Source organism: Medicago sativa, chromosome 8 (assembly GCF_051527215.1).
Source record: "Medicago sativa cultivar Bolivia chromosome 8, Bolivia_mono, whole genome shotgun sequence".
Taxonomy (NCBI): Eukaryota; Viridiplantae; Streptophyta; class Magnoliopsida; order Fabales; family Fabaceae; genus Medicago; species Medicago sativa.
In genome coordinates this window covers 88,794,970-88,937,569 of record NC_140756.1, presented here as the reverse complement: position 1 = coordinate 88,937,569, position 142,600 = coordinate 88,794,970, and the positions used below count along the sequence as shown (strand labels likewise).

Genomic DNA, 142,600 nt, shown 5'->3' with positions numbered 1-142,600 from the left:
TCATCACAAGTTTGTAATTACTTCAGCAACACGTTGTTTCAATCGACTCAACCACAATTTTTAGACACTTTGATAAGGCACACTATATACCTACGAATGTAGCCGAATTCGAAAGTATATTACATCTTGCTTATAATTATAATAATAAGTGTAAAAAATATAATTTTAAATGACTATTATGGAGAAGAGTCATGATACCTAGACAACCCTTAATTTATACAGTCCAGGGCCGTCCCTGTGAAACTGAAGGCTCGACTCTCATAGTAAAAATAGGTCCCTAATAAAAAAAATGCACAATTTTTAAAAAAAATTAATCTTCTATTTAAATTGAAAACAACACTCGTATAATGATTATTAGCCACCGAAATCAAAATTAGCAATTATTTTTACTAAAGACGTGTTTTTTAACTTAGAAATAGAAACATGAAACATGATTTTTTTACTTAGAAATTGAAACATGAAACATGTTTATTTTTCTTTTTTGAGTAGGGGTAGGGATATCGAGCTATAATTTTTTTTCTTGAGGCCTGTCACTTTAGGAGGCCCAGTTCGGTTGAGCTATTTGCACTCCCTAAAGAACGGCCCTGATACAGTCATTTGACAACCCCATATCTCTATTTTATGTGACTCATCCAACAAAAAGAATAAAATATCACATATGTCGGTGGGAATAAATTTATATTCCTCGTATAAGTTGTTGATTTTATTTTATATAATTTAGTTAACAATGATAAATCATTAACAAAATTAAAGTTTAGTGATGAAAGATTTTGGGGACGTCTTTCTTGTAATAGACATCAACGTACTTAACGACGATAGACATATTTGTTAATTATCACAAAGAGTTATATTAATAAAGTTATAAGAAAATTCAACAATAAAGTTAATAAACTAGAGAATACCTCAATCACCATGAGATATGATTTAGTCTCGATTTTTGCTAAAATATTGAAAATTTAGAAAATTAAGTATTTTCCTATTTGCATGCTTTGATTGTGTCATATGTATGGTTTTATGCATTCGGAAACAACATGCATGATAAGATTAGTTTTCCTAAAAAAAAAAAAGATTATTGGGAGATGCTTGAACAATTCATGTTTTGAATCGACGGAAAAGGCAACCATAAAGTTGATTGAAACAAAATAGATGCTCACATACAAGAGATCTTACATTTGGAGATCATTAATATGTTAAATCTTGATCATTTTTATGTCTATATATTAGGTATCTTAACTCAAGAAATGATTGTAAAACATATGAAGAGAGCCTAAGACACGAGAAGTTCTAGTTGAAAGAACCACAAGTCAATGAATACTAGGGGTGTTCAAAACCGAACCAATCCAATAGAAAAACCGCAAAACGAAACCGTAAAAAACTGCATTTGGTTCGGATGTAATCAGATCATTTTCTTGCTCAACCGCATGGTTTGGATTGGTTGGTTTGCAGTTTTCATTTTACCAACCAAACCAAACCAAATCGCAACACAAGAGAAATGTTAATTAAATATATTTCACCTAGACCAATACTCATAGAAACTCAATGAAAACCTTTATAAAATGACTTATTTTTTCTTTTGTTAGATTTCATCTATGTTTTTTATTTAAAAAAGCGTATTTATATGCCACTTGAAATTTTAGAGGATAATAAAATTTTAGGCTTTAGCATTCTTACAAAATAGGATTATGTTTGTCCATGTTTTTAACTTGTCTATGTTGTTGGAAACATTGTAAAATGAAAATGAAATTGTAATATTTGATGAAATTTAAAACATTGCTGAAAATATGTTGTGTTTCAACTTTTTAAATTGATTTTAATGTTGGAAACAAAAAAATGTATCGTCTAAAAAAACCGCATCAACTGATCCAACCCAAACCACATTTATTTGATTTGGTTTGGTTCAGACTTTATTTTTAAAGTCAACCAAACCAAACCAAACCGCATATTATTTTTTTTATCTTGCGGTTCAGATGACTTTTACCCCCAAAGCCGAACCAAACCGCACCGCGAACACCCCTTCATCGATTATTGTGTCTAATCTATGTATTATTATTGTTTATAATCTTTGTATTGAGCATTATGTGTGTGTGTGTGATAATTATTGAATTAATTCCAATATATTTTTTCTAAGATAAAATCTTCATCTCTTTGATTGTGGAGTTTGTAACATGTCTAAAGCCCTTAAAAATTGTTGGCTGGTTTGAAATATATTGTGATTCAATTATTGTCCCCTATTTTAGGCATATAGTATATCACTATTAATCTCCAAAAATATGAAATTTATTATTTACCTGATAAAGAAACAACATCTTTAAGATCGAGCCCTACATCATTAAACTTTGAAACGATAGAATTTAATGGTTCAAATGGAGAAGGAAGCCTCGAATTTGCTAGAGATCCATTTGAGACTGTTCCATCTCTTCGTCCTAGCAAAACATTCCATGAAGGACCACCAGTCTGCCAAACGTCATATAAAGGGTCATATATTTTTTTTTTGGGAAGTTATATAAGTTTCATATTTCGACAACATATATTATTACGAGTCATACTGTAACAAAATATATATAATTAAGGGTCATATATTATCGTCAATGAAATTATATTTCATACACAAAGTAGTCATTTCAAAAAGAAGAAAAAAAGGTATAAAAGAAAGTTATAATATCCTTTAAGTTAAATGAAATATATTTCATACTTAGTTCCTATGCATGTTTTTTATTTTTTTGGATTGACCTCATGTATGTTTTCTGATTGTAAACAAAGTAAGTAAAATCAATAAATCAAGAAAGTAATTACAAGGTGAACAGAATCTCTGGCAGCTATGGTTAAAATATCAGCACATGAGACAACACCATTGCACGCACTCTCCACTGCCGTTTTGATTTTATCAATAACTTCAAATCCTCTAACAGAGTTGATATTAGGAAATGCAGACTTTTCACTAGCACCACCACCATCTAATAATATTGATCCATCACAACCCTGATAATCAAATTAACAATTTGAAAGTGAATGTGTAGTACCATGTAAATATTTATTTAAATTACCAATTGAGCAATCAAATGAAGTATATATGCATTATATTATGCATGCATTTTTTTTAAAGGAATACAATATATTATGCATGCATATAAATTAAATAAATATGCAATATATATCTTAAGCAACGGAACTCAAATCCCAATTTTAAAATGATTATTCACGTCATTTATTAATAAATAATAATTTTCTTCTTCCCCATTTTTTTATTTATAAAAAATATATGTATCTCAACTAAACTTACATTGACAAAGCAATCATGAAAGTGAAGACGAAGCAAAGAAGCAGCCATTCGAATCTCATTAAATAAGGCTTTTACAACCTCTATCTTCACAATTTCGTTAAGTTTAGGACATGACAACTTATAGAAGTCTGTTGTCAATTGGGACCGTACTGTCAAATGCAACAAGAACAAATTGATTAGCAAGAAGTAATAAAAGCTACATTTATATGACCTCTTCATCGTTAGTTACTTAATCCTATGACAAAAGCAAGGATGCAGATTATACAAGGCAGGCCACGATGAATGAGGAAACCTCAAGGCTTAATTTATAGACAAAATTTTGATCCTATATTGTTGGGTCACGTGACTTGAACTCCACATCTTCGGCCAAAACTTTAAGACAATACGTTTATGCATTTGTCACTTATATTTTGTTCAATATTTACTTTTCTATTTAAATCAATGTCAAATATCTTAGAATTTATTCACAAAAAAAAAAAAATCTTAGAATTTATATCGATTTTAATTCAACCTTACAAATCCGGTTTTTAATATGGGGATTATGCCCACTTAAAAACATATGTTTATACCATCTTTCATTCAATGTTGGACTCTTAACACACTCCTCCAATTCGTGGCTCTGACACTTAACTCTCTATCCCTAATATGTTCAATTTTCTTGGAACATTTTTTTTTTTTTTATCTAAGTTATGATCTAAGCAATTTTAATTTTGAAAAACTTGTAGCTAGCAATTGTTACTACAGGTATTGCCAATAATATATATTTTTTCAAATATCTTAGTGACTATAAATTAATCTCTTAAGGTGAATAAGTAGAGTGTCTGGAGTTCAAACCCCGACCCTTATATATATTATGCATTGCCCCTACCAACTGAGATAAACTATATTTACGGTTCTCAAAATAATTAATCAAAATCATCCATATCTAAATATTCATTAAGTGCATGTTTGTTATCATTATTATAGAATTGTCAAAATCACGATGTGTCGCTGTGATTTTCATAATCAATCCTAATATCAAACATATACTACATTTAAAAAAAAATTCAATGTTAAGTCAATATTTGTTTTCAGCATCTTATCAGGGTTAGAAATAAGTCGAGTCGAACTCACATCGGCTCGATTTGATAAGAATTGATTCAGCTCAAAACTCAACTTAAGTTCGATATAATGCATAGGGTAAGCATTATATCACTACAAATGAACATTGCTAATATAAAGTGATATCAATGGAAAATCAGTTACATATGACAGAATTATTTTTTTGACCAAGCACTATTATTTCCACCTTTAAGAGACATCAAACCGTTACAAAATTTGGAAATTAAATACATGTGTACAAAACCAAGTCAAACATATTATAAATTAATAATATGAAAATAATTTTCTATTAAAATATATTTCTATATTTCTCAATTAAAAAATATGGGACACAAAATATTTGAAACTTTTGAAATATACTCAAAATTTACAACAACTTATTTTTTTAGCTCAAACTTGGTATTTTCAATTTACGAATTTCAGTTCATAAGTTCAGCTCATTTGCTCAAATAACTTGATTTAAAAGTCAATTTCATCGTAAAAAAAATCATCATTTTTTTAATTTATAATCTTGAGAGATAATTGGTTGGACACAACCTGAAGAAAAAATTATTCAAGAACACACAAAAAATTATACATCATTTATAACTATTTTAAAAATATGCATAATTTGATTTTTTTTTTCCGGTTAAAAAAATACATTATTTACACATGCATATATGTATAATTATTCGTACAACATATTTTTTTTTTTGAGAGGACTTGTACAGGATATTTTAATTGAATGGAAACTGTACAAAATATATAAACGGCCTAAATCTCATGCGTAAGCAGTTCATCAAGCGATTGAAAATTTGTATATAATTTTGTTTTACACAATTTACTGCAACATGCCTAATTATTTGGACTTTTATTTGTCAACTCCATATCATTTCATTTTAAGTCGGCATTTCAGTGCGAGTTTTGTCTTCTGTTTATTTTGTCAACTCCTTATTAATCCATCCTTCCATGTCAAGTGGTCATTTGAGTACGAGTTTTGTCTTCTCTTTACTTGTTATTTAATTGTAATCTTGCTAGTTTATTTATATAGTAATTTGTTATATGTATATCATTTTTTTTTGAAGAGGAATATGTATATCATTTTTTAATTACTCGTACTTAATCTTTTTTTAATAAAACTAGTTATTGTTATTTATTTAAAAAATTCAAGCATGTTAAAGTTTATTTTTTTTATCTGTAAATTTAAATTTTTCATGAACAAAATTTTGTTATCTATAATAATGGTTTTATTAAGAATTGAAATTCTGTAAATAAGACGAATAAGAATAATATTGTTAAAAATTTCAAGTGTAAAATAGAAGAAAATTTAATGAAAAAATAAAAGACGCCATAAATATTCAAAAAAAGAAAAAGAAAGAATGGAAGAGTCGTTGAAACAAAAAGAATGAGACGAAGGAAAGAGATAGAATGCGTGTTAAAAAAGTAGGAATTTGTTGGAAAAAAGGAGAGTAATTAACAATTGTTTGTTAGACAACACATCAAACTTATCGTAAAGATATAGTACGCATAAAAACATATGAATGTATTGATAGATTAAAATGAATGAATGTTCTCGTGAGCATAACTCAGTTGATAAGGACAATGCATAAAATATGCAAGGTTCAGGGTTCAAACCCCGGCCAATACCAAAAAAAAGATTAAAATGAATGTATAATTGAAAAAAAACCCTACAAATAATCCATTTTCTTAATTTAAATGTATTAATTATTCTAAAAGCGAAGCAAAGAACCCTACAAATAATCCATTTTCTTAATTTAAATGTATTAATTATTCTAAAACGATATGTAAAAATAAACGGAGGGAGTAATTAATATACCCATCAATGCACCACTTAAGTCAACAACCTTTCCTTAGAATAAACTTGCATGTTGCACTAGTCACTAGACTATCCATAAAAGGTATGCCCCAAAAAACAAAATTGTGTCGAAGTCAATGGCCTTATTTGCCTTGTTAATAGACGGCTCTACGCGGAGCAAATCCAGAATATTGGATTAAGAGGTGCAAATTTCTCTACTTTAACAAGTGTTCCAGCGGGATTCTATATCCATATGTCGATTCCTTTTATTGTGTTAACGTGTATAAGAGTTATGAATAATAGTTTTTAAGAAATTTTGATTCTTCCTCAAAAAAAAAAAATCTTGATTTTGATTCAAATTATAAGTATAAATATTTGGGTTTGTTTAAGAGCATCTCTGATGGGGTTTTTACTTATAAGGACTACTCCTCGTTAAGGACCTTTCATTGGAGGAAGAAAAAACGAGTCCCTATTAAGCAAGAGGCAACTATATAAGGATCTTCTCTCTTCTGGCAACTAACAGATCACACGTTTAAAAGAAGTAATAAAATATGTATTAGTTGGTCACACTTGCAAAAGAAGTAATGTTTTAAGTACTTTAAATTGGAATCCTTATTAGTGGGACCTATTTAAGTTAGTGAGACATATTTAAATACTTTTAATTGAAGTCATTATTAGTGTATTATCATTGGAGTCATTTAGTCCTTAATAGGTACTTTTATTAAAAAAAATATAAATAAATGATGTGTACATGTGGAGTCCGTTTAAGGAGTCCCTATTAGTGTACTACCATTATGGATGCTCTAAGACAACTAAAAGTAGTATCTTTCATTAAAAAACATCAATTATTTATTAAAAAAAATAATATATTTAATATAAAATACACAAGTTTTTAAGACAAGTTTACTATTTTAAATTTCTTGACATGTGCAAGTTTGCATATAATAGAAAAACCTTAAATAATTTGCACTTTCATATGGTAAAAAATTGTACTTATCTTGTTAAAAAAAACAAACAAACTATACTCATTTTTTTCAATGATACCAACAATATATCAAATACTATAATATATATTTTTATCTTTTCGAATGCCACAAAAAATATAACATTTTTATATGCAAATTTGTTCAGGGGTATAATTGAAAGTGAAAAAGTCAGCGCAAAATTATGCATTCTCTTTATATACAGTATAAATATATTTTTGACAAATATAGTATAGATATATAATATTCTTCTAGCCAAACACTAGCCGTCACCACTTTTCTTCTTCTTGATATAGCAAAGAGAGGTGATTTAGGGTCAATTTTGACCTAAAATCACTTATTCGAATCGTTATTTTTCTTTCTGTTAGTTAATAAGTGATTTTTACATAGGGTCTTGTTAACGAGTGCTCCCGGGGAACTCTTTAAGGATTATAAAAGAAGAAATTATTTTATAAAAAGGCTAATATTTTAATTTTCGATGCATTGATGACACATATTTTCACAAAAAGTTACCATTTAAAAGCCTTAAAAGGTGCCCCGAGGCACTCGTTAACATTATCCTTTTACATATTTTTAATTTTATTTCGTTTGTTTTTGTGATTTCATCGTGTTTGCAACACGACTTTGTTTTTTTATTTCCCGTCTTTGTGCGGTGTTTTTAATTTCCCGTTTTAGTACGGTACTTATTTGATTCAGGTTGAAATATTAGCTTTGAGCAAGTGCATATTCAATTATTGACTTTGGCGCCTCAACGTTGCAGATTCGGATACATGAGTATTCCAGAGACTTGAATATAGTCATATTTGTAGGCATAGATACTATGCTGTTTTATGCTATTAACATAGATGTTGTGAGTTTGTTCACATATTCTTCATTTTTGTTTTTATCGACTTTGAATTTGTATTGTATCGATGTACTATATCAATTTGAATGAATGAATATCGTTTATTTTAGTAAAAAAGTTATAGATGTATAATTCTTTACTTATATATATATATATATATATATATATATATAATACTAATTTTTTATGACCATTTCTCCTTTCAATTTAATTATTCATTTAAACTACAAAATTTACAATTTTTAATCTTTTTACCAAAAAAACAAGTCAATTTTTAAAAGATATTTGCATAAGAAAAATAGTATGCACTGTTAGTGTAAACTAGTTTAACAATTTCCATTTCATGCACGAATCCATTGATTCATCTGAGTATGTCTCCTGACTACCATAGAGTCGGTCAAACCATTAACTCGGATACCATCGATGAAGCATAAAGGGAGCCTAGGAGATCATCGCATCCTCATCATTTTGGTTTTGGGCAACACAAAAGTTGACTTAGACATCACTTCATCATCCATATCTTAAGGCAATAAGTATGCAAATTCTCCCACTTATATGTTGCTCAATGATCATATTTCTACTTAATGTGAAATTCTTACTCACATTTGAATATATATATTACTCTGTAGAAGAAGTGTAGTCACCACTGAGACGCTCACACTACGAGGTCATGGATTCATAGAACGAACCTTAAGAAGTATTAGATTTAGTGAAATGCTAGATAATGCTCTTAAGGTATTTATTAAGAACTTTAAAATAGAAATATTCTCTTTGAAAAATGGTGGAAAATTATGTAATAAATTGTCTGAAGTTTAAAAATTATTTTTCCAATGCAAAGTTCATACTTATTGTTTTTTTAACAAGTTTAAACTTTTAGCGTGATTGATGACCTTTAGATTTTAAAAAGTTGTGTTCTAAGGACACGTTTTAATGAATCCAACAACATAAGTTTTTTACGTGAAATAGAAGAAAAAAAAATTCTAAGATCTTTCACCTTGGGAAAAAAAATTAGATATGTCATTTTTCCAAGGTCTTTCATGCTGCCCTAATTTTTGAAAAAACAAAACAAAATTTAAATCTATAGAAAAATAATGAATAAGACTTTGTTTCAAGGCTCTCAAGGATCCTCATAGGAAAAAAAACCTAACATGTCATTTTTCTTTGAAGAGACTTTGTTTCAAGGCCTCTCAACGTTCCCATAAAAAAAAACCCGACGTGTCATTTTTTCAAAGTCTTTCGCCTTGTCATAAATTTTAAATAAACAAAATTTGAATATAAAAACTATCAATGAAATTTTAAAAGTATGTAAATGACAATCTATATTCCAATTTCATTTCCCAAATACATGGAAACATCCTTTATTGCTTTCATTACATTCCTAACAGAATAAGATAATCATGATTCATTTTTATAGCTTTCCTGCATATATCTGCGGGGATCCGTTTGAATGGGTGATGGAAATGAAATCCTCCCTGGTGGAGAACCGGTCACTTATTGCCTTACCTTGTCAAATAACTAAATTTGAGTTTACTAATTGAGGTTACTTATACTTAATATCATCTCAAACTATAGACAATTAAAGTTAATATTTTATACATTTAATTATTAAAAAATAACAATTTCGGATAAACACTATATACATTTTAAACACAGGAAGAATAAAAAATCATTTTAAAATTATGCATATAATTATGAACAAATAAATAATATGAAAATTATAATATTATCTCTTGCATGACACATATAAACACACTAGTTTATAACATTAAAAACCTATTTAACCCTTCAATATATAAGTTTTATATCGCAAACTTCATAAAAAATAATCATAGACCGAAAAGAAAAAAATAGACATAAGAGATATACTTATCCGAACTAACAATTTACCATTTTTTATCACTTGAGCTATGACTCTTTTTTTTTTGAGGGAACTTGAGCTATGACTTGTTAACGTCTTTTTTCTCTTTAGTAACAAGTAAAATTTACACACATTTCATAAATTGAAAATAAGAAAATATTTTCGCGAAGTAAAGAGATACTAGGTTTTTTTCTTCAAATCCAATCCAACATAAGCTAGAAACAACAAACCTATATTTAGAATTTTATTATTCATTTTTGTATGATTATATTTTGTTCGAGAAGCACACCCTTGCAAACAACATTACAAGTAAGCAACAACAACATAGCTGCACTATCACAAGGAAGACACACTCCTAATCTTCCACTTATTTAATATTTTGCAAAGCCTAAAACATATTTCTACGAATTTATCACTCTACAGCTCTTCCTAATCTCTCCATCAGACCCAGTCTTTGGATTTATATTCCCCATCTTGATCATAGATTTGACAAAGTCTCCAAAGAAAAGCGTAGCATTATCGTTGTAGCTTTGTACTAAAGGTTTAGAAGTTGAATTTGCCTCATCAGTAGAAATCAAAATCTGATCAGAACTAAGAAGACCCTTTCCATTAAGCAAGTTCTGATAGTAATGATTATCAAAGAGATCAGTTGAGTTCCTATCAAGAACTGCAGTTGTGTTTCCATCCCCAGTTTGAGGACACAAATTTTGTAGGTCGGTTAGCATACCAGTTTCCAGTGTACTGTCTGGTGAACCTGTTCCAGAAAAGTTGAACAATCTATTGCTAAACAGTGCACATCTTGCTCTCCCAATCGTATGAGCACCTTCACAAATGTATAATTCAAACTATTAAATTAGTTAGCATAGACATATGAGCAATTAATTAAAGATAAAATTAAGCAAAGTAGATGGATTCAAGTGTTATTTAAGGTCAAATTGTTTAGGAGCAGCAAGTTCAACATTTGATTATTACAATTATTGATCAGACTTTATTACCTCATCGTTAAATGCCGGCCTAATTACTATGGTTCACTTTTTTACTAAAATCAGAAGGTTAATGTAAAAAAAATTAAAATCAAACTTAACATGTCTAAAGCCCTTAAAGATTGTTAGCTAGTTTTGAAGAGATGGCAACTCTTAGAATTTGAGTTTGAATTTACTCAATCCCAAAAGCTAGTGACATCGTGCGCGCAAAAATTGCAAGACTAGACATTTGCAGGTGGCACAACATAAAATTTAGATTCGAGTCTAACTCAATTCCAAAAATAGGATCATGCCCTATTTATTTATAGTCATACTTATTTTAGGCCTATATAATTTCTATGGATCTCCACAATGAAATTCAGTATTTACCTGATAAAGAAACAACATCTGTGAGATTGAGCCCTACATTGGTAAACTTTGAAACAATAGTATCTAGTGGGTCAAATGGAGAAGGAAGAACCACATTTGCTAGAGATCCATTTGAGATTGTTCCGTCTTTTCGTCCTAACATAACACTCCATGAAGGACCACCACTCTGCCAAACATTATATAATGGTCATAATATAGTTTTTTAAAAAAAAAGTATGAAAGAAATTTACTATTATAGTCTATATAAGTAATTAATTGAAAGTTATGGGATTAAATATATAATTGAAAGAAATTTCATATTTAGTTCCTATGCATGCTCCTTGACTATAAACAAAATACTGTATGTATTAAGAATAAATTAAGAAAGTTATGGGATTGGAATATATAATTACAAGAAGAACAGAATCTCTGGCAGCTATGGCAAGTATATCAGCACATGAGACAACTCCGCTACACGCACTCTCCACTGCCGTTTTGATTGTATCAACAACATCAAATCCTCTAACAGAGTTGATATTAGGAAATGCAGACTTTTCAAAATCATCACCACCATCCAATAATATCGATCCATCACAACCCTGATAATCAAAATAATAATTTGAAAGTGAATCTATGTTATAAATAATGTTGTAAAATGCTAAATGTCACAAAATATTGTTATCACGAATTTGTACGTTGTTTCGGACTTTGTCATGTTCGTGAGAAATTTTGAGACAAATATTAATACTTATATATATGCATATAATAAATAAAAAAACCATGCATGCATGTACATGTATGATGTATCTTAATTAATTAAGCTTACATTGACGAAGCAATCATGAAAGTGAAGACGAAGCAAAGAAGCGCCCATTCTCATCTCATTATTTAGAGCTTTTACAACCTCTTTCCTTACTATTTTTGTAAGGTTAGGACATGATGACTTATAAAAATCTGTTGTTAGTTGGGACCTTACTGTCAAATGCAACAAGAACATATTGATCAGTAGGAAGTAATAACAGCTCCATCTAAATGAGTTCTTCATTGTTAATTACTTAATTACTAGCCTAGGACAAAAGCAAGGATAGGCAGATTATACTAGAGGGTAGACCACGATGAATGTGGAAACCACAAGGCTTAATTTATAGTACACAACACTCTGATCCTATATTAGAGTAACACATTTATTTATTCCTATAAATTCACCACTTGACAAAATTTGCTATTCGTCTCAGTGCTTATCGTGTTTGACTGAATTCATCACCTTATTACGTAAATAATTTTAAATGGTATTCTTATAGGTGATATTCCAGTTAAATTTTGAATATTGGCTTATTATTTTAAATTTTTTAAGTTGTTTACACCTACAAATAATTTAGTTGTTAGTTGAGTACAACAAAGCTGAATCCCCTCTAGCTGAATGAAGGATAGTGGACCAAATGTGACCAAATACGAGATAGGTCAATCTTTTTCTCGAGTCCACTAAGGCTCAAGCAGACCATGGAAGTGTCAGGACCACTCAAAGACAAGTGGAACTCGATAATTCAACGTTTTACTTACGTTTCATGTTTGTGGCATCACAAACTGAAGCGACATTATGGGGGGTTGGGTAGCTTAGCTGGGTTGAGCCAAGGTTTAATTAAGGAGTTGAAGGTCCAGGGTTAATGTCTTAACAAAGAAAAAACTAACATAACAATTAACATACTAACTTTAACTATTAAAAAAAACTGAAGCGACATTCTAAAAAAATGTACATGCGTTGGATAGTGAAAAAAGAAAAATGCTTCAATATGAAAAAACAAGTCAAATGTGGAGTGCCACGTACACCCAACAACGAAAAGAATCACACATTACCCGCAAATATATCAACATTTGGTTCTCTCAATTTACTTCTTCAAATTCGGTTGGCATTTAGTTATGAAATAATGCTATGTGATAAACAACTTAATTTGCTCTTCAAGACACTCCAACTCAATTTGCGCACGCATCAATTAAAATCCTTAATTAATCAATCTTATTGTATATATTTAAATCACCCCAAGTTTGCTTATAATATATGTTCTCATGCATGTTTGCTTCTTCCTTTAATTAGCATACGATTATAACTATGGCCTAGTCCAATCAGAGCTCTGCCTGTTGACCTAAGTGGATTACAATTTGATCCTTGCTCAATACATCACAGTGCATGTGGGATTATGCTGGAAATTTGTCTTTATTATCAATATTCAATCAATTTGTTTTTCCTGTTGAACATTCCCTCTCGTTATGGCTGATCCACTTACAAAATATCACTTTTCTACTACTACCTCTTCCAGCAATTGAAGTTAATTAATTAATTGACAGAATATTGATGACAGGTAGGAAATCCATTAGAATCGACATATATGTATATATATGCGGATAGTTAATAATAAGCATATGCATTCTTGTAAGTAGCGAAGGAAAATGTAAAGCATTCTTGTAAGTAGTGAAGGAAAATGTAAAGCCTGAGGAGGCCGACGAAAATGGGGAGTGGTCGCTGGTGTACAAGGTATGATAATGAGCGGTTCCTAAAAGATTTTAGGTAAATTGAATTCACATCAGAATGAGAGGAGTCTTGAGACCAATGCTTATAAGAATTTGTTTGATACTACTGTATACATCTTCTTTTTGGTACCATGTTCCATAAACACCTCATAGCTAAGCATGCTTGACTTGGAGCAATTTTAAGATGAGTGACTTTCTGAATAGTTTTTCAAAAAACGTGTGAGTGACAACAAAATACGCTAAAAAGACTCATGTTGATTTGTAGGGTCGGTCGACAATACTTAAAGTCGTATGAGATGTTACAAAAAAGTTCTAGAGTTATTATTTAACCCCCGGCCTAATTAGTATGAGATAATTGCTACTTGACAATAATGGGCAAAACTTTATAATATACAAATTTCCAATGATAAAAGCGTTACATCTTACTCCATGTGTCATATGTATAAACAGGGCCGTCCCTGTGAAATAGGAGGCTCGACTCTCTTTTTAAAATAGTCCCCTAGTAAAATAAAACGTAATTTTTTTGTGTAGCTAAACTTCATTAAAAAAAAAATCAGAATCAGAAGAACTTCTAAACATGAAAAGAATTAAAAAAAAATTAAGTGAAAGAGGTGAAATTTATCTAACAGTGTCGTTTGGATTTGTCATTCCTCTGTTGTGGAAAAGGGTAAAACGAATAGTTTATGCGAAGAAAAAAATGATTGTTGTGATTCTTTCAATGAAATATCTTTCCAAATTGACTGATTAAGTGATTATACAAATTAGGAGTGGTTTAATAGGATCAGATTTATGTACAAAAAGGAGAACTAGAGTCTAGAAAAAAACTCAAACGTGTATTGAACAAAAAAAATGATATAACATATATTTTTTTATTTAAGTGGGGGGGGGGGGGGGGGGGGGGGGGTGGGTTTTAGACTTAATTTTTTATTTGAGGCCGGTAGCATTTGGAGGCCTGGCCTGGTTGAGCAAATTGCACTCCCCCAAGGTCGGGCCTGTGTATAAGCAAAAACAACTTATTTTTTTTGATTTTCTAGATAACATGTATCTTGTTTATATATATATATATATATATATATATATATATATATATATATATATATATATGGGTTTTGCTAGAAGACACCTTTTATGAAGGTGTCTTTTAGCAAGTTATCCTATTGGCATTTGTTAAAAGACGCCAACTAATTTTTATGAAGGTGTCTTTTAGCAAAGTTATAACTAAAAAGTGGATATCACACCTTGAGAGATGTGGCTTGCTAAAAGACACCTTCATAAAAGGTGTCTTATATATATATATATATATATATATATATATATATATATATATATATATATATATATATATTGTGAGAGTTTTGGTTTTTCTCTCCTGTTGTGAGAGCTTTGGTTTTTCTCTCCTTGTTGTGAGAGTTTTGGTTTTTTCTCCCCCCATTGTGAGAGGACATTGTTGTGATTACATTACAATATATGTTTTATCATGGATTTTGAAGAACTTACTATTTTGAGCTGGAACATCAGAGGTGCTCCTAGTCTTGAGGGTCGCCGACACGCTAAAGAATTGGTAAGGAAACATCATCCTCTCTTTATTTTTCTCATGGAAACTCATTACCCTTTCTCAAAAGCATCAATATTTTGGAATCGTCTGGGTTATGAGATATGTGCTCTCTCCGAAGCTTCCGGTCATTCAGGAGGTATTTGGGTACTGAAAAGTAAAGGTTGCGATTATGATATTACTGTGATAGATGTCTACTTTCAAGCGGTCACCATTTGCATCAAAAAGGCTGATTGTATGTGGTTTTGCTCTGCTATCTATGGTATCCCTCAATTAGTCAATCGTGAAAAATTATGGAGTTATCTTATTTCTATTCGGGAAGATATTTTGAGTCCTTGGGTTATGATAGGAGATTTTAACGAAGTCCTCCATCCCTCTGAGATAAAAGGGGGCATCTTTAGAGCTAGACAAGCTGAGAAATTATCGAATATGATGGAGCAATGTAATCTCATTGATCTTGGAGCTACGGGTAGTACTTATACTTGGACTCGTAAGGAACGAGGGATTCTGAAGGTTGCTAAAAGGTTGGACAGGGCCCTTGGTGATTGTGTGTGGCGTACTACTTTTCCAGAAGCTTATGTAGAGAACTTGACACGGAATTATTCCGACCATCGCCCTATCCTCTTAAGGGATGTCGGTTTTGTTCCAGCTAAACGTGTGCGACCTTTTCGCTTTCAAGCTGCTTGGCTAACACATAAAGATTTTCCAGAGGTAGTTTATAAAGCTTGGGATAAAGGTGAACAAATTGTACCCGCGAGTCTTGAGCATGTTCGGTTAGATGCGACTACATTCAACAAAGAGGTGTTTGGTGACATTAATAAAAGGAAGAGTACTCTTGTAGAGAAATTAAAGCAGGTGCAACACAAGTTAGAAACGGTTGATTCAACCCACCTCACGATGACCGAGGCATCACTCCAAAAAGAATATAATGATGTTTTAAGACAGGAAGAGATCCTTTGGTACCAAAAGTCGAGGGAGAATTGGGTGAAACTGGGAGACCGTAACACAAGTTTTTTCCACACCCAGACACTAGTGAGGAGAAAACGAAATAAGATCCAAGGTCTCTTTCTTGAAAATGGTCATTGGAGTACTGTTGATGTTATCCTCCAAGCAGAGGCCATAAATTACTTTAAACAGTTATTTGAGGTAGACCATGCCACTACTCCAAATAATCTATTGATTAATGATATGCCTCGTTTAAGTGAACAATGCAGAGATTCTCTTACAACACTGATCCTTAAGGAAGAGGTGAGGAGCGCCGTGTTTAGTATGAAGTCATATAAAGCTCCTGGCCCTGATGGCTTTCAACCCATATTTTTTAAACATTTTTGGGAAAGAATTGGTGATGACATATGACGTCTCGTACATACGTCTTTCAATATGAGTACTATTAATGCTTCAATTGCAGAGACATTAATTGTCCTAATACCCAAGGAGAGTAATCCCCAAAGGTTAAATAATTTTAGACTCATCAGTCTTTGTAATGTCATTTTTAAGGTAATCACAAAAGTTTTGGTTAGTCGCTTGCTACCGTTTCTTGTTGACCTGATAAGCCCTCTTCAAAGTAGCTTCATCCCCGGTCGAGGTACTACTGATAATGCCATCCTAGCCCAGGAGGTTGTTCATTTCATACATCATTCTCATGCAAAAAAGGGCTCTATTGCGTTCAAAATTGATCTTGAAAAGGCATATGATAGGCTTAATTGGGACTTCTTGGAACCCACTCCATGATTTTGGTTTCCCTCCAGCAACTATATCTCTCATCATGAGCTGTGTTCGATCTAGCAATTTGAGTCTTCTTTGGAATGGTGCCAAAACTGATCATTTTACTCCATCTAGAGGTCTACGCCAAGGCGATCCTTTATCCCCTTATTTGTTTGTTCTCTGTATGGAGAAACTATCTCTTAGTATTCAACAGAAAGTCCTAAGTGGAATATGGAAACCTATACAGGTATCTAAGGGTGGCCCACCATTATCTCATATTCTTTTTGCTGATGATGTTATGTTATTTTGTGAAGCTAGTACTGAACAGGTCAAAGTGGTTATGGATACCTTAGAGGAGTTTTGTTCAGCTTTGGGGTTAAGGATTAATACCTTAAAATCCAAAGCTATGTGTTCTAGGATGGTTCAAGGGGGAAGAAAACGTGAGCTACAAGATATTTCAACTATTAAATTTGTGGCGGATTTGGGTCATTATCTTGGTTTTCCTCTTGTCAAGGGTCGAGTTTCTCGAGATGAATATAATGACGTTGTTGACAAAGTTTCAAAAAGGCTAGCTACTTGGAAAGGAAATATCTTGAATAAAGCAGGACGAGCCTGCCTAGTGAAGTCTGTCACAACAGTAATTCCTGTTTATACCATGCAACTTCACTATCTTCCTACTTATGTTTGCAATAGGTTGGATAAGATGTCAAGGAGTTTCCTTTGGGGAGGCGATGGGATCTCTCGAACTTGGAATCATGTTAATTGGAATATGGTTACAACCCCTAAACACTTTGGTGGCCTAGGTATTCGTGAAGCTAGACTTACCAATTTAGCCATGCTTGGTAAGTTAGTGTGGAGCATGCTTCATAATAGAGATAAATTGTGGGTGAAAGTTCTTTCCCATAAATACATGGGCAACACGTCTTTATGGATGAATAAGAAACATAATAAACCATCAATCACTTGGCGTGGTATTCAACACGCCATTACAAATTTTGCTGCAGGGTATAGTTTTCGTGTAGGCTCCGGAAACTCATCGATTTGGAATATTGACTGGACACAACTCGGTCCCTTCTTCCAATTGGTCCCATTTGTTCAGTGATTCAGTTATGTGTTTGAAGGATGTGTGGGAGGATGGTAGGTGGAACTTGCAGGATCTTGCCACTATGATACCAACCGATATTGGTCACTATATTCATCAGCTTCCAGCTCCTAATAACTTGGATGTACAACTTCAAGATGCGTGGACTTGGAGGCATACAAAGAAAGGTGAATATAATTGCTCGAGCGGATATTATTGGCTTCTTCAACAAAATAGAGATTGGAATGTGAATTGTAACATGAATTGGCTTTGGCGCCTTAAAGTACCAGCAAAACTTCAACACTTTCTATGGCTTTGTTTTCACAATGCTCTCCCTATTAATGCCCGTCGGCATCATTGCAACATGGTAGCTTCTCCAAGCTGCACCCGTTGCTCTTCACCCATAGAGGATATTCTTCACTGTTTATGTGATTGCCCGCACTCTAAAGAGCTTTGGCTCCGCTTGAATATGGGGAGTTGTAATAATTTTTTCTCTGAATTTGATGTCAAGGTTTGGCTTCATGAGATGACAAAAGGTACTTCCTCCATTTTGTTTGTTACAGGGGTATGGTATGCTTGGTGTTGGAGAAACAATGCTATTTTTGAGGATCAACATTGGCGTATTCAAGATGTGGTGCGAAAGATTTTTTTGTTACATGATGAATGCATTTCTTACTATCCCAATCCTGGTTTAGACCCACACTCATCGCGCCTCTTAGCTCATTGGATCCCCCCTCCAGAAGGTACACTCAAACTCAATATTGATGGCAGCTTTCTAGAAGATTTTGGTTGTTTAGATGCTGGTGGTGTTGTTCGCAACCACGATGGAGATTGGATAACTGGTTTTTCCCACTATGAAGTTGGAGGTGATGCGTTATTAGCTGAGTTACGTTTTATCCAGATAGGTCTTGATTTTTGTAGTAAAAAAGGTTATGTCAGCATTATTTGTGAGAGTGATTGTTTGGAAGCAGTTGACCTGATTATTGATGGTCACGATCATACCTTGCACACTTATGCTACTGACATCCTTCATATTAGAGATGTTTTACATGCAAATGGAAATACAACATTGGTGCATGTTCTTATGGAACAAAACATGTGTGCAGATTTTTTGGCTAAGGAAGGATCACATGGAAGGTGCTCTGCTCACTGGAACTGCCCTCCGCCTGGCATGGAATCTCTCATCCTGAGAGATAAGCTTGGAACTTAGTTTCGTCTCTCTTTTTTCTTTTTCCTTTTTTCCTCGTTACATTGTAACACTACCAAAAAAAAATCTTCATCTCCATGTGCTTGTAGAAAGATGGTATTATATGTCTATTCATATTTGCAAGGGAAGGAACAGGATTCAAAGAAACTATAAAAATGGTATTTTAGTGGGGGCACATGCCCCAAAATGCTTGTCAATGCAATCTTTTTAATTCTTCAAAATTAAAAAGATTTTGTACTAAGACGAAAAATAAACTTTGCAAAGTTCTTTGTTCCTTCCACTTATTTTTTAGGCTTAATAGCAGTTTTAATCCCCTAAGTATTAGGAAGTTTTTAGTCTCTTAACAAAATAAAATACAATTCAGCCCTTTAAGTACTACCCCTTTTTCAGTTTTAGCCCCATAGATCAATTTTGACCAAGTCAATGCTGACGTGGATGCCACATGTGTATTTTTTTATTTTTATTTTATTTTTTTAATTAAAAAATGGTCATGTTAACTTGTGCCCTTCGGCCACATGTTAAGCTTTAATTTCATTCCATTAATGGTGATAATTTAATGAAAAAAATTAATATTAAACATTTTGAGCAATAAATTGACACAATTTCCAATACATAATTTCTATTAGTGGAATTTTTAACATGTGCCCTAAGAGCACAAGTTAACATTTCCCTTAAAAAAATAAAAAATATTTAATAAAAAATAAAATTAAATAAAAAATAAAAAAATTACACAACTGCAAAATGAACCGTACTTAGGAGGCTGGATTGTATTTTATTTTGTTAGGGGGTCAAAATCGCAACTTCCTAATACTTTGGAGGCCAAAATTGCTATTATACCTATTTTTTATTTTCTTTTATTTTTTTAAAATCCTCTCCTTTAGAAAGAAGTGAGAAACAACTAATTTAATTGCGGTCTTTTACCATCTTACTTGAACATACAAGAAATTTCTTCATCTATATACAGTTAAAACTCTATAAATTAATAATGTCAGGACCGGAGAAATTTATTAATTTAGAGAGTTATTAATTTATCGATAAATTAATAATTATTAATTTAAAGAGTTTTTTAAGTAATTATACTGTACATACCAAACAAAAAGGCAAATTAGTCTATGCCTTTTAGAATTACGTTGCAGCGAACCTTGAGACTCAACGTAAATTAGTAACTAATGTGTTCATATGCATTGGAAATCAATAATGACTTTTGAAGTACAGTATGTTGGAACAAAATGTGTTTAACAATGAACCTTAAAGAGTTTTGATGATAACAAGGTATTAAAAATTGTAAATTGGACTAGCTAATATTTGTTCAAGTGTACAGGACCATAATTATAAAGTCACATCATCATTGGTTCTGAATGAGCAAATAAAGAGCAAAAGAAAATGAAGCTTAGATGATTCTGAAGGCAAAGCGCTCCTGAAGTCAAGCTGCTCCTGAAGAAATAGCGCTCCTGAAGTAAGCCACTCCTGAAGAATAGTGCTTCTGAAGACAAGAGGTCCAGAAGCCACATCATCAGAAGCTGCGTCATCAGAAGCTGCAGAAGTCATATCATCAGAAGCTGCATCATCAGAAGCTGCCTCATCAGAAGCTATTTCACCAGAAGCTGAATCTCAACTGGATTTGCAAAAGATTCAAGAATTGAAGAATTATCAATGCAAAAGCTGTCCATTGGATTCGAAAACACAAACAAAGGATTAGTGGAATTTTGCAACGGTCATTTCAAAGGTGTTTGAAGGCTTGTGCTTGCATTTTGGACGAAAGCGTTGACATTGTACTTTGTACGAATTGTACAACCACGTTCTCCACTACTCTGTTTTGTGTCCACGCTTCAAGACAAGAAAACAGCTCCAGAATACGGTCTCGCCTGCATATATGTTCCTTTGGATAAGGAATGGATTTCAAATTGGTTCTTCATAGGACAACAACCAAATCAGGCAAAAGATCATTGGTGAAAGATCAAGCTTCACTAACGACTCTTTGGTGTGCTGGCAATTTCATAACGTCTCTTTCACACCTCTATATAAAGGAGTGAAGACCTAGAGAATTGGTAATGCAAGAACGCTAAACGAAAGACTCACAAGATTTTCACAAGTACCAAACCTCTGCTGAAATTGTTCTGCATTCACTTAGAATTTATGTGTCTCAAAGTCATATCTTAGAAATTCTTAAGTTCATTGAGTCTGTATCTGATTTGTATTGTGAGCACCTCTGATTGTATATCAAGTGTTCAACCTTAAACAATTTTCTGTGTAATTTTGTTTAGTTAGGAAGTCTCTTGCAGTTGTGCTTGAGCAGGAAGTCTCTTGATTGTGTTCTTGAGCAAAGGAAGTCTCTAGCTTGTGTGCTTGAGCAAAGGAAGTCTCTTGCTTGTGTGCTTGAGCATTTGTAATCAGATATTACTCATAGTGAAATCTCCTTGGAAGTGCAAGGGGGACTGGACTACTTCCGGATTGTGGAAGGAACCAGTATAATTGCTTTGTGTCGTTCTTCTTCTCTCTCTCTGTTTTATTCCGCTGCATTTAGATTCTGATTATCACTTCAAAAGCTGTCTCACCTAGCTTCTGATCAGTGTGTTCAGTTTTTAGGAGAAACGAAGAATTTTTCAAAACACAATTCAACCCCCCTTCTTGTGTTTTTCTCACCTTCAATTGGTATCTAGAGCCTTGGTCTGTTGTGTATCACTTAACCGTGCAACAGTCAAAGATCTGAGAAAAACATGTCTACTCCTCCTCCTACTGGTCCTAGTGATACTAGCTATAAACATGTCTCACATGATTATAGTGATAGTAAGAAAACCAGTGTTGGAAAAGTTCCAAAGTTCAATGGAGATGCTGAAGAGTTCTCTTGGTGGAAGACCAACTTTTACAGTTACATCATGAGCCTGGATGAAGAATTATGAGATATTCTGGAAGATGGTGTTGGTGATTTAGTCCTTGATGAAGAAGGAGCTGCTGTGGATAGAAAGAAACATACTCCAGAACTGAGGAAACTTTACAAGAAGCATCATATTATCAGAGGAGCCCTTGTCACTGCCATACCCAAAGCAGAGTATATGAAGATGAGTGACAAATCCACTGCTAAAGCTATGTTTGCTTCTCTCTGTTCAAATTATGAAGGGAGCAAGAAGGTCAAAGAAGCAAAGGCTCTCCTGCTTGTACATCAGTATGAGTTATTCAAGATGAAGGATGATGAAACTATTGAGGAGATGTACTCAAGGTTTCAAACCTTAGTTTCTGGGCTACAGATTCTAAAGAAGAGCTATGTTGCTTCTGATCATGTAAGCAAGATACTCAGAAGCTTACCTGCCAGATGGAGACCAAAAGTGACTGCCATTGAGGAAGCTAAAGATTTAAACACTTTAAGTGTCGAAGATCTTGGTAGTTCTCTCAAAGTTCATGAGTTAAGTCTTAATGAACATGAGTCTACTAAGAAGAGTAAATCAATAGCTCTTCCATCCAAAGGCAAGTCATCAAAAGCTCTCAAAGTAGTTGAATCTGAAGAGGAAGAACAGTCAAGTTCAGATTCTGAACCAGATGCTGCTGAAATGGCCATGCTCTCAAACCGACTTCAATATCTGGCCAAGAAGAACAGAAAGTTTCTCTCCAGAAGGGGTAACTCCAGAAGCTCAAAGAAAGAAGATCAGAAGGGATGCTTCAACTGTAAGAAGCCTGGACACTTCATTGCTGAATGCCCTGATCTTCAAAGAGAAAAGTCAAAGGACAAGTCAAAGAGGTCTACATTTAAACCAAGCAAACTCAAGAAGCAGATTAAGCAGAGTTTAATGGCAACCTGGGATGATTTGGGTAGTGAATCTGGATCTGATAAAGAGGAAGCTGATGAAGATGCAAAGGTAGCTGTTGGGTTGGTAGCAACAGCAACTTCAGAAGCTGGATCAGATTCAGACTCAGAAGATGAAAACGAGGTATATTCCAAAATTCCCAGAGATGAACTTGTTGAGTCACTTAAAGAACTTCTTACACATTTTGAAGTAAGAACCAATGAGTTGAAGGATTTAAAAGAAAAATATGCTGATTTGGTACAACAGCAAAAATCAACTCTATTGGATCTGAAAGCTTCTGAACAAGGACTTAGGGGCTTTGACTTCATGTGTAAAACATATGAAGATCAGCTCAGGTTCTTATGTCAGAAGCTACAAGAAAAGTGTAATGAAAAACCTTTAAGTAACCATGAAATTGCTCTTGAAGATTTTATTATATCTGGCATTGACAGAAGCAGAGTAGCTTCTATGATTTATAGCATTTACAAGAACAATGGCAGAGGAATTGGTTTTCCAGAAGTGAAACTTGAGAAAACCAATCTAAAATCTTGTTGTGAATGCATCAAGGAAGGTCTGAAAACATTCTTTGTACCAGAAGGGGCTGAGTTGGAAACTGTTGTTCAATCAGAACCTGAAGCTTCTAGTCCTAAGGCTAAGATTACTTCAACGCCAAAGAACTCTAAGTCAAAGGCTATGATCAAATCTGATTCCAAGACATCAAAGGTCAGGATCCTGAAAAGATCAGAACCTATTCCTCAGAGTCTGGTGAAACCAAAATCTGGGGTTCTGAAGTCTAAGTTTCAGAAGAAGATAGTTACTGCTTCTGAAGTACCAAAACCTAAGGTGATGGTTAATCAGAAGCAACCCAACTCACAGCACAAGGTACAAGAAGTGAAGAGTAAAGCCTTAAGTACTAACCTTCCAGGACCCATAGAACAATGGGTACCTAAATCTAAAAATGTCAATGATGCAGGTATGTCTAAGAGTTGTGCCAAAGCAAAGATCATGGTACCTAGACAGCGGTTGCTCAAGACACATGACAGGAGACAAGTCCATGTTCCTTAGCCTAACAATGAAAGAGGGAGGAAGTGTGAAATTTGGGGGCAACCAGTCAGGCAAGATCATAGGTACAGGAACTATTGGTAATTCCTCTACCTCAATTAATAATGTATGGTTGGTAGATGGTCTTGAACATAACCTTTTGAGCATTAGTCAATTTTGTGATAATGGTTATGATGTGCTTTTTGAAAAACCCAACTGTACAGTAATCAACAAGAAAGACAAATCCATTGTGTTCAAGGGAAAGAGAGTTGACAATGTCTATAAAATCAATTTTTCTGAACTGGCTGATCAGAAGGTGGTTTGCCTACTATCAGTGAATGATAAGAAATGGATGTGGCACAGAAGGTTGGGACATGCTAACTGGAGGTTAATCTCTAAGCTTAGTAAGTTACAACTTGTGAAAGGGCTACCAGACATTAACTATCATTCAGATGCACTCTGTGGTGCATGTCAGAGAGGGAAAATTGTGAAATCATCTTTTAAAACCAAAGACATTATTTCAACCTCAAGACCTTTAGAATTACTCCATATTGATTTATTTGGACCAGTGAGTACTGCATCCCTATATGGAAGTAGATATGGATTAGTCATTGTTGATGATTACAGCAGATGGACTTGGGTGAAATTCATAAAGAGTAAAGATGTTGCGTGTGATGTATTCAGTAGCTTCTGCACTCAAATTCAATCTGAAAAAGAATCAAAAATTTTGAAAGTCAGAAGTGATCATGGTGGAGAATTTGAAAATGAGCCATTTGAAGCTTTTTGTGAAAAACATGGAATTTTCCATGAGTTCTCTTCTCCTAGAACACCACAACAAAATGGGGTTGTAGAGAGAAAGAATAGAACTTTACAAGAAATGGCCAGAACCATGATTCATGAAAACAATTTACCAAAACATTTTTGGGCAGAAGCAGTGAATACAGCATGCTATGTTCAGAACAGGATCTATATTAGACCTATTTTGGAGAAAACAGCATATGAACTCTTTAAAGGAAGAAAACCCAATATCTCTTACTTTCATCAATTTGGATGTACGTGTTACATTCTGAACAACAAGCTCTACCTAAAGAAATTTGATGCCAAGGCCCAAAGGGGAATCTTTTTAGGTTACTCTGAAAGGTCAAAGGCATACAGAGTGTATAATTCAGAAACACTTTGTGTTGAAGAATCTATGCACGTTAAATTTGATGACAAGGAGCTTGAAGATAAAACTTCAAAGCAAGGTGAAAGTTCTGCAGAGATACAGGTTCCTGAAGCTACTCCAGAACCTGATCAGATAGCTGAGTCTGAAGATAGTCCAGAAGCTGAACCCACATCAGAAGCACAAGATGAAGCTGCTTCTGATGAAGCACAAGATGGCTCACATCAAGCAGATCCTCCCAGAAACACATTCAAACACAAGTCTTCACATCCTGAGGAGCTAATCATTGGAAACAAGGATAGTCCAAGAAGAACAAGATCACATTTCAGACAAGAGGAGTCAATGATTGGACTAATCTCAATGATTGAACCTACAACAGTTGATGAAGCACTTTCAGATGATGGATGGATCCTAGCTATGCAAGAAGAGTTGAATCAATTTCAAAGAAATGATGTGTGGGATCTGGTACCCAAACCTCAGCACAAGAACATTATTGGAACAAAATGGGTATTCAGAAACAAGCTGAATGAGCAAGGTGAAGTAACAAGAAACAAAGCCAGGCTTGTTGCACAAGGGTATAGTCAACAAGAAGGCATTGATTACACTGAAACGTTTGCTCCAGTTGCAAGATTGGAAGCAATCAGGTTACTTCTTTCCTATGCAGTTAATCATGGCATAATATTATATCAAATTGATGTCAAGAGTGCTTTTCTAAATGGTGTCATAGAAGAAGAAGTGTATGTCAAGCAACCTCCTGGATTTGAGGATATTAAATATCCAGACCATGTTTTTAAACTGAAGAAATCACTATATGGCTTGAAACAAGCTCCCAGAGCTTGGTATGATAGACTAAGTAATTTCTTAATCAAAAATGATTTTAAAAAAGGACAGGTTGATACTACACTCTTCAGAAGGACCCTTGGGAAAGATATTCTTGTTGTGCAAATATATGTTGATGATATAATATTTGGTTCTACTAATGCATCTCTTTGCAAGGAATTTTCTGAGTTGATGCAGGATGAATTTGAAATGAGCATGATGGGAGAGCTGAAGTTCTTCCTTGGCATTCAAATCAATCAATGCAAAGATGGAGTCTATGTTCATCAATCAAAGTACACAAAGGAGCTTCTGAAGAAGTTCAAACTTGAAGATTGTAAAGTGATGAACACTCCAATGCACCCCACGTGCAACTTAAGCAAAGAAGATGAAGGAGCTAAAGTAGATCAGAAGCTGTATAGAGGTATGATTGGTTCTTTGTTATACCTCACTGCATCTAGGCCAGATATTTTATTCAGTGTATGCTTGTGTGCAAGATTCCAATCAGATCCTAGAGAATCTCATATGACTTCTGTCAAGAGAATCTTCAGGTATTTGAAAGGAACAACTAATCTTGGACTCCTTTATAGGAAATCCTTAGATTATAAGCTAATTGGATTCTGTGATGCTGATTATGCTGGTGATAGGATTGAAAGAAAGTCAACCAGTGGCAACTGTCAATTTCTGGGTGATAATCTTATATCCTGGGCTAGCAAAAGACAAACAACTATTGCTATGTCTACAGCAGAAGCAGAATACATTTCAGCTGCAAGTTGTTGTACACAACTACTCTGGATGAAACATCAGTTGGAAGATTATCAGATGACTGCTAACAGTATTCCCATTTATTGTGATAATACTGCTGCTATTTGTTTGTCTAAAAATCCAATTTTGCATTCAAGAGCGAAGCACATTGAAATCAAACACCATTTTATCAGAGATTATGTTCAAAAAGGAATTTTAGATATACAATTCATTGATACTGAAAATCAATGGGCTGATATATTTACTAAGCCTTTAACTGTTGAAAGATTTGATTTTATAAAGAAAAATTTGAACATGCACTTTGTATCTGATTAAATGCTTGCTTGCTCCTGAATAGGATTTTAGGTTCTGAAGTTAGTTCAGAAGCGGTAGTCCATCAGAAGCTCTTTATTGAGGTTCTGAGGAAAACTCGCTTCTGATGATGACGTCAGCATCTGAAGTCCAGAAGCTGGATTTGTTGCTTCTGAATAGTTGAATTAGTGGAAACGTTGGAAGTTACCTTTTAAAAAGTAACTTCTGGCCCACTAACTTGGTAGTCACTCTGTGAACTTCTTACGTGGCCTGTATGTGTTGGTGTATAACTAAAAGGGCAATGATGATTTAATAGCTTTGAAAGTACTTTTCACGCGCCCCCAATTTTGTCATTAATGTTATGTTTGTTTGTCTCTTTTGAATTGCAATCGTTTTACTTTTAACACTTTGACAATTCACACACTACTCACTCACAACAAACACATTTGCTCTCAAACCTCTTGCGAAGTAAGCGCATTCTCTCAACCTTAGAACCCTAAAATCTTCATCTTCTTCAAATCTTCGTCAATCATCAAATGGCATCATCAAGCTCAAAAGTTTCAGAATCTACATCAAACAAGCAAAGCGTATCAGAATCTGGGTCCATCTACAAAGAGAAGACTATGGATATTCCATGGAAATCCTTAATCGTCCAAGTAGAATCACCAGTGGACTTCACTTCACTCAAGAAGTACGAAGTGGACATGGAAGGCTACGTAGAAACTCAGAAACTGTCTGGCTACTTCAACATGCTAAATGGGCCAACATATGTGAACTTGGTCAAAGATTTCTGGTTAAGGGCTGAAATTGTCAATAGAAAGCCTGTGAAGGCAGCAGATAAACCAGCTGGGTCGAAGAAAGGAAAGAAGGAGATTGAGTTGAATCCCACTTCCTTCAGTAGCCTTGAGATAAGGTCTGAAGTGATGGGTATTCCTGTAATCATCACAGAGGAGATAGTTGCTAAAGCTTGTAGAATGGATGCAGAAGGAAGGTTTCAAGAAATTGTTAAGAAGGATGATGTCCTTCTGCAAAACTACTACAACACTCTTCTGGGTGGAAACAAAGATGCTAAGCCTTCTGAAATGGAGATTCACAATAGAATGTTGGTGAAATTCAGCAATGATTGCTTCTTTCAAAGAGCAGGTGGGTCTGATCAACCCAACAACCAACAGAAGCTAGCAATCTATTTCATGACCAATCTGGAAAAGATAAACTTTCCAAGATATGTATTGGATCATCTCTGCTGGGCTATTAATGAAAGCACAGTCAAAGGAAGGAAACAAGTGCCCTATGGAAGATTGCTCTCTGAGATCTTTTATCAAGGGAAAGTGCTGGATTTGTTGAGAAGAACAAGGGATGCTTCTGATAAATGCTTCGAAGTTTCTACTGCAGAGAAGACTATCAGTAGCAAGACTTTGCATTCAATGCACTTTTTCAAGACAGCTCCTAAAGATGAGAAATGGTTGGAGTTGACCACAGAAGAATCTGAAATTATCAGAGACTTTCCTTCCATAGTTAAGGAAAGTAATCCTGAACACTTAGCTAGATTAGTAGCTGAGTACGTCTTGGAGGAAGATGCGAGGTCTCAGGAGGAAGCTCTTGAAGAAATGGAAAAAGAAGAGGCTGATCCCAAGCTGAAGAAGAAGAAGGCTCCCCTTCAACTTGTGAGTCCTATGGTTGAGATGACTCCAATAAGGAAAAGGATGGCAGATGAACGTGCTTCTGAACTTATTGCAGACAAAAAGGATCTAAAAGCACAATACACTCATCAAAGAGATGAAAAGCTCAAGGCTTTGGGATTGGAAGACTGTGATAGGTTCTACAAAGATAAATTGGCTGAAGTAAGAGCCATTGCTGGTAAGCCCACTGAAGACAATGAGGAAGACGATATGATGCTCATTTTTGAAAATGCTCCAGAAGAGGGAACTTCAGAAGTAGTTCCTCAAGCTGCTGATCCACAGAAGATCACTTCTGAAGCTGGCCCTGCAAATCAGGTAATTCAGATTCCAGTCACCTCTATCCCCATTTCACCTTCTTCACCATCTGTACCTGAACCAATAGAAGACACTTCTGTCTTAGACAATCTTGCTCTCCATTACTCAGGTGAGTTACCCATAGACAAATCTACTTCAGAAAAGGCCTCTGAAGCAACTCCAGAAGCAGCTGCTTCTGAAAACGTTGTTTCAGAAAACCCCCATCAACAAACACCTGAACCACATAAACCCACAACACCCCCACAATCACCAACAGCTACCATTGACCCCCAACTCAACACTCAAACATCAACTTCACCACAACAACCACCAACTGAAATTGAACACTCCTCACAACCAACTCCCATGGATGTTGACATCTCTCTAGTCAATGTTCAAGCCTCAACCTCTACCACTCACATTGCCTCTGACCAGCCTTCATCTTCAAACACACAAACACACTTTACCATTCCACTTCCTAACCCTGTTCAAGATCTGGAAATCAGTGATTCTGATCTTGAAATCCTTGAACAACCACCCACAAACATCCTGGAATCTGGATATATTAATTCTGAGCTTCTGACAATCCTTAGTAGATTGCATAATCTTGTGGATCAACGAAGGAAAATTGATCTCACAAGTGCATATGAAGACTCCTGGACATCTCTTCAGAACCGGGCAGCTGAGCTTATTGAAGATATCAAGGCTAAATGCATCAGAGTCAAGCAAGCTTCGGTCAGAAGACTAATAGAGCATTTGAATCAGAGTCTCAGAGTAAGAAGTTCTACACTGCTCCTGGCAAACCAGCCTTTCTTCTTAGAAACGGATTACTTGACCAAAGAAGCAAGGTTGTGTAAGCTTCTGAAGAAACAGATGGCACAGCAGCAGCAAGAAGCTAAGGAAAGGGAACAGGCTCTTCTCCAGAGGCAACAACAGCTTGAAGAACTGTTGCAGAAGAAGATTGAAGAAATGGAGGAGATGAAGAAACAACATCAAACCAACACTTAGTTGCACACCCTTGTGTTTTTCTTTTTGTTTGTTGTTTGTTTTGAATTCCTAGTCCTTGCTTACTGAAAGCAAGGACTATGAATGCTTCTGAATGCTTACTGATTCTGACTGTTTAGCTGCTTCTGATATTTTAGATATTCATGTTCATATATTTTTGATCTGATTAATTTCTTGTATACTCTCTTTTGATTAATTTCTTGTATACTCTCTTTTTGTCTTTTATGTTTTTTTTATCTTTTTTGATAATGACAAAAGGGGGAGTATATGTGACAAGTATTTAAAGGCTCTGAGCCCCATTAATGGCATTTGAAATTTTTTGAAAAACTTCTATCATTTTTTTTTACCTTATTGGTATAAGCTATGAACGAACGAAGGAGTATCAAAATTCAAGTAAAATTAATTGAACCATTCTTCTTATCTATAAGCTAATTCTTTCAATGATTCAATTTTGTTTTTAAGCTCTGATATTTTTTATTGTGCGAAAAATGAATTTAATTAACCTGGATAGAACTTAGGGGGAGCTTACAAACCTCACCTTAAATACTATCAGACTCAGGGGGAGTTTGAGCTTACAAACCTCAGATTCTGAGCTTACAAACCTTAGAACCCCAAAGTCAACTTGTTAATTAGATTAACAACAATTGATCAATTTTAAATACTTTTGTTTGTCATCATCAAAAAGGGGGAGATTGTTGGAACAAAATGTGTTTAACAATGAACCTTAAAGAGTTTTGATGATAACAAGGTATTAAAAATTGTAAATTGGACTAGCTAATATTTGTTCAAGTGTACAGGACCATAATTATAAAGTCACATCATCATTGGTTCTGAATGAGCAAATAAAGAGCAAAAGAAAATGAAGCTTAGATGATTCTGAAGGCAAAGCGCTCCTGAAGTCAAGCTGCTCCTGAAGAAATAGCGCTCCTGAAGTAAGCCACTCCTGAAGAATAGTGCTTCTGAAGACAAGAGGTCCAGAAGCCACATCATCAGAAGCTGCGTCATCAGAAGCTGCAGAAGTCATATCATCAGAAGCTGCATCATCAGAAGCTGCCTCATCAGAAGCTATTTCACCAGAAGCTGAATCTCAACTGGATTTGCAAAAGATTCAAGAATTGAAGAATTATCAATGCAAAAGCTGTCCATTGGATTCGAAAACACAAACAAAGGATTAGTGGAATTTTGCAACGGTCATTTCAAAGGTGTTTGAAGGCTTGTGCTTGCATTTTGGACGAAAGCGTTGACATTGTACTTTGTACGAATTGTACAACCACGTTCTCCACTAATCTGTTTTGTGTCCACGCTTCAAGACAAGAAAACAGCTCCAGAATACGGTCTCGCCTGCATATATGTTCCTTTGGATAAGGAATGGATTTCAAATTGGTTCTTCATAGGACAACAACCAAATCAGGCAAAAGATCATTGGTGAAAGATCAAGCTTCACTAACGACTCTTTGGTGTGCTGGCAATTTCATAACGTCTCTTTCACACCTCTATATAAAGGAGTGAAGACCTAGAGAATTGGTAATGCAAGAACGCTAAACGAAAGACTCACAAGATTTTCACAAGTACCAAACCTCTGCTGAAATTGTTCTGCATTCACTTAGAATTTATGTGTCTCAAAGTCATATCTTAGAAATTCTTAAGTTCATTGAGTCTGTATCTGATTTGTATTGTGAGCACCTCTGATTGTATATCAAGTGTTCAACCTTAAACAATTTTCTGTGTAATTTTGTTTAGTTAGGAAGTCTCTTGCAGTTGTGCTTGAGCAGGAAGTCTCTTGATTGTGTTCTTGAGCAAAGGAAGTCTCTAGCTTGTGTGCTTGAGCAAAGGAAGTCTCTTGCTTGTGTGCTTGAGCATTTGTAATCAGATATTACTCATAGTGAAATCTCCTTGGAAGTGCAAGGGGGACTGGACTACTTCCGGATTGTGGAAGGAACCAGTATAATTGCTTTGTGTCGTTCTTCTTCTCTCTCTCTGTTTTATTCCGCTGCATTTAGATTCTGATTATCACTTCAGAAGCTGTCTCACCTAGCTTCTGATCAGTGTGTTCAGTTTTTAGGAGAAACGAAGAATTTTTCAAAACACAATTCAACCCCCCTTCTTGTGTTTTTCTCACCTTCACAGTAAATGTAAACAAGAGGAACAAATGTGTTCAATGTATTCTTAATATATTTTTTTCAGTTTATATGAATTATTAATTTATGATTTTCTTGTGACCGAAAATTATAAAGGGATCTCCCAAAAAATTATTATCTTATTATTTTATCGAGTTTTTTAATTTTTTACATTGGCTCAAGTCGGGACCGAACAAATTTATTATTTTAGAGAGTTTATTAATTTATCGAGTATTAATTCAAAGAGTTTCTACTGGATGTAAAATTGAAATTTATCCAATCCCCCGGTGCATGAATAATATGCTGTACTTAACCTTCTTTTACTCTGTCAGCTGAAAGCATATGCTAGCAATTAAATTTTTTGATAGTGTACACTGTACACCCACTTCTCATACTCTATAAATTAAATCCAACTGTGCTTTAGACTATTCTCATCACACCCACAAACTTAAATAACAAGTTCATCACATTTGCTCAGAATTTGATAAGTTCTGCAGTATATTATTTGGCATCTTTACTCTTAAAGTTTTAGTCGGAAATACAATATTGCAGCCGCCAGCACTAAGCAGTTTACGTAATACTACATGATACAAAGGAATAATTGATAACGATGAAGCCATTACTAAATCAATGGTGGCTTGACTACGTACAGTTTTATTACTTTTATATTAGAAGTTTCATACTAAAAATTGAAAGCAGAAGCCCTCTACCAAATGGTTAACTCAAACGTAATAACTACTACTTTATGGTTATTTTTCCCGTCAAAAAGTTTCAACTCCTTTTTGGATTTGCATTAACAATTTCATTAAACATAAAACCTTATCTTACATACGTTATTATGTATAAGATATTTCATATTTGAATAGCATAAAATAAAATAAAGGCTAAAATATGGTTTTAGTCCCTGCAAATATGTCTCGTTTTGGTTTTATTCTCTGTAAAAAAAAAAATTGTTATTGGTCCATGCAAAATATTTTGTTTTTTAAAATAGTCTCTGGCCCCATTTTTGTGATGATTTGCATACATGACACATGATGATTGAACCCATTTTGTAGTTTTTGGTCCCTGCAAAATTTTGTTTTTTAAAAAGGTCCCTGCAAAATATTTTGTTTTTGAAAATAGTCCTTTCAGGGACTATTTTAAAAAACAAAAATTATTGCAGGGACCAAAAACAAATTATTTTTTTATAGGGACTAAAACCAAAACGAGACATATTTGCAGGGACTAAAACCATATTTTAGCCTAAAATAAAATAAAGTTAAATTGTTTTCATAAGACCCTCCCACTTCAAAATGTAAGGCAAGGTTTCAAATACATAATCCATACAAAATTAATGATTCTTACATCGTGCATTTCAATTTACGAAGAAACGAAATACATGACGTAAACGAAAAGTAACTAAGACACATAAATAAATTATTGAACAGAGAAGTGATGGATGTTTTCAAAAAAAAAAAAATTCTCAGTTTCACACAGAAAGATTAAATATCTAAGTTATCTATTCAAATCTAATTAAATGCATGCTCTTTTTTTTTTTTTATTATTGTTGGTGAAATTCGGTGCATGCACTGTAAGCACATTATTGATAATTCAAAAATATGAAAAGATACATTAAGAGTCTTCGTGAGCTTAACTCAATTGTCAGCGACAATGCATGCATGATATATGTAGAGATCTGAGTTCTAAAACCAAACACTAATTTGAAGTGTTTGGTTCAATTTTTAGAAGGGGAGGGGAGATAAACAAATTTTATTGCACTTTCAAAATTATCCTTATGTTAATTTAAAATCTCAATATTATCCTCGTAACATTTATTATTATTATGTTATGTTATCCTTGAAACAACTTTTACTATTATTAGGTTATATGTTATATTATTTTGTAACAACTTTTATTCCATATTATTAACAATTTTTCCTTGTAACAACTTTTATTACTCCTTGTAACAACCCTAATCCATTATTCGATCATCTACATCATGTTGTTATCGATTGCATCGTTATTGTTTCGTTACTTTATTATCCTTATTTAATTAAATTTAAGGGTAAAACAGTAAAATAATTTTAAAATTCCTCCCCTCCCCTTGTGAACCAAACACACTTTTAATTAAAATATCTCTCCTCCCCTCCCGTCCATTAAAACCCCTCCCCTCCCCCCTCCTAATTCTCGAATCAAACGGACCCTTAAGAGCTAAATATCTAGCCAGGAGACTACTTGGCAAGGAAAAAAAGACATAGAAGTAACAATTTTCTTTTGTTTTTGCTAAAGACAAGTGTATTCGATGCATTGCTCGTCACACTAAATGTGCACACTTTTTAAAGTGGGATTCAAACCCCAACTTTCCATGTTGTCGAAGTTCAACCCTTACATCAAATTCAACATCTGAATGTTGGTTCTAATGAAATGGGTGACTCCCACAAATGTAAAGGGATATAAGGTTGACTTGATGGTTAATGATAACACGTTAAAGAGTGAATGATGAGAATGTTTTGAGTTTGATCCCCACTTCCAATTAATACTAATAATCTTATCTTACTTAATATAAATCTAAGGTGGTCTGATTTTCCTAAATCCCTAACCCTAATGCTGCCCTAACACCCCAAAATGACAAATTTAACCTTGAATAAAAAGCTTTTTCCCTCCTAAATCATCACATTAATGAGCAACTAACTACTATTTAACATTGTCTTCACCAATTTAATTTTGCATGTTTTTTGCTACCTAGAGCCATGCCAATAACAAATGCAAACATAAAAAAACGTGCAAGACGCGGGACTCTAGAAGTGTTTAGTTGCACACCTTTGGGACCTACAACTAGGAGACATCATTTAATTCTTGGTTTTTTTTTTGTTTCTGCATGTTATGTTCACGCCAACTAAGAACCTTATGTCATTCCTATAAATTGGTGATACCATTTGGTCTGTTTGGCTATTATCTCAAGTTAGCGCACCTGCATACAAAAGCTCAGTAAAGAACATTTGATATCTTGAGCTCTTTTTAAGCGCATCTATGGCAACCAAAGGTCTGTATTTGCCTCAACCAATTTGTTCACATGGACAGCTATATGTTGCATTGTCAAGAGTTACATCAAGGAAAGACTTTAAGAAATTGATTATTAATGATGAAGGGGAATATAGTTATGTCACATCTAATGTAGTTTACAAAGAAAATTTTCAAAATGTACTTTGATTTTTTGTTTAACTGTTTGACTTATAAAAAAATCCATGTATGTCACATTGATCAATGATACATGATATCCTAGAATGGTATATTTTTCAATTTTCTTGAGTTGATTGTAATCAAAATATATTGATCAATAGTCTATAACAGACCCGCGCGACAACGCGGGGTCAAGAGTCTAGTTACTAATAATATTAATAGCAACATTGGATCCACTTCTGCCCACCGCCACCGCACATCTTGTTCCACTGCAGTTCCTCCTTGGATAATTTATCTAGCAACCAATAAAAATTTATCTCACCAATATAAAATTCTTTTTTGCTTTGTTATTTTTTTTAAAAAAAATAATCTATAGGAGCAACATTAACAATAATATCTAATGTCATTCAAGGATGAACTCTATGAATAAGAGGATCCATGCCTCGGTAATTCATTCACTTTTTCATTCCCAGTTCACAACCGCTAGAGAAAACTATGTATTTCTGATAAAGTCTAAACCACTTAAGAATATGTAAGACCAATGATTCTACATGTCGAGCTAGAATAACAACACCTCACTCGTTGGCTCAAGGTTGACGACATTTCCATCAATCCTAAAAGTTCCTCATTGTCATCGTATTGGCAAGGAGGATCTCTCTACTTACCACAAGCACAAAATGAAACATTCATTTTAAAGATGTTGAATTTGTATCTGTATCCGATGATGTATCCAACAATTTAAATGAATAAATATTATAGATTAAAAAAAAGGTCTTGTTAAGGAATCTAAAAGTAAAAAAATTGTCTTAAAAATATAAACTGTTAGTACTTTTGACTAACTAATTATTACACCACTTTTTAATAAAATTTTACCTCTTTTAGTTGCTTAACCAATGTCTCGGGTGTTATACCCTAATTTTGGACCTAAAAATACTTGCTCAAAATATTTTTTCATCTTTGATATATGTCTATTACTCTTGAAAGATTGTCAATTTGCTATTGTTTTACACTGATATTTTACCCTGCTTTATCTTCCAATTTTGCCTCAAAAATCTTTTCAAACTGTGAGTTTGTCTATGTTTTCTTGCATTTAAAATCATCCAAATATTTTTCTTACATATCAAGCCATTTTGAAGTTGTCTCTGATCAATTGCATATTTCTCTGCATTTTATTTCAATATTATTTGCAAAATTCATAACCAAGGGGTATTTTAGTCATTTCATGTGTCCAACTTCATTTTTAATCTCTGAAATTGCCTCTGAGTCATTTCAAGTTGTTTGTATAGGTCCTTGATCTAATTCATGTCAAAATCCATTTTAGAAATTGCGTCTGAGGCATTTTGAGTCAGTTTAGTCCTTAAGGGCATTTTAGTCATTTCCAGTGTTGAAACTCTGTTTAATCTCTTAAAAATTGTCTCTGAGTCTTTTCAATTGGTCTGAATAAACTCTTGCTTCTATTCCATGTTAAAAAACCATTTTAAAATTGCATTTGAGTCATTTTGAGTCAGTTTAGTCCCTAGGGGCATTTTGATCATTTCACACAAAATTTTGACAGAGAGAGGTTACTTTAAAGTACCTCATTTAGTAGTTGGTTCATTTTGGTCTTTCTTGTATTTTTTTATTGGTTCCACTTTACGTATTTACAATTTCCATTTTTTACCAAATTTTATTATTTTCATTTTAGTCCTTATTCTTCTTTTATTTTCATTTTAGTCCTCTTGTTATTTTTCTTTTTAGTCCTTCAAATTCTGACAAATTGCACTTTAGTCCTTTTTCTATCTTATTTCCTTTTTAAAGTCTTTTTCTATTTTTGCATTTTAGTCCTTTGGTCAAAATTGCCTTTCTTGTCCTTTTTTCAGAAATTGCAGATTAGTCCTTTTAGTTTTTAAAATTACAGGAAGATCCTTAGGTTCCAAATTCAGCAAGGCCGAGTTAGTTTAGTCCAGAATACGTGGCAAGCATTCACTGGCTATCAAGCACACATGTCACCTATATAAAGGCCCAATCATCACAGTCTCATTCAGATGAAGCCAACTCATCAAATCACAGAAACAGAATCAAAACTTTCTCTCTCTTGGCAGTTAGATCAAAAATTCAGAAATCATCAAGAACAATGAAGAACTCAACGAAACCCTAGTTTTTCCAGAATCAAAATTGAGTCAAATTGAAGCAATTTCTTCGCAGTTCTCAGAGATTCGAAGGTGAATCTTCATCATTGAACTACGTCCTCTGCAATTCCAGCACCAATTCATCTCAAAGACGAACTGGTACGATCACAGAGGGTAGAGAAGTGAGAAGAAGAGAGAATCGAAGCAAGATTGAACCAGTGAAGAAGAAAGAGAGAAGAACACCGATTTATTTTCGGTCCAAACTTACCAGAAGCTTTCACGGATCTTTTTTGTTCGAATCTCCAATTCAAAGTTCAGGTAATCACCAAAACTTCTTCGTTTTCATTGCAAAAGCTCATCAAAGGTTTACAAACACAAATAAACGGTGAATCGAAGCAGATTAACAAGCTCTCAGACTTGTTCTTTCAAAAAACTTTGAAAAGATTCGAAAAAGTTTGAAACTGAAACTCTAAAATGTAAATCTACGAAGATTCACCGTTTATTTGCAAAATCTAAGCTCATATTCATAATCAGTATAGAAAATAGGTTAGATTAGGGTTTCGTTCCAAGAAGTTTTGAAAAGATTTGAAAACGTTGAAGCCGTAAGATTCAAGTGTAGATCTGTTCATATCTAGGCTTTATTTCAAAGAACTAGTTCCAGAATCATAAAGAGGAGACTCAGACGAACACAAAGATGTAAAATTTCCAGAAAAAGCGTTTAGGTACGGCGGCGCCACCGGCGGGCCACCGTACCTCCGCCGTTGTGTTCGTCGGAGAAGATGATCGGAGAAGAAGAGAGTTGCAGAGCTTCTCTCACTAGGAGAGAGCTTAGATAGAGAAAGAGAAGTGAGAAGTGAGCTGAACCGGTCCCTTAGCCATTATATAGAGCTCTGAACCAGACCGGTTCAACCTTGGTTCACCCCTGCTTCGTTTTTAACCACTAGATCTAGGGTTTGATGGAGCTGGATCAATCCAACGCTCCTGATGCGTTTGGATAGTCCAGATCCATCCAGGATCTTGGGCATGGGCCTGTTTCTTGCAGATTTTCGTTCTTCACTTGTTTTCTTGCTATTTTGTGTACTACTTTTGCTAATTACACCTCTTTTGACTTTAAAACCCTTTAAAAAATTTCTAAAAATTTCCTACATGTTCTTGACATTTTCTTGACATTTTTGTGATATTTTTATGTGTTAAAACCTGAGGGAAAATATATGTGGTATTTCTTGCTAGATTGTTTACTATTTTTTGTTAAAATTTGAGAAGTTTTGCATGTTCTTGAGTCTAAAAATCCTTTAAAATTCTAAAAAAATTTCATGTATATTTCTTGTTAGTTTTGTGATATTTTTTGTGATGATTTTTCATATTAAAAATTGATAAAAAATAATGTGATGCTTTTCTTGCTATTTTGTGATGTTTTATGTTTAAAAATTTGTGAAAAGTGCATGTTCTTGATCCCTAATCATGATACATGATATTGATTTGTGAAGTGTGAATTTGTAATGAATTTCTTGCTGTTTTGAAGTGTTTTTTACTGCATGTGAATATTTTGTATGTGTTTGCTTGTTTTACAAGTCATGTGAATGTTTGTTTGTGAAAATAAAGTGCCAAGTATGTCTAAAATATATCATGATTCTTGACTTGCATGTGTTCTTATAATTCTCATATCATCGATTGTAATAAAGCCTTTAGAAAATTGTCATGATGTGAGGATTATAGGTCATATAATTGCTTTGATGTTATGGTAAACTTTAGGCATATTTTGCTACTTTTAGGTTAAGAGTCTTGTTACTTTTGGTCAAGTTTTTTTAGTATTTCTTGTGCTTTTAATTTCCATTCTATTATGTCTTATGCTACTAACCACTTTACTTCATGTTTCATACATTCCATAAGCATCTCATCCTCCATCTTATATTCTTAGTCTTTATTTTCTTACACTTTAAAATTCATGCAAAAGTTAGAATGTAAAGCCTAGGGATTTTGTACTTTACTTTATGCTTTTAAATTCTTGCAAGACCATAGCATGTATCTAGGCCAATGATGTAAAGGACAATGGACTCTAATGATGTACACCGACACAAGGACCGACACATGCACATACATCACATGGATACTTTAGATGTATGCTTAGGGAATGTATGCCTTAGATGTATGTTTAGGAACTTCGATACTTAGAAAAATTCTCTTCCAAAAAAAATATGAACAACTTCACTCAAATCATTTTCTAAATAAACTTTGGGATCAAAATCCCATTGATTTTCCTTTCATTTTCTTAAACAAAATCTTAATGAATTTTAATCATACTTAGACTTCTTTTGCAAAATAACTAATTCCACCTCACTCTTTTCCAATCTTATGCCCTTGAGGCCTCTCTCTCTTATTCTTCAAAATTCCATTTTCAAACTTAAAATCAATCAACAAAAACAAAAACATTTTTGGAAGAGAACTACAGTGGATTTGATCCCTTAAAAGGGTACGTAGGCAAGGAACCAATATTCCTTCAATTCAAATAAAATAAAAATTCAAACATCTTCTTCTCCCTCCAATTCTTCACTTAGTAAACTTTTAGGTGTAAATAATACTTTCAAATAGCATTTAAAAATAAAGCGCGCGCGTAGAAAGTAAAGACGGTTCCTATAGGATACTATAGTCGTTATGGGTGCCTAACACCTTCCCGTAGCGAAAACAACTCCCGGACCTCGATTCTCAAGGGTTTTGCTTATTTTTTCCCTTCCCAAGAAAAAAATGAGATATCAAAGGTTAAAAAGGTTCAAACTTAATCAATGTTTGACACCCGAAAAACCAATATAAAACACCGGGGCACCGGTTACCATTCTCTTTAAAAAGAAACTAAATCGGTTTATTGTTTGGAAGGGTGTGAACTGTGAACATAACAGAAAACAGTAAATTTTCAAAGATAGAAATACTAGTAAGCAGGCGAAGGATAAGTCAAAAGGAAGTAACAGAGTGTCGTTGACCGAAGAAAATTCATTCATTCATAAACAAACACCCACCCACCCACCGTGTCTTTGTCTTCTTCGAGAATGTCGACACCGAGATCGGTTGCAGTTGCCGTCAGTGGCGGCTCCGGTGCCGCCAAGGGTAGCCGGCGAGCTTTACAGTGGGCTATGGAGAATGTCGTGCCTCAAGCAGATAGACTCATATTGGTTCACGTTATTCCTAGAATCACTTCTATTCCAACCCCAGGTATCTCAATCTCTCTTAGTTCAATTGTTTTCATACTAAACCATAAGATGTTTTCATAAGCTATCCTAGAGAGCTTAATGAAAATAAGCTGAAAATAGCTTATGGCCATCTCATAATAAGTTCTTTTCATAAGTTCTATGTGCTTGATGTATAACTCGATTGGAGAGCTACTATCTCGTTGAATAATAGTTGACTTGCCTAATGCCTATAATGGTATATTCATTTAGGGTATGTTTGGGTGGAGAATTTTGGAGGGAGAATTTATTTTTCTTTTTTTTTTTTTTTTTAATTAAGGAAGCTATGAGGTGTTTCTAAAAATGAATTAAGCCTAATTGAAATGTTATATGATCAAATGCCGCTTTTTTCCGTTAGACACCAACTTAATGGTCCCATAAAAATTGAACTAGTAACCGAAAAAATTGTGTAGCTGCCCAACCGTTAATAACATATTTTCTTCTGTTTCTGCTAAGTTGGCCTGCCTCCTTATCCTTGCTTGGGCATTCCCGTTTGAAATGCCTTTATTTGTGACATTTATAACACTCCTCTATGACTTTGTAAATGTTCTGTCTACCTCTTCATCTTTCTATAAAGCTTCCAAAGCCTCGATCCTTCCTCCAAAATGATATCCATGACTGATTTCAAAGGCTTGTTCTTCTTCAACACAATAACACTTGCGCAACTCATGTACAAAAGAACCATCTGTCATACTTCAATTGCTACTAAATACGGAAAATGTCTGTTTCTAATTCAAATCAGGCTCGTAATGCTGCTCCAATACCAGATGTTATGTCATCTGAAAAAAAGAATGAAAAGTACAAGTTTCTCTACTTCATTCAAGAACTGACTTTGGCTACTCTATAGTCTTGCAACAAGAAGAGACACTTCCACATGTTCAGCACTATACAAAGTGGGAAAGATAAGAAAATTACCACGTAACCCCTAAACATAGGAACCAACTAAGGTAAGCACACAGAACACTAAAAATAAACCTAACATTGATGGGCAATGAACCTTAATAATTGACTGGGCAGGAGACTGATATTAGCCAATCACATGGTTGTAAATACAAGTACCCTTATGGTGCAAGTGTTCTATTAATTTTATATGACTAGAAACTGATTTTGGTGACTGAAATGCACTGCTTGTGTGTTTTGGGATTTCTAATCACAGCTGGAGGGTATATTCCCATTTCGGAAGCAGACGCCCATGCCTTTGCAGCTTATGTGCAGGATGTGAAACAGAAGTCTGAAGAAATCTTTGTTTCGTTCAAAAAATTATGTGAATCAAACACGGTGTGTTTCTTTCTACCATGTACTTGGTATACGTAGCAAAATAAGTGACTTTGAAAAAATTATGGTCTCTTAATAAGATCAATCTGAATATTTTGTAGATAGAAACCTTTCTGCTAGAAGATGACAATCCGGCAAATGCACTTCTTAGCTTTATCTCGGAGTCTGGGGTTCAAATATTAGTGCTGGGCTCTGACGACTCAAATTTTATTACACGGTATGTGATTCTAAATATACAAAGCATTAAAGCAAGCACTTTCGTTTTTGAAGTTTTTTGTTATTAGTCCCTGCCTGAAATTGTAAATGTCTACGAGCTTTTATGTAATAAATTGACTTGATTTTCACTCCCTGCATGTATCTACTATCTTAATTAGATTTTTGCAATTAGGAGTGATGGACTTCCATGCTCAGTCTGTTACTACAACAAAAAACATCTGTTGGGATTATAGTGGAATTAATTTTCACAAACAATTTCATGAAAGAAATAGGATGGATCAAAGTCAATCCAATATAATAACCCTTTGACAAAGTTCTTATAAAGTTCTGGTTTTCTTCTAGGAAGCTAAAAGGACCTGGCATACCGACCACCATTCTAAGATGTGCTCCCGACAGCTGTGATGTATATGTTGTAGATAGAGACAGAATTGTATCGAAGTTAGCTGATTCTTCATCTTCACATTCTCATGGTATGGTTGAATTTCTTGCATTATAAGATCTTAGTTCCTGCATCAACTAATGGTGTGGCCGTCTTATCTATAGTTTAGATAATCCTTTTTATTGAATTTGGGTCCTAGATAAAATGTTTGTGGAATAAGTTATCGAATATCTGATTTTTTTTTTTTTGTTCTCCAACAGAGGAAGGCCCAAGGTACACCGTGTCTAGTCGGATAAATAAATCAGACAATGGTGCTGGTGTTGGCGGACAAATGTCTGGAATCAGTGCATCCTCAACAGAACTTAAAGTTCTAAAAAATTTCAGATTTCTATCAATATCAGAGCATAGTTACATTGGTCTGCAAACCTCTAGTCGTAGGAGTTCTTTTGAAAATTCTGCTATAAGTGAAGAAGCAAATCCAGAAAACTATGGAGACTACGTTGATACTATCAGTCTGCACTCATTTGATTCCATTGCTTCTGCACATCATGAACCGGTAACTTTCTTTTTCTTGGTTAGATCTTAATGGCTCACAGTGCTATATTTTGTGATTCTCCAACATGGCATGGCATTCATTTATGCAGTTAGTCATGCAAGAAGTAGAGCGGTTGCAACTGGAATTGCAGAATACTATTTCCATGTACAAACAAGTTTGTGAAGAACTGGTTCACGCTCAAAGCAAGGTGAGAGTTTGATAATATTGATTTCTCTTTTGTTTGTAGAAGGAAATGCATGTAGCGGTCTCTAATTCAGCTAAACTATCCCCCCTGAATCACTTCAAATAATTTGTTAGAAAATGAAAATATTTTTTTCTAATAACATATAACACTGCTTATTAATTATTTCATGTTTAAGTTTTGAATATCTAAAACTTGATCCAGAACCTTGGCATCAAAATTTAACACATAAATTAAAAGAAAAAATAAATAAATGGGTTCAGTCATATTCAAACATAATGTATGTGTCATGTATGATTTCAATATATTTTTATTTCAAAATCAGTTCATTGAAAGACACTGCCATCTCTGCTTCACTGTGGTACAGTTTCTAATTAGGAGGATGCTATAATTTAGAGCTCGGCATTCCACATAATTTGTTTATGCTCAATCAGAGTAATTTATGGCTTAATGATACAAAATAGCTCTGTTTACATGTATGCCTTCTCTTTCAGGCCCTTTTACTTTCTTCTGAATCTCTCGAAGAAGCTAAAATAATAAATGCTTCCTTGAAAAGAGAGGAGACTTTGAGAAAGATTGCTGCTGAAGAGAAAGCAAAGTATTTAAAAGTCATGAAGGAACTCGAGGAGTCAAAAAGCATGTTTGCCAAAGAGTCGTATGAAAGGCAAATGGCAGAACTTAATGTCCTTAGAGAATCCATCGAAAAACAGAGAATTGTCGACACATTGCTCTCAAACGACAGGAGATACAGAAAATATACCATGGATGAAATCAAGATCGCGACAAACAACTTGTCTGAGGATTTGGTAATTGGTGAAGGGGGATATGGGAAAGTTTATAAGTGCAATCTTGATCACACACCAGTAGCTGTTAAGGTTCTACATCAGGACACAATCAACAAGAAAGCAGAGTTTCTGAAAGAGGTTTTCCTTATGCTTTGGTCATCTTTTTTTCATTTGAAATTGGTTATGAGAGAGTTTTTGAAACTTACTGGACTGTTGTCATCTGTTGGGAGTTTTTCAGAAGATATTTTAAAGCTCTAAAGCATGAATTGATTTATAAAACTTACAAATGCAAGCTCAAGTATCCAAGTCACTTTGGAAACTTTTAAAAGTTACTACCCACTAACCTGACTGATGAGGTTGACTGATATTAAGTTACTGATTTATTCTTTGTTCTCTGCGCAGCAATAACCCTCATTAGAATTTATTCTTTGTTCTCTGCGCAGCAATAACCCTCATTTCAAATCTTGCTGATTTAAAAGTTGAATGTTGTTTTGGTCGTGCTCCCTTAGGTCACATTTTTCATTGCTTTCTAATGACATGCAGTTTTCATATATTTCAAATGAACGTAACATTTGAATGCTGCAGTAATAAGAGAAACCGAGAAACCTTCCTTATGTTGTTTTGAATGCTGCAATAATAAGAGAAACTGATAAACCTTCCTTATGTTGTCTCCCATTTATTGCAGGTTGAGATTCTTAGTCAACTACACCATCCAAATATGATTTTACTACTTGGAGCCTGTCCTGAGAATGGTTGCCTTGTTTATGAATATCTAGAAAATGGAAGCCTAGAAGACTATCTTCTCAACAGAAATGGAAAACCACCACTTCCCTGGTTTTTTAGATTTCGTATAATTTTTGAAATGGCATGTGGTCTCTCATTCTTGCATAATTCAAAGCCAGAGCCTATTGTTCATCGAGATATAAAACCCGGCAATGTCTTGTTAGACAGAAATTATGTTAGCAAAATTTCAGATGTTGGACTGGCTAAACTCATTTCCGACGTTGTACCTGACAATATCACAGAGTACAGAGAATCCGTGCTTGCTGGTACTCTTCATTACATGGACCCAGAGTATCAAAGAACTGGCACTGTCCGACCAAAATCAGATGTATATGCTTTTGGAGTAATAATTCTCCAGTTGATAACCGCTCGCCATGCACGTGGACTTATTATGACTATCGAAGATGCAATTACTAATGGATCGTTCCGTGATATTTTAGATAAATCTGCTGGAGATTGGCCACTGAATGAGACCATTGAATTGGCTGAAATTGGCCTTAAATGCACTGCTCTTAGATGCAGAGATAGACCAGAACTTGATACTGAAGTTCTTCCACTGCTCAAAAGACTTTCTGATATGGCAAATGCTAGTGTCAAGATAGGAAGAAGTAGTGCACACACCCCAAGCCAGTATTACTGTCCAATCCTTCAGGTATAAACCTGCACATATGATAAACATGTGGATATTGTGTTTTCATATCTTTGTGTTGCATATATCTTTTTTTCTTGGAGATGTATTCTTTTCATTCTTGATTGACTGATGACTGGTGAGTACCGCAGGAAATCATGGATGAGCCATATATCGCCGCGGATGGTTTCACTTATGAGCACAGAGCAATCAAAGCATGGCTCAGCAAACACAATGTGTCACCAGTAACAAAGCATAAACTCCAGCATTCTGAGTTGACTCCAAATCATACTTTACGTTCTGCCATTCAGGAGTGGAAGTCAGAAGTGACCTTACTTGATTAGCAATTGCATGCTGTGAATTCTCTACCTCTCATCTCAACCCTCTCTCACTTGCAGCATAAAAACTGTCAGAATTTGGACTGTACAAAAGAATTGTAAATAATATTGGGAATTTTTTTATGCATAAAAAAAATATCTCGTTCCATTGTATTTAGCTCAAATCACTGAAATAAAGATAAAAATGTCTCTCTTCCAGATGATCTCTTGAACCTTCTCAGGATGGATGCAGTTGGAACTCTCTATTCTAGAGAGTAGTTCCTTCGTTCTTCTTTCTTGTTTTCTTGCTTCTTTTTTTTTTTGCTTTCTTTTGCCTTGTAACCAAAAAAAAAAAAAATCTTGAAAGTGTTGATTAAACCTATATTTTTATGATTTTTTTTTATCACAACTCTTTATAGACACACATATTCCCTCCATTGGACATTTGATTTTGATGTAGTAGTAGTACTAGGCAATTTTCGCATTGAGTCTGCTAATGATCCTAAATGTTGGCATTAGCATTTAATGTAAATAAATGTGATATTAAAATATTAATTAAATGGTAATTAAACAGCATAATTATCCATTCCTCGTTTTTGTGGAGTAGTTAACTACCCATATACTATATCCACTAAACCTGAAATAACCCTGCTTATGATCGTCGTTACATTACATAGACATAGGTTTTGTTTTGTTTTGTGGCATTGTTAGAATAGAAGAAAGAAATATTACGGACATTTCATGGATACAGAAAGGGGTATCAAAATCAGAATCTGATTCTGTGTTTGTTACTGTCGGTATTCTATTGGCTTCGCACGGCATTCTCCAGGTTTGGGTATTTGATGAAGAAAAGTTTTGTTCACCGTGATTTTATTTTAATAGCATTCCCACTCAGTGTGGCTTGATTTCATTGCCCCGATAGAAAAATAGGAAACTACTTAGCTGTTGGTACGTTGCAACCTCCCATTGAAATTTGGGACATTCATTCATGTAAGTCGAATTGTTATATTTTAATATATAGACCCTTTTTTTGCATTGTATTTGTATTGTAACTTCCCTTTTATTCTCAGAGTGGTGATGAGGAAGGTCCATCTGTTGTGTTGGATTGGATGGTCATACTGACTCAGTAATTGATCTTGCATGGAACAAGGAGTACATGTTTTTTTTTTTCTTTTCTTCATACATATGGTTTAATTTATTTCAAATTGAAGATTGTGGTTAATTCATCTAGTATTAACCACAATTTTGAATTAACTGTCTACTCAACTAAATTTTTAACATGATTAACCAAGTGTCCTGCGAGTGTAAAAAGAGCGGGTCTCCTGTTTCATTTATTCATTCAATTAAATCATACAGGAATACAATCGCAAGTGCGGGTGGTGACATTCAAGTAAAGATTTGGGATGTTGTTGCTGAGAAGTGTGATATTACAATGGACCATCACTCAGACGAGGCAAGAAATAAGTTATAAAGCAATTCATTTATATTTTAAGGTCATTTTATTCATGAATTAACTTTTTTCCTTGAACTGGTCTATAATTTTGAATTTTGGAAATATAATAATTTTTACATTTGATAGATTTTTTGTGATCCTTGTTAAACAAGTATGAACCATCAACCATGATGTAACAGCTGTCGTTGTACCAAAAAGAAAAGATGTTAGGGATTAGATGCTCAATTTATATCTCTCTCTGTGTATTGAATCCCAATTTACATATTCTATACACAATGTTCATATATTATTGAATTATATTAAATAAATATGTATCAGTGCCAGTGGTTGTGTCTGTGTCTGTGTCGGAGTCAAAGTTTCACAGGTCTTTTTGTGTTCCATGTTCACTATTTTAAATATTTGAGTCAATGCATTTTCTAATATCTTTCATATTTATCTCCTTTCCATCTATCCTCAAACAGGTTTTTGTAGTTGCTTGGAATCATCATGCACCACAGGCTCTTCTTAGTGGTTCATCTCATAAAACTGTTGTTCTGGTAATGATCCAATGTCCCTTGGTTGCTCTGTTTTTCTGTATTTTGCTTTGGCATTGATTACTTAGTATAATGTACTCGATGTGATGATGTTTGTTTATTCATGTGTTAAAAGAGACATTCTACTTAAAAAATGAAAACATTTGAACTTTGATAGACTTGGCTTTTAACACTGTTACATTTTGCTCTTTGCCGAAGGATGTGAGGACACCATCACATTCCGGATATAAGTGGTCAGTCACAGCAGGTGTAGAGAGCTTGGCTTGGGATCCACACACTGAGCGCACTCTTTTGTGGTGTGTAAAATTCCACAAAACAGACCCTTAGTGTAATACCCCGCATGTAAAAAAAGTAAATAAAAAAAATTCAGTATCAGTTATTTTTCCAAATTATCTAAGTTTCTTTGAACCAAGGGCAAAATGGTAACTTCCCTTTAATACCATAAGAGTAGAAAAATCTAAAGAATTCTACACAATTCTATTGACTTCTCTCTCAAAATCATTTTTCACAATTTCCTCCCATTCTTTCTCTCTATTCCATCGGCCATCACCATCTCCAAACCCTCTTCATCACAAACTTCCATTTTTTCATGAAATCATCAAAGTTAAGCAACAAATAGGTTCCTTGTGGTGTTGTTAGTAAGAATCAAACTTCAAAACTCATCTTCTCCCTCTCTTCAAGCCAACCGCCCCCTTTCATCTTCATTCTCCAAGTTTCATTTTTCACCCCAATCTCATGGAAATCATCAAATAAGCTAGCTTTTAGAGTACCCATGATGGAATGAACAATAAGATTGCAATATATGTTGTGGTGGTTATGGTGGTGAGTTGTTTGATGTATAAGGAGCTTATGAATGACATTCATGGTGTTTAGTTTTGATTGGTATTTTGAGCAAGAAGAGGAGATAGAGTAGAAGGCGGTAACTTGGATTTGGACTTTGGAAGCTTTAAAGAATTCAGACTTTGTTTATTGGTGAGTTCATTAGATTTTAGACCTCCAATTTGAGTAGTTGAATTTTCACAATGGTGGTATTATTATTAATTATGTGCTGTTTCTAATGTATGATGTAATGGTGGGTTGAAATTAATTATGGCTGAACCATGACTGAATTTTTATGGATAGATTGTTAGAAAATTTTATGGGATTGGTTGTGAATTATGGGTCGAAAATCTTGCTGTGTAGCCTGAAAGATAATAATTGTTAGAGATTTAGATTCAACATTCAATTCCCTTCGATTTGGACATAAATTTTGTATGATTTGGACAACAAACGAACTCGGAAAGTGCATTTAAAGTTTGTAAAAATCCTGCTGGAATCTGGTTACGGGTTTTGAGACAGGACTCCACTAAAACAGTAATAACTTTCTCTCTGTAATCTGGAATCATGTGATTTTTAATGCTATGGTTAGGTAGCGAAATTACGGACGTTTTAGTACCAGTTTTATTAATTTCGGTTCAGTATTGAGGTCTGGAGAAAATTTTAAAGTATGGAGTCTGATACAAAATTTGTGCAGAATATGAGTTCAATTGTGTTAGTTCACCGAGCGAGCATGAAGCCTCGCATAGTGGAGAGGTGCAGAAGTGAATGTTTAATGATTTTTGAGCTTAGTAGGTTTCACATGCACTCTAGGTGTTTGATATAATTTAATCCTATGAATTTCATGTTGCTTGGATGATTTTTAATTAAAGAGAATGTATATGCTTTAGTGTGAATTAACATGATTATATTGAGTTTCCATGTCTTGCCTTTCAATTGCATGTTTTGGACAATGATGATTGTGAAATTAAGACTTTTGTGTTAGTGATAGAAAGTAGGATTATAGCAAAATGATAATGTTAATTGATGGATTGATTTAGGTTATACCATTTATGTATTGTACTTGAACATGTTAGTGTTGTAAAGTTGTTGAGTTGGGTGAGATAGTAGAATGATTATTTTGAATTAGGTATCCTTATTAGTGTATCATAAAATCTCTTTTATGTTAATAAGTATGTTTATGCTAGTATAAATGTTGGAGGGAAATTATATCAAGACAATTGATGTTATTATAGTGAAGATTTGAAAGAAAATTTGAAATGCAACTTATGAGTAACATGCTCATAGAAAAAAAAAGAAAGAAAGAAAGAAAGAAAGAAATGAGAATATTGAGAAAAACTCCGTTTGCTACAACGAGAGATAATGTAGCCTATGACGTACGGGTCATAGTAATCCGTTTGCTACAACGAGAGATAATGTAGCCTATGACGTACGGGTCATAGTAAACCGTTTGCTACAACGAGAGATAATGTAGCCTATGACGTACGGGTCATAGCAAACCGTTTGCTACAACGAGAGATAATGTAGCCTATGACGTACGGGTCATAGCAAACCGTTTGCTACAACGAGAGATAATGTAGCCTATGACGTACGGGTCATAGCAATCCGTTTGCTACAACGAGAGATAATGTAGCCTATGAGGTACGGCTCATAGTAACGAATGAAATGTATAATTAATGATATAAAATTTTAAGTCAAGAATTATTCGAATAATATTTGAAAGGGAACAAAAAATAAAATTATGGAACCAAGGAAAAATTCTAAGGACCCTCCAACATAAATACTAACATAGCATACGCATATTAACATGAAAGTTATGTGTAGAATGAATTAGCTACGAAAAAATATTTCATTTAAATTTTGCTAATAGTTGGAAATGAGGAAATTTAGTTATGGAAGTCCGGCTTAGTTAGCCGAAACTAGTTGATATTAGAAAAGAATCAGTGACATACCCAGATAAGTAAATCAAAGTATAAATTATAAGAGAGTATGATATATTGGAGATATATACGTGATTATTATTATGGTTATGGGGATATATGTTTATGATTAGTATTATGTTTATGATTAAAGTTATGAGTATGACTATATTTATTATATGATTTGTTCAGAAAATATTTATTTATTTTATAATTTCAACGTATCCGAGCCAAGTTTAACACACATGCTAGGTATCAAAGATGATTTCTAGTAGGGGTGTTTTGTCCTTGATGACCGACTATTTTATTTATGTATATTCTAGTGTCAATTGGTGTATCTGCAGCTATCTGGATGTCTAGAATGTTTTATTTTGAGTTGTACAATTAGTATGAAAATAAAGATGTTATTTGGAAATTCTGGCTGATAGAACAGGTTTTTAAAACAGGATTTACATCTTGGAAATGTTAAAAATACAGAGGAAACTCTGTCGAAATTTCAGTAAATATTTTTTTTTTTTTTGAAAGGAAAATTCAAATTTGAATTTTTATTTATTTATTTTAGTTGTCAAGTTTGATTAATAGGCTTGCCGGGCTAGAATGATCTAGTTCGTGCGCCGGTCACGATGATTGTTTTTGGGTCGTGACACTTAGCTAGCTACTAACTTCTGTTTGCATCGTTTTTATTTATTATCTAGTTTTTATCCTACCAGATGAATTCATAATTTTGATTTCTTGAAGGTACAAGTATTATGGTCACTGGTGGTGATTTAACTGTTCTGTTAGGTGGGTCAGGTAGATGGTGCTGTTCATTGTTTTGATGATTGGGCTGCCAAGTCGAATTCCACGTCCGAGCTCAATTCTACTTTTACTCTTAATGCACATGATTAAGCTGTTTCATCAATATGCTACAATCCGTTGGCACCTAATGTATGTATACTGAACATTTTGACAAGAATATGTATACGTATATGTATTAATTATGTATGTTAGTTTGACCCTGCTATGTTGACATGACCCCATGCAGCTTCTTGCTACTGGATCCTTGGACAGAACGGTAATAGTGAAGTCAATTTTTATGTTTTCGTGTTACTTATAATGATGTTGCTGATTGGAATTCATATCATTAGACTACTATTATTTGTTACAGGTAAAGCTTTGGGATTTGTCTAACAACCAACCAACTTGTGTAGCATCTCAATCCTGGACTTGTAAGTTTCTTTTCTCACTCATGGAGACACGTGTGTCTGATGGAAAAATATTTATACAAATATGATATCTTTATGAAATTGATACCAGGTGCTCTTTTTGGACTAAATTTATGCTGTTTTTTTTAAATGAAATTTATGCGTTAGGCGGATGTACGCGCTATTTCTTTCTCGGAGGACAGCCCCTTTATGTTGGCTATAGGAGGTAGAGTAGGAGTGGCGCAAGTAAGTGAAGACGACCCAACGAACTTTTACATTTGTATTCTATAGATATGGAACACCTTATCTGATCCTGACATCTCTGAAAGGTATGAGAAATACAACAAGTAATGGAGCTTTGGAAGATATTGTTCTTTCACTTGTATCTATTGAATAGTTTTCTAGCTACCTATTGTAAGTGGATTGACTTTTGTTCACACTGACAAATTACCTATGTGGGGTGGAATAGTTAGTAAGTATGGTAATGGTAAACTTTTTTCATACTCATTTAGATAAATGAGTATCTTTTATATGTATATAGACCAAGTACATACCTATTATATTGGCATGCAAGTTATTGTTGAAGATTATCATGATAAAATCCTCGTTTATCAGAATTACAATAGATATAGTTTTAAAACTTATAAAATATCATATATGTATTAGAATAAAGTAATTACAATTATGTTATCTTCTCGTTGAAACAATAAATGAAATCTACTTCTTTTTGTTTCTTGTATAATTCCCAGTTAGCCTCTTGCACCTACACATCCAGAACTTCAACCAGCACTTAACAAATAAACATTGAAAATCATTCATATACAACCCACTTATGTTTAACTTTTAGTTAACTGTTTCATGTTAAAAAGAATTAACAAGGTTGGTAGTAATAATTGCATATTCAATCTACTTGTCATTTACATACCATATGTCAATCGTTCATTTTCAATTCAAACAAAACATAGCACTTGCTAACTCAACAAACTTGACTAATCATTATTGGGTTTTTGAAAACAATGTACCATGGTGAGGCTCAGTAATAATGTGATTACGGAAGTTTCATGGATACCGAAAGGAGCATCAAAATCAGAATCTGATCCCTCTTCTCCTTATGATTCTGTCTTTGTTACTACCGGTGTTCTAATGAATTCACACGGTCTTCTCCAAGTATAACCAGAACTGTTTCTTGTGAAGTAGCTCGTTGATTCTTCTCTATCCCGTTAGTTGGTAAAAAGTTATGTACCCGGTTAGTGGACAGTGGGATTAACTCTCTGGATTAGTCGGTCATTGGACCGAATACCGAGTTATTAAAAAAAATAGTATGTATATATGGTGTGTGGCAGGTTTGTGCACCATGAAATTCTACCAGGAGCATTCCCATTCTGCATGGCTTGGTTTGATAGCCCCCTTCAAGGTGGAAAAAAAAATAGGGAACTTCTTAGCTGTTGGTACGCTGGAACCTCCCATAGAAATTTACCATGCACTGTTTGCAACTTTTAATAGAGGCTTTTTAACTCTCTTAACACTTCTACTGACATTCTTTCATTCCTAAAACAAAAAGGAATATACTTGCAAGTGCCAGTGCTGACAATCAAGTAAGGATTTGGGATGTTGTTGCCGAGAAGTGTGATAGTACGATGGAGCATCACACTCAGAAGAGGAAAGAATGGCAATCAATTTATACGATGTCTACATTTTAATGTTTATATAATACAACTCTTCGAAACATGATAATGAAATAGAAATATCTTTCTTATTTCTTAATATGAGTATGCATACATAGCTTCCAAAATAAGAAAAAACCACAATGTAATTTTAGTCAGTCCTTCTCACGAGTTCAGTTGTTATTGCAAAAATTTCATTCATAAAATACCAAGCATGTAAAATTGTAAATGAAATTGGCATATAATATAAGATTTTGAACTTAAAACTACTAAATTACCAAAATATGACAGTATCAAGCATGGAAAATTCCATTATTTTTGTGCCATACATGAAAAATTAGCATACTTATGGCAAGTTAAATCATCATAAAATACCAAGCATGAAAAAAACCAGTGAATCAGAAACATGTATCACACACAATAAAAAGTACTACTGCTAAATTACCAAAATAAAAGGTACTACTACTAACTATAAACCTAATACTTGAATCCTCCTAATTAAGCACTTTTGTCGGATAAGGTTCCCATCCAAGCAGGAGGCAACATGCCTGTTTGCTCATGAACAGTGTTAAACAGTGGTGGCAGCATCTTGTAAACACCAGCAACCTCTTTCATACCCATAGAACCTTCGGTTATTCCGCCTCCATTGTCACCTCCATTAGTCCAAATACTAATCTTAGGTTCAAGTCCACGTACTGCCTCAGCATTAATCTTAGCCATCTCTTGAAACATGCCACCATTTATCATCAAGTAATCCCTTAGAGCGGTGTAGTCGTTTCCAAGTGCATTGAGAAGTGTACTTACATACACTCCTTGAGCTTGTCCAATTGTCACAATCCCTTCTGCCTCTTTTTTCTTTGCGTATAGCTCTGCTTCAGCTGCTTGCTTGCGCGCATAAAATGTTGCATCTGCCAATGCTTTCTGTGCTTCTGCCTCTGCCTTCTTCTCATACAGAACTGCTTCTGCTTCTTTTTGTTTCTTGTATAATTCCCAGTTAGCCTCTTGTACCTACACCATCCAGAATTTCAACCAATACTTAAAAAAATAAACATTACCATTCATCTAGTATACAACCTACTTGTTCTGTTTTACTTTTAATTAGCTGTTTATGTTTAAAAAAAATTACAGTGACTTATTTTCTACCAAAAGATATTGAAGTATTAATCTTGTTGCTAGTAAAACAATTTGAATAATAATAATAATTAATAAATGAAAGGAGTTATATTTGCATGGACTAACCTTGGTTTCATATTGAACACTAGCTTTGCTAAGTAAATCAGCTTTAAGCTTCTCAGTAGTAGTCAAAGCATTCATCCTCTCAACCTCACCTTGCAACTCAGCTTCCCTTAGAGCCACAGCTTTAGCAGCCTCGACTTCAGCCACTTGAGCCGCCTTAGTCCATGCCGCTTTCTTCTTCGCCAACTCAGCATTAGCCTCAGCCACTTCAGCCTCTCTTTGATTCTCAAAAACCTTCACTTCAGTCCTAACTCTAAACCCCTCCTTGTCACTCTCTCCAGCCCTCTGCATCGCAATAACTTTCGTCTCTGCGTCAATTTTTGCTGCATTCTGCAGTGTTTGTCCTTCCCTAGATTTTGAACCAACTTCACCTTTCATCTTAGCTTCTGCCACGTCAACCCTAGCTTGATTCGCTGCTTCCATCTGCGTCTTTTGCCCTAAATATGAGAAATATTCATGACCAGGCACATCCACCAATTGCTTAACATTCGCGTTGTAAATCAATAACCCGAATTGATTCAACTCGAGTTGAACTTTCTCGAATACTTCTTGTTTAAACTCTTTTGTTCCTTTGAAAACCTCTTCCATGGTCATCGAAGCAGCGAGGACACGTGTCTCGCCTTCGATGATTCCTTGAACGAGTTCCTTGACATGATTCGAGAGTTTATCATGAGGGGTTATCAATTTAGCGTATTTGAGGAGGCTTTCGTGGTCGTCAACACGAGGACCAATTGTGAAGACGGCAGGAAGAACGAAAGGCAGTTTTTCGGCACTCATGGCTTGAACTTCGAAGGTATAGTTCACCGGTGAGAGGTCGAAGACGGTGCAAGATTGACCAGGGAAAATCCATGATTTCTTTGCAAGTTTGATGTCTTCGATTCCGGCTCCGGTTATCACAAGGTACTCGGATGCTTTTGCAACCCTGTACATTGTTGATTATGCTTTGATGATCGTAAACTGGAAAAGAAAATTGAAACGATTATCGTAAACTAGAAAAGAAAATTGAAACTTCTGAAAGTGAGTGTGTTCTTTCTTACGGCTTAAGGTTATATATAGAGAGAGTTTGTTATGCGATAAAGGAAACTGGGAGGAAAATAGCATCCATTGTTATCTGCTTTTCTTGTTTTTTGTTGAGAAAAAACTGCATGAATATTCGTGCGTAACCGTTATACGTAACTACCATTCAAAAAAATTAAAAAATACGTAACTTATTATTTTATTGGATCTTATTGTCAAAAATATATATTTTATTGGAACTTTTTTTATTTACTTTTCGGAACAGATTTCATTGATTGGTTATTTTTACAATTAAATCAAATTTTTAAAACAAAAATGAATCAGTTTCTTTTTTATTTTTATTTTTTGGTTAACTTTATATATATTTTATTTTTAGTCCTACAAATTTCTAAGGGAGAATGGACTATGATTTATTTATTTTTTGTTGACAAAATAGAATATTAGACTATGATAAAAGGGAGAATAATTTTAAATATTAAAATAAAAGTGAAACAAACACAAATGTTCAATTTTTCCTTTATCATTTAAAAAGGGCAACAAACTAGATGAGTATATACTTACTTTTTGATTATCTCAATTATACCCTTAAAATTGTCATCACAAGTTAACAAATTTTCACGGATAACTATAGAATCAATTTATTTGTTTTTTAAAAAATGACTTAAAAACAAATACTATGAAATTATCCACGGATATAACAAATTTCCACGCATATTTTTTTTATGTAAAATTAATAAGTCTTTGGAGTGCTTTTAAAACATTATTTATTTTTTAATTAAAAACAAAAAGTGTAGCCGATTTTTTCTCTACAAAAGAAATTGTAACTAATATCCACTTTCACGGATAGATGGATATAACAAATTTATTTATTTTTTGGATGCAAAATTATTAAGCCTTTGGAATACTTTTAATTTTAAAATATTTTTTTAATCTACTAATAATATATAAAAAGATTATTTAAAAAAACAGTGTATAAAAAACGAAATCCAACAAAATTTTATAATCGTACTTTTTAAAGTCAATATATTATCATGATAATTACGGACGACTATCTTTCCATTTGATTTTGGAGATATAACACGGTATTTTGGAGAAACAATACAGTGATGTTGATATTTTAAAAATAGTTACGAGTTTTCCAATTTTTATCATATGATTATCTACTATCACTTATCGTTACGTAAAAAAAGAAATTTATTTTATATAAGCATATAAAATCTTCAACGAATGCGGTGCAAATACTTAACGGTGTTTTAAATATAAAATAAAAAGTTATTTAATTAAAACACTACATTGATGTTGATATTCTAAAAATAGTCAAGTTTTCAAAATTTTATCATATCAATTTTCTCATACATATAGACACACACACACACACACATAAAAATTTATTTATGCATATATAAGTACATTAGATCGGCAACGGGTGTGGTACAAACATTGAATGGTGTTTTACATATATAAAATAAAAAGTTATTATTCAATAGAAACATTATATTAATGTTTATATTTTGGCCATGGTGGTGAGTTTCCACAATTTTATCATATCAACTTTCTCCTATATTTACATAAAAATTTGTTTCTGCAAATAAAATGCATAAAATCTGCAACGGGTGAGGTGGAAACATTGAACGGTGTTTTGCATATAAAATAAAAAATTATTTAATAGAAACTCTACATTGATGTTGATATTTGGAAAATAATCATGAGTTTCTAAAATTTATTATGCGTATATAAGTACATAAAATTTGCAACGGGTGTGGTGCAAACATTGAACGGTGTTTTGCAAAAAAAGAAGTCCTTGAATTTTAATAAGGACGATTATGAAATTTTTCTAGACTTCGATTTTTATATATTGTTATTTGCAGAGCCGTCTTAACATATTCGTAGGCCCGGTTATAATCTTTTGAAGGATGTAAAAAAAATTAAGTTTTGGGCCCAAAAAAAAATTAAATAAGGCACTAAAAAAAATGATTATTAAAAGATGTTCCCACTGGGACTTGAATTCATGACCAAGCACTTGAAAACAAGCAGCCACGCCACTGAGACAGCATGATCAATTTGAAAAAGTTTCGTTGTTAACATATATAACAATTAATTTAACGGCTTACAAATTAAAAAAAAATTGTTTTGGGCCCCAAAAAAATCGAGGCCCGGTGTCATAGCCCAGCCTCGACGGGCTATGGGCCGGCCCTGGTTATTTGATAAGACCATTATCCGTAATTAATTTTATAGTTATCCGTGAAAATTTGTTACACTTGTGATAATCATTATCCGTAATAAATGAAAAAGCTACGTGTCATTATAAAAAAGAATAAAATAAAAGATAGCCAAGGTGGATTTGAAGACCGTTAGACATTACATTCTCATATAAGCTTCGTAATAAGCTATGTGTAAATAAGCTATGTGTAAACTAAAAGTGATAGCTTATTAAAATATGGCATAAGCAACTTATGAAACTGTGATAATGTATTTTTATTAATTCATTCAAACATTTTTATAAATGTTTATGTTAGTAGATAAGCCTTCATAAGCTTAAAATAAGGCAATTCAAATGAACCTTAAATCTATCAACAAAAGAAAAAGAAGCCAAAGACTAAAGATATTCTTGATCGGTTCCACTACTTCTTCCATCATTGGGATAGTCGTACTAAATCTATCAACAAAAGAAAAAGAAGACAAAGACTAAAGATATTCTTGATCGGTTCCACCACCTCTTCCATCATCGGGCTAGTCGTAGAGAAAAAGTAAGATTAATGCTTCATTAGTCTTGTATAATGACTTATGATTTGGGATAATTTTTTTCAAAACGACTTATAATTTAGGACGGACGTAGTATTATATATAGTTAAACTTTCTTAAAATTCATTTTTGATACCAAAAGGGATTTTAATCTCATCAATCTATTAGTTTGCTAGTTTATTTAAACTTGTATCACATTACTTATTCAAAGATGTTCATATAAAATATGTTTTTAAACAGGCTAGTTAGCAAGTTGTATTAGACTTTCAAAAAGGCATACTCAGACTTAAAAAATAAGATTATGATATGTCACAGACCAGACTTAAGCCTTAAAAATTTTAACAACAAAACTTAGGTCTTGTAAAGTCTAACTCGACCTAGCTAATTCTCACCATTGTCCACACCTGCTCATTTTTGTGAAAATTCATAAGATAGGTTTTTACCCTGCTCGTTGTGGTTTTTTTTTTATAGAAAATACTCAATGGGTATTTTTGGGTCACGAGAGGAGTCAAAGGACCACCCAACCTACATCAGACAAAAGCAACCACATATGTGAAAGTGACATCACATTTTTAACGAGTAAATCATCAAATTAGTCTCTATCTTTGTACCAAATTCTCAAATTGATCTCTGACTCTATTAGTGTCTGACTCAAAATGGTTCATATCTTTGTCAATTGTTTCTCAGTTTGGTCCCTCCATTAGTAAATCTTTTATAAAGATAATGACCATTATGAGAAATGTTTGACAAAGATATGGACCATTTTAAGTTATTAATAGAGTCATGGAACAATTTGAAAATTTGGTACAAAGAGAGAGACCAATTTGATAATTTACTCCATTTTTAAGTGATGTAGGACTTTTACTTCACATTTATGTTGGTGTATGATTTCGTGTGGACCCTATTTTATTAGTTAATGTACTAGTCAAGTCAAAGTACCGCGTTCACATTTTTTTATTTTTTTGGAGTACCGCGTTCACATTACCTCACACCAATAGAAAACATCATCGATCACAATTCTTCGGCATTCACACTTCATTTTCATTCATTCACAAAAAACAAACACCAAACCTCTAATAAAAAACCAACATCATCCTCTCTTTTTTTAAACTCCAAAAGTCTTTGGCGTTCACACACCAAATCTCTATAACAGAAACCACCAGTATTACTCTCTCTTCTTCTCACAAAACTCAAATTCTTAGGTGTTCACTTCACACTTCGAATTCATTTTCATAACTTCATTCACAAGAAACAAACACATGGTTATTGGGTCCACTCCATCTCCAAATCTAGATGTTCATTCTTTTTTGTTCCCAGAAATAGAACCCAATGTAAACACAAGGAAAAGAAACCACTGTGAAGAAACTTCACAAACTCAATGGAACGAGTCACCAACAAAGAAAACACGTTTATGGGTTAAGGACCGTTCCAATAACTGGTGGGAACTATGTAGCCACCCTGATTTTCCGGATGACGAATTCCAGAAATCTTTTCGGATGAGCAAAGAAACCTTCGAGTTTATATGCAGAGAACTTGATTCAACTGTCACCAAGAAAAACACCATGCTTCGCGATGCTGTTCCTCTCCGGCAGCGAGTGGCAGCTTGTATTTGGAGACTTGCCACAGGTGATCCTTATAGGCTTGTTTCAGAACGATTTGGTTTGGGTTTATCCACATGTCACAAACTCGTTCTAGATGTTTGCTCTGCAATAAAAACGGTTCTTATGCCAAAGTTCATTCTATGGCCAGATGAAAATAACATGAAATTGGTTAAACAAGAGTTTGAAGGTCTTTCTGGAATATCAAATGTTGGTGGTTCAGTTTATACTACTCATATTCCCATAATTGCACCTAACTCTAATGTGAATTCTTATTATTTCAATAAAAGACACACTCAGAGGAACAGGAAAAATTCTTACTCTTTTACTGTTCAGGGTGTGGTTGAGTCTAAAGGGATTTTCACCAACGTGTGTATTGGTTGGCCCGGTTCTTATTCTGATGAACAGGTTTTCGAGAAATCGGATTTGTTTAAGAGAATTATGAAGGGAGATTTGAAAGATATTTGGGTTGTTGGAAATTCTGGGTACCCTTTAATGGATGAAATTTTGGTTCCTTATGCACGTAAGAATCTTACTTGGACGCAGCACGCGTTTAATGAGAAAGTTGAGGATATTCAGAGGGTTGCTAAAGATGCATTTGCGAGGCTGAAAGGAAGGTGGTCCTGTTTGCAGAAGAGGACAGAGGTGAAAATTGAGGATTTGCCTAACATTTTAGGTGCTTGTTGTGTTTTGCATAATATTTGTGAAATGAGGAATGAGAAGATGGATCCTCAATGGAATTTTAAACTTTTTGATGATGAGATGATGGCTGAGAATGGTGTGAAATCTGTTGATGCTGTACAAGCTAGGGATAATATTGCTCATGATCTGTTGCATCGTGGCCGTGCTGGCAATACTCTTTTGTAGGTTTTTATGTTTTCTGTTATGTCAAATGTTTCAATATTTTAGCTATGACTTATTAGTCATTCATATTACAGAAGAACAAGATTGTACATTAGTGGTGGTTGGTCATGTTATGGCTATACTGTGTGGATCTGTTGTTCGATCAATATATATAGTTGTGTTACTTGAAAATTAAAGCATATACACAATACTATGTGCCATGAACATAGTTTATTACTTTATTAGACGAACATCCTTTTACGAGGGCATGAGTTTGAACTCGCGACTTTCCACTTATTTACACTTAAAAAGTGTAATATTCTAGTTAATATGTTTACTTGACTGAATACACACAAAAATGACACTGTGTTTGACATCAAAATTTAGATATCCCCAAACCTTTTCTCATATATGGGATTTGTTAATTTACATGGATACATTTTTTAGTGGTGTAAATTAGTAAGATACATATTAAAGCCTATATCACAAATTTTTTAATTATAACTTGCTAATTTAGACCCACTAACGTTGAATTTGTGTAAGTTAGCAAGTTTCTATAGAATTTGCTAACTTACACCCACTAATTTTATAGTCGGCCGCTAATTTTATGTGTACAATCTCATGGTTTAATTATGAACTAATTTTCAAACATTCATTCTATGCATATATCTTTTGATCTGAAATAGCCAATCGGAGGGATCAAATCGTGGAATATTGAACTTCAAGGAGTGGAATGTTGGTCTGTAATTCTCGGAGACAGTTTGTGTCGGTGCAAATCTAAGGATGGCTGGAGCATTTCAGTGAGGGCGACATATTGAGCATTCAATGCGAATTTAAAGGTGCTCATAATTTTAAAGTTGTTCAAAACAAAAGCACAAATGATACACCTTGCTGAGCTCGTGATCTTGAATCGCACTCTTAGAGTGAGTGTGTAGACTCCTAAAGAAATTTAGCAAGGAAAGTAGGAGAAGTTTAAAGGGAGAAAAAAAAACCTTAATATTCATCATAATCATTGGTTCCAGCATGTATAATGCGAATACATCAAGCTACCAGAATAACAAACTTGCAGAAAGTAGTTGAGGAAAGTACAGAAGGAACAAAACGGTTAATAATGATCACACTATGGTGTGCAATTCACCCACGCCAGCAAGGCTCTATATTTTTCTTTCGGCAAACATAGTATTCCATCCACTGAGACTTATTGATCTGGCGTTTGGAATGGGACTGATCGACAATCACTGTCTTAGCATTCTCATTTGGCCTTCCAATATTGTCTTGAGGGCATTTGCCACTAGGGGTCGTACACCATGGCTCCTATCTGTAGTAAATAAATTCAGCAACTTCGTTCCGCCTTTACATATATACTTCATACAATCATTTGTACATTTATTTCTATCTTCTACTCATTTGTTTTGCATACGCCAAAAACATTAGTCGTCTATTTTTGTGAACTCTAGAGCATTGGCATCAGGATCACGAGTAAAAATTGCTGGTCTTCCAGAACGACTAAGTGTGTAGGGGACACCTACAAACAAAATTTGGTTGGTAGTAATAATTCTATATTCAATCTACTTGTCATTTAAATACCATAGTCAATCGTTCATTTTCAATTCAAACAAAACATATCGCTTGCTAACTCAACAAACTTGTCTAAAAGTACACGACGTAATAGCAAGGGATCCACGATTCAAACTTCGCACGTTCTTAAGAAAACTAATTTGGAACAAAATTTTCATGAAACAACTATTATATGAACATACCATTGTCAATCATCATCACCAAATGATTTAATTTTATAATGATACAGAAATTTAGCAAATGAGAGATGTTCAACAACTCTTAAAATAGCCTAATTACATAGACAACAAAATTAACTATTCCATAGTGTGTGTGTGTGTGTGTGTAAATCTCACTGCATGCACTGTTTGCAACTTATAATAGAGGCTTGTTATCTCTCTTAACACTTCTTTCCTCAAAAAAAAAAAAATTCTCTCTTAACACTTCTATTGACATTCTTTCAATCCTAAAACATACATCCTCCGGTCACTATTATAAGCAAAAATCTACTTTTTAGGTTCATTCAATAAATGATGTATGTGGTCCATTAAATAGACCACATACATCATTTAATGAATGAACCTAAAAAGTGAAATTTTGCTTATAATAGTGACCGGAGGCAGGAATATACTTGCAAGTGCCAGTGACAATCAAGTAAAGATTTGGGATGTTGTTGCCGAGAAGTGTGATATTACGATGGAGCGCACACTCAGAAGAGGCAAGAATGGCAATTAATTCGATGTCTATATTTTAATGTTTATATAATATAACTCTTCGAAACATGATAATGAAATAGAAATAGTAGCTTCTGTTTTTCTTAATATGAGTATGCATATATACTTCCAAATAAGAAAAAACCACAGTGTAATGTTAGTCAGTCCTTCTCATGAGCTTAGTTGTTATTGCAAAAATTCCATTCATAAAATACCAAGCATGTAAAATTGTAAATTAAATTAGCATATAATATAAGATTTTGAACTTAAAACTACTAAATTGCCAAAATATGACATATCAAGCATGGAAAATTCCATTCATTTCCAAATTCCAAGCATGAAAAATACATATTGCTTTTGTACCAATGCATGAAAAATTATCATTCTTATGGCAAGTAAAATCATCATAAAAATCCATTCATAATGTACCAAGCATGAAAAAAACTAGTGTATCAGACACAGATGTATCACACAATAAAAAGTACTACTGCTAAATTACCAAAATAAAAGTTACTACTACTATAAACCTAATACTTGCATCCTTCTAATTAAGAGCTTTTGTCGGATAAGGTTCCCATCCAAGCAGGAGGCAACATGCCTGTTTGCTCATGGACAGTCTTAAAGAGAGGTGGCAGCATCTTGTAAACACCAGCAACCTCTTTCATACCCATAGAACCTTCGGTTATTCCACCTCCATTAGTCCAAATACTAATCTTAGGTTCAAGTCCGCGTACTGCCTCAGCATTAATCTTAGCCATCTCTTGAAACATGCCACCATTTATCATCAAGTAATCCCTTAGAGCGGTGTAGTCGTTTCCAAGTGCATTGAGAAGTGTACTTACATACACTCCTTGAGCTTGTCCAATTGTCACAATCCCTTCTGCCTCTTTTTTCTTTGCGTATAGCTCTGCTTCAGCTGCTTGCTTGCGCGCATAAAATGTTGCATCTGCCAATGCTTTCTGTGCTTCTGCCTCTGCCTTCTTCTCATACAGAACTGCTTCTGCTTCTTTTTGTTTCTTGTATAATTCCCAGTTAGCCTCTTGTACCTACACCATCCAGAATTTCAACCAATACTTAAAAAAATAAACATTACCATTCATCTAGTATACAACCTACTTGTTCTGTTTTACTTTTAATTAGCTGTTTATGTTTAAAAAAAATTACAGTGACTTATTTTCTACCAAAAGATATTGAAGTATTAATCTTGTTGCTAGTAAAACAATTTGAATAATAATAATAATTAATAAATGAAAGGAGTTATATTTGCATGGACTAACCTTGGTTTCATATTGAACACTAGCTTTGCTAAGTAAATCAGCTTTAAGCTTCTCAGTAGTAGTCAAAGCATTCATCCTCTCAACCTCACCTTGCAACTCAGCTTCCCTTAGAGCCACAGCTTTAGCAGCCTCGACTTCAGCCACTTGAGCCGCCTTAGTCCATGCCGCTTTCTTCTTCGCCAACTCAGCATTAGCCTCAGCCACTTCAGCCTCTCTTTGATTCTCAAAAACCTTCACTTCAGTCCTAACTCTAAACCCCTCCTTGTCACTCTCTCCAGCCCTCTGCATCGCAATAACTTTCGTCTCTGCGTCAATTTTTGCTGCATTCTGCAGTGTTTGTCCTTCCCTAGATTTTGAACCAACTTCACCTTTCATCTTAGCTTCTGCCACGTCAACCCTAGCTTGATTCGCTGCTTCCATCTGCGTCTTTTGCCCTAAATATGAGAAATATTCATGACCAGGCACATCCACCAATTGCTTAACATTCGCGTTGTAAATCAATAACCCGAATTGATTCAACTCGAGTTGAACTTTCTCGAATACTTCTTGTTTAAACTCTTTTGTTCCTTTGAAAACCTCTTCCATGGTCATCGAAGCAGCGAGGACACGTGTCTCGCCTTCGATGATTCCTTGAACGAGTTCCTTGACATGATTCGAGAGTTTATCATGAGGGGTTATCAATTTAGCGTATTTGAGGAGGCTTTCGTGGTCGTCAACACGAGGACCAATTGTGAAGACGGCAGGAAGAACGAAAGGCAGTTTTTCGGCACTCATGGCTTGAACTTCGAAGGTATAGTTCACCGGTGAGAGGTCGAAGACGGTGCAAGATTGACCAGGGAAAATCCATGATTTCTTTGCAAGTTTGATGTCTTCGATTCCGGCTCCGGTTATCACAAGGTACTCGGATGCTTTTGCAACCCTGTACATTGTTGATTATGCTTTGATGATCGTAAACTGGAAAAGAAAATTGAAACGATTATCGTAAACTAGAAAAGAAAATTGAAACTTCTGAAAGTGAGTGTGTTCTTTCTTACGGCTTAAGGTTATATATAGAGAGAGTTTGTTATGCGATAAAGGAAACTGGGAGGAAAATAGCATCATTTGTTATCTGCTTTTCTTGTTTTTTGTTGAGAAAAAACTGCATGAATATTCGCGCGTGACCGTTATATGTAACTACCCTTCAAAAATATAAAAATATACGTAACTTATTTTTTGTTGGATCTAATTGTCAACAAAAAAAATATTTTATTGGAACTTTTTTTAAGTTTTCGGAATCGACTTCTTCAATTGGTTATTTCTACAATTAAATCAAATTTTTAAAACAAAAGTGAATCTGTTTCTTTTTGTTATTTTTATTTTTTGAATAATTTATTTATGAGAAATTCTTGCATGGTCTTTTACCTAACACCTCATATTTAGTCTCAACCAATGAAAATATGACACATCATTTTTAATTGAGGTGCACTTTCAGTTACATATCTTGGTAATGGAACCGCTTGAAAAAATGGTTGAACATGATCTAGAGAAACAACAAAAAAGAAATTTATTTTTTTTAATTTACAGTTTTTTAAATTTAAATGATGTGTCCTACTTTCATTGGTTGAGACTAAATATGATGTGTTAAGTAAGAGACCATGCAAGAATTTTTCTTTATTATATATTATTAATGGACTATGATTTGTGAAAATTCTTTTTCTGACATAGAATACTTCCTAATAACACATGAAAATTACCTAAAAGCTCCTGGCGGCAGTTAACTGTTGCTCAAGTAACCGGCAGCATTTAACTACCGTTGAAGCCAGCGGCAGTTAACTGCCGTTCACACCAGTAAAAAAAATCCAGTTCAGTCTACACTGTGATTTCCAGGAACTTTGGCATGTTTTTTTACTTATAATTTTAAACGGCAATTCCGCATTAAATCGAACCAAAACAACAACATCCAGCAATCACAAACATCAACATTTCATAGTATATCAATTATTCAGTAACATTACACAAAATCGATAATGCATTAACATTACACAATTGTTTGAAATTCGTCAAATTTTTCACATTATGCAACACATTACACATAAAGTACATTAATTATATATATATATATATATATATATAATTCATTAAAGGTTAGTTTTAGTTACATCTTGGCCACAAAAATGGTCATTACATTATTTATCCAAAAAAAATACGTCGGTGCATATCGACCAAAAACCGGATGAACATCGATCAAAAAGTGTCAAATTTCATATTTCATCTAATGAAATTAAATCATCTAAATATTCCACAACATCTTCAAATTCTTCATTTCCTTTAACTAGAGTGTCTCCACACAAAATAGGATTGTCTTGATTTGTTGGTTTTTTGGGTGGAACAGATCTCTCTAGGTTCTCAATCTCCATGAGTGTTCGGAAACGATCGCGTCGATCTAAAAATTCATCCTCCCATGTTGCCGCCTCTTCGCTCCTGTGATTTTTCCACTCCGTGGATGATGGAGGTAGTGGGCAACCATCTTTCAACAAAAGAAGGACAAAATGATTTGGGATTAGACCAAGGCAAATCATGCTACTTTTCGGTTTAACCGGAGGCCTACCTCTAAGTGGGAAAAAAGTCTCTGAGACTCCAATATCAAGGGTAGTCATCTCTACCACCGGCCTATTGTAACAAGATGCAACGATGTGTTCCATATCCAACAATGTCAACCATTTATCGGGAGGTGCAAAACCACTACCATTTTTGGGAGGATACAATCCATTCAAGATGAAGTTATGACAGAGCTCGTCCGCATATACCCGGATGTAGTCGTTCCTATGCTCTTTCACCTCTTTAATAAGTGCTCTCTGCACCAACACATGACTTTCTTCCGTCAAACCCAAGGATTAGGCTATAGCCCTAAACCCACAATGCTCATCGCCAATAACATCCACAATTCTCTCAATGTATGGTCTCATGAATTTTGGCATGTAATACATAGGACTCGATGGATCATAATTTCTTGAAACCAAGATAGGCTTAGGAACCGAAACCGGAGTTTGAATCGACGAACGTGGAGAAATGCCAATGGGAGCACCTTTTCTTTTAGGTAGTGAAGATTTTTTTGGTGGTGAAAATTGACTTTCCGGATGTTGAGAATCAATAGTCTCCCACGAAGATGGGATCCTATGTGTCGTTTTTGGTGTAGATTTGATTTTTTTTTTCTTTGCTCCTTTGGTTGGTACCGTTCTTGGAGGTGGTGACAACATTGTGGTCTCCGGAAACGCTAACAACCGCAAACCCTCTTTGATTTCTAGTTTCATTTGGAATGGAACTCTTTTGAGACGTTCTTGAATACCACTTCACTCCTCCGCGACCGAAAACAAATCTTCACTACTTTCTTCTTCACCCATATACAACTTATGCCAATGCGGGTGTATCTCATCCAATCGAATGGGCTTGTTGTGACGGATTTTCATAGCAATGAAGCATGCACAAGGTAGGTCATACGACGTCCGTTGAACACAACCGCAAGTTTTCTTCTCGATGCACAAGGTTCTCCTAGCACGCTCTTCTTCCACAAAAATAAAGTTCATGGCATGTTTAGACATGTTACCTGCCAACCCAGAGTACAAAGTGACATCTTTGTATCTATGTTTCAAGACCGTAACGCTCGTACCAAATGATGATTGTATCTCCCCAAACTGAATTGCCAACATCTCATCTATTTTTTTCCAACAAGTACCCAAATCACCCTTGGAGGTGGATAAATTATTAGTCGTTCATATTATTAGTCATTCATATTACATAAGAACAAGATTGTACTTTAGTGGTGGGTCATGCCATGTGTATACTGTGTGATGTATTGTTAGATCAATATACAATTATACATAGTTGTGTCACTTGAAAATTAAAACATACACACAATATGTGCCATGAATATTGTTGGACATCCTTTTGCAAGGGCGCGGGTTTGGACTCGCGACTTTCCACTTGTTCACACTTAAAAAGTGTAATATTCTAGTTATTGTGCTATTTGACTAAACACGCACACAATATGTTTGTCTTTTTTATATTTTATCTTCTACAACTTATGCATATTTTAAAAATAAAATGACATTGTGTTTGACATCAAAATTTAAATATACACAAACCATTTCTCATATATGGGATTTGTTAATTGACATCCACACTTTTTTTTTTTTTTAAAGTTATAACATGCTAATTTAGACCCACTAAAATTCAGTTGGTGTAAGTTAGCAAATTTGCTAACTTGCACCTACTATTGTAAAAATTCATATGAACTAATTTTCAAACATTCATTCTATGCATATATCTTTTGATCTGAAATAACCAATCAGATGGATCGGTGTCATCAAATCGAGAAATATTGAACTTTAGAAGTGGAATGTTGGGCCTTATAAGACAGTGAGTTTCTGTCGAAAATCTACGGTGAATGGGTGTTGGTGTGAGGTGTTATAGATGGAAACATAATGCAAAATCTAAGGATGGACGGAGCATTTCAGTGAGGGCAACACATTGAGCATCCAATGTGAATTTAAAGGTACTCATAATGTCAAAGTTGTGCGCGACAAAAGCACAAATGATACACCCTGCTGAGCTCATGATGTTCTTGAATCACACTCTTCGAGTGAGTGTGTAGACTCCTAAAGAAATTTAGTAAGGAAAGAAGTAGAAATTTAAAGGGAGAAAAAACCTTAATATTCATCATAATCATTTGGTTCCAGCACGTATAATGCGAATACATCAAGCTAGCAGAATAACAAAGTTGCAGAAAGTAGATGTGGAAAGTACAGAAGGAACAAAATGGTTAATAATGACCACACTATAGTGTGCAATTCACCCATGCCAGCAAGGCTCTATATTTTTCTTTCAGCAAACATAGTCTTCCATCCACTGAGACTTATTGATCTGGCGTTTGGAATGGGACTGGTTCACAATCACTGTCTTAACATTCTCATTTGGCCTTCCAATATTGTCTTGAGGGCATTTGCTACGGGGTTGTACACCATGGCTCCTATCTGTAATAAAGAAACTAAGCAACTTCGTCCGGCCTTTACATATATACTTCATATAATCATCTGTACATTTATTTCTATCTTCTACTCATTTGTTTCGCAGACGCCAAAAACATTAGTCGTCTATTTGTGTGAACTCTAGAGCATTGGCATCGGGATCACGAGTAAAAATTGCTGGTCTTCCGGAACGACTAAGTGTGTAGGGGACACCTACAAACAAAATAGGAAAAAGCAGAGAGAAAATGACATAAAATAGATATTAGAGAATCTCCTTTGGAAAAACAAAACCAGCCATTTATAAGCCTGCAAATCTTGGTCTGAAGCACCACAATCCCGAGGTATGCCATGCATTAGTCTCCCAAATTGTAGGGATCAATCTATTTTATCTTTGAAATAACTAACAGGTTTTATCACATTATTATTTTAGAATGGACATTATCCCTGAGTACTATAGTGATCAAGATTTCAATTTTATTAATCATTTTAAAGTGTTTTTAATTTCAAGAGGGAAATTATTTGTCCATCCCTATAATTCTAAAGGCTGACACTATAATTCTTAAGAGTAAGACTCTCTTTGATAAAAAGTTATAAAAGACTAAATACAGTGTTCAGCTAAAACTAGTACTCCCTCCGTTTCAAAATGAGTGTCGTTTTAGGTGTTTACACACATATTAAGAAATGCAATGATTAAGAGAAAGAGAATGGTTATTTTACCAAATTATCCTTATTAACTATTGGTTAGTTTTAAAAGTAATACTTTGGAAGTAGTGTGCAAAGTATTAATTGGAGGGTACAATTGAAAAGAAAAAGTTATTATTGCATTGGAAACTGAAAGCGACACTCATTTTGAAACGGAGGGAGTAAATAACAGGTTGATAAATAATAAAGTAGCAGATTGAATTCGGAATGTTGTGATAAATATAAATGACAAACAAATATTTTAATTAATATTTAAAAATTTCAATTAAGATAGTAAGAGTAAAAATGAGATAAAAAATTATACTAAAGTGTATGAGAAAATGCTATAAGCTACTGAAAAAGTGCTACAAGTTTGTGAGAGAATAATCATTACCAAATAGTCATACGAACTTATGCATTATAAATTATCTAAATCCAAGATTTACTACTTATTTTAATTTAAAGAAGTAGAGAAGGAATACCAGCTTTATCAAGGATTGCTTTGAGCTTTGAAACATCTCGGATTGCAATACAAGTGTGACGATCTCGACCACCATGTTGAGGTCTTCCAGTTAAAGGGTCAGGATTTGGAAGTTCCATCAAGTGAATCATCTCAGACCCTACCCACAACCAAGTACCCCTGTATGGAAGCTTATCATGAGGCCTTGCTTCATTTATCTTCAGACCTGTATTTCATTTAATTCAATACTTATTATCAATCAATACACTTCTAGCTAGAACACAAAAATATCAGTTTAGATTCAAAGAGCTGCAGGCATACCTAGAACGTTTTGATAGAAGTCAAGTGATCTTTCTAGGTTTTCACATAAAATTCCAACGTGGTGAACACTAACAACCCCATAATCTGAAAAATACCAAAAAACATTATACAAATAGCAATAGCAATAATAACACGAATGAGCATCAACTCTCAAACAGTTAACAAGAGTCTTCCAATTATTTTCACTGGTCCTCAACTACTGTATTTTTATAAGCTGTTTTCAGTTTATGCAGATAAATTATAAATTGTTTACAATAAGGTATCGATGATTTTTGCAAAAAAAAAAAAAAAAGAGGCATCTATGATTGGTTTATTTGAGTTTATCTACCGAGACTGTTTTGTAGAGTGTACACCAATGTGGACCTTCAGAAATGGGTCCAAAGGTGAACGAAAAATAAAAGGAAAATAGAATAATATTTTATTAAAATTTACTAAAAATAGAAGGGTTCACCTTTAGACCGGGTCCATATGAGACAATCTCATGTTTATAAGCTATTTTCAACTTATTTTCATAAGCTCTCCTGGATAGCTTATAAAAACAACTTATACGAAAAAAATTGACTTTATTTTATGTTTTGTTAATAGCTTATACATAAGTAACACATACGTGCTTAATTAAATTGTTTATCCAAAGAGTGCCTAAATACTTATTAAATAAATGTTTATCTAAACAAATCATAAAATTCTGAATGAAGTAGAAACTAGTTTCATACCGCTTTGTTGTGATTTATTGTTAATTACATCACCTTCAACAGCTGTCTGAGCTTTTACTGTGATGCTGGGAGCATTCCATCTCTCATTTTTTACACTAACATGGTTAAATTTGGGAGAAAAACTGACATAATTCAACTGCAACAGAAGAAGGAAAAAATTTAATTATTAGATCACAAATTAAAAATCATGAATAGATTGATTGATAGAGTAGTAGAATTAAACACAGATTAAAACACCTATTAATGATTATTATTAGATCACCGATTTAGCAACTTGTGAGCATGACTCCAAAACCCAGAAGGGTAGAAATGGCAAAAATTGATATAAGATTGGAGAAGATGGTGAATTACAAAATTACCTTATGGTGCAGAGGAGAGATAAAGGAAGATATTTTGAGAAGAGACGCCATGGCACACCACCAAGCAACTACTAACTCATCTATCCGGTTTGTTTGTTTTATGCCATAGCTTATGGCTCAAGCTCACTGTTGAATGGCTCACAAATTTCAGAGCAAACAAACACCAAACAGTGGCCACACATTTCCCTTAATATTATTATTATAGTTACAAGAAATGATATTTTGACAACCACTTTTTGACAACTTTTAGACAACTTTCTCTCTCATACTCACATGATGTTGTTATCATCTCTCTTCCTTTTTCTCTCTCCATTGTTTTTGACCAATAAGAAGTGAGAAAAACAAGGTTGTTAACAAAGTTGTCATCAAACGGATGTCAAAATATCATTACTCTTATAGTTAAGGTTTTGTATAAATGATATTGCCCCACGCATAAATATCTATATTTTTTTGGTGTTGGCCGGAGTTTGAACCCGGATCTTGCATATTTTTATGCATTGTTCATACCAACTGAATTATGCTCTCGATGACGCATAAATATCTTTATCATCGTTAGATTAGTAAGTCTTATCATATTACATGTGAAATAATGATAAAATTTATTAATTTCGTAGTTAAAACTAATTTGTGCAAAGTAGAAGTCTCACTTATACACCGTGGTATTGATATATGAGTTGTGTTATTTGAACAACCATCTAGATGACAACTTCTATGGCAACCATAAATTTATAAAGAAAAGAAGGTATTGGCACAAAAAACAATGCAATAGAAAGAGAAATTAAAAACATAATGTGAGTATGAGAGAGAAGGTTGTCACAAAAGTTGTCAAAAAATGGTTGTTCAAATATCATTTCTCTTGATATATAGTTAAAGGAAAATATTTAGTGTCCTCGTGAGCTTAGCTCAGTTGGTTGGGACAATGCATAAAAAATATGCAAGGTCTGGGGTTCAAACCCCCGTCAACTACCAAAAAAAAAAGGATATTTAGTTCCATTTTTTAGGTGTTCGTTGCATTGTTTTTAGGTGTTCTATATACGTTCCGTTTACACTTTAGTTCCATTTTTTAGGTGTTCGTTGCATTTTTTTTAGGTGTTCTATATACGTTCCGCTGGGGTTCAAACCCCCGTCAACTACCAAAAAAAAAAAAAAAGGATATTTAGTTCCATTTTTTAGGTGTTCGTTGCATTGTTTTTAGGTGTTCTATATACGTTCCGTTTACACTTTAGTTCCATTTTTTAGGTGTTCGTTGCATTTTTTTTAGGTGTTCTATATACGTTCCGCTGGGGTTCAAACCCCCGTCAACTACCAAAAAAAAAAGGATATTTAGTTCCATTTTTTAGGTGTTCGTTGCATTGTTTTTAGGTGTTCTATATACGTTCCGTTTACACTTTAGTTCCATTTTTTAGGTGTTCGTTGCATTTTTTTTAGGTGTTCTATATACGTTCCGTTTACACTTAAAAATAGTTTAAATCGTTAGTATAAAGTGGTTAGTAGTCGGATTTGGTTTCTTCAATGTCCATGTAGATGAATAAAGATTAGTCAAATTAAGGACAACAAAATACAAATGAGACGAATCTTTTTCTAGTTCAAAGATATGAAGAAGGTTGTGAGAATGTCTTAGCCTGTCTAAAGCATATGAAACTTGATAATTCAATTATAAGATTCATGTTCCGTGTTTTTACCTTAATGATCTAAAACAACTATTTTATTTTCCTAGCATTATTAGAAGTGACAATGCACATGTGCATAAGGGAAACAAATGTGGGGTGTCACGTAAACCGTAACGAGATAAAACACAAACCACATGCTAGAATAGCCAAATAAGACGGGTGATGACTCCTCGTCATTACATGTATCTTAGTGGTTTAAAGAGTTTTTTGTCAAGTTATTTTAGGAATTTAGAGGTTTCTAGTTAAGTTATTGATAGTTAGGGAAAGGTATGTCATGTATTGAAAATAACCATTGTGAGGCGTCATATTTCCCTAAATAGACAACTATGTAGGGTGTAGTGTCTTTTTGGTGTTAACCAACAGGTTGATCCTATCAAGATGGTGCTATGTGGGATGTTACCAGACGAATTATGTTCACAATGAATAAATGAAGTTTAGACTGCTTGGGGAAATTTTGTCTCAATCCTCATTAGCAAGTAGAAGGTTTATTATACATGAGAGTTCAAGAATTGAAATTCACAAGGAAATTTACTATTGGAGCATGCGCATCGGGCGTTGTATTGTGCATAAGGCCTTTCTCTTCAGCCAACGAGAATTTTTCAATGCATTAAAGAGTATGTGCGCGAGGTGAATAAATACGTGCACACGCACCCATAGTTGACAAGTTTTCTATATAAGTCTAGATTCAGTCAAATGCAATGGTCTCGAATTATGGCACATAGAAGACATAATAAACGATTCAAGTAATTTTCAACCCTTGACAACAAGATTGAAGACATATACCGTCTATATTAAATGTATTGTTCTTTAAACCTTTGATTATGTTTATTACTATCATTAGTAGCTAAACTCATTAGATTCAAATTAGATGATGAACCTATATGGGAACTATTTAAATTATGTATTATGTAAGTCATAGTATATGCAATTTAAGACCTAAGTTTATTTACTGTATTTTGTGTTTAATGGATTTCTTTGCGTGATCACCGTTTTTTTAAAACTCGATATTCGATCCAAGGATCAACTAATTTGAGGGGTCCAAGTCCATCAAGTTTCTTTTTAAACAAAGGTCATGATAGGGCGACAATGAGGAGTCATTTGAAAAGTTTGTAAACAAAGCTCATGAATCATGATAGGGTGACAATAAGGAGTCAATTGATGCTGAAAATCGTGACATGTTTAAGCCAGTGGATGAAATAAAGCAATACTATGATTGTTGATATGTTTCATCGAGTGGAAGGAACTCTACACTCAACGCTTATAATCCCTATTGAGATTAATGAGTTATCATGGTTAACCATGAAAAAAGGATAATTCTAAGGCAGAACTTTCGTTACGCGATATTATTAGTTTGGGATGAGGCATCAATGATGCATCAATATTATTTTGAAATAGTTGACCAATCAATGCATGACATCAAGATAAAAATAGATCCTCGCGATAAGTACAAATTGTTTGGTGGAATGACAATGATTTTTGTAGGTAATTTTAGACAAATATTGTATATAATCAGGAAAAGACAAAATATGATATTGTTATTTCTTCGATTGGTGTTGAGGCTTACTATGAATATAAGTTTGGGGGCATCTTATGCCCATCTTATGTATCCAACCATGCATATTTGTTCATGTCCTTGATAGATTTTGCATTTTTTTTGTTAGATATTAGTTTGGGTGAATTTGGCTCCGGAGGTTTACTAGGGTTTCAAGGGTCAAAGAGTGCTTACGATACTTACAAATCAAGCACCAAACAGATCCTGATATTTTCAACGAGAGTTGAACCCACGATCATGCAGGTGAATCATGCAGGTGAATCAACTCTTTATCAGTTGAACCAACTTTCATTGACAAACGTCAATACAACTATATAATATATTTTTTTACAAAAACTATACAATAGTATAATTAACTTTATAATTTATGTAGATTTATATGTCAAATAACTTTAAAATACATTGATTTTGTGTGAAATGTATTTTTGTATGAATTAATTTTTAATTTAATTTGAAAACAAACTTTTGATTAAATTTTGTCGGTGCATTAATTCCACGTACTTGACACAGATATCATCCTTGTCTTAGTCAATTTTGTACATTAATTGTAATATTAAAACAATTCTTTTTCAAAATTAATAAAAGGAAATATATCTCACCATTCAAACTAAAATGTATAAGAATTATATTGTCGGTGATAAATGTTTCTCCCGCGTTAATAAGTGGAATGTATTTATTAATATTTTTAATTGTGATTTTTTTTTCATAAAGTTTGTTTCTCGTAAATATTGAAGCAAATGTCATTTTTCATTAGATTATTTTAAAAAAAGGGAAATGTTAACCAATGCCTCTGGGGCACTGGTTAAGGAATTATAAAAGGAAATATTGTATTGAAAATTGTGCATTATACTAAAAGGGAAATGTTAACCAATGCCTCTGGGGCACTGGTTAAGGAATTATAAAAGGAAATATTGTATTGAAAATTGTGCATTATACTTTTTGAAAGTTAAAAAAGTATTCTTTTCAATGTAAAATTTGACTTTTCTTTCTACTTTTGGTTAACAAGACCCTAAAAAAAATATCTCAGAGAAAGGTAGTTCCATTACATCAAATAGATTTGATGCAAGATAAAAGTAGTTGAACATCTTAAAAATTATTTTTAGTAAATGTAAATTAAATATAATGTAACGCGGTAGCTATTCTCTTTTGCGGTTTTTAGGAAGATAAACATTTTTTAAGATAATTAGTATTATGCCTCGAAACATAAAATTGTGAAAACTCGTGAGTCGTTATTGTTTGGTGTGAAAAAAAACACGAGGATAAAAAGAAAGAATCTTGTTAACAAGTGCCCTAAGAACATTGTTTAAGGAACCCACAAAAGAAAAATATGTCTTGAAAATATAAGTCAAACACTTGTTAAAGTCATATTCGTACAATTTCCAATACAAAAGTTGCTACTTTTATATGCTTAAACAATGCTCTTAGGGCACTTGTTAACATTTTCAAAAAAAAGTGGTGAACTTTCAAACAATTACAATGGGGTATAATTATATTTTTGCTGGTAATTAACTTTCATAGTTAGAGAATAGATAAATATCTTTTTAGAGTCCCTTTCAAAAAAAAAAATATCTTTTTAGAGTTAACCTTTTTGTTTTCTAGAGAAAGGTGATCCGAAATCAAACTCAGATTTTTTCAAACAATTCATCATTTGGTGAAAGTCATTAACATTTAAGTTTAATTGTTTGGTTGAATAATAAATTAATATATTATAATTATCGGTGACAAATATCTATCTTGTGCTTTTTTAAGTATTAGTTACAAATAATTATTCAATTTCCCTTCAATTTTTTTTTTATCCAACTACATGCATCAATCAAAATTTATCTGTCCTGTATTTTTTCTGTAGTTATCCCGTATCTTTTATTCCTTAGTGATAAACATTTGACTCGAATATTTTTTTTTATTCATTAGTAGTCGCAGTCAATCTTGTACATTAATTGTAATATTAAAATAATTCTTTTTCAAAATTAATAAAAGAAAAAGTATATCACCATTCTAACTAAAATGCATAACACAACTTTCAATGTATCAATTTTTTTTAAGCAAAATGTATCAAATGTTAAATTTCTTCTTATAGCCATATGTGGGATTTTATTTTAACAAAAAAAACTAGCTTCCATGTACATTCGTTGAGTATTTTTAGAAAAAAAGAATATTAATAATTCATTCAAATCCAACTTTTTAGCATTTAATAGCAATTTTTTTCTTTTTTGGAAAAAATAACAGAAAAAATTTCTTCCATGTACATTCATTGATTATTTTTAGAAAAAATAATATTAATAATTCATTCAAATCCAACTTTTTAGTCTTTAATAACAAATTTATTTTTTTTGGAAAAAATAACAAATCCATGTACATTCATTGAGTATTTTTAGAAAAAAGGAATATTAATAATCCATTCAAATCCAATTTTTAGTCTTTAATAGTAAATTAATACTGTATTCTTTTTTATATACAGCAATTAGTTGGTCAAAATATTAGTATATATAGCAATTAGATTTTTTTATTAGATATGATTATTTTAATGAACATTACGCCAATAAATAGAGAAGTAATCTAAGCTTTTGGACACACCCACTCTCTTTGCAAGTAGTAGTAATAGTACAGTAATAGATAGTTTTTGGATTTATGCTATGGCAAATCCTTGATTCTGTTTGTTGACCAAAGTTAGCTTCTGACACATTTCGTTCACAATTTCCAATGTTTTTCGTTTTTTTTTCAAACGCGTTGAGTTACAAACCAAACCATAGAGAGAAAAAAACACGTTTTTCTTTTCTCTAAACACACACTCATTACTGTTGAGTCATAGTCAAAGTACCGCGTTCACACGCTTTTTTCCTTCACTCATATAAACTCATTTTTTCTCGTTCTATTCTCAATTCATCACAATATTCTTCAGCGTTCACACAAAAAAAGTACTAATACTCATTTTTCACATGGAGATTGATTCACTCACATTCCCTCCTTCTTTTGAAGATTATTCCCATTTTTTCCCTGAAATGGAACAACCAAATGTAAACCCAAAGAAAAGAAATCACCCCGAAGATTCATCACAATCACAGTTACAATGGGAATCAATCAGCCCCAACAACAACAACAACTGCAATGACACTAATTCTTTAAACGACTTCCTTAATACTCTCATTCGATTTGATACACCACAACAACAAATACCAACAACACAACAACAATCACCAACAACAACAATGGACAACTCCAGCTTTGAGATTGATTTTGATTTCGACGACTTGTTATCGTCAGTTAGAAAGAAACCGCGTCGCGACGCACAAGCTGTCGCGACCACCGCAACTTCTTCAGCAATGGGAGGTCCAGTAAGACGGTTATGGGTGAAAGAACGTCCAAAAGACTGGTGGCAGAAATGCAGCAGTCCAGAATTTCCGGAGGAAGAGTTCAGGAGATGTTTCCGGATGAGCAAAGCAACGTTCGAGTTTATATGCCAAGAACTTGAATCAGCTGTTTCAAAGAAAAACACTTTGCTAAGGGATGCAATTCCCGGGCGGCAGCGCGTGGCGGTTTGTATCTGGAGACTTGCCACCGGTGATCCTTTAAGGCTGGTTTCAAAGAGGTTCGGTTTGGGTATATCCACCTGTCATAAGCTGGTTCTCGAGGTCTGTGCTGCAATCAAGAAAGTTCTTATGCCAAAGTTTATTAGTTGGCCTGATGAAAATAAGATGAATTTGATTAAACAAGAGTTTGAGGGTCTTTTTGGAATGCCAAATGTTGGTGGTTCAATGTATACCACACATATTCCAATAATTGCACCTAAGTCCAATGTGAATTCTTATTTCAATAAGAGGCAGACTCAGAGGAACCAGAAAACTGCATACTCTGTTACTGTTCAAGGTGTGGTTGATACTAAAGGGATTTTCACTGATGTTTTTCTTGGTTACCCTGGTTCTTATAATGATGATCAGGTTTTGGAGAAATCTGTAATGTATCAGAGAGCTATGACAGGGAATTTGAAAGATTCTTGGGTTGTTGGAAATTCTGGGTTCCCTTTGATGGATGGAATTTTGGTTCCTTATACACATCAGAATTTGACTTGGACACAGCACGCGTTTAATGAGAAAGTGGAGGATATTCAGAAGCTGTGTAAGGATGCGTTTGCAAAGGTGAAAGGAAGGTGGTCTTGTTTGCAGAAGAGGATAGAGGTGAAGATTGAGGAGTTGCCTGGTGTTCTTGGTGCTTGCTGTGTTCTGCATAATATCTGTGAAATGAGAAATGAGAAGATGGATCCTGCATGGAATTTTGAACTTTTTGATGATGAAATGGTTGCTGAGAATGGTGTAAGATCTGTTGCTGCTGTTCAAGCTAGGGATAATATTGCTCATGATTTGTTGCATCGTGGTCGTGTTGGCAATACTTTTTAATAGGTTTTTTTTATGTTTTCTGTTATGTCATGATGATGATATCAATGTATGTCATTATTTTGGCTATGGCTTATTGTTTGTTGTAGTCACATTTGAGAAAGATCGTAACCTTAGTGATGTAGTGTGATGTTAGTTCAATAAAAAAATATACAAAGGGGGGGATAGATTTTTTTTATTGAAACAGAAAATGAATGAAACAGTTGAATTTTGTTGGCTTAAAGACTTTTTGTTTGTCCATTTATTGTTAGTTTAAAAGTAGTAAAATTGACTTTCGATCTTCAAAACAAGTACTGAGGTATGTTTGGTTTGAAGTAGATGTAACAAACAAACACTAATCCATGTTGTTTTGTTGTGTCCCATAGTGTTTGACCCTTGACCCTTGAAACTCTAGCTCACTAGTTCCCCATCAAGATTACACGTGTGCTTTTGTTTTTTGAGTTTTGACTTTTGTTTACTTTGTTTTGTTGGGACAGGGGCACAGGGCAGGGGTTAGGGACCATTTCTTGAAATTTTTGTCTATTCCATTTAAAAACTGCACCTAAATTTGTACATCATGGGAAAGGAGTATTGAACAGCTATTTTCCTCTACCAGGCATAGAGAATCAGAGTTCAAATTTCCTGCTATAAGAGATTATTCATAGTGAATGGCACTTTGAACCTGAAGTAAAATTAGAGCTCACCCCAATAGTCTTTCTGAAATTTCTATGATCTTCTGGTTCTTCAAATGGATATGCACCAACTAGCATGTCATAAAGTGTCACACCACAGGACCACACATCTGCAATCTATACAAAAATAGCCAAAAACACTAACTGAATCAACAATTTTTTACTAAACTGTGAACTTCTAATCGATACGAGACTGTACTATTACTATTTGTCAATTGTTGATCCATGTCTGTTAATAGCCATAAAAAGTGGTTTGAATTTGAAACGTGGTTTTTAAGGCCCTCGAGAAAATGATTGATAAAATCCCAGGTACCTTTCCGTTGTACTCCTTTCATAACAGAACCTCAGGAGCACTGAATGAAGGAGTTCCAACTGTCGCCTTTGGATCAGAGTGAGAACTGCAGACTGCAATTGAATATTGAATTTAATGAAAAAAATCAACAAATAATATGATATATCTTCAAAATGGATCATTTTATGTGAATTACTATTAACCTTGGAGTAATCGAAGTTGCAAGATTTAAGCCGAGGGGATGGATTTCCATCCAAGAGAGTGTTTTCCAATTTCAAATCTCTATGATGAATTTCCTAAAGCGTAATATAAGACATGAGCTTTTAATGAAGAACACAATTAATTATGAGCGCATGGATACCATTGAATGATAGTAGCTAACACCAGATATTAGCTTTTGGAATAAATATCTTGCATGTAGCAAATATAGGAAAATTTTCAATGTGAATAACTTATTCGCATATACGATTTTTTTTTAAAAGGAAAAACAACAGTTCAATTCAAACACATTAATTCTATAACCTCGTCTTCACTAAATCGACCGGTTGTGCCTATCCTCATGAAGAGTTCACCACCATCAGCATACTCCAAGACAATGGCTAGATGAGAAGGGGTAAGAAAGACCTGCAGAGTGCAGAACAGAAATCTCATTCGCCATTTGTAATAACTTCTGAAAGCTCTGAATTGTACAAATTGAAATATTGCTTCACTGATGCAAATGATTATGACCTTCTTTCTTTCGGTAATGATGCACTACACCATATAACTTTTTGCGCAAGAGAACTACAAGTTATACATGGATTTCCTTATGAGCTGGTCACATTTAATTACGAACAAATCAAGTCTCTTTCGAGAAAAGTTTAAAGAAGTGTGTAAAATGAGATCAGTGAGCAATGCATAAAGTAATGTAGATAACCAAATATTACATTCAAAATGCCCCTCCAAACCTAAAGAAGAAACAATTTTTAAAAAATAAAACTCTTACCTCTTTGAATCTGTAAATATTAGGATGCTTGATGATATGTGGTTAATTATGTTCCAAGTTGAAGATGTTGAAATTCCTTGATTTGAGCTATAACATGTTGTCGGGACGTGTTTCTGAGACACTTTCTGGTTTGAAACTCATTGAAGTGTTGAATATTTAAAGTAACTCGTTTCCTGGTGAGTTTTTCCACCTTGGTGAATTTCCACGTCTACTTGCTCTCAGTGTGAGTAAACAATTCATTCACTGGTGGATTCAGTTCTCAAATTTGCAATTCTTCCAACGTTCTTCACACACTTGATTTATCTTTAAATCATTTTAGTATTGACCTTGAAGGTTTGAATTTGAACAACTGCACTAAATCTCTCCGAAATTTGCATTTGGTGTTAATCATATTTACCTTAAACTCGTATAAAGAATGGGTAAATAGTTTTTTTTTTTTTTTAAGAATCCAAATGCAAAATATAATAAAAACCAAACCAGTTAAGCACAAAATGTGCCTAATGGGAAATGGTACAAAAAATCATAGAGTAACAAACATGACAAAACAGAAACCACAATTACAAACTGGTGTAACCTATACAAAGAGACGACGTAGACCATTAATAATGAAAATCAATAGAGAAACCTGGTTTATGCGTATTTAGCCACCATCAAGAATGAAACTTAATACTATTGAGAAGTTGATCCTGAGAAGCAGTGACGGATCCATGATTTTCAGTTAATGAGGGCAAAATTATATATCACAAATAATTTTGAAAAATTTGTATCAACCTATGAACAATAAATTGATGACATCATTTTCATTATGGAAAAAACTAAAAATTATATCATTGTATACCTAACGTAATGTTTAGAATTTTTTTCATTTTCAATAGTGTTAAAATATTTCTCTTTGTAATTGACAAAAAAAAAATATGAAAAAAAAAATGCAAAATGCTAACAAGCGCCTTTACGACGATGTTTAAGCAACTATAGTAAATAACTTTTGTCTAAAAAGTAATATAATTATTACATTGAAACTACTTTGACTTGTATTTACAAGATAAAATTTATTTTTGTAAGTTCCTTAAACAATACTCCCTCCGTTTCAAAATGAGTGTCGTTTTAGGTGTTTACACACATATTAAGAAATGCAATGATTAAAAGAAAAAGAATGTTTATTTTACCAAATTATCCTTATTACCTATTGGTTAGTTTTAAAAGTAATACTTTGGAAGTAGTGTGCAGAGTATTAATTGGAGAGTACAATTGAAAAGAAAAAGTTATTATTGCATTGGAAACTGAAAGTGACATTCATTTTGAAACAATTTTTTTTTGGCTAAAGCAACACTCATTTTGAAACAGAGGGGGTATGTTAAAAGCACTTGTTAGCATGACAAAAAAAATATTCAATAATGTATCTCTCACATTATTGTATATTTAACTCTTCACAACTTACATTATTCAATAATTTTTTGTGGGAGTAACACTTAATTTTACCTAAGAAAAAAAATTAAATCTATTCAAAAACTCATGAAGAAATTAGAATGTTAATGGGGTCAGCTGTCCCCAATTTACTTAACATGTATCCGTGTCTGCTGAGAAGACACGTTGTTGAAAATTCTCAAATTCTGCTCCTTCCATTTTACCCGAAAACACGCCTGCCACACCATCTGAAAACAAGAACGAATGTCCTTCTTGAAAACATGCGCGCCAAAAAGTTGTTGCGCGTGACATCTGATGTATGATGGAACAACGGTAGTTATACCCAACCAACAATGAAGAAGATGCCAAATGCTATCAAAGAAGTCGCATTCCAAAAATAGATGATTGATGGTTTCATCTTTTCCGCATCCGGCCGAGCACAAAACCGAAACAATTGGAATTACTCCTCTTCGAACTAAGTTGCCCTTCATGGGAATTCTCTTATTAATTGTTCTCCATGCAAAGATGACACCTTGAGAGACACTACTTTGCTCCAAATTAAGTCTGATGGTTGTCGACAAGAAGCTGATATGTAGGCGTTAGAATATGATATACACCTTTTACTTAGTACCTTTCGACGTGGTCATGTTTCCAAACCCATTTGTCATTTACGTTACCCTGCAAAACATGTTATCAAGCAACCTAGCACAATCTACCAACTGTTCCTCTTCCCAGGCAAATCGTCTTCTTCTCCCCCTCAAACCCACCTCGTCAACCTCCCAACCTTCCATCCTCATTGTCGCCACTGAAACATTAGGATCCTCACTTGACTCAAACAAACGCCTAAATTGATCCCACAACACCCCAACCTCTAACATGGAGACACAACAGTCCCTCGATCTAGCAAAATTATAAAACAATCTTTATTGTGCACTCCGTTAACCAAAATAGTTCATGTCAATAAAATGTTTTCTTTAACGCCACAACCTTGGAGTGATTGGAGGGTTGAAGAGTGGCGGGGTAAAACAAGGAGTACGTATGAAAGATGTAAGCATTTTTTCATCAAAAATAGGAACAATTGTTCTTGTCAAAAGATTATTTTGACTAATCAAGTCTACAATCAAGGATTATTTTGTAATTTCACTACATTGACGCTAATGTGACTACTTATTGTACATTTGAGGACGTAAATGACTATTTGTCATTTAAATAATTATATGCGATTAATTGAAAGGAAACTTCAAAATTAATTTGCTTTTTTCTATATCACGTTTTCATTTTTTTTTTAAATTTGAAATAATCATAATAGCACTTGCATTACATGTGAAGCGTTAGTTCAATAGCAGAAGGTAAATCCAAGATACTGGATTCAAATTTCTTCAAACCGATTTTTTTTTATCAATGAGAAAAAAAAAACAAAAAAGAAACGAAAACTAAAGTCTAATGAAAGATACTTTCATAGTCACGTTTTCATTTTTTTTAAAAATTTGAAATAATCGTCATAGCACTTGCATTACATGTGAAGCGTTAGTTCAATAGCAGAAGGTAAATTCAAGATACTGGATTCAAATTTCTTCAAACCGATTTTTTTTTTATCAATGAGAAAAAAAACAAAAAAGAAAAGAAAACTAAAGTCTAATGAAAGATACTTTCATAGTATCAGCTCCAAATACTAGCCAATAAAGGAGGACAAAAATAAAAAATTATAATCTCATTATTAAGAGTAGCTCCAACCAACCAATCGGCACAAGAGTTTCTTTCCCGCAAGGTGTGCATAAGTATAATGTTTCAGTCCTTAGCCAACAGGGATCTAATATAATCAACAATCGCAATATATTGGTGGGTATGCGAGACTCCGTCTTTAATAAATTTTATTGTGGAGAGAGGATCATATTCACAGATTATATATCTGTAATCATGAGTCCAAGCTAGATCAAGACCATGGGATATAGCCTAAAGCTCGACATTAATATCAGATGTAAAACCACAACTTTTGAAAAAGCCATAAATCCAACCCCTAACGAATTCTTAAGAAGAACCCGTAATCGGACCGATCTAGGTTACCAATAGAAGTCTTCAAACCAAATATCAGTACGCTCGTTTGTGATTTTTTGCGGAAGAAATATATTTTTAAACAAAAAATCACTTTCATTATTTTAATATATTTATTATAAAATAATAAAAGTGATTTTTTTAGTTAAAAAATAGATTTCTTCAAAAATAATTTCATAGTGATTTATTCTCTAAAATAATCTTGAATAAACGTCTCTAAAATAACATAGAGCAAACATGCACGTTTGTTCAAGATTATTTTAGAAAAAAATATTTATTATAAAAAAAACCACTTATGTCATTTTTTAGTGTTTGTTTAGGATTTTTTTCTAAAATTATTTTATCAGAAAATCAATTTTTTATTCTAAAATGAAAAGCTATTAGGATTAAAGATGCCTTTATTTCAGTTTAAAAAAAAAATAGATTTTGGGTTAGAAGAATCTAGATATATTTTTATGAAAAGCTATTAGGATTAAAGATGCCTTTGTTTCAATTTAAAAAAAAATAGATTTTGGGTTAGAAGAATCTAGATATATTTTTTTTTTATAGATTTTTAAAAAAATCTAAAGCTACTTCTTTTTGCTCACTATCATAAAAATCATTTTTTTAAGACTTGAAGCTCTTACACTTGACCTCCTTGTCTTTAGAAAAAAAATAGGTTTTGAAAAAACTACTAAAAATAGATTTACATTTTGAGACTAAAAATGATTTTTTTTTAACAAAATAGATTTTTTAAAAATCTAAAACAAGCACAACAAAAATAAAAAAAATGATTTTTTGGTTAAAAATATATTTTTATTTAAAAAATATCCCAAACAAACGGGCCCTAACTTTTTCCAAAATCAATTTTTTTAAGGAATAAGGAGGTAACCCCTGAATAAATTTAAAACCTTTTTTTTTTAGTGATTTTAAGGATAGTAAACAAATGTGAATAACTTTAGATTTTTTTTCTTCAAAATCTCGAGAATAAAATCAAAAGATTATTTCAAAGCAAAATCTATTTTTCTTAAAATTGAAATAAATGCACCCGTTGTTTGTTTCTAATTAAAAATAATTTTTTGTTAAAAAATCATTTTTACCTTAAAATAAAAAGTTATTCTTACTAACTTTTTTAAAATCTATTTTTACTAAAATCAAAGAAATTATGTATCGGTCTTAAATTTTTCAAAAAATATTGATTTTTTTATAGTAAGTAAATGAAGTTTCAACATTTTCCCAAAATCTTTAATTTTAAAACAAAATTCTTTTTTAAATCAAAACAAACGCATTCAACAACAACAACTTTACTTGGTCAAAGTTGATCATACCTTTACTTGGTCAAAACCTCCGATTGGTGTGATAAAGTGTAACGTCGATGCAGCTACCTTCAACAACAACTCTATCATGGGATACGGTATGTGCTTTAGAGACTCCTCGGGTCAGCTATTATTTGGAAAATCAGACGTGTCGCATTTCACCGCCACGGTACTAGAAGCATAATCCGTGGGTTTGCTTGAATCTATCAAAATGGCAATATCAAAGGGATTGCACATTGTTTGCTTTGAATCAGACTGCAAGTCCCTAGTTGATGCACTTGCTGTTTCAAATGTTCCTACCAATGAGTTTGGAGATATCATATCACAATGTAGGAAACTACTGTTAGATAATCCTGATTTTGTAGTGTCGTATGTTCGGAGGCAAGCAAATAAGGTTGCTCATAGTATTGCTAGAGCGTCCTTATCCAATCCTAGCCCCCATATTTTCTATGATGTACCATCTACTTTGTACCCTTTGATTATGAATGAAAAGCATTAATCTTGTCTTTGCTCAAAAAAAAAAAAAGTCAAAACAAATGCACCAAATAAATGGTCATTTTATTCGATCATAACTGTAAGATAGAAACAATAATTGTTACTCCCTCCATCCTAAATTATAGAACGTTTTGAAAAAAATTGTTTAAATATGTTTTTGAAATATCCAAAATGTAGTGTAATTTAGGATAGAGGATGTAATAAATAAAATTGCAGTTTGGAATAGATTAATTAATTAATTAGGAAGATAATTGAGAAGCACATGTCTGTAACACAATGCCAGATATACGGTGTCGAACGACGACATTACCAAAATATCCTCAATAAACAAGGTAACCCAATTTTCTAAAAGACATAAAAGAGAAGGGTAAAACAGTAAATATAAAAGACAACCCAATTTCAGCGATGAATGATCAAAAACACCGTACTCTTCGTCGTTCACGGTTTTGCTTCTTACAAATTTGTACCTATAAACTCATTTCACCACCGTCGTCATTCAACGTTTCAATTTCAACCATTCTTCGATTTTCTCAATCCACGATTAAACCCTCTCTTCATTGCAACATTCAAGGTCTTTCAATTTTCAATTTCGCTCTTTTTTTTCAAATTCATTTCTAGGGTTTTGTTTTTTTTTTTTGCCAATTTTTAATGCCTTTACTCTCCCATTAAGGTTCTTCGTTATTTCCTTCTTTTCATTTTATGTTGATTTTGATCTTAGGGTTTCTAATTCTTACTCCTAGGTCTCGTTTTTTTTTTTTTTTTACCAAATGAAAAGATAATTAAAAAACCATGCTTTTGAGCAAATTGAGATGGAACCAATAGGGTAGAAGATTTATCTGCTTGTATGAACTTGCTATCGCCTAGAAAATACAAGTTATATACTCGCTTTTTATTTTTTGTTATATTTAATATACCAAAATTTGATTTTTATTCATTATCAAGCTATCATATTGTATATTATGAATTAAATAACGTAACTTCTTCGTGTTCAGATTGTGTATTAGTTTCTAATTAGTTGTCATTGCTTAATGTCGTAGCAGATAATGTATTGAACTGAGGAACGAAGATGGGTGTGATTTGTGAGTGTAGGAAACAAAATTTGTCAACAAGAGTGTGCGCATGATGTCACTGCTTGGCACACTAAGAAAGTGGGTCTTGATTTTTGTTTTTTTGTTTTTTTTTTTGCGGAGTTGGAAAACGAGCTGATTATTGGAAAATATTGATCTTCTGTTTTTCTTGTGAATGTGATTAATGAATGGGGTAAAGTTAGTTTTAGAAGTATTGTCAGCATATAGGACTGTGGTGATTGGTTTGCATTGAGTATATTGTTAGCAAATCTTCATAGCATATGTCGGTAGAGTATTTATTCATTTCTGTATATGATAATGATCATGGTGCCGGGTGATGTACAATTGATCTGAATTGCATAACGCCGACTAATATGGAATTTGGAAAAGTTCTTACCTGGTTATGTAATTCACTTTTTGCCATTTCATTTATGTATGGGCATACCTGTTGACATTAAGTTTTCTTTGTTAAAAATTTGCAGCTTCAAAAGATACCTGCATTTTCTTTTTGAGGGGTGGATAGATACCTACATTTTTTTTTTTTTACCAAATGAAAAGATAATTAAAAAACCATGCTTTTGAGCAAATTGAGATGGAACCAATAGGGTAGAAGATTTATCTGCTTGTATGAACTTGCTATCGCCTAGAAAATACAAGTTATATACTCGCTTTTTATTTTTTGTTATATTTAATATACCAAAATTTGATTTTTATTCATTATCAAGCTATCATATTGTATATTATGAATTAAATAACGTAACTTCTTCGTGTTCAGATTGTGTATTAGTTTCTAATTAGTTGTCATTGCTTAATGTCGTAGCAGATAATGTATTGAACTGAGGAACGAAGATGGGTGTGATTTGTGAGTGTAGGAAACAAAATTTGTCAACAAGAGTGTGCGCATGATGTCACTGCTTGGCACACTAAGAAAGTGGGTCTTGATTTTTGTTTTTTTGTTTTTTTTTTTGCGGAGTTGGAAAACGAGCTGATTATTGGAAAATATTGATCTTCTGTTTTTCTTGTGAATGTGATTAATGAATGGGGTAAAGTTAGTTTTAGAAGTATTGTCAGCATATAGGACTGTGGTGATTGGTTTGCATTGAGTATATTGTTAGCAAATCTTCATAGCATATGTCGGTAGAGTATTTATTCATTTCTGTATATGATAATGATCATGGTGCCGGGTGATGTACAATTGATCTGAATTGCATAACGCCGACTAATATGGAATTTGGAAAAGTTCTTACCTGGTTATGTAATTCACTTTTTGCCATTTCATTTATGTATGGGCATACCTGTTGACATTAAGTTTTCTTTGTTAAAAATTTGCAGCTTCAAAAGATACCTGCATTTTCTTTTTGAGGGGTGGATAGATACCTACATTTATAAAAGAGCTGAGGAAGGAAGTTATATGCTTATAAAGACTTAAGGTAAGAAGACGCCCCCCCCCCCCCCCCCCCCCCCCCCACCACCACCCACACCCACACACACAGAATGTATTTGGAATGGAGCAGTTTATTTGTTCTGTTCTCCTTGATTCTACCTTCTTAATTGAATCAAAATGTATACTTTTTTAACCTCTGGTTCAGTTTTGTTTTATTTATACATTACACCCAATGTTTGGTCCTGTTTTAGTTCTAAAATAATAAAATGCACCAAACATAGATTAGAACCCATATTTTCCATTTTGTATCGTCGCATCTTGTCTACCAAGTACCGTCTTTACGATAGTATAGTTCATTCAATTGAACTTGAGATAGTTAAAGTCATTTAGGAAAATGTTCATCTGCTACTTGGACTTGTTGTCATCAGTCTTATGTGAGTGTTATTAAATGAGATTTTGTTTTCTGGATAATTATTTTTAGTTGGAGGCGGTATACTATATGGAGCGATGATATATTAGTGATATCAGAATGAGGGCGTAGTCCTGTATAGAGCAGTTATACATATTATGTAATTTAATCCAGCTTTTTTGAGATTTATCTAGTTGATTGAAGTGAAGGATTTATAAAAAAAATTGGGTTTCCATTTTAAGTGTAGCTTTGTATGAGAATAGTGGTGCTAATACTGTTAATAACTTCTACAAATTTTGACATTTATGTGGACTTCTAATATTTGGAAACAGTATATATGTCAATTGAGTTTGATTTTTCTATTATGATTTTGACCTTTTCAGGTAATTTGTCCAATTCTTCTCTTGTTGTTTAGATTTACCCTTTACTTGAAGGATGTGTGTGAACTAGTGCAATGGCAACATCTAGTAAGTTTGATGCATCTTCCAGTAGCCCGGATAGACCTCTGTACGCTGCGCAGCGTGGATCCAACATAGCTGCTTCATTAGATAGATCAGGTAGCTTTCGAGAATGCATGGAAAATCCAATTCTGTCTTCTCTGCCCAACATGTTGAGAAGTAGTTCTCCAGCAAAACATGGGGATGTGGAGAGCTTCTTTAATTATGTGCATTTTGATCCAAAGTTACTAGTAATAGACCATAAGTCTAATCGTCATGTGGATTATAAGCGACATGTTAATGCTGCTCTTGGAATTTCACCTGATGAATCTCCATCTAGTTCTGCAAAAGGAAAGCTACTGCCATCCCCAGTACCAGAAGACGTCAAGCGTATGAGGGATAGTTTGTATTCAAGCACTGTGAAGGCGAGGTAGTTCTTTGTAGGTTATTTACTTGCATTTAAGATAGGTTTGTGTAATTAAGGAATAACATTGCATAATTATGCATTTCAACAGGGAACGTGTGAAAATGTTTAATGAGGCCTTATCTGTATTCAATGAAGTTTTCCCACCTGTAAATGTGAAGAAGAGATCTCGAGTTGAAGGGTTTTCCAATGATCGTTCTAGTGTAATGTTAAATGACCGCTCAGTCTTGGGGCCAAGCGGTAAGGTTGGCGTTCAAGGTCATCATGTCACCGGTGGTTTTGAACTAGATCAGCAAAAGTCGGAAGAAAGGACCAAAAGTCTTGGCCCAAACAAGCGCCCTCGAACTTCTATGGTGGATGTAAAGGTATGTGTCTGACGTTTTTCCCCACGATTGTTTTCTAGTGTTAACACTGCACAATTTCATTCTTTCTTTTAATTCCTTTTAATGTTTTTTTATTCAATTTTACATTGTTTTGGTTTGAATTTCATTCTTTCTTTTAATTCCTTTTATTGTTTTTTATTCAATTTTATATTGTTTTAGATTAAATACTGCATTTATATTAGTATACTATATATACTTTGTAGTATATTTTGAAACATTTGTTCTCCATATCTCCAACTGACACGATAATTGGTTTGGTTAAATTCTCTATTCTCAAAAGATATGTGCTAGAACATTTCCTCACTTGTGTGCTAGTAGATATATCGCTTCATATATAGAATTTTTTATGCATAAAAAATTATGGTATATTTGTTGTATACAATTTGCATTAATCCTTAAGCTTTGTATTTCATTACCTTTAGTTAGTTTATGCCATTAGTGTATTTTTTTTTTTTTTTAAAGTGGCGAAATACCGAAATGTAGATTTTCTTCCTGTTCTAATGAGGTACGGGTGTGTGTCGGTGGCTTTAAACTTGTGTTATTTCTTTTATATGTCAAGTCAGCTTTAAGATTAACATGGTGTGCACAGAACTGATCGTGTTTTGATAAATTCTAGATGGATGTACGCACCAATTCTCTCGTCAGGCCATCAGGGACTGTTGATAGAGATAAAGAAAAGCTACGGATTGCCAATAATGGTGTAATTCAGAGTGAAGAGCGAAACTTACCTATTGTAGGTGATGGTTGGGAAACGTCAAAAATGAAGAAGAAGAAGCGTTCATGCATCAAATTAGATGTTTCTCCAAGTACTACATTGAATAAACCTGTTAATGGTTTCCAGGAAACTAAACAGGGAATGCAACAACGACTTGCTACTGATTCTCGGTCGAAATTGAGTAACGATTCTAATTCTTTTAGGTATGGAAGTATTGGGTAAATTGTTGTTGTTGTTGTATGAATATTTTAAGTGATCAGTGCAATCTTTATTATCATGTTTTTCAGTTTAATAGTTTTTGTAGATATTGAAACATGTTAGTAAATTATTATCACGTTTTTCAGTTTAATAGTTTTTGTGGATACTAAAACATGTTAGTAAATGGTGAAAGGATCTATTTGAAAGAAAGAGTTCTATTGTTAGGGATTTTGCTAGGTTCTTTCTTGTTTTTATGACAATGGCTTTAAACTCTAATGGAAGATTTCATGTAACAATATACTGTTTTTTATCATCATCATCATCAAATTCTTATTTGTTTTGCTAATATTAGATTATAGATATAATATTTTCATGTATCTTTGTATAGGCTGGGAGTTTCTAATGGAACTGTTGCAGCTAGCAAATCAGATGGAATCTCTCAGCAGACTGGGTTGGGTATACGTACCCCTACCCATAGAAACGGCCAAGATAATAATTCCCTTGTCAACGATAAGCGGGGTCGTTCTGTTAGTTCAGACAAGGATAGGGTGAACTTCAGAGCTGTTAACAAGTAAGCCCCGCAAGCTGTGGCTCCCATTTTCTCCTTTATATGATTTTTTACTTTGAGGACAAGATCTTTCCTTGGCTGCATTTTTTACATGCTGCTTCTTATATTCTTGTCCCATTTCTATGTGCTTTTGGAGCCTTGTGATTAGTGATTAAAACCTCTTCATGTTTATGATTTGAATTCTGCAGTTGATTAAGTTTCCATATCATGTTTTATGCCCAGGGCAACTGTTCGTGACGAATTCAATTCAGCTAGCCCTACCTCAAGTGCTAAAATGAATACTGCTATTCGGGCTCCACGGTCAGGTTCAGGAGTTGCCCCCAAGATGTCACCGGTTGTTCATAGAACAGCTGTTCCTAATGATTGGGAGCTTTCTCATTGCACCACAAAACCCCCAGCTGGTGTTAATAGTACTAACAATCGCAAACGTGTGGCATCAGCACAGTCATCTTCCCCGCCCGTTGTCCCCTGGCAGAGGCCACAAAAGAGCTCTCGCACTGCCAGAAGAACAAGTTTTGTGCCTGTTGTTTCGAGTAATGATGAAGCTCCTGCCGTGGATGCTGTTTCTGATGTGGCTGGTAATGATATTGGGTTAGGATTCGTGAGACGCTCAGCTGGCAGTTCTCCTCAGCAAATTAGATTAAAAGGTGAACCTTCACCTTCGTCAGCTTTATCTGAAAGTGAAGAGTCTGGGGTGGCTGAGGTTAAACCAAAAGAAAAGGGCAGGAAACCAGAAGAGATAGATCTGAAAGCTGGACAAAATGTTCCAAAGGTGTCTAACTTGGTAACCAGAAAGAGTAAGCTTGTTTCTGGTGAAGAACTTGGAGATGGTGTTCGGAGGCAAGGCAGGACGGGGCGCAGTCTCAATGCCACAAGGTCACTGGCACCAATGACATCTGAGAAGCTTGGAAAAATAGGAACTGCGAAACAACTAAGAAGTGCAAGACAAGGATGTGATAAGAATGAAAGGTTAAAATGCTTCTATCTCCTGCTATTTTTTTTTTTTTTTTTTTTTGAGCACATGAGCCGAAGTCTTTAAGGTTTTTATGGAATCCTTGCAGCAAGGTCGGTCGTCCACCAACAAGGAAGCTTTCTGATCGTAAGGCCTATGCTCGTCAAAAGCCTACTGCCATCAGTGCAGCAGCAGATTATTTTGGTACTAGTTAAAACATTAGAAAATTAAATAACACAACATTTATATGTTTAGTGTAAGTATCCTTGTTCATTTTTTTGTTTCGTTGGTTTAGTTGGGTCAGTAGATGGACACGGGGAGTTATTGGCTGCTGTGAAGGGTGTTATCAAATCTGGTATAAATCATACTAAAACTTCATAACTATTCTTCCTAAATAATTTCCCTCTGATGGAGTAATTTAAAGTATTTTTATTACTGCAGCCTACTCCTTCTCCAGCCCATTTTGGAAGCAGATGGAACCTTTCTTCAGTTTGATAACCGAGGAAGATATTACTTACTGGAAGCAGAAGGTACTAATATTCGTTTTTTCAATGATAGACTTCACTTTTCTTTTTTAAAGTTTGTGACAGATCAGTAGTCACGCTTAACTATTGACACTTAGTCACGACACTTCCATAGGAATTATGATGGAAATTAGTACATTGCAGCGATGCTTTAGATTTTTGTGATGGTGTCCATAGTATCTTAATTGCACATAAAGTAGCAGATTAACTATATCATGTGTAAGTAATTATTGATGAGGAAGACCTTGTTGTGTTATTGTATGCGGTTACTCGTAGGTTCTGTTTTGTCCTATTAGATCATTGGTTGGTTCTATTGGATGCAATGAAATGTGTCTTAGGCTGCACTGCTATAGGAATTGGATCAATAAAATGATGAAACATTTATTCCCATCTGCAATTGCTCAAGAATCTGAATCTGAAATCGGGCTACATTTTTTATATGAATTACAGGAAAAGTTTATCTCAATTCCAGGATTGCAGAGGGTGGTTCCACTCCCTACTTTCTTAAAATCTGCCGTACCCTGCACTCCTCTCAACTTTTTTATTCTGTTATTTTCCCTCTTGTTAGATGTACCTAACTACGTAACTGTCACTAGCAGAAACTGACTCAGATTCTATTCTCTTCATTCCTATTTCACCTAACAAACACCTTAATTACTCTGGGTTTACTAGTATTAATACTGACTACTGAGAATTGTTGAGTGTCAATTAGAAGATAAGCGCAATGGTTCCTTTTGTTTTAGACATGTATTTGATGTTAAAGATATGACATTGCAGAATAATGCAGCCCAGGCATTGACTGTTCTAGTAAGATATGACATTGACACATATCAGCTTCTATGTATCTGATATCATTTGGTAACTATATTGACTAGATGGCATAATGTTGAGCTGTATATTTTCACGTCGATACACCAAATCTTAAAAAGCTTACGGAGATTAGCTTAGATCTGATAAAGTAGTGGCTGTGTTTAAACCTTTTCTTCTCTATATGATGGAAGTTTTTGGCTGTTATTGGAAATTTGCTGATGATTGATTATTTTCGAGTTAGAGTGATGACAAAATTCTTGTTACACTTATTTACTACGAATGTTTGTTATGTTCTGAACCAACATGGAACAATACTCACTGCATTTTATTTTTTGATCATGCTTTCCGTATATCTTTTCTGCATTAGTTTGTTGTGAAAACCTTCGCTTCAAATCTTTTTATTGGTTCGAAAAATCTTTTCTGCATTAAATTGGTTCGAAAAAATGGAATTTCTGAGACAAATCTAGAATACGAACCAAACTTCTTTAACACTTCACTTACCCTTTTAGGTAAATCTTGAATCAAGCACTCTGACTCCAACTCCGGTTCCTTCAAACATAGATGGTTGTGAAACCATTGTTAATAGATATGGATTGATTGGCTGTGAAAGAGATGTCAGGTCTGATGCTCAACGTAGTGCTTGTAATAATACAGAAAAGTTACCACTGCCCAAGGGAGATCATAACATGGTACCTCTCTGTCAACGACTTATAGCTGCTTTGATATCAGAAGAAGATCGTAGCGGTGGAAATGAAGATTTGAAGTTTGATGCATATGATAATGAATCTGAGCTTGATGGAGAATTAGAATTGAGTGGTTTAGATCACCATTCACTATCTAATTTTCAGTTTTCTTCTCATTCTGCTAATAATGGTTATGGAATTATTGGGAAACCGGCACATGATGAAAGTGATATGATTGATATTCCTAATTTTGGGTTGAATCCAAGCTTTGGCAACTCAATAAATGGTTTTCTTCATGATAAAGCATTAATGTCTAGCTTGGCCTGTTCAGAGTTGCAATACAATAGCTTGGGTATAAATGATAAGCTTCTATTGGAGCTTCAAAGTATTGGACTTGACCTTGAATCAGTGGTAAGCTTACTTGCCTATTCCAGTGACTTTTGACTATATTGTTCTAGCTTGTTCGCAATTTTTTCAGAAATCTCTTTAATTTTACTAATGGATTACTTACAAATGTTATGACTTTTGTTTCATATTTAGTATGTTATTATGATCGTAACTGTTTTTTTTTTCTTCTTATAGCCTGAAATGGTGCAAGAAGAGGATGAAGCCATATCGGAGGATATTACTAGGTTAGGCGAGCTTTACCAAGGACAGGTACAATTGATGCTGAATTCAAGTTATACTGTGCTAACTGTCAAAATCCCCCTACCCCCGTATCTATTTTTGTTATATGACATTTCACACAGTATGACCATTTAGATCGGTTGTAGAGCCGGGGAGATTTAATTAATAAAATTCGTCAGTAATGAAGTTGATCTTTTATCTTATGTGATTTAGTTTGTGATTTTTTACTTTCTTCTGTATCGTAGGTTTCCAAGAAGAAAAATTTGCTCGATGGATTGTTGAAATCTGCATCAGCAGCAAAAGAACTTCATGAAAAGTAATTGCACTGCCATTTTTACCCGTTAAATGCTAATTTTAATTTTTTGTGTGGGTCTCTATTGTTCTAAATATAAACTTGTTTGACAGGGATTTTGATCAACGTGCTCTAGACCAACTTGTTGTGACAGCTTATGAGAAATACACGGTAATCTTCTTGACATTCAAAATTACTGTTTGTTTATATAATCTGGTTGTCAGCTTTAGAACAAGATTTTTCCATGCTAATTTAGTTTTACCCCGAACCTCTGGGCTGAAGATCTAGCTAGAGCTATATTACAATAGTTGCATAAAATGTTGGGGATATTTATATTTTTTTATTAAAAGGGGATATTTATATTACACTACTGGGTAGTGATTTCAGAGTGAGGGCCTGTTTGGTCTCTCTGTCATTGTTCAGGTCTTTTTTCTGAGTGCGGATTATAAGAGACATATCAAAGTGTGAAAGGATCATATATTGTGCTGTGTAAACATTTGACAGTAAGTGATAATCACAGTGCTCCTCCTACCTCATTATGAAATATGAAATCCTACCATTTACATTTGGAAATGTTGAATCTCAAAGGATTCTTACTCTGCTCTTTAAATTTGTATGCGACAGTTTTAGCCCATTCTTGGTATTTGTAAGCAAAACCAAAATTCATGCTTTGACCTATTATTTGCCTAAAATGATTAAAATTGGCCTTAGGAAAATCGTCCAACATTCTATTTTCTATTAGAGTCAATAAAAGGGTGGCCATTGTGTGATGATGAAGTCCCACGTTTCTGTTAGCAAAGTCTAAAACTCGAGAGAACTAGATCACAAGCTAGGAACCTTAGTGTTGCAGTTGTAACAAGGCTCACCCTATAAAATGCCCTGTATTGCATAATTACGTCATATGTCAGAGTGGCTTGACAAATGATTAATTGACAGGCTTGTCGAGGTGCATCGAGTGGAAAAAATTCAAGCAATAACAAAATGGTCAAGCAAGCTGCACTGGCATTTGTTAAATGGACATTGGAGCGATACCACCAATTTGAAGATACAGGCAAGAGCTGTTTCAGCGAGCCTTTATTCAAGGATTTGTTCCTAACTGCTTCTTCCCAGCATAGCATTGTTAGGAAATCAGATGGATTGGAGGCTGATTCTTCAAAACCATATGCTTCTCCTCTGTCTCTGGAAGCAACACCAGGTTCTTCATTAATTTCTGGCCTGCATAATTTTATGTTGTTTTTATTCCATATATCTGTTGTGTCAGCATGCTCACTTACATACTTAGATAACAATTTATATATATATTTTTTTCCTTTTGCTCCTTTCAGCACACACTAGATTTTGATATTTTGAATTATATATATTTTTCTTTCTGCAGCTTCCATGGGTTCACAGCCGAGCCCATCACCAATTTCTCAGAATTTGGATAATCTTGATCTCACTTCATCAGATATGCTTCCTGCTTTAAATAATTCATCTGAGCAAACCAGTGGAAATGAAGATTTCTGGTCAAACAGGGTGAAGAAGAGAGAATTGTTCCTTGATGATGTCGGGGGTACTCAAGGTAATTCAAGTACTCCGGGGATTGGAAGTTCTCTAACAAGCAGCACAAAAGGAAAGAGGAGCGAGAGGGAGAGAGATGGAAAGGGACACGGCAGAGAGGTACCATCCAGAAATGGAACTACAAAAGCTGGTAGACAAGCATCATCAAGTGCTAAAGGAGAAAGAAAAACCAAAACAAAGCCTAAGCAGAAAGCAACTCAGCATTCTGTTTCTGTAAATGGCCTCCTTGGCAAGTTGCCAGAGCAACCAAAACCGGCATTGCCTTCTGTTTCAAAGTCTACCGAAAAGCCTAGTTATAGAAATACCAAGGAAAAGGATGAGTTTGGCTTGGGTGGATTGGATGAGCCAATTGATTTGTCCAACCTCCAGCTGCCTGGAATGGACGTGCTCGGCGATCCCGGTGACCTTGCTGACAATGGTCAAGATCTTGGTTCATGGTTGAATATTGATGACGATGGATTACAAGATCATGACGACTTTATGGGCCTTGAAATTCCCATGGATGACCTTTCAGACTTGAATATGATGGTTTGAAGCTGCTTTCTTTGTACATAGTTCATTATTATACCAATAACAAAGGAAACAAAGTACTCTGAAGAAATAACCAGTTACATAGGATGGTTTTATGGCTAATTCTGTCTACAATTAGGATATATAGATTCTTTGGTAAATTATTCTCTCCAAGTGTTGTTTTCGAGTGACGTTTTCAGCTGTTCAGATTTTGCTCGTGTTCAAATTTGTGACTTCCACTGTAAAGATCTTTTTGTTCAAGGTAGAAGTTAGTATTCCTAGTGATTATATGTTAGAAAACATTACTCTGGTTGTAGCTCTTACAAATCAGAGAACAAGGTCTCATGTACATACATTTAAGTTTTATAATAAAATTAGCTTTTTTGTTTGCCGGAATGACATTAAGTTTGCTACTCTTTGTTGATCTCCTTCCTCCCTCCTCTTCCTTTGGTTTTCTTTTGGATTTTGCATTTTGCAGATACATACCTCAATGTGATGTGGTGCAAGTGGTTTGCTGCAGTTGCTTCATCATGGTGTTATCCACATTATTCATAGGTTGGAAAATTTTGACGACTGATGTGAGTGTTGTGAACTGATTATTGCCTGTGTTTCATCAGATAATCCATTGTTGCCTGCCTTTGTTACTTTAAAACATTGTGATGTCATGTGATTCATGTAGCCGACCCCACTTAGTGCGGTAAGACTTGGTTGTTGTTGTTGTTGAAGCAGAATTTGGGTATCTATTCTTACTCTAGCTCTTTTTATTTATTTTTTATTAATATCTTGGAAGAAATGTAGACAACACATTTGACTTGATTTTGTAATAATCTATTTGATGCAATGAGATGATTGTTAAATGTCCTTGTCTTTCTAGTTGATTTTAACTTAACAGAGGTTCTTATTGATGCAAGTACTCCAAATATTTCTTCCATAGCAAGCTTTCTTGATTTCCATTTTTCTATTTAAACTTAAAATTCTGATATATCTTTCACGGAAGAGACTGTTCAAATATTTATCCATATTCCCTCAAAAAAAGATATTTATCCATAGATAATTAATAGCATGTGCTCACATGGAGTAGCTTCCTCCGTTAGCACAATTTTCTGTGTAGCTGCATATTTTATGTTCCAGGCCCAGGATTTTTCCTATATATTGGGACTTGATGCGAATTTAAAGTTCTTATTGTGTGCATGTGAATTTTTATGTTACATTAATTACCTTTATAACAAGAGTGAAGTTATTAATCTTATTAATTAAAGGTAATATAAAATTTAATTGACAATCGATGAAACTTAAATTTTTATGTACTGAATAAAAATGTACTCCCTCCGTTCCTTTTTAAGTGTCACTTTTGGAGAATATTTTTGTTCCTATTTAAGTGTCACTTTACATAGTTCAATGCAACATTAAATGTTATTTTACTAATATTACCCTTATTTATTATTGTTGAGAGAGAAATATATGTAATGATAAATAAGGTTATTATAGTAAATATAGAAATTATTGTATCAAAAGTAGCAACATTTATTGATTGTCTTGGTTTGTGTAAAAAGTCAAAATGTGACAATTAAAAAGGAACGGAGGTAGTAAATGGTTTGTTGTAAAAAAAAAAAAAAAAGAAGTATAAATGATTGTGTATTTTTACATAAAAATGTTATTGTTTTAAGAGTTTAAAGTGGATGCAGTCAACTTCAAAGTTTAAACATACATCTAATAAAAAAATATGACAGATACTACTCACACCCCAAATAATCCAAGTTACACCCCAAAATTACTAATATACCCTTTAATTAAAATAAATTATTTTATGTAAACTGAGTTTACATACACTACGTAAACTGAGTTTACACAGTTTATGTAAACTAAGTTTACGTAGTTTATGTAATCTGAGTTTACATAAACTGAGTTTACATAAGTTAAGTAAACTAACGTAAACTGATTTTATACAGTTTAAGTAAACTGAGTTTACGTAGTTTATGTAAACTCAATTTACGTAGTTTATCTAAACTGAGTTTACATATACTACGAAAACTGAGTTTACACAGTTTATGTAAACTGAGTTTACAATAAGAGTTTACACAGTTTACGTAGTTTATGTAAGTTGAATTTACATACACTATGTAAACTGAGTTTACATAAGTTAAGTAAACTAACGTAGTTTACACAGTTTATGTAAACTGAGTTTACTTAAGTTCATGTAAACTGATTTTACTTAAGTTCATGTAAACTGAGTTTACGTGTATGTTATTCCTCTTTAGAATATGTACGTAAACTAAATTCACGTGAGACCTATGTAAACGTAAATTACGTTACCCTTCTACGTAAAATTAAATCAAACAAATCGACAGACAAACGTGAAATTAACAATAACGATAAACATCCATGGTAAAATTAACAACATCAAATAAATCATAGAGCAAACGATAAATAGAAACTCGAAGAAAATTATGAAATTCACTTACTTGTATGAATCGAGTACGTATCAATGGATGAGATGTTGATTTAATTGGCGATTTTAGTAGGTATTGATTGCATATCCATGATGGTTTGTGGGTGAAAAAGGGGTGAGGGTTTAGAATGATAATGAAATAAGGGTTTTTAGAAATTTACATGAAGAGGACAATTTTGGTATTATTGTAAAATTTTAAATAAATTTGGGTGTAACTAAAATTATATGGGGTGAGACTAGAAAGAGTCAAAAAATATTGTTCTGACATTAGTTTTTATAAGCGATCCACCGGAAAAAAGTATTTATAAATTATAATGGAATCTTAAAATTAATGATATAAATTGCAAAATAATGAATTCTCGATAAAAATATCAGTGTGTAAAGTGTAAACCTGATTTATACCTAAAATGCATGTATCTCTAGTTTTTTTTTTTTTTTTGAAGGAATGTATCTCTAGTTTTAAAAAATAGAATTTCCCTACTGAGTATTTTTTATCGGTAGCAAAACTTTTGCGATTTAAGTTCTTGAATCAAGAAGGCATTCCAAAGCATATAAAAGTATCTTCGCTAAAATTTTAATGTAATAGAAAATAGTTCATCTAATCTATCTGTTTACTTTATATTAAAAGGTTTTGGGGTGTCACCAATTCGATTTTTCCGTCCAACCAATGAAAGAAAAATACATTCTTAGTAACAAGCCTCTTTACTACTATTAAATTATTTGTGGTTATTGACTTCGTAATTCATGCATGTCAGATCTTGACTATTGATGAACTTTGAACGATTAATAATTTGTATTCAAGTTGTATTTTAAAGCCAAATCATTAATTATTATATTTGTCAACCAATCTCTATTTAATGATGGAAATCTTGTGATACAACAGTATATCTTGATGATCCATGGTGTATCAAGGATAAGACCATTAAAACCTTTGTTTTAGTCTCACCAATAAAAAAATTAATTTTCTCATTAGATTTTACAAGTTAAATGGTTTCATATTCTAACAAAATATGTTTCATATGTTCCCATGAGATTAGTTCAGTTGGTAGTAAAGACAATACATGATATATATAAGATTTGGGGTTCGAACCCCAGATACCACCACAAAAAAAAAAATGTCTCGTATATTCGACCTTATTTTAGGCTTCACTTAAGTTTCATTTACTATTAAAAATTATTGGATCGACCTATGTGATGCTCATTATTATTGGATCGACCTTTGTGATGCTCATTATTTAAAGATCAGATGATGAATCATCTAATTTGTATTTATAGCTTTAGAAATCGTTAAATTTGGTAATTGTGCTAATCTATGAGTTGAAGATAATTAAAAGTCCTTACTTTTTTTACTATTAAAAGAGAATAAGGTATTGGGTACCATGTGTCATGTGTTCATTTTTTTTATTCTTTCCGTCCAATCATTTAAGAAAACGTACGTTGCCATGTGTCCTATGCTAGTTTTTTTTTTTCTAGTTTGATATTTAAGAAAAAGAAAATTTTAGTGTCATGTAATCAAAGTTTAAGAGATACCAACGTATTAATAAATAATAATGAAATGATAAGACTACTAAGCAATACTTTTGCAATAATCGTTTTTCTGTTCTAAACCTTGTAAAATACGTAGAGAAGAGGACATACATACATACTGGTAGAGAAAGAGAAAGATGCAATATGATATGGTCGGTTGGTCAGCACGCATGATGGAGAACACGTGGAGACAAAGAGAAGGGTTAATGTTGAAGCTGTTCTCTCTCATCTCATGGCTTTCGGCATAAAATATATGCAACATAAAATAAGATAATAATGTGTAATAATATATCAACATTGAAAATAAGAGTGAATTCTATAAAAAATAAATAAATTAAGTTGATATATTTTTTCTGTCATTTGTAAATCACACATGAAATTATTCATTTTTATACCCCCTACACCACATGTTAAATAAACAAACTTTCGACAAAAACCACGAATATTTTAGAAAGTTGTTAGAAAAGTATGTTATTGTTAAGTTGCCTTTGTGAATTTTTTTTTTTACAAAAAGTTATGTTTGTGTATAAATACATTTAATATTAAATTTTTATACAAATTGATAGTATTAATAAGATATATATTTAAAAAAAGTAATAAATTTGTTCAAAAAAAACGTAATAAATACGTATAACAAATTATGCATGGTCTTATATTTAAAAACAACCCAATTTTTATAAACAAATATTAATTGTTAGTTTGTTAAATGAAGATAAATAGTTAGCAACAAAGATCAAAACTTTCTTATTAAATCTCAAAATTGAATTTTTATGTGATTATTAGAATCTCACATTCATACATTTCAAATATCAATATGAATGTTCAATTTTTTTAGTCATAATTAGGATTTCATAGTCTCAAACTCCGACCCCTGTGTATGTTACACAATATCTTTATCAATTAAGTTAAATTCATAATGACGGTGAATGTTTAATTTAGACCACACAACAAAATAACATATTTTAATTTGCAATGAATACTATGGATATTCAATATATATAAACCGTTATTTACATTTAAATAGAAGGTAAGCGGACAACAAGCTTCGCCGCCAAACCTTTTTAGATGGCAAAATCAATTTTTGTAAACACAACATTCATGGATCTAGAAGACATTACATTACTATGCATGACCTTTTAATTTTATAATTTAAAATACAAAACATAAATTTTGATCAAACAACCATCAATGTCTCTAATGCGTAAAAGATCAAGTGCATGTGAGCCGGATGCTACTATCTTTAGTAAAATATTAAAAAGTGCAAGCATCCTCATGTTGTACGCGTCAACTGTCACGGCCTTTGTTTTCGTGTGTCTGTATCAATTGAATTCATGATTATGATCAGTTCATGCATCTTTGTTACACAATTTCTATATACAGCAACAATTGTTATGTTCCATTTCCCATTTGCCATTTCTATGCTATATTCTGTTACTTTAGTACATCTCCCTTGGACCCTCCCTTCTTGATTTTAGTGCCCACGTGTCTTCCTCGTACTGGCCTTTTACATTTCCATGTTTGCCTTTTCAGATTGGACACTAAATAAAATAATTTTTGTTGTTGATTTTTTCTATTGGAAAATCATATAATAATATGCAACGTTGGGAGCTTGATCTTTTATTTATAAGATTTGATTAACTAAATTATGAAATAATGAAAATAATAACAATACTAAATTTATTAAACAGCTATGTTTTTTGTTCAGAATTATTTTTTGCAGAGGAAGCTGATTTGTTTCTTATCATAATATTAATATTTGTATAAAATATGATATAAGAATTATAAATATTTCAATAAATAAATAATAATTAACACAATTAGAAATGTAGTAGCATAAAAAAGACAAGAAAACTACCGTGTTAAAAAAGGAGATGGTATACTAAGATATTTTTGTTTTTGGCTCAAGGTAGTATACTAAGATAAGAAAGAAAGAGCACATTGCAAAAGATACTAAAAGTCCATAATGGATGAGAGAGAGAGAGAGAGAGAGAGAGAGAGAGTGAGATTAGAATGACTTACACGTCTTAATCTTGTATAAAAGAGTTTCTTAGGAAACGATGTAACTAAACTCAACCCTACAATTAAATATTATTTTCTATAAAAAAGAAAAGGCTAGGTGTCAAATTCTTACATCATCTATGCCTGGCTGAGAGTAATACATTTACTTTTTCTTTTACTTTTTGTTTGCAAATAAAATGAATTTAATTTAACTAACAAAGATGCATTTAACAGAAAGGTTAGACTACTAACATGATAAATCTTAGGTAAAATTCAAATCAAAAAGATGTTCACATTTAATATTCGATAAATCTTAGGTAAAAGTAATTAATATGAATTGTAAATGTAAAAAACTTTTTTTATACATACAACTGGTCAAATTTAATCACATAGAAAATTATGAAGATATTTTAGAAAATAATATAAGAAAGTAAAGACAATACCAATTTGATGACCATGTAAAAGTAAAACCTTTTTACATGGTGGTGCATATCTATTAAATCTAAATAAAAAAATTGGAAATGATAAAATAAATACATAAACAAACAAAGTCATCTGTTGCGTATTAATTTATTTATTTTTGAAAAGCTGAATCTTTCTTTATATTTTATTGCTAAAAATAAACAATTCTTGAAGGAAATAATCATGAATAAATAAGAACACAAACTTCATATCTAGTTTCTTTGTTGAGGTTTCTGTTCCTCCTTCATTCATTCATTAACCTGCACTGTTTTTCATCCTTTGAAGATAATAATAATAATAATAATCAACTCAGGTTAGTCCTATTGATTTTGTTTCCTTTCACTCTTTATAGTTGAAATCATAATATTATTTGCCTTAAAGGGTGATTCATCATGTTGATATGAAAGGAACAATTTGGTCAAATCAAGGATAAGAAATTTCATGGCCGGTGTGACTTGTCTCAGATCTAGGGAACCGTTCTTCTCTTTTTTTGTATCATTTCCTTGTTTTCTGTGAATTTTGTTTATAATTGGTTTCTTGAATAATGAATAATATATTGCCTGATTTATCTGCTAGAAGGTTTTGATGTATCAATTGTGTCTTTATGATGATTTCTAAAGGATCTTGTATTGTAGGTTTTTCATAATTTTGATTTTGATGTACAAAGAGGAATAGTATTATAATTGACTTTTGTTACACTTATTTGACTTTTAAGAGGTTGATTTCTAAACCCTTTAAATTTCTTGCCGTAGGAGAATTCTTGATGTTTTGATGCTGATTGTAACCATATATCATAGAATAAAAGGCTTAAGGAAAAAGGGAGAAAAAAGTGGTTAAAGACTAGAAGCTTATAGGGTACTAGAGACTTAGGTTATTGCTAAAAGGCAAAGTTAACCAATGGAAGAAATATCTTCAAGTGTTGCAGTGCCATTTACACTTGGAAATTTGATTCAAAAGGATGCTGCTGTTACAACTCATATGGAGATAACCGGGTTGAAGCTTATGGCAAATACTGCTGCTGCTTTGATATTAAATCCTGCAGTTGGAAATGAAAACCATGCTGATGTTAGTCTTCAACATCAGATCACGGTATCCGCGGAGGTAAAGGAGAATCAAGTTGGTGCGTCTGTTGTCTCGGAAATGTTGATTGAATGTGGGAGTAATTGGATCTTGAGTGAAAGCCATAACCAGGCTATAAAGGACGATGAGATCATGTTAGCTGTGGATTTTCAGTGCCTGCATAATTCAGGCTCTCAATCTGTGGCAGATTCACCAATCATCGTCACGGTTGGTGATGAGATTCATGGTAAGTTTAGCATAAACGAGGTACTTCCGACACTAAAGGCCGAGCAGAATACGGTTTCTGTTGCAATGGATATTGAGAGCGAAAATCGAAGCGTGTCAGAAGAGGCTGATCCAAAACTATCTGCTATTCTTCTTGATCAGTTGCCAAAGGAGAACAAAACATTGAGAACAAGCAACCAGAATGGTTTGGAATTGAGTAGTGGCCCTCTATGGGGTTTCTCATCAATCTGTGGAAATAGACCGGAGATGGAAGATGCTGTTGCTGTCAAACCTCAGCTTTTTCAAGTCCCTTCACAGATGCTAATGGATGACCATTTGAATGAAAACACAAAATATCCACAAGTCCATTTTTTTGGTGTCTATGATGGGCATGGAGGCTTTCAGGTAAGCGCCTTAATCAAATCATACAATTTGTATTATTGAAATTTTTATTTATTTTGCTGAGAGTGTTTTGTTTCTGATAGGTTGCTAATTACTGTCAAGAACGTCTACACTCAGCGTTGATTGAGGAGATTGAAGCTCGGCAGTCAAGTTTGGATGAAGCAAATGGGAGAAACAATTGGCAGGAAAATTGGAATAAAGTATTGTTCAATTGTTTTCAGAAAGTAGATGATGAGATTGAAACTATTGCTCCTGAGACTGCTGGCTCCACTGCAGTGGTTGCCATTTTAAATCAAACCCACATAATTGTTGCAAATTGTGGGGATTCGAGGGCTGTCTTGTATCGTGGGAAAGAAGCCATAGCGTTGTCTTCTGACCACAAAGTAAGGCATTTCATAGTTATTTCACAATATTTTTGAAATTATGTCAGACGCTGAAGTTGGCTGATACAAGAAACTGTACTTCACTTTTGCAGCCGAATCGAGAGGATGAGAGGGCAAGAATCGAAGCAGCAGGAGGAAGAGTCATACATTGGAAAGGATACAGAGTTCTTGGTGTCTTGGCCATGTCAAGGTCCATAGGTATGTATCTGTTGCATGATTGGTTTTCTTTCAACTTGATACTACTTTGCTTGCATGTTACTCTATTCAGTTTGGTATTAAGGGGTCAAAGTTTATTTATCATATAAATCAAACGTTTTTTGCTGAATAGGGACACAGGAACAAACAGTATTCTCTGCATGTCACTAACACATATTTGTTTTAGCTTTTTAAGTTTTAAGAAAGAAAGGAACACTACGTTACGAACAATTGTTAGTTTATTGATAGGAATTCGTGGTCAGTTTCTTTTAATCAGTATCTCAAGGACCCATAACTTTGGAACAGAAAAAGACTTTGCTATAATTCCTTGAATGTGATTTCAGCCTTTGGATAGGATATATTCTTTTTGTTGCATAAATTAGTTCTTGTTTGAGTTAAAAACTGTTTTAAAATCACTATCACAGATCTTCATCTCTGTCATTAATATATTTTTGTTTTAGACTTTGAAGTTTTAAGAAAAATATTATAGTGCATCATGGCAAGTTTCCTTTATTCAGAAAATGGCTTAATACACTTCCTTGAATGTGATTTCAGCCTTTGGATATCATAAACTTGTTTTGCTACATAAATTAGTCCTTGTTTGAGTTAAAACTGCAATAAAATCACCCCATATCAGTAATTGAGATTAATTTTTCTTATTGTCTTGTTCAAACAGGTGATAGATACTTGAAACCATGGATAATTCCAGAACCAGAAGTCAATATTGTGCAAAGAGAGAAAAATGATGAGTGCCTTATTTTAGCAAGTGATGGTTTATGGGATGTAATGACAAATGAAGAAGCATGTGATATTGCAAGGAAGCGAATCCTTCTTTGGCACAAGAAGTATGGTGACAACGGAGCAACAGTACTTGACAAAGGAGAAGGAGGAGTTGATCTTGCATCTCAGTCTGCCGCAGAGTATCTATCTAAACTCGCCCTCCACAGAGGAAGCGGCGATAACATCTCTGTAATTGTGATAGATTTAAAGGCTGTGAGAAAATTGAAGAGAAAGACATAACATGTTTTTAGTATGTTGAAATATCTTCATTTATGCTATTGGTCTATGGTTTGTATTTCAGAATCATTAGAACTATTTAGCCCCTCAATTTTTCACAAAGGGCTAAGTATGTTATGTATGCTATAAAATTCTAAGTGTACAAGGTTACTGAACGAGACCTTTCCAAGCATCACAAAAGTTTCAATTAAAAAAAAAATTAGAGGGTAAAATTTTTTAAAGTTAGATACTCAGAAAAAATTATCAGGCGATTTGACATGCTTTAATCAAATAAAAAACGTCAATTATAACTTGAGAGCAGTTTAGGCATACAATTTCACGTTCATCTGGGCAGCCTGAAAAAACTTGTAACTCTATAATTATAAATTTGTACAACAGATAATATTTTCTGCATAGGTAAGTTCTGTTGCAATCATAAAATTTCAAACATTTCGCCCCAAGTGGCCCTTAATAATCAACGTTTATCATTAAAATTCTTCACCAAGTTCCAATCATGGCAATTCCTTGAACCTTGCATCTATGAGTTTCTCACAATTTATTGAACTCAATCACTAAATAACATAATACAGTATCTTCGGCATAACACTAGGAGCTGGTTTATCAGACTCATCCACAAATGCAGCTCATATGCAGGCGTCAATCTACAATGATAAATAAAAATGAATCATGAATACAGTTACATATTAAGTGGCATTTGTAGCTTCAAATTGTCATGTATTACTATTACTATAATTCCAACAGTTCAGAATTTAGGGGGAAAACGGTATTCAGATTATACACAAATGCTAGTATATGAAACACAGGTTGCAAAGAGTGCATATTTCATTGTTTGTAAGTCATAAAGAAGGAAATTGCCTTCAAGTCTACTAAGAAGCCTAGGACAAGCTTGTAAAGGATGGCTTTAGTTGACAAACATGAGCTCCAAAACATTACCATTTAGAATCCTCATGACAGATTGTATTTATATATTGATCTACATGCCTGATAAATTGGTAAATAAAGGGCACAGGAATTACATGTTACTTAAATTTAAAACAAAGTCCAAAATTGGAACATACCATCTTTTATAAGGTTGCGAGTGGAGATCCTGCATCGGAGAAATAAGCTGAAAGATCCACATGCAAGTCATCATACATGCTGATGAAAGGAAGTTCCTGGAGTTTCAATCAGATTTACAGCATCAGAAAGACTATTGCACATGGCATATGCATATAGATAAGATTTTCACATACCATAAGTTCCTGAGCCGACAGTCTGCTTCCTGGGTCTTTCTGTAGACTAAACACAGAAAATTGAAAAAGGAGGATCAGAAGAATACTCATGAAAAGCACACGGTAACATAGAGTTCATGGAAAAATAACCAAAAGAATTGCGATGGAAGGTGCCTATTTTTGAGTATGTTTAACCACAAGATTAAGAAACATGTCTAAAAAACTAATATAATACATGAAAATGCATTCATAAAATTAAGCAAATGCATTACATTTTCACTATTGTTATCTCCATAGACGTTCTATAAAATTAAGGCTCTTCAAACATCTAAACAAATATCTGGATAACACTTTAGAAACTGATAGTGATATTTAAAAGTGCAGTCTCTCTCTCATTCTCTCTATGTATGCAATGGCATGTTCATTCTTTGGGTGGTTTTGAACTTAGAACTCTTGACTGTACAATGTACATTACTAGTTAGCAAACTAAACAATTACCATGCAGAGATAAATGAGCAAAATTCTGAGGAAAATTGTTCAGATGGAGCACTAGGAGGAGGTTTATCCACAATAGTTTCAATAAGCTCAAATATACTTTCCCATCTTTCACTTTGATCTGGTGGTGTGTAAGGAAACCGCCCCATAGCACACTCCAGCAATATCAGTCCCAAACTCCATATATCACTTTTGTAGTTGTAGCCACGTTGGCTTCCATTGATTCTCTCTGGCTGTAAAATTCACAGATTGAACGTTATTTTCCAGGAAACGGCAGTTCATTTTTTGTAGTGAAATATATGCATATATGATTGCATATTTTACTTACAGACATATAGTTGTATGTGCCAATGAAAGTATTTGCTTGACCAGATGTACTTTCCATAATTGCACTAACACCAAAATCAGTAATCTTAACCTCGCCTGTGTGATTGATCAACAAATTAGAAGGCTTCAAGTCTCTGTGGATAATATGTCTTTCATGGTGAAGATATATTAAACCCTTCAGAACCTATATCATAACACACAGAATAAGGGAATTAGCTCCTGTTAAGGGTTCAGTAAGAAGAACTATGAGGGGAAGACTGAAAAACAACGTCTTACTTCCCACCTGCTTACAAATGGCAGAAAGATAAGGCTCTGGTATTGTTTTAACTTTCTTCAGAAGATCAGCCATGGAGCCTCCATCCATGTACTCTAAAATGATTGATATGACACCGTTGTCATAGAATGACTGGTAGCAGACAACAACATAAGGACATTGTGCTGCTTGATTAATTTTCAGCTCTTTAGCTATCTGCTTGCGCACGGACTCTTCAATATTCATTTGAATTATCTTCAATTATGAAGAATGCATAAGGGACACCAGAACAAGGTGGAATGGACGTACAAGATAGCATTAAGGTTGTTATGTATCAGATAAAAGGAAAGTAATTAGTTCACAAGTTCCAATAGCTACTATTAGAAAAATCATGATATAGAAGCATCAGCCTTTCAAGCTCATATACTAGTACACTAGATTACTAAACTAACAGAGATAAAGAGAAACAACTAAAATTTAAAATAGCTAGAAACAGGGGAATATCAATATGGGACATGTTAACTCATCATTGCTCTACTTCCGAAAACTAAAAGGAAAAAGGGGGGATGGCCAAAGAAGTAAGTTTTTAACATTGAGGGGTGGGGAATTGACAACCTTGGTGAAAATGTCATCTGAACTCACATTATAACTTATAGTTGTCCCATACTCTCGTTTAAGTTTGATTAAAATATACAAGATCTGAGTTAACAAAAAAAAATATATATACAAGATCCGAGGGAAGAGAGCTCTGTCTAAATTATTAACTTCAATTAAATACAATTCAAAGGTCCAAAGTTCCATGAACAGAAATATGACGTTCTAACATAATGGAAAAGAAACCACATGCAACAAAATAACAATCAACTAAATACACGGATGAAATTGAATGACTCGTCTTAGAATTTGGATTGGGTCTAATTCAACCATACTAATTTTCAGGTTATATTTCATCCGATGTGTAACTCTTGACACATCCCCTCATGCCCAGGGCTGGATATCTACAGTGTGACCCGAGTGTCCCGATAGTGGGTGACCCAATGGATGTTTTATAAGCTCTGATAACGTCTTAGAATCTGAGATGGGTCTAACTCAACCCGTATTAGGTGAGGACTTCCCATCACTTATAAACAAATTTTCAGGCCATATCTCATTCAATGTTATGTGGGACTCTTAACAGCTCCTAATAAAAATAAAATACGAAGTGATAAAACATTTTCTAAAATAAACAGACAATGTGCACTTTAGTGACACAAATCATGGACAAGACAGGTCACAGATGTCCTTGCTCAACTTAATTGGTGTTAAGGTAGAGCAAAATTAGGAATGATATTATGCTTACAGGTATGGAGTGTGAGTAGACAACACCAATACAAAAGCATAAATCAGAAAGAAATGAGAGAAAAGAAGATACAAAGTCACAGCAAGGTATGCAATATGCAAAGAGTATACCTTTAATGCAAAAAACTGATTAGTCCATTTGTGTTGCACCAATTGAACCACCCCTCCGTTTCCCTTTCCAACAACTTTCACTATGTCTATGTCTGCCAAACTTAACTGGTTGTCTGTTGCCTTGATTGGGGGTGGCTGAAAACATATAACACATGTTAACTTAACTCCATACATAACATATTGTCAGAATTCACCCAATACATGTAATGTGACCAAAAAATAAAGCAGGACCAATGATCAAACCTCCTTGCCCTAATCATACCGAAAACCACAATGGCTGGGGTTATCAGATGAATATTTTTTTAGGTGATTCACTTATAATAGGAATCAATTCTTGGTCCTCGTTAACATGTTCATGTATATATTATCAATTTATTCTGCTTTTATAAAATATATGAACAAATAAAAGCATCATAGAAAAGTATATTGAAGCAATGCGGTAGTGAGGTTCTTTCAAATGATTCTAGCAAAACTTACAAGATTATGGTGGAAACATAGGGTTCATTACTTTGACACAACTGCACAATATGTTTGGGATGGAGTGGAATGTAACAAAATATTCCATAACATCTATTTTTAAAAATTTGACTAGACTATTTCATACCATTTCACTCCATCCTATATCATTGATCCAAACATACCCTTAGAAGCCAGCAACCTTCGAAAATCCCAGCTAAAAAAAAACGTAAAAAAGGTAGGGGGAGGAATAAGAAAATCTAACATTGTCTAATAATGCAAACAATTCCACAACAAACTTTGTTTCTGTGTAAATGTTTTCATTTTCGTGCATTGAATTGAATGAATTAAAGACTCATTTTGTTGAATGCCTCATCTAGTGACTGACTTATGTTGAGCACAGTTTTACATCACAAACTTGCAAGTTGTTCCATTCTTGTGCTAAATAACAATGAAAACAAAATCACAAAATCTGCGAGACACTGATAAATTCGTGTAAAAAAATATATCTGATTCAATTCTAAATAATAGCAAAACACACACACAAACACCCTAAAAAAGACAACAATTTGCATTTTGATTTTACCCAAATAATAAGTAAGAACAGAGAATAACCCACCAAACTAAAATTCCCCAATTGGGTATGAAAATCTCAAAATAAGAAAGCGACATAAAATTCAAAAATCCCCTTTTTATAAGAAAAGCTAATACATCAGATCCAAAAGATGAAACAGACAATAATCCATGAAAAAAAAAAAAGAGAGAGAAATGTAATTACAGCTTCAACTTCAGTCTCAGAAACAATTCGAACACCGTCTCTGTTAACAAGCAGATCTCCATCCTTAAACGTTCCACTTTCAGTCCTACAACAATACCCACACGTCAAAATTTCAAATTTTTGAAAATCGAAATTGAAACAATCACATTATTCACAAATCAGAGAAAGAGACTCACAGAAACTTTGCAAAAGCAACTTGATCAGTTTGAGGAACAGAGAGTTTGAGACCGAGACCCAAATTTCCTTTCTTCATGATTATGGTTATGATTATCAGATTATAGGGTGTCGCAGAATAAAAGAGAAGAGAGTCCCACTTGAAAAATTTCACACTGATAAATAAATTGAAGACTCTATCTGTTTAATCAAAACATAGTAGTACTATAGTATTTATATATTATTATTAGAATAATATAGTGTTGGAGTTTAGGATCGAGGTGGTAAAAATAAAAAATGCTAAGATTGTGATTGGTTGGAAAAAAGAGCAGTCGCCATTGACGAAATGAGGATAATTAGAAGGACGCAGCTTTTGAGGATGGAGACTCTTGTTTTGTTGATTTTTCAGAATTTATTTCGGTCCATTTTAGAGTTCACAATTCATATCATTTCTCTCTAACAAGTTATTAAATAGTTTTAACCAATCAAATGGGCCAACGAGTGTCACCCTATGAAAAATATTTTTGAATCCAACAATTTTATTCAGACTTTACTTATCTTCTTTCTAATTCTGAATTATTGGCTCTTTTTCCCTTAAGAATCAACCACATACTTAACAAAAAAAAAAACTTTAGGAATTGATTTTTTAGAGGTAAGCTCTGTCTTCTATCAAAATTTCTTCATTTCCTTTAAAAAGGGTAGTTTTGGTCATTTTTGTTGGCCAAAATAATCCAAATGCTATATACATATATTACATTATTTGTATCTCAATGCGACGTTGTTTTGTCTGTCGTCTTGATGTGATGTTGTTTGATTTTCTATTTTATTATGATGTGCGTTTAATTGAGATTGATAGATCAATTTCAATCATTCAATCAGTTACTAAGTTGTAAACCTTGTATATCCGAAAATATGACTATTCCAATCATTATGATTTTGTGGGTAATAATTGTAACACCCCGTTTTCCCAACATAAAAATTTCACATATAAATCAGAGTCATTCAACATAAATAGAATGCTACACTTCTTAAAAATCATAAATGGAATAAATAACAATTCATCCTTCATAAATTGGTCAACAAAAATGGGTAAAACAACAAAAGTAATAATCCAATAACATAATTAGTCTTGGCACGAAGGCCTCATCAAAACATCTCGTAATAATCCAAAAACTAAATCATAGTCATGTAAAATCATAAGCAGTACGTAAGGAATAGAAAATAGTCACAAAAGTTCTCATCCCGTTACGTATCAGAGCACCTAAAGACATAGTGAGAGATAGCCACTCACGACAGCAATCAACAGCTACTTATTCTCAATCAGCTGCAAGTTACTCATACGAAGAGCAACATTTCCAAGCAGAAGGGGTGAGATTCACAAACAATAATGTTAAGCATATAATTCAACAATTATATTTAACAACATAAACATCATCAACATATCATAACAATGGTCATGTAGCATCATCATCATCATCATAATCAACTTCATAATCAACATCAATATCAACTTCATAAATCAACTTAACAACTTGACTCGACAATGCAACTTAACTCGACTATGCAACTCTATCATTTTACTCATGCATGTGGTACCATTCTAGGGCATAAGCCCTCGTCGCTTTTGAGCATAAATATACTCCTAGGGCATGAGCCCTCGTCGCTATTGAGCAAAAGCTCCTAGGGCATGAGCCCTCGTCTTTATTGAGCAAAAGCTCTTAGGGCATGAGCCCTCGTCTTTAAATGAGTATGCATGGACTCAACAACAATACTTTGACGACCAACAACTTCAACGACATCAACACACAACTTACAACTTAAATGACATTGACAAACTACTTACAACTCTGAAGACATTGACGACAACTGTGGTAACGACAACGACAGCGACTTCACATCAAAATTTCATATTAATAAATCGTAAACAACGTCATATAACATCGTGTTGAAACATCAACAATTCATCATATAACATCGTATTCAAACATCAACAATTCATCATATAACATCTTATTTAAACATCAACAATTCATCATATAACATCGTATTTGAACATAATAAATTATACACAACAAATTTTCATGTCAACCAAGGCGCCTGGAAAGATATCACAATTATCAACAACTTCATGTTTATACCAAGGACCAATTCAAAACAGAAACGTGTGAAACAGACACAAAAACATGAAATAGAGAATGTTGTCACCGTACAATTTCGATAAGATCTCCTTGGAGTATTTTCATCATAACTCAAAAACTAAAAATCACATTCACGTCAAACCAAAGCCACTGGAAAGCTAACAAAATTATCTAAAACTTTCATGTTTACACCCAAGGCCAATTCTGAACCGATCAATACCAGTTTTCATTTCAATTTCGAAAAAATTGTGCAGAAAGTCCATAAAAATTCACTGTGACCTACGTGCAGTAATTTGACCATAACTCTATAAATTGTTTTGAAGTCAGACCAGCGGCATTAGAAAACTAACATCCATACCTACAACTTTCGTGTTTACACCTAAGACCAATTCCGCACCGATCAATACCAGTTTTCATTTCAAAATTCGGGGCAGAGATGAAAAAAATCAGAAAAAGCAACTTATATTATTCAAACTTCACTTTCATTCAAAATCATCACAATCAACAACAACATAACATAAATCATCAATTGAGCATAATTCATCAAGTATCCAAATACATATACCAAGAGCATGCAATTTCATCATCAACAATTGATTTATCAACAAATTAACATACCCAAACTTATCACTACAACTAGAGCACAAATTTCATCAATTAAATTGCAATTCAAAACCCTAACTTCTTTTCAAACCCTAACTTCTCTAATCATCAAAATAAAACAACAACAAACATGTTAAACCCTATTTCTCAAAATCCCAAAACTCTTAACCTACGACTTCCTAAACCCAATTTCAGAATCATATGACTTAGAATTAGAGAAAGTTAGTCCCACCCTTACCTTAGATTGATTGATTGCAAGGATTCTACATACTTCTCTTCTCTGGTTCTTCTCTTCTCTAGGTTTCTCCTCTTTCTCCCAAAAACAGTTTGCACATAATCCTTATTTTCTAACTCTGACTCTCCTCTTTATATAAACCTTAACCTAATTATTTTCTCTTAATTCCAATTCTGCCCGAAAGCCTCATTATTCTAAATAATTATATTTCTCCACTAAATATATACTTCCACTAAATATATTCTTCCACTAAATATATTTCTCCACTAAATATATACTTCCACTAAATATATTTCTCCACTAAATAATAAAATAGGGGCTACTAATAAATATCAACACATAATAATAAAAATATCACTTATCAAACATATTAATTAAATTATAACGGAAAAGACTCTAAACTCAAATAAATAAATAAGTAATAAAAATAGGGCGTTACAATAATCATTTTGATTCATAAAAATGCAACGAGTGGTTACAATAATACTTCAATGTATCGAAGTTTCAAAAATGTCTTTAATAGTGCGTTATATTAGTTAAAAAAGTCTCTAACGTTAAAATGCTCATTAATATTTTCGTATTAATCTCTCGATATACTTACTTATTATCATATTAATCCCTATAAATATTTGCTTATTATAATATTAGTCCTTGTATGAAAAAGAATTAATGTCAACATTGAGAGACTATTTTAATGTCATGAACTATTTTGACTAACGAAGTACACAAAAGAGACTATTGTTCTTGGTTGGCAACCTGTCCTGCAACAATCGTCAAGCCAGAATAGAGACCTTCAAAGGAACCTGCTTATGCCAAACAAGATCTCCCATAACATCAGGAGGATGAAGGGCCTGATTAGTCAGAATCTGATACGCGTCGCTCACAGTGTAACCCTCAGAAATGTCGGGATCCCACTGCCACCTGTCAGAAATATCATACTACAAAACAATACTGTCAAGTAAATGCCTACACTTCACTACCATGTCCTCCTCCCACGCCCACAAACGTCTCCTCCACCTCCACACATGACCTCCATCCTCCCAACCGAACGCAGACATCTCCTCTACCGTACTCAACTTATTAGTCGATAAATCAACTAAACGAGGAAAACACGTACGTAAAGGGACATCACCAACCCACCTATCAAACCAAAAGAAAGTGTTTAAACCATCCCCTACCCTTCTCGACACCCTCTCTGCAAACCAACCCCCCTCGGCCTCACCTACCCCATCCCTAATCTTCGCTATCTTCCTCCACAGGAAACACTCCGGCCCCCAACCTCCAACCTCCATGCCTCCTCACCATACATCGCCACCAATACCCTATACCATATCCCTCCTATATCCACCAACATCCGCCAGCACCATTTACCTAGTAAAGCAATATTAAACTCCCTCAACTGCCATCACTTGTACATTCTAATCACTTGTTGAACAACATACAAGTGATATGACCTATGTATACTTATTTACTTACTATTTTGGATGAAAATGTGATGTCCAAACTCACTTGTATGATTGTTCTTTTTCCATTGTGATGATCCACATTCCACCCGTGTCCTAACAAAACAGTGTCTATTACATAATACAGATTATATTTTTGTATTTTGTGAATTGATATTTATTTATTCATTTTTACCTTCATAAAGTTTTTATCATATTTTATAAATTAGATAATTTTTTTAAATCACTTTCTATCTAATCAAATAAATCATATTAACACTACCCAAAAAAATCGTATTAAAAAAATGTAGTTTTATTTTCTTTCACTAATGAAATAAAGTGTAAGAGTTTCGTTAAGATCCCATAAAAAAAAAAGAGTTTCATTAAAAAATAAAGCATAAGACTTTTGTTTTTTTAAGGATAAAGCATAAGAGTTGTAAATGTAAATTGATAATTTAGTTAATAATCTTGGTCAATAATCTTTTACAAAATTAATTTCTATAGGATGGGGTGGTCTATTGATGGGAAGGATGGCCTTGGAGTTTTGTTTGGGAGGAGGATTTAGTGTGTGAATGCAATATATTTACTTGATAATATTTTCTTGCAGTCTTTTGTGAGTGACGAGTGGTTTTGGAGGATTGATATTAAAGACATTTATACGATCCAAACAAAACATACATTCAAAATCTACATTTATGAGGATTACCGGAAGAAGAATTGTCAAGAATCGTGTGAAAGAGAATGGTAAATTTTTGTCATTTTATATAATCAGGGAAAACAATAATTAAAATCACTTCGAGTAAAAATTTAATTAATCAAAATCGCTAAAAAAAATCTAAGGAAGACAATGGCCCACATAGAAACACGTGGTTGGAAAAACTTTGGAAGGAATGGTGACTGAATTATTATTTGAAACACTTTTGCTAATGCAAATCCAAGTCATTAGACTTTCAATCACTATCAATGCTGCTGCTTGGAAACTGGCCTTCAAGGGTTGTGAGACTTTCAATTGATCAATAAAATTATCATGCTGCTAGAGGTTAAATAAACATACGTCAAAATTGAGAACAAAAAACTGCACAAATGACTCGTATATTAGTAATAAATTTAATTTATATACGTTGTCATTATTTTATAATTATTTTTTGTACTATTTAATCAATCGTAATGGTCATATTAATAAAAATATTTGATTTTAATCGTAACTACTCTCAAAACTACTTATACAATTAAACTCATTAGTAATTGGCTGAACATGCTTACAATATATATATATATATATATATATATATATATATATATATATATATATATATGTATATGTATGTATGTATGTATATATATGTATGTACGGTAGTGACTTTTGAGTTTTGAAGCAATTAAAATGCCAATTATAATAATGCTCACATGATACATGTGATTGTGAACTAAAATATTATCATATATCAGTTTGTCAAGTGAAAGCAAAGGAGTGAATGAAGGAAGGTGGTCGCTATTCAAGTGAAAACTTCCACAGCAGTCAACAACATGTACTAGTAGTAGTATATTATCAATTGGTGATTTGATTTCACACCATGCATAGATAATTGGATATGAGGGAGAGGAGGAGAAAATTCTTTATGACAGATTTTTGTTCAACTATGGTTAATTGCAAGTCAGAGCATAAATAAATTTTACGTTTTACTACAGTATGTTGGTAATTTTTAACATGCCCAGGTTATGTTGAAATAATATTTAAAGCATGGGTCAGTTACATGCATGTGATTGTGACTGAAAATAATACCTTCAAAGAGGAAAAGAAAAATATATAAAATCAGTTTCCTTGCACTGACTCTGAAGCATATTCTGGTAAAAAAAACGAAATCTAAGAGGGAAATCTTTACCAGAATAAAAAGAGGGAAATCTTTCAATTTAAAACTAAAATTTCCGTTGCCGGGACTTGAACCCGGGTCTTTCGGGTGAGAGCCGAATATCCTGACCAACTAGACTACAACGGATGTTGTGATTAGAAATGAAGCAATTACTTATTTATATATTTAAAATTCCAAATGCTTTTCTACTAGAAAACTAACTTTTTTTTTTTGACAGTCAAAAAACTTCATTCATTCAAAGGCAAAAAATAATACAACCGATTAAGAGTTGAGACATTCCCCACACCCATAAATTGAGATTAGACCTAACAATCAAGATAGTAGGATACATCCTAACGATACATCTATAAAGTTCAGAAAACAAAAAGGCAACAATACTCCAAAAACAATACCCTAACAACCAGACTAATTCCTTCCACCTATGATCCAAGATCACCAAACTTTTGAGATCCACAATCTTTGATGTCATCCAACTCCGGAAAAAAGATTGTGTTGTTGTTCGCGCATATTGACTATCTGTAATAACCAATACAACCATACGTTGAAAAGTCATATGTGAGGCTGAGAGGATGTTGAGTTTGCTGATTGTCGCCATGAATTCCTTACTCATAACAAAGTACTGATAAGATGAATTCTTCACTAGCATTTCAACAAACACATGGCATGCAAACTTGAAATAAACCAACAATAACAAAAAGTAAGCAAAACAGTTAATAAAATAATAGAGAATTAAATACATGAAGCCAAACCACACTCTCAAACGAGAAGATAGCAGAGAAACCCCAATAAAACTTTTCTACGTGGCTTTTGAGGGGGCCGTCTCGGGATTAGATCACTGGTTAATTTGTGACTTGGGGACGGTTTAGGAAGTGGCCGGACAACTAGTGATGAAATTGATACCCATCCTGTCATGGAACTTATAGTGGGGGGCGGAAGGAACAGAGACCTCCCTGCAGATGGAAAGTCACGCTTGGCAAGGCCAGAAGACCGTGGAGGGACTTTATGGGACTTGTTCCAGCAGAAGTGATGAAATGCAATGACAGAAGGGTAAAGGGTCGTGGTGGTTTTCTGTGAAAAGTTAAAGAGGAGCTTTGCCATGAAAAAGGAAGAAAAGGGACGGAAAACTTCTCACAGAGGAGAGACAAAATATAACTTCCCACAAGGAGAGACTTAAACAATAAACATCTCACAAGGAGAGAATAAGGGAGGTTTTAGGTAGCAGACACGTTTGTTGAAATTGTGTTTGTATAAAAAAAAAAATGAGATTTTGGGATCTACTAGAAAACTAACTAATATTCATCTAAAAGGGGCTTCCCTACAAGAAAGAAAACAAAAAACTTTAATTTATAGTTTCAAGTAGTTGGTTTAACCCTCAGAAAAAAAATAGTTGGTTTACATCAATTTTTTTTGAAAGATAGTTGGTTGGTTTACGGTATTTTATAAACTTCGAGGAAAATTAGTCTCTCTATTATAAAAGAGCCGGAGACTTAGGTTTAGACCCTCGTTGTTTAAAAAAAAAGAGCCGGAGACTAATTTTCTTTCATATAAAAATACAATAGACTAATTTTGATAACATTTTTTGTAAGGGATTATACATCGAGAAAATTATGACAGATAAAATTGGATCATTAATCTATTTAAAAACGTCAACAAACTTTATTCATTTTTCTATGTTTGTCACCAAAAACTTTGAAAATTTAAATGGTAAAACTTTTTTAAACAGAAAATTTTAAAACAATTTCCATTATAATTTTAAAAAGGCAAATTATACCAATCGAGTTCTACACTAATAAGCTTGGAAATTGTTTACCGTTAAAGATTGGTTTTGGTGAATTACAAAACAATCTTTCTATTCTTTTTACTTCCTTTCTGATCGCTGGGAATCTATTTACTCTTCCTTCCAAGGCCAGTATTACACCATGAGCAGATTACACATTATTAGTGTATATGATTACTTGTATTGTAAGCTACCAGCCTAGATGTTACATGCTATATAGTACACCTTAGATTAGTGTAGAGATGCATTAGGTGTTCTTTGTTCACGCCATAAAATAAATACTTGCAATTTTATGGCAATGCAAAGGGAAAGTGCCATAATTAGAGAGCCAGAGGACTTCTAAACTGTAATTTATGATAAACCATCTCTTCCATTTCTCTCCTCTCCAGTTTCCATATTATTGTCTATTTGTGCCTGCCTATTTATTTGCTCATGTATGCATTGTATAGTTCACCCATCAAATACACATAATTAAATGCCCCCAATCATTTCTTTTATAGTACATTGCTTGCTTACAATGCATCTCGTTTTGAATAGAACTCAAATTTATTTAGAAAGATGAAAGAATTTACAGGATAGTGGATTAGTGGAAGGAATGCTCCATGTTGTAGGTTTTCAGAGGAGAGATGGAAGTGACAAACCGATGAGAGTATACCTGCAATGCAAACGATGTTAATTAAGTAGGTATAAACTCGAGATGAATGTGAGGATTAGAATAGAATACTGTGACAATGACACGTCACAATGCAATACTACTTATATAGTATGGTGGATGCGGTCCTGAGCTTGACCCAATCTAAAAGTTCAATCCAAAACACACCTATAATATGATAATCACATAATTTACCATCAATAAATACCCTTGCCGAAGTTGTGTTGTTTTCCTCAAAAAAAGACTTCTGACTGTAGTTTTCTTTTTTTTGAGCAATAGAATTGTGTTTGTGTAGTTGTGTTTTATGTAAAGCAGAATAAAATTTTGTTCGGTTAATTTAGATTTATGCAAATTGGTCCTTTGCCCAAATGGCAAACTCAGCAGCAGCAGCGGTCATTGCCGGCAACAATTGGCCCCCTTTTTTTTTATTAGTCTGAAACAATATTTAAATATTCAATTTTATTTGTTGACAAAATCATTTGCACAAAAATGCAAGGCTAAAGTCAATAAAACTGACTTCACAACCATCCGCGTAGCAATCAAAAGAGACTATGATGAAGAAGAAAAAACTGAGTCAAATAAAAAGGTTACAAGTCCATTACAATTTATATTCAGTTATTTTTCATCTTTTGTTAATTAAAAATACTTAATTAATGCACGCACCAACCAAATGACACAAGTTGTGGCCACAATCGTGTACAAGTCTCAACTCAAAGAACCAAAATAACAGCAACACCCACATTCTATACAACTACAACACATACTTCTGCACCCCACCTTTGAACTTATAACAAACCAATATAATTAAAAAAAATAAAAACAAGAGGTGAAGAGTTCGAAACTAACATATGTTAGAATTAATTAATTAAATTAATCATACAAGACTCATAATTCATCCTTACAAAAACTAATATAATAATTAAATGAAGATATAGTTTGATTTTGTCTCTTGTTGCTGTGTTCGTTTGATTGCTATTGAAAGATCGATTTCGGTCGATTACAAATTAAATCAATGATTTGGACGACAACGTTGCAAATTCGAAAAATGAGTATTTTGGTTGCTTAAATTTTATCATATTATTTGTAGACATTTTATATGCTATTAACTTGGGAAGATGTGAGTTTGTTAGCAAATCTATCATTTACGTTTTTAACCATGTTGAACATGTGATTGTATCTGATACATTCTATCAATTTAAATGAATAAATATCAGTTTGTTTTTGTCAACAAAAAATAGATTTAGAAGAAGGCGTTAAACTCTGACAATACGCCGATAAATTAATGTTTGAATTCCAGCTTAGAGTAATATTCATATAGTATAACTATATTTAGTGTATGACAAATGTACAAAATAAGATTACTTTTTTTTACAACAAAAAAACTATAATATAATTACAAACCAAGTAATCATTAACTAATTAGCATTTACATATTAAAAGAAGTACACCTTTAGCAATTGATAGAGCTCAAGAATTTTGACAAAGACTAACAGAAGTGAGAAAGCAGACAAAGGTAATTTTCATCTTTTGAAAGCAGCCAAAGAGTAAAAATAAGAAATTATATTTTTTACCGATTGTTTTGTTTTTAAAACGTAAAGAGAAGGGAGAAAGGCAAAAAAAAAAAAAAAAAATAGTCAGCAGAGTTCTTTCTTTGTTTCTACGGAGTGAGTCAGTATTAAGCTTTCAAATTGTTTGACGTTAAAGCTCCGTTTTGCTTATAACATAATAACAAACAGATGAATTAGAAAACAATCTTCTTCATTTCAGTTTCTTTCTCTTTCTTTCAAGGTCACTTTCTCTTTCATTTTCTACATTTTTCTCAATTTTCTCGTTTCTTCGTTACTTTTTCTGGCATCTTCTTAATTACGTTATTCAATTTCATACTGTTTTATTCTCAATTTGGAGATGATCATTGCTGTAGAACAATACATGATTACTATCTTAATTGCTTAATTAAGATTTTTGGGAATTTTTGAAGATTATAACAGTTTTGTTGATTCAAGTCAACAAGGTTGTTTACTATTACAATTCTGATGATTTGATTGATTTCTGAAGGATAAGCCAAATGCATATATCTGATCTCACAAGTCAATATAGTTTCTAATTCCTTTCCTGTATTTATCTGCTGCTTCTATGTCTTACAATTCATATTCATCTTTTTATGTTAATTTTGATTCACTTTTGAAAAACAGGAATTCCGAGTGTTATTTGAACAATTCAAGGCTTAAGTGAGCAAAGTATCTACAAAATCCATGGATAAAGGTACTGAAATGTTTTCGTTGTTATTACCTGATTAATTTGCATAGATGTTAACACAATTGCATGTGCTTATTAGATTCTAATTATCAGTCTTTTCTTTTCAACATGCGCAACACCTTGCCGTGATTTCGATGCATAGGTAAAAATATGTTTTGTTAGCACTGGTGTGATAAGCAGGGGAAATTTAAAATGTTGAATAAGTTTATCATTGTTTGTATGATTGAGCTACTAGGTTTTAACTTTTAAGGTTCTAAAAATTAAGTTTAAATAAAATTACCTGAGCTGTTGTTAGCATTTAAAAAGTTATAAACAAACAATCGAAACCATGTGAGAGTTTCATAATATAATATGTTTCTTATGGCCAGACTGATGATTATTCCTCCATGTAATAAATTACAAATGGAAGGAGGAGGTGTGTTCATTCATCAGGCAATACTATACATTAACTGATGTGAATTCAGAAATTGTGGATTTCAAATGTTAGTGATTACGAGATCTTTTTAAGTTATAATGTATGTCAACACTATAATTTATTCAAGTAATACGTATCACCAGAGTGGTCTTGGCTCCAAGCTTTCAAGTCTATGGTCTAGTTTATCATTATTTGGATTGGTTGACTGAGCAAAAGTGTGGAGTTAGCGAGGTCCATCTCCATTAAGCATTTTCAAATGGAATTTCCTTTGTTGTTGCAGATGGTAGGGTGGAAGAGAATGTTGATTTAAGAAAGGGCGTGGAATCGGCAAGATCCGTTTCTTTTAAGAATTTTGATCTTTTAAGGCCCTTTGCTCGGAGTAATTCAAGAGGTAACAATAGGAGTCATATGCCATATGATTTTTCTACTTAAGTATCCATTACCTATTTTATTTTATTTTTAAATGACACATGTTAGTCGTCAGTTCTTATTTTGTTAGTGGAGGAAGGTGAACCTTTGAACGCTTTATCACTCTAGTTTCTATGTTCCTCACCCAAATCACCAAGTCGCCTTATCAATCCTAATCAAATCCTAGTATTAAATTTTGCCGTTTCAAAAAAAAAAAAAATCAAATCCTAGTATTTATTATACAGATTAGAATCATAGATTAGGATTTGAATTAGCAAATCATATCAATTTGCAATTATATCATTGGTTTTCGCCTCTGCCGAGCATAACTTCCACTTAGGCACCTACTGCTGCCACTGCAGCTACTGGATGATTTTTCTGTGACCTTTTTTGATGAATTTTCTCTCTCCTCTACAAGGATCTGCTATGGTTTGGTTCTGCTGTGACCTCTTATTATCTCTTTTCATCCGGTCAACGTTTTTGTCCTACTTCTGTCCTACTGTGCACATTCATTGTGCTTCATTCCTTGCTTCTCTTTCACGTCAGTGGGTTTCTCTTTGCATCCGGGAAAATTTGATTCAACCAGCTGCACTTTCTCCAGTGAGACCCATTTTCGAAAACCACCAGTCACCTTTGAAATCATCCAGTGAGCCCAATTGTCTTTGCTATAGTGACCTCCAGTTGTGCTACCATTTACGGCTGAAGCTACGACCTTGTTGTTTGTATTTTCTCTACATTATACCAACACATTGTAACAAACTTAAAACTTAGTAAGCTTTATTTTGAGGGGGAGTGTTAGAATCAAACAACCAAATCCTAATATTCACTATTAGGATTAGAATTATAGATTAGGATTTGGATTAGGAAATCATATAACTTAGTATTTATTGTATATATTCTACTATAAATAGAGGTGAGTGTAGTCTGATTTGGACACAAAGATCACGACTCCAACAATTATTTTTATGATTTAGTATTATCAAAACTATTTTATCAAATTTGGCTAAACTGGAAAGCAAGAAATAGTATGTTAGTCGCTTCCACACATGTACTTGTGAGAGGGGATATATGTTGAATAATTTATCTTACTATAGCTAATCTAATTGTTCAAAAATGTAACGAAGTTTGACTCTATAACTTGAGTGTGTTACAAAAACAACCAAGCCTTACTAAGTGGGGTCGGCTACATGGATCAAATTACGCCATAATGTTCTATCATAAACCATATTTGGATCCAACTCATTAACCTCTAAATCTTTCCTAATAGTTTCTCTTATAGTCTATTCCTTGAGTGTGTTACGTGCTCAATTTTCCTTTGTAATTGTTGCATCATAAAGATCAAGCTCCTCTTTGTATAATTGATGAAAGAAATTGATACGTGACCGATAGGACCGTCTTGAAAACAGGCAAGGAACTTGACCCTAACCGCGACCTGCCAGTAGAACCAAAGTTATCAAACAAAAGTGAGACCCTAACCGCGACCTGCCGGTAGAACCAAGACTATAAGTTCTTAACCCAAGAACAAAGGAAAAGCTCTCACAACAGAGAAAACTTAAATATATTAATCTTCAAATTGTGATTTGAGATTCTTATTTATAGCCTAGGATTGAAATACTAGTAATAAATTCCCACTACCATGCATTTATCAAATACAATGATAAGTGCATGTTTATTACCTAGAAAATAGGCACTAACATGATTAAAATTCCCACTAGCAACTATAATGACTTAGAGCACTACTTTGAAGCATTTAGAGAGGCTAGGAGAATACAAAAGATCATCTAAAAATCCACCCAAAAATAAAAACGAAAATTACATATTAAAATGATGAAAATTGGACTTTTAATGGTTCTTGTCATGTGAATTTTTTATAGGTTTCCTTCCACATGCTTAGTGAACTCTTGATCTCATCAGAAATTTTTGATGTTCTGCACGTCATTTACAGCGGCGCTTAATGCCGACTTCCATTATATCGATATAGATGAATCCATTCCCCCTTTGTCTTTTGACTTTGATCTTAGGGTATTGTCTTACAAAAATTTAAAGAACTTACTCTATTATGTACTATGAGTAATATGCTAATGATTTATGGCTTAGCAGCTCCTAGTTTAGAGATAATGTGCAGAATAGACTCATTAAATACTGGAATACAAATCCAATTTTATTTTTCTTACAAAATGTTTCTTGCTTAAATTTCAATGAATTCTGTGTTCACACCCTTCAAATAACTACTTGCACTTTATGTGGCAGGACAAGCAGGAGATCCAATGGCTCACGGAAAGGGAAAGTATGCCTTAATTAGAGATCCAGAGGACTTCCAGTCAGGACTTTATGATAAGCCCCTCCCATGCTTTGGATGCGGAATTGGATGGTTCTCGTAAGTAATTTAATTGAATTACCTTCTCCATTTGCTCGCTGCTATGATTGTTAAATTGCAGATTTCTTATATTTGTTAAATTGCAGATTTCTTTTTGGATTTATTTGCCCTCCTATGTGGTTCTATGCAACAATTCTCTATTTTGGGAATCATTATCGGAAGGACCCCAGGGAACGGGCGGGGCTGGGAGCCTCTGCAATTGCTGTAATCTCTATTCCCTTTCTCTCTGCTCCCTTCTTGTCTATTTGTGTGTATCTGTCTGTTTCCTCATGCATGCATTCACAAATGTTAACGTTGTGCACTAAAATAAGTTAAACTGCTAAATAGAGTTGGTTTGAACATAGCCAGGTAAATACTATTAGCTCAGTGTAGTGTAGTTAAGTTCAAATAAACAAGGAAGCTTTGGTAACTCCAGTTGACAAACCATGTTTTCATGGATCAAATACACATTTTATGAAAATAAATCATTTAAGTAAACAAGCCATATCATTTAAGCTGGCATAATGACCTTGAGTTGCTATAAGTTGTGAGGAAACAACTTGCCAACCAAGTTCCTTTTCTGCCATTGCAGATATCTCATGTTACTATATTTTTGGCGAAACTACGTTAGGAGTCATTTAACTTAATTTAAAGTTTTAAATATGTCATTTACCTTTCTTTTTCGTATCAAGTTAGTCTTTTATCTTTGAGAACGTTTACACTATTGAGCCAGTTTTTATTCTTAGTCCACTTTTGATACAAATTTGTGTATAGGATCATTGAACACATTACAAAGAACGTTTAACCACTCATCACCACCAATTAGACCCCTTGATGACCACAATGAGGTCACAATCAGATAAAAACTAAAAGATATCATGTTAATTTAGATGGATTAGATATTGCAACAGTCATTATGGTGTAATTTAGATGCTATCTTGATGAGTTGAAGATATAATTTGTCTTTTTGAATGGTCAAAATAAGAATTTTGGTAAGCATATAGTTTGATCCAACATTGTTGACGTTTTTAAACTAAAATGACTAACTTGACATGAAAAACAAAATAAAGATAAAAGACATGTTTGAAACTTTAAATTAAATTAAAGGACTCTTGATGTAGTTTTATCTATATTTATTTGTAAATTTCATGTTATTGTATTTCACTTTGCTCTAGCGATGTCTAAATTGTTATGGTGATAAACTTGCAGGCATTAGTGTGCTCGGTAGGGATGCTAATATTTGCAGCAATCCTTCTGTTAAAAAAATCTTCCTCCCTCTATTTTTAATTCAAATGTGAAGGTGGAAATTGAGAAGCAAATACATTTGAAAGCGATTCTGACGGCATATATAAGAAACAATTGAACATAAGTATATAACAGCTTCAATATAGGTCAAAAACAAAGTTGCGTTTTGTTTGTGAAGGTGATCCAGCGCTGAAAATGTCTGCTACACTGAAAGTTGGGAGAAAATGATACGTGGCTTTCCTTCTTATTTGATAAATTTTTCTGAATTGATGTATACCTACTATAAATTTGATGGTGTGTACATTATTATTTTTTTAATATAGCAACTGGAATGTTGAAGTGCATGGCGTCGGCAATAATAATAATAATAAAAAAAAAAAAAGCAAACAAGATTCTTCTGTATGATTTGTTGTGCAGACTTCAAAATTGTCAAGACTCGTAATAGTTAATAGTACTGTGTTTGGAGCTGGTTAGGATTATATGATATTATGGAGGAAAAGTCACCATGACTTTCGATCTATCACTCTCATTTTCCTTCGTCTTAATAGAAAATACTTGTGATTTTGTGTTTTAATGAGTTTGGCGACTTTAATGTATTTTAAATGAGAGAGAATGATTAAAATAAATTATTTTGATGAGAGATAATTATCAGTTAGAAGCGAGATAGAGATAAAGTCGTCAAACTCAAAATCACTCAAGTGAACTCCGTCTTAATTATCATTTCTCTTTCATCTACGACTTTTATAAAACGCTTTTAAATACACTAAAATCATAATATATTTTTCCATCCAAAGTCATCTAATCCCAAATCTGTTTGGAGCCATGTTTAGCTAAACATCGTCCTTTTTAGATATGAAGTGACCCTAATTTTACTCATAGATTATTTATTAACATGAGATGTGCCATATTGTTTGAGAGGAGTTGTAAATATAGCATAGGACAAAAAAGCTAGAATAGTCATCATCGTGTTTATCTATAGCGTTCTTTAAAATAAATTTTGTCTTTTCATTCTATTCATTATTTTTTGAGCAATGATATTTTGACATTCATTAGTTGTCAACCACCGTGTATGTATGTATATATATATATATATATATATATATATATATATATATATATATATATATATATATACTCCCTCCGATCCTTAATGTAACCCCCTTTTGCTTTTTTCACATTTCTTAAGAAAAGTTGTTAATGCAATTAATGTGTCTATTTTTTGTGTTAATATTACCAAATTATCCTTTGTTTGTATTTGTGTTAAATTTGACTTTTCATATTTCAAGATAAGTTAACATTATTAATTAGGGGTATGTTTAGGAAAAAATAAATAAATGCATATAGTAATTTGAAAAGGGGTTTAGATTTAGGGACAATTTTTTAGTCAAATGGGTGGTTATATATAGGGTAAACTCTTCTCTTGACTTTTCTCTTCTCTTCTCTTCTTTCTTGTTCTCCTCTTTTCCAAAAAAGCGGTTTTAGGGTAAACTCTTTCTAACCTAAGCTTCTCTATTTATAATACTAAAATATTCTTCCCAAATCTATTTAGGCCCAACAACTTACTCTTCTTTCTATTCTAACCCCCAAATCCACTCGCACTAATAATCCTCATATTCTAATAAATAATATTTCTCTACTAAATATATAATAATACACCAAATAACAAATATATATCTATAACAATTAACAAATATATTATGCTAGTAAATACCAACATATAACATAACAAAATATCACTCAACAAAATATATTAACTAAATTATAAAAAGACATCTAATCTCAACAAATCATACATCCCTCATATACATCATATAAATATATAAATATATTCTAAAACTAATTAAAATAATTAAATAAAAAGGAGGGCGTTACAGGAAGTGCCTGCTCCTGCACGCCAATTATACCTGTTCTTAAGGACATCCTTTGCTCGAATAATAGAGGACCATGAGGGAGAACTGCTGCTGTTTGTATTTGCGTGAAAGATGTGGGATCCAACTGCATACTTGTTTGAGAGGAGATTCACCCATAATTTATTAGTGGATTGGACAATGTCCCAAACAAGCTTCCCTAGAAGACAAATGTTAGCATCTCTCGCTGCTCGAATTCCCAAACCACCAAGATATTTCGGACGAGTAACCTTGCTCCAATTCACTAAATGGATCCCTTTGTTATTTGTGCCTTTCCAGATGAAATTGCGGGATGTTTGGTCAATTCTATCACAAATATTTTGAGGGAGCCAATTAATCTGCATATAGTATGTAGGAATGGAGGATAAAACCGAGGTTGCAAGCGTCAATCTACCTGCTCTATTTAGGAGTCTATTCTTCCAAGATGCAAGCCTAGTTTGCATTTTTTCAATGATAAAATTGAAGTCGCTTTTTTTAGGACGACCTTGAAGCATTGGGAAACCTAAATACTTGGCAAGAGAAGTAGTGCTTTGAATACCAGAAATAGAGGTGAGTTTGTTGATTTTTCTATTAGGAGTGCCGGAAGAGTAGTAAGCTCTTGACTTGGAAATATTAATTTTCAACCCTGAAGCTCGACTGAATCTATCAAATAAGCTAGTGATGAAGCGAAATTGGGAACTTTTAGCCTTAGTAAAAAGGAGAACATCATCAGCAAAGAGGAGGTGAGATATCTGTGGTCCGCCATTAGTGATATGGATTGGTTCCCAACTCCCTTGGATGACAGTTTCGTTAATAGCAACCGAAAGCTTTTCCATGCACATGATAAAAAGATAAGGGGAAAGTGGATCACCTTGCCTGAGGCCATGAGTAGGCTTGAAAGGGGGCATCTTGTTTCCGTTCCATAAGATAGAGTAGGTCGGTGAGGAGACACAATGCATGATGAGCTTGATGGTGATGTCCGGAAACCCAAAATCATGGAGACAAGACTTGAGGAAGTCCCAATTAACATTGTCAAAAGCTTTTTCTAAGTCAAGCTTGAATGCTACATAGCCCTTTTTTCTTTTGGATCTTCTCATGAAATGAACAATTTCCTGCAAAACAATTGAGTTATCAGATGTTCTTTTACATTGTTAGTCTACTCTAATTAATCTTAAATTAAAATTTCTGATTACTAGAATAGAAAGAGAATAAATACAAATGAATGGGAAAAAAATTTGACCAATTGACGAATGTTTGTAAAATGAGATTTTTTTTTATTGATGATCCAACAAATTAATCTTAAATTAAAATTTCTGATTACTAGAATAGAAAGAGAATAATACAAATGAATGGGAAATTTTTTTGACCAATTGACGAATGTTTGTAAAATGAGATCTTTTTTTATTGATGATCCAACACATTGACCACAAAAAGATTACAGAGTTAAATTGTTTAAGATGTATAATGAGGTCAAGAGACTATAGGATTTAACTTTAGTTCAAATACTCTTACCTCCAATTCTTTCGTATGATCGAAGTTTTTTTTTTTTTTTGTTATTTCGTTTGAATATTGAGTTTTTTTATTATATATTTTGAAAAGATGTATCATATAAAAAAATGTGTTTAATTTTTTGTCCATACTTTTTCATATTATGATGATAAAATTTTAAATATAAGAAAATGAATAGAAATTTAAAGTTTGGTCTTATCCCTCCAATTCATAAAGGAGAAAGAATTTGATAATCAGAAATTTAGTTTAACGGTCAGAGTCGTCGCAACCCTTAATATGAACCCTAAAATCAAACGACTAGTCGTGGACCTCATAGTATGACTGGCTATGGCCAGTAACCTTCTGTCCATCATTTCTGGGGTAAATGACTAAAATATTTGGTGGCATGAATTTCAATATTTCCTTTTTCTTTATATTTAAGTTTCCTCTTCTACCAACGCACAAAATCAATCAGCAATTGATTCTCTTCTAAAGAACAATTAATTACAACTTCAATACGAAAGAAGTGGGTGCCATTTTTTGCCTCCGAAAATGGTCAAAATAAGACTTTTGGTAAAATAGAAAGATATAAAGTTTGGTACAACATTGTTGACATTTTAAAACTAAAATGACTAACCTGACATGAAAAAAACGACTAACTTACACGAAATAAAAGAAAAAGGACATGTGTGAGACTTTAAACTAAATTAAAGGACCCTTGATGTAGTTTTGTGTATTTTTTTTTTTTATACATTTCATGTTATTGTATATCACTTTGCTTTAAAGATGTCTAAATTGTCATCGTGATAAATTTGCAAGCATTAGTGTGCTCCGTAGGGATTTGAGAAGTAAATACATTTGAAAGCGACTCTAACGGCATATCACAAACAATTGAACGTGAATATATAACATCTTCAATATAGGTGAAAAAAAGAAATTAAATATGGGATATTGTAAAGCTAATGTGTGCGTAGACGTGTTGGTTAATATGGAAAATAATCATGAGTATGTTCAAGTTAAATTCTTGTACTTGACTGATTTGTGGTGAGTTGCCACCCGACTAATTTATGTCTAGTTTTTTGGGCTCGGCTCTCTATCTTTCCAAAAAAAAATTGCAAATTGTGAGAAAATGATACTACATAGCTTTCCTTCTTACTATTTGATGATTATTTTTTTTAAATGATGTATTGAATAAATTTTATGGTGTCCTCCAAAAAAAAAAAATTATGGGGTGCAGTACTTGTTTTTAAAGATTCTGTATGATTTGCTGCGCAGAATTTATTAGCCGCAATTTTCGTTAATTTTTTTTGAACTGAAACCATTGATAAGAAACGAGAAATAGTAACGACTCCCAAATACACACAAAAGTAGCAACAGCACCCTAACATTTCTGTAATTTCACTCACTCGCTCCATGACTCAGCGTTCATCTTCTTCATCCTCTTCCCCAATCAACAAATTCGATGTCTTCGATTTCAAGGTAGAAGCGAAAACCGAGAAACTTACTGAGATAATGCTTAGAAAATTCAGAACCCCTATCAAATCTCCTTCTCCTCCCATTTCAAAATACGAATTTCTTCAAGCATGTAAGTCACTCTTGTTGCTCCATTCCTCTTTCTTTTTCCTCAATTTCAATTCATTTTTTCGTCATTTTTCATTCATTCAATTTCGATTCTACAGCTGTGTTTCGTTCAAAACCTCAATCGAAGGTTGTTTCCATTGATCTAGGTATCGATCGTTCATGCAAAAATCTTTCGTACATTTTCAATTGCATGATTTAGGTTTTATTTACTTTATCTCAATTTATGTGTGATTTTGAAGATGATGATGATGATGTTGTTGAAGCTCAATGCACACCGGTGAAAGTTTTGAACAAACCGGTAGAGGTTGATGAGGACATGGACGATACTTGTTTCAACGTCCCGGTAGAATGCTTGTATCTCCATTTTTGTGAACATTTCCTTTGGCATTTGTTATCCTTGTTTCCCTTTGTATTCTTTTAATCTATACATCTATTATAACATTTTATAACATTATTACAGGAAGAATTAAACAAACATAATAATGGGGCTCAAGCTTCTCAACCGGTCCAAAAGACACAAAGTCATATGCCTCGAAAGGTTGACATTTATTCCCAAGTAAAAGGACCTGAAAAGAGGGGACGTGTGCATTGTATAGGAAATATTCCTAAACCTAAAAAAACAAAAGCTTCTTTGTCTGAATATCAAGAGTTGAGGGATGAACTTAAGAAAATGCGGGTAAGCCTCGAGAAAATGCGAGAGAGTCAAGGGAAGACAAATATGTTTATGGCAAATATGATGTCCGTGATACAAAATCGATTATCTCAAGAAGATCTGAATGTTCTTTTACAAGCTGCAAAGGTATATTATATTTACGCTTTGAGTTCATATTTTGAAATTTGAATATTAGGATAACATGTATTAAGTTGAGATTGTAACATATTCTCTTTTATTTTCAATAGGCTACAAATGCTTCTAGTGCCCCAAACTAGACAAATTCTTCAAGTTCATGCAGCGATGAAGACGAAAGAGAGGGAGATTAAAAACTGCTTTTATCTTGGATATGTTTGTGTTCATCTATTGGGTGTCTTTTGTGTCCTAGTATCTATTTTGGTGTTTGTTATTATATATAATTGACATTACTTTTTTTATTTTAATATGTTTCTAAGACTTGCTATTTTGATAATATAAATTAAATTTTCTTTGATGTTGCTTTAAATTTAATGTGGTGCATATAAAAAGTATTGCCAAATATATATATTATTTTGGTCAAGAAGTATTCCCAAAATTTTATTATTAAAAAATATTATTTTAGGCAAAAATTTATTTGTAAAAAATAAAGTGGACTATAGCAACGGATAATCTTGTCATATACCAACGGATATATGTGATGGGTAAAGCTATTAATTAGATGTAATGTAACCAACCATTGCTATAGCTTCAAAGTTTTCTCCAACGGCCTAAATTTACCGTTGCTATAAGCTATTGGGACGGCATTTTACCGTTGGTGTGGCGAATTTTAGTTGACGACAGGCGTCTGTTGGTTGGTATAGGTTTTATGACCTTTACCAACAGTTTTTAGAGCTTTATCGAAGATTTTTTGTCGTTGCTATATGGTAAATTTCTTGTAGTGTTTGAACGAACCGTTGGAAGTAGATGACGAGGAGGATGATACCGGCATTAAACACTTAAGCTAAACATTGTCGTTTTAGATGGTTTGTGCATGAATTGGCAAATAAGAAATTTTAGATTTATCTATTAACACAATCATGTTTCATATTGTTTGAAAGGAGTTGCAAAGATAGCTCTAGAGAGGTCGTTTTTAACTTATATTAATAAACATTTCACATATTATTAAATAGGCCAAATACCATCTAGGTTCTTTAAATTATATGTTTATAAAAAGTTAGACCTTTAACTTTTTCGGTTACAAATCGATCTTTAAGATTTTTTTATTATAAAATAAGATTAATTCGTAACAAAACAAATGTAATACTAACTTGTTATAAACATTTAAGTTAAGTACCGTCCTTAAAAAAAAATCTAAGTTAAGTACCGCATATGGTATTAATTATATTTTCTATTTGATTAAAAAGTAAGTTATATATAAACACTTGTAAGATAGTGCTTGTTTGTTTTTTTTGTAAGAAAAATACAGATTAGTGGAGACACACCTTCATGCAGGCTATAATCTATCAATTGCAGAAGTTTAGACTTAAACTCTAATAATATTTTTACTAAAATAATGACATTCATTCATTTAAATTGGTAAAATACATAGATCGAGAACAAATTAAAATTTACTAAAATAAAAAGGAATGAATTTGTGAACAAACACAAATCTTCCAGGTTAATATCATACCAGGATAAAATGTATATAGATGTGACAACGGCTACATATATGATGAATTTAAAGTGTCTGGAATACACATGCCTCCATACTATAACGATGAAGACGCCAATGTCACTGTTTAATCTGCCCTGGATCAAAGTCACTCCGTCAATCTAAAATGAACGAACATTGCAGTAAGACGAAAAAACAAAAGAACGTTGCGTCAAGATGACGAACAAAACAACGTGTCGCATAATTGAAATATGCTTTCGGTGCAGCTGTAAAAATATCAATACTGTACGGTAAGCTAAATGATCAACCACTTGTACTTTTCATTTCTTATAAGGTAAATGTTTGTAATACAGATAGATAGATTTCCTTCGGTAAAGAAAACGAATGCACAACCCGCTGGTAAAAGAAGTTTTCCAAAAACGCCAGAAAAGAAACTACATGCACTTCCACATGAAATGGTGTTCTTTCCTTGTAACTCACTCTGCTTATATTACACCATGAAATATTATTCTAATTGCTTCTTTTACATGCATAAGTCACATTACGTAATTTGATGCTGATTATAAACCATGAAACTCCTTTTATTCTATGTTGGTTGATTGCATCTACTTGAATTGACAAGTAGAATATATAAATATAAAGCACGTAATTAGACTAAAGTGGTTAATGAACTTTATCAAATGATGAATTGTTTATGAGAACCTGAGTTTAATTTTTGGGTGGAACAATTATTTATCAGACTTTTCTTACATTACATCCGAACTTCGGATTACTAAGGTCTCTTTACCCTATAAACCGGAGGGTTAAAACCAAAAAATATATATGAATACTTCGTCCAATCACTGTTATAAGAAAAAAATATCATTTTATGTTTATTGAATAGTTGATGTGTAGAATAAATTGGTCATAGCCAAAAGCACCACACATCACCCTCTTGCCTCTAGTCATATTGCTGCAAGGATTTAAGGAAATAAATGGATTGCTGCAAGGATTTAAGGAAATAAATGGATTGTAGATAAGCAGAATTGTATTGATAAGCAATAATCAAAGTATAAGATATGCTAGGATTATGCATACAGCATACATTGACATAAAAATATCCCACTACAGCCACAATACCAATCAAATATATCTCTTTGATTGGCCTTCCATCGTAATAATTAAGTGCAGCAACTTTGTTCCTATTGAGCTCCCAAATTCTTCCTGCATGTAGGTAAACAAAATTCTAATTTGTTGATCAAACATGTCAATATTTATATCCTAAATCAGTATTTATATCCGAAATTAGCAAGAGGACAGTGCCATTCATACACAAACATAAACATCAAAATTTTAGAATCAATTGATTAGTAGGAGGACAGTGTCATCAATTGATGTTCACCTTCCAATGGTTAAGATCATTGTTTCGAGTAAGAGCACGATCTTCCTACGGTCACACAAAAATGGGATTTAATATGATTTTAAGCTCAATTCAAGAAATAATATCTATGTCACAATCCACTTGTCTATGATTCTTACAACAATTTTCCACATAACTTTGTCTTGTTCAACCCTAAGGTAAAAAAAACACAATGCAAAGTAAAACGATACATCGTAGATAGTGTTATTATGAACCAAAATGATAAAAGGTGAAAAGTTAGAACAAAGAAACATTATCAGACCAAACAAAGGCATGAAATAAAAAGACAGGTATAAAATAGAACAAAGGTATCAAACAATCTACTTAAAATATGATACTCAAATATCTAAGTCTGCATGTGCGTAAAATTAAATTTTAAAAACACAAACTCTCCCAAAACACAAACTTCTATCACACGCCTCTATGAACTAAATGACTAAATTACTGGTCCAACATGTGATTAAAGATGTACAATCAGGTTTTTTTCACAAGTAGCAACTCAAGTTCATATCAGTTGTGAATATTCTATGAGAGCTAGAAGTTAATTCAAACTAGTTGTACAAGTGATTCAAGATGCACACTTCAACTGCATACATTGTACACAAACATTTGTTGCACTAAATAAGGGTTTTGTAATGTATCCCCCGAAACTAAGTTATTATAACCAGAGACATCGTGGGAAGTAGAAACAAAAAAAGATGCAAAAGTAAAATTACTAAATCAATCAATCTATCTTTAAAATGTTGTTGAATGTACATCTCACCTTTATAAACGTATGATGTCAACCTTTGCCGAGGGTGAGTTTTGAATCAAAAATCCCACCATGTCGTCATCTATAGATGAAGTTTGGTCCGTTTTTATTTTCAGTGACTTTAAGGTACACAAGGAATGGAACCCAACCTTCAATAAATCAGGAACTAAAGAAAGAACCTAAGCAATCAAGAAGTATTACGATCAGTTTAATAAGTCCTATTTTTGATAAAAAAATTATAAATACAATATAAAAAGAAGCATTAATGGTACAATATAAAATACCTTGATAGTATTTGAACAGAAAGTCAATGATTCGATATTAGCAAGCTCAACCAGCCAATTGAGTAGAATTGATGAAGTCTCCCGCGACTCCGAGTTCAAATAACATCTTAAATCAATACTTACATGTCTGATAGAAGAGAGAACACTCTTGCTCCCAAAAAGTTTTGGAGTATAGCGACCCGTAAAAGCAAAGGTATGAAGACTTGGAGCATATAGCTCAATTCCAAAATAGATTCCAACATAGGTCTCAGGAACAGAAGCCCACATTAGTATACTTAAATTGACAAGTTTGGCACTTGATATGCAAAGTTTTTGTGCGTCGAGAACTATACAACAGTCAATGACCAAACTGTTCAACATTTTAAATGTGGAAAAGGGCTCGACACAACCATCATCACCTCGACAAAAGCCAAAGTACTTTAGAGACAAGCTGGTTAATGCTGGCAAATTCAGAGAATTTTGAAATATCGGTTTATGACTTAAAATTGCATTGTATATGAAACCTGAAAGATTAAGAGAGGTTAAAGTGTGACATGAAAAGATGCAAGACGGAAAGTTTTCAATATGACAAGTGTAATCAAGTATTAAGTGTTGGACATTGTGTGAAACGGCGTATTTTATGATCCTTGGGAGTAGAGTAGGGTTCATGTACTGACGACGATACAAATCAAGAGTGTGGATGGCGGTTGAGCCATCACGAAGAGACAGGATCTGAGACACAAATTCATCAAACTTTTTTCCGGTCCTAAAGTATGAAGAACTTAGTCTAAGAGTGGGAAGACTCCTCCAGAGAATGATCCATCTTTTGGACAAAATGCAGGTTTGAACGGCCTTTTTTGCGTTCAGAAAAGAGAGTATGTGAAGGAGAAGAGAATCAGTCAAATCACTTATAATGTCTTCATTTTTGTTGTCTTTACGTTGCCTCTTAAGCTGCCTCTGTCTCGCCATTATCTCATAAACAAACAATTCTACCCAAATGTGTAACTAGCTGATCAAGAAATCAAACCTAATTAAAAAAAATAAAAAAACACAATTATAAAACATGTTTTTGATCCTATAAAATACTCCAACTCTTTGAAAACAAATTGTGTTAAATATGAATATTTAAGCATTAGAAACATCCTCTAAAAAAAAAACATCAAAATTCACATCAAAATTTTGAATGGTAGACCAAAAGTGTCAGGGTGAAAACTTTTGGGAAGTATGAAGAAGGAAAACTTTTAAAACTATAACCAAAAGTTAAAATATTTAACCCTACAAAAAAAAAAAAAACTAATAATTTGCATGGCTAAATCATTTGAATGGTAGACCATTCGCTGCCGTCAGAAGGAGGAGAATGCTGCAAAATTTTAAGGCGTTTGTTTAAGATATAAAAAAAAAAAAAAATATTCTCCTAAACTTTGTGCATTCAATTCATTAAAACATTAAAGATTCAATTTAATACACGCATTCCAATACATTATTTCTACATTAGGCTTCTAAACTTGTGTTTTAAGGGCACAAGTTAACATTTCCCAATAAATATAGGGTTTTTCTAACATGTGCAAGATTGCACAGGATAAGGGGTATTTAATGCACCCACTTTTATAGGTTTCTACACATCTTATTAATGACCCCATTTCCTTGAAAATTGATTTTTTTTCCTTCTCTCCTATGTTATTATTTTTCACGTTTTATTCTTCTTCCTGCTCTCCTGAGTGAGTTAATTCCTTAATCATTTTTTTTTATTTCACGTTTTTTTTTTCCTTCATTGTTCTTGTTCTTTATTTCAATTGTTCTTCAATTGTTGTTTCACGTTTTGTTCTTCAAATGTTATTTCACCTTTTGTTCTTCATTTATTCTCAATTGTTCTTACAAGTTAATACAATTATTTGGGGCGGTAGGGGTTTTTTGGTGCTGGCAGCTGAGATCTTTTCTGGTATAGCAGCAGCATTTAATGGTTTTAGTTTGCCTCTCAAGGACTGGTGTGGTTGGTTGTTCTGTGTTATGGACGCCACTTGCTTTGTGTAGAGTCCGTTTACTACCGTTTTCTGTTTCCACTTGGTGTAGGCGGCTTGTGCCATCCTTGCCTTATATTGGCTTTTGTTTGTCGTACTGATTCAGACATTATGCACTTCTTGTGCTAGCCAATTAATGATAATTGTGCAGGCTGAGTATGTTTTAGCAGTGTTGGGATGATTTTTTTTTTTTTGTTATTTTGAACGCCGTCATTTTGAGTTTTGGTTCTATTGTCAATTTGAACACCGTTATTTTAAATTTGGTTGTATTGCTATCAATTTGAACACCGTAGTTTTGAACACCGTCGTTTTAAACGCCGTCATTTTGAGTTTTGGTTCTACTGTCAATTTGAACGCTGTCATTTCAAACACCGTAGTTTTGAACACCGTCTTTTTAAACGCAGTCATTGAAACACCGTAGTTTTGAACACCGTAGCATAAGCCGACTCTTCACCAATTTTTACATTGGAATATTGATGTTTTTGCATGGAGCATGTGTTATAGGAGTGAGTTTGATGTGAAAAAAAATTGTGTTTCAAAGAAGAAGACTAGTAAGTGTGTAAGTAGAGGAGAAGGAAAAAATAAGACGTGAAAAAAAAAAGGAACAAAAATAAAAAGTGGAAAATGTTAACAGATGAGAGAGGAGAGAAGGAAAAAATAACACGTTAAAAACAGAAAGAATAAAACGTGAAAATATAAGAGGAGAGAAGGAAATCAATTTTCAAGGAAGTGGGGTCATTAATAAGATGGGTAGAAACCTATATAAGTGAATGCATTAAATACCCCTTATCCTGTGCAATCTTGCACAGGTTAGAAAAACCCATAAATATAAATGAAAAATGCTAAACATCCCGAAATCTATTATCCCGAAAACAACCCGATGACACTTGATTGGCTACTTATCACCACTACTTGGGTGATTTCCACAAATTCAGGGATTTAGTCAACAATAATTAAAGCAAAGCTGCTTACAAATACACGCTCGGGATGTTTCCCGAAAAATAATTCGGGATATATAGCAATACTATGTGATTCTCGGCAGTCAAAGAGAACCACACATTCACACAGTCAGGAAACTCTTAGCCGTACGATGCATCCTATGGTTCAAATACACTTTGTTATTGTTTATTCCTTTTAATACATTCACATACCATTTTGTACTTCGCTCTCTCTTAAACGAACCGGATTCTGTCAAACAAAAAGTCCACTGTTCCTCCTCTCATCTCTCTTGTGGGTTGTTTCTTGTCTGTTTGTTTGTAAAAAATGCTAGAACATATATTGAATTGAACAATGATGCATATTTATGAAAACAAATCTAAAAATAAATTGATAAAAAGATAATTTGATACAATTTCAGATCCAATACTTTCCCCTACAGAAAATGGGATTGACATGATTCAAGAGGAAAATGGTCTTGAATTGAAAGCCGTAAATCACAATTTATCCCATTAAGCATGATTTACTTTCAATTGAAACACAAGAAAATAAAATCCAGAGTGATTCCAAATTTGAGACCTGCTAATCTCTAAGTTTTCACGAAGTCGAAATTCACAACTGTGTCAAAGATCTGTGAAGCAACGACGTTTTTGTTCTGGCTGAGCATGACATTTGATTAAAACTATAAAATGGAGGTGAAATAATATCAGCCATTTGACTGCGTGAACGCGTGATTCTCTTGACTGCTGAGAATCACATCCCCCACATTTATCCCTTCACCCCCTCAAACCATGCAAAATACCAATTTTAAACCTTTTTGGAATCGAATGCATCCACTAGGGATGGGAATAGGTCAGGCCGATCTACAGGGGCCTATGGCCTAGCCTATGACAGGTCAGGCCAGGCCAGGCCAGGCTTTTTTCCTAAATGGAGAAGGCCTAGGCTTTTTTTAAGCCTATTTAGCTTAAAAGGCCAGGCCACAGGCCTCTCAAAAAGCCTCTTAAGCCTATTAGGCCGGCCTATTTCAGTAATATGAGTAATATTATTTATTATTATATTATATTTTGTACTTTTAATTAAAATATAAATTTGTAAACTTTTTCAATAATTTAAGTTTTATTAGTATACATTAATTTTTTGCATATATAAATGTATTATTATAAACTAGAATAGAAATATGATACAATATATAATCGAATTCCCTAAAACCTCGTGTTGATTATCAAAAGAGGGTTTAATCTTACTGAACTATTAGTTCACTAGAACATTTAAACTTAGATCACATTGCTTATTTAAAGATGTTCATAATATATAGGCTTTTAAACAGGCTAGCAGGCCGTATCAGGCTTTTAGAAGGTCAGGCTAAGGCCTAAAAAGTAGGCCTATGACAGGCCGCAGGCCAGGCTTAGACTTTAAAAAGATATGGCAGGCCAGGCTTAGGCCTTGCAAAGCCTAGCTCGGCCTAGCCTATTCTCATCCCTAGCATCCACCCCCTCCTCACAGTTAA

General features: G+C 33.4%; 14 protein-coding genes, 1 non-coding gene and 1 pseudogene across 28 annotated transcripts in view; 7 read left to right on the top strand and 9 right to left on the bottom strand.

Moving 5' to 3' along the window:
* LOC146902981 (peroxidase N-like) overlaps positions 1-3,531 on the bottom strand; it is a 4,360-nt gene extending 829 nt beyond the window's left edge. The window contains exons 1-3 of the mRNA XM_085731462.1: positions 3,281-3,531; positions 2,794-2,979; positions 2,289-2,454 (exon numbers count right to left, since the gene is read on the bottom strand). Of these exons, the coding sequence (XP_085587588.1) occupies positions 2,289-2,454; positions 2,794-2,979; positions 3,281-3,499 (571 nt within the window). The 5' untranslated portion in view covers positions 3,500-3,531. The remainder of the gene's footprint in view (positions 1-2,288; positions 2,455-2,793; positions 2,980-3,280) is intronic.
* A 6,410-nt stretch (positions 3,532-9,941) lies between these two features.
* Positions 9,942-12,306, bottom strand: LOC146902980 (peroxidase 59-like). The gene is made up of 4 exons (XM_085731461.1): positions 12,019-12,306; positions 11,606-11,791; positions 11,214-11,379; positions 9,942-10,684 (listed from the first exon to the last, which is right to left on the bottom strand). The coding sequence occupies exons 1-4, from the start codon at positions 12,235-12,237 to the stop codon at positions 10,263-10,265; spliced, it is 993 nt and encodes a 330-aa protein (XP_085587587.1). The 5' UTR covers positions 12,238-12,306; the 3' UTR covers positions 9,942-10,262.
* Positions 12,307-15,195: 2,889 nt separating this feature from the next.
* On the top strand, positions 15,196-18,076 carry LOC146902979 (uncharacterized). Its single transcript, XM_085737187.1, has 3 exons — positions 15,196-16,518; positions 16,768-16,855; positions 16,968-18,076. Exons 1-3 carry the CDS (start codon positions 15,196-15,198, stop codon positions 18,074-18,076), a joined length of 2,520 nt encoding a protein of 839 aa, XP_085593313.1.
* A 22,430-nt stretch (positions 18,077-40,506) lies between these two features.
* LOC146902978 (U-box domain-containing protein kinase family protein) lies at positions 40,507-46,035 on the top strand. Its single transcript, XM_085731458.1, has 9 exons — positions 40,507-40,682; positions 41,853-41,974; positions 42,073-42,188; positions 42,530-42,657; positions 42,827-43,122; positions 43,211-43,309; positions 43,798-44,226; positions 44,774-45,523; positions 45,652-46,035. Exons 1-9 carry the CDS (start codon positions 40,520-40,522, stop codon positions 45,841-45,843), a joined length of 2,295 nt encoding a protein of 764 aa, XP_085587584.1. The 5' UTR covers positions 40,507-40,519; the 3' UTR covers positions 45,844-46,035.
* Positions 46,036-46,497: 462 nt separating this feature from the next.
* On the top strand, positions 46,498-52,322 carry LOC146902977 (putative WD repeat-containing protein C17D11.16; annotated as a pseudogene). The gene is made up of 8 exons (XR_015023250.1): positions 46,498-46,806; positions 46,887-47,269; positions 47,731-47,805; positions 48,001-48,098; positions 51,321-51,464; positions 51,562-51,591; positions 51,685-51,745; positions 51,890-52,322. The product of XR_015023250.1 is annotated as a putative WD repeat-containing protein C17D11.16 (transcript).
* A 1,348-nt stretch (positions 52,323-53,670) lies between these two features.
* Positions 53,671-55,646, bottom strand: LOC146902976 (flotillin-like protein 1). Its single transcript, XM_085731459.1, has 2 exons — positions 54,625-55,646; positions 53,671-54,393 (listed from the first exon to the last, which is right to left on the bottom strand). The coding sequence occupies exons 1-2, from the start codon at positions 55,549-55,551 to the stop codon at positions 53,884-53,886; spliced, it is 1,437 nt and encodes a 478-aa protein (XP_085587585.1). The 5' UTR covers positions 55,552-55,646; the 3' UTR covers positions 53,671-53,883.
* A 7,736-nt stretch (positions 55,647-63,382) lies between these two features.
* On the bottom strand, positions 63,383-65,464 carry LOC146902975 (flotillin-like protein 1). The gene is made up of 2 exons (XM_085731460.1): positions 64,369-65,464; positions 63,383-64,137 (listed from the first exon to the last, which is right to left on the bottom strand). The coding sequence occupies exons 1-2, from the start codon at positions 65,293-65,295 to the stop codon at positions 63,640-63,642; spliced, it is 1,425 nt and encodes a 474-aa protein (XP_085587586.1). The 5' UTR covers positions 65,296-65,464; the 3' UTR covers positions 63,383-63,639.
* A 1,144-nt stretch (positions 65,465-66,608) lies between these two features.
* On the bottom strand, positions 66,609-67,604 carry LOC146902974 (uncharacterized). Its single transcript, XM_085737185.1, has 2 exons — positions 67,284-67,604; positions 66,609-67,202 (listed from the first exon to the last, which is right to left on the bottom strand). The coding sequence occupies exons 1-2, from the start codon at positions 67,602-67,604 to the stop codon at positions 66,609-66,611; spliced, it is 915 nt and encodes a 304-aa protein (XP_085593311.1).
* A 1,430-nt stretch (positions 67,605-69,034) lies between these two features.
* Positions 69,035-71,975, bottom strand: LOC146902973 (Lactoylglutathione lyase / glyoxalase I family protein). 2 transcript variants are annotated; one of them, XM_085731456.1, is made up of 5 exons: positions 71,906-71,975; positions 71,547-71,682; positions 70,834-70,917; positions 70,535-70,738; positions 69,035-69,584 (listed from the first exon to the last, which is right to left on the bottom strand). In XM_085731456.1, the coding sequence occupies exons 1-5, from the start codon at positions 71,954-71,956 to the stop codon at positions 69,490-69,492; spliced, it is 570 nt and encodes a 189-aa protein (XP_085587582.1). In that variant the 5' UTR covers positions 71,957-71,975; the 3' UTR covers positions 69,035-69,489. The 2 variants fall into 2 exon arrangements, with proteins under 2 accessions (XP_085587582.1, XP_085587583.1); XM_085731457.1 differs by having other exon boundaries at positions 71,580-71,682.
* A 15,160-nt stretch (positions 71,976-87,135) lies between these two features.
* Positions 87,136-98,651, top strand: LOC146902972 (serine/arginine repetitive matrix protein). 9 transcript variants are annotated; one of them, XM_085731454.1, is made up of 17 exons: positions 87,136-87,280; positions 89,109-89,206; positions 90,059-90,436; positions 90,522-90,795; positions 91,430-91,731; positions 92,115-92,297; positions 92,517-93,263; positions 93,356-93,450; positions 93,542-93,601; positions 93,688-93,776; positions 94,221-94,253; positions 95,090-95,674; positions 95,846-95,920; positions 96,136-96,206; positions 96,296-96,353; positions 97,119-97,377; positions 97,558-98,651. In XM_085731454.1, the coding sequence occupies exons 3-17, from the start codon at positions 90,144-90,146 to the stop codon at positions 98,274-98,276; spliced, it is 3,843 nt and encodes a 1,280-aa protein (XP_085587580.1). In that variant the 5' UTR covers positions 87,136-87,280; positions 89,109-89,206; positions 90,059-90,143; the 3' UTR covers positions 98,277-98,651. The 9 variants fall into 9 exon arrangements, with proteins under 9 accessions (XP_085587580.1, XP_085587579.1, XP_085587576.1 ...); XM_085731453.1 differs by having other exon boundaries at positions 94,221-94,286; XM_085731450.1 differs by having other exon boundaries at positions 89,985-90,436.
* Positions 98,652-104,914: 6,263 nt separating this feature from the next.
* LOC146902971 (protein phosphatase 2C 77-like) lies at positions 104,915-108,124 on the top strand. The gene is made up of 5 exons (XM_085731444.1): positions 104,915-105,001; positions 105,441-106,377; positions 106,458-106,757; positions 106,850-106,955; positions 107,629-108,124. The coding sequence occupies exons 2-5, from the start codon at positions 105,586-105,588 to the stop codon at positions 107,970-107,972; spliced, it is 1,542 nt and encodes a 513-aa protein (XP_085587570.1). The 5' UTR covers positions 104,915-105,001; positions 105,441-105,585; the 3' UTR covers positions 107,973-108,124.
* A 106-nt stretch (positions 108,125-108,230) lies between these two features.
* LOC146902970 (mitogen-activated protein kinase kinase SIPKK-like) lies at positions 108,231-113,472 on the bottom strand. Of its 2 annotated transcripts, none has more exons than XM_085731446.1 (9): positions 113,115-113,472; positions 112,939-113,023; positions 111,705-111,839; positions 110,286-110,510; positions 110,004-110,186; positions 109,679-109,908; positions 109,202-109,247; positions 109,028-109,123; positions 108,231-108,610 (listed from the first exon to the last, which is right to left on the bottom strand). In XM_085731446.1, the coding sequence occupies exons 1-8, from the start codon at positions 113,189-113,191 to the stop codon at positions 109,034-109,036; spliced, it is 1,071 nt and encodes a 356-aa protein (XP_085587572.1). In that variant the 5' UTR covers positions 113,192-113,472; the 3' UTR covers positions 108,231-108,610; positions 109,028-109,033. The 2 variants fall into 2 exon arrangements, with proteins under 2 accessions (XP_085587572.1, XP_085587571.1); XM_085731445.1 differs by having other exon boundaries at positions 109,679-110,186; positions 113,115-113,299; positions 113,336-113,472.
* A 5,961-nt stretch (positions 113,473-119,433) lies between these two features.
* On the bottom strand, positions 119,434-119,506 carry TRNAE-CUC (transfer RNA glutamic acid (anticodon CUC)). The gene has a single exon. It is a non-coding gene; the product is annotated as a tRNA-Glu (tRNA).
* Positions 119,507-123,517: 4,011 nt separating this feature from the next.
* On the top strand, positions 123,518-128,891 carry LOC146902968 (uncharacterized). 3 transcript variants are annotated; one of them, XM_085731442.1, is made up of 6 exons: positions 123,518-123,597; positions 124,002-124,071; positions 124,761-124,871; positions 127,148-127,265; positions 127,352-127,469; positions 128,454-128,891. In XM_085731442.1, the coding sequence occupies exons 2-6, from the start codon at positions 124,062-124,064 to the stop codon at positions 128,529-128,531; spliced, it is 435 nt and encodes a 144-aa protein (XP_085587568.1). In that variant the 5' UTR covers positions 123,518-123,597; positions 124,002-124,061; the 3' UTR covers positions 128,532-128,891. The 3 variants fall into 3 exon arrangements, with proteins under 3 accessions (XP_085587568.1, XP_085587566.1, XP_085587567.1); XM_085731440.1 differs by having other exon boundaries at positions 127,139-127,265; XM_085731441.1 differs by lacking the exon at positions 123,518-123,597 and adding an exon at positions 123,696-123,820 and having other exon boundaries at positions 127,139-127,265.
* Positions 128,892-133,243: 4,352 nt separating this feature from the next.
* Positions 133,244-134,374, top strand: LOC146902967 (uncharacterized). The gene is made up of 5 exons (XM_085737184.1): positions 133,244-133,448; positions 133,543-133,590; positions 133,684-133,787; positions 133,905-134,243; positions 134,345-134,374. Exons 1-5 carry the CDS (start codon positions 133,277-133,279, stop codon positions 134,372-134,374), a joined length of 693 nt encoding a protein of 230 aa, XP_085593310.1. The 5' UTR covers positions 133,244-133,276.
* Positions 134,375-136,809: 2,435 nt separating this feature from the next.
* On the bottom strand, positions 136,810-139,139 carry LOC146902966 (F-box/LRR-repeat protein At3g26922-like). The gene is made up of 3 exons (XM_085731439.1): positions 138,161-139,139; positions 137,889-138,055; positions 136,810-136,929 (listed from the first exon to the last, which is right to left on the bottom strand). Exons 1-2 carry the CDS (start codon positions 139,106-139,108, stop codon positions 137,891-137,893), a joined length of 1,113 nt encoding a protein of 370 aa, XP_085587565.1. The 5' UTR covers positions 139,109-139,139; the 3' UTR covers positions 136,810-136,929; positions 137,889-137,890.
* Between the last annotated feature and the right edge of the window lie 3,461 nt (positions 139,140-142,600).

Excerpts from the sequence above, each read along its gene's own strand:
- LOC146902980 (XM_085731461.1), bottom strand. The coding sequence starts at position 12,237 with ATGAAGAACTCATTTAGATGGAGCTGTTATTACTTCCTACTGATCAAT. Across the intron at positions 11,380-11,605 it reads CCAGAGATTCTGTTCTTCTT|AGTGGTGGTCCTTCATGGAG; the intron begins GTAATTATATAT and ends AATGTTTGGCAG. Across the intron at positions 10,685-11,213 it reads AGATGTTGTTTCTTTATCAG|GTGCTCATACGATTGGGAGA; the intron begins GTAAATACTGAA and ends ACATTTGTGAAG.
- LOC146902979 (XM_085737187.1), top strand. The coding sequence starts at position 15,196 with ATGGATTTTGAAGAACTTACTATTTTGAGCTGGAACATCAGAGGTGCT. Across the intron at positions 16,519-16,767 it reads CACTGATCCTTAAGGAAGAG|GTAATCACAAAAGTTTTGGT; the intron begins GTGAGGAGCGCC and ends GTCATTTTTAAG. Across the intron at positions 16,856-16,967 it reads TAGCTTCATCCCCGGTCGAG|GCTTAATTGGGACTTCTTGG; the intron begins GTACTACTGATA and ends GGCATATGATAG.
- LOC146902978 (XM_085731458.1), top strand. The coding sequence starts at position 40,520 with ATGTCGACACCGAGATCGGTTGCAGTTGCCGTCAGTGGCGGCTCCGGT. Across the intron at positions 42,658-42,826 it reads TTCATCTTCACATTCTCATG|AGGAAGGCCCAAGGTACACC; the intron begins GTATGGTTGAAT and ends GTTCTCCAACAG. Across the intron at positions 43,123-43,210 it reads CTTCTGCACATCATGAACCG|TTAGTCATGCAAGAAGTAGA; the intron begins GTAACTTTCTTT and ends TCATTTATGCAG.
- LOC146902976 (XM_085731459.1), bottom strand. The coding sequence starts at position 55,551 with ATGTACAGGGTTGCAAAAGCATCCGAGTACCTTGTGATAACCGGAGCC. Across the intron at positions 54,394-54,624 it reads GTGTTCAATATGAAACCAAG|GTACAAGAGGCTAACTGGGA; the intron begins GTTAGTCCATGC and ends TGGATGGTGTAG.
- LOC146902975 (XM_085731460.1), bottom strand. The coding sequence starts at position 65,295 with ATGTACAGGGTTGCAAAAGCATCCGAGTACCTTGTGATAACCGGAGCC. Across the intron at positions 64,138-64,368 it reads GTGTTCAATATGAAACCAAG|GTACAAGAGGCTAACTGGGA; the intron begins GTTAGTCCATGC and ends TGGATGGTGTAG.
- LOC146902974 (XM_085737185.1), bottom strand. The coding sequence starts at position 67,604 with ATGTTGTCACCACCTCCAAGAACGGTACCAACCAAAGGAGCAAAGAAA. Across the intron at positions 67,203-67,283 it reads ACATTGAGAGAATTGTGGAT|AGAGCACTTATTAAAGAGGT; the intron begins GTTATTGGCGAT and ends GTGTTGGTGCAG.
- LOC146902973 (XM_085731456.1), bottom strand. The coding sequence starts at position 71,956 with ATGGCGTCTCTTCTCAAAATATCTTCCTTTATCTCTCCTCTGCACCAT. Across the intron at positions 70,918-71,546 it reads CAATAAATCACAACAAAGCG|ATTATGGGGTTGTTAGTGTT; the intron begins GTATGAAACTAG and ends GGTATTTTTCAG. Across the intron at positions 70,739-70,833 it reads CTTCTATCAAAACGTTCTAG|GTCTGAAGATAAATGAAGCA; the intron begins GTATGCCTGCAG and ends AATGAAATACAG.
- LOC146902972 (XM_085731448.1), top strand. The coding sequence starts at position 90,024 with ATGGCAACATCTAGTAAGTTTGATGCATCTTCCAGTAGCCCGGATAGA. Across the intron at positions 92,298-92,516 it reads AACTTCAGAGCTGTTAACAA|GGCAACTGTTCGTGACGAAT; the intron begins GTAAGCCCCGCA and ends TTTTATGCCCAG. Across the intron at positions 97,378-97,557 it reads GTCTCTGGAAGCAACACCAG|CTTCCATGGGTTCACAGCCG; the intron begins GTTCTTCATTAA and ends TTCTTTCTGCAG.
- LOC146902971 (XM_085731444.1), top strand. The coding sequence starts at position 105,586 with ATGGAAGAAATATCTTCAAGTGTTGCAGTGCCATTTACACTTGGAAAT. Across the intron at positions 106,378-106,457 it reads ATGGGCATGGAGGCTTTCAG|GTTGCTAATTACTGTCAAGA; the intron begins GTAAGCGCCTTA and ends TGTTTCTGATAG. Across the intron at positions 106,758-106,849 it reads CGTTGTCTTCTGACCACAAA|CCGAATCGAGAGGATGAGAG; the intron begins GTAAGGCATTTC and ends TCACTTTTGCAG.
- LOC146902970 (XM_085731446.1), bottom strand. The coding sequence starts at position 113,191 with ATGAAGAAAGGAAATTTGGGTCTCGGTCTCAAACTCTCTGTTCCTCAA. Across the intron at positions 110,187-110,285 it reads TTTCTGCCATTTGTAAGCAG|GTTCTGAAGGGTTTAATATA; the intron begins GTGGGAAGTAAG and ends GTTATGATATAG. Across the intron at positions 109,909-110,003 it reads GCACATACAACTATATGTCT|CCAGAGAGAATCAATGGAAG; the intron begins GTAAGTAAAATA and ends TGAATTTTACAG.
- LOC146902968 (XM_085731440.1), top strand. Across the intron at positions 127,266-127,351 it reads TGCGGAATTGGATGGTTCTC|ATTTCTTTTTGGATTTATTT; the intron begins GTAAGTAATTTA and ends GTTAAATTGCAG. Across the intron at positions 127,470-128,453 it reads TGGGAGCCTCTGCAATTGCT|GCATTAGTGTGCTCGGTAGG; the intron begins GTAATCTCTATT and ends ATAAACTTGCAG.
- LOC146902967 (XM_085737184.1), top strand. The coding sequence starts at position 133,277 with ATGACTCAGCGTTCATCTTCTTCATCCTCTTCCCCAATCAACAAATTC. Across the intron at positions 133,449-133,542 it reads ATACGAATTTCTTCAAGCAT|CTGTGTTTCGTTCAAAACCT; the intron begins GTAAGTCACTCT and ends TCGATTCTACAG. Across the intron at positions 133,788-133,904 it reads ATACTTGTTTCAACGTCCCG|GAAGAATTAAACAAACATAA; the intron begins GTAGAATGCTTG and ends ACATTATTACAG.
- LOC146902966 (XM_085731439.1), bottom strand. The coding sequence starts at position 139,108 with ATGGCGAGACAGAGGCAGCTTAAGAGGCAACGTAAAGACAACAAAAAT. Across the intron at positions 138,056-138,160 it reads TCTGTTCAAATACTATCAAG|GTTCTTTCTTTAGTTCCTGA; the intron begins GTATTTTATATT and ends TTGATTGCTTAG.